General features: G+C 43.2%; 3 protein-coding genes and 1 pseudogene across 3 annotated transcripts; 3 read left to right on the forward strand and 1 right to left on the reverse strand.

The window, feature by feature from the left end:
• Nucleotides 1-14,589: 14,589 nt before the first annotated feature.
• Nucleotides 14,590-37,049, forward strand: LOC117797008 (proprotein convertase subtilisin/kexin type 5-like). Its single transcript, XM_034647340.1, has 8 exons — nucleotides 14,590-14,666; nucleotides 16,602-16,738; nucleotides 17,557-17,757; nucleotides 21,281-21,481; nucleotides 30,512-30,595; nucleotides 32,278-32,473; nucleotides 35,407-35,624; nucleotides 36,658-37,049. Exons 1-8 carry the CDS (start codon nucleotides 14,590-14,592, stop codon nucleotides 37,047-37,049), a joined length of 1,506 nt encoding a protein of 501 aa, XP_034503231.1.
• A 796-nt stretch (nucleotides 37,050-37,845) lies between these two features.
• Nucleotides 37,846-52,659, forward strand: LOC109490421 (annotated as a pseudogene).
• A 6,497-nt stretch (nucleotides 52,660-59,156) lies between these two features.
• On the forward strand, nucleotides 59,157-66,594 carry LOC117797009 (proprotein convertase subtilisin/kexin type 5-like). Its single transcript, XM_034647341.1, has 3 exons — nucleotides 59,157-59,289; nucleotides 61,186-61,372; nucleotides 66,191-66,594. The coding sequence occupies exons 2-3, from the start codon at nucleotides 61,261-61,263 to the stop codon at nucleotides 66,592-66,594; spliced, it is 516 nt and encodes a 171-aa protein (XP_034503232.1). The 5' UTR covers nucleotides 59,157-59,289; nucleotides 61,186-61,260.
• A 20,181-nt stretch (nucleotides 66,595-86,775) lies between these two features.
• RFK (riboflavin kinase) lies at nucleotides 86,776-94,912 on the reverse strand. Its single transcript, XM_011231374.3, has 4 exons — nucleotides 94,547-94,912; nucleotides 93,476-93,627; nucleotides 89,584-89,686; nucleotides 86,776-88,883 (listed from the first exon to the last, which is right to left on the reverse strand). Exons 1-4 carry the CDS (start codon nucleotides 94,626-94,628, stop codon nucleotides 88,753-88,755), a joined length of 468 nt encoding a protein of 155 aa, XP_011229676.2. The 5' UTR covers nucleotides 94,629-94,912; the 3' UTR covers nucleotides 86,776-88,752.
• Between the last annotated feature and the right edge of the window lie 34,606 nt (nucleotides 94,913-129,518).

The raw sequence follows: 129,518 nt of genomic DNA on the forward strand, positions 1-129,518 counted from the left end.
GATAGACTCCCTTTGTGCTGGAGACGAGGACATGTGCTGTTTATTACTTGGAGGTGGCAGGGGAGGGGGAGAATATAAACATGTTTCTAATGTTTCACTACATTCTAGATAAATCAGTGTCGGGCTCATACTACTGCTTCTAACGTCCTTTCATCTTGTTCTAAATTTCTTACTCTCAGCTCAATCTACTCCGTTTGAAGCACCTTGAAAAGCTGCTACTTTCGGAGAATGTGCTCCGAGGGTCTCTCCTTCTTCTTGCCCATCCCATCCCACACCTATGCACCTTGGCAATGTCTCTCTCCCTGAAAAATAATACCCTTCTCATTCGAAGTTAACACATGGAGTGTTTTTCAAAGCACTCATAGTGACACAAGTTGGGGTGACATTTACCTGCATGGATCTGTCCATCTCTGGGTCATAGTTGACGGCATATTTCCTGACTATTGAGCGTGTACTCCATTCTGTAGGAGAAAAAGAAACTGTAGAGCATGGTTTTGATCTTCAAAGAACTTAAAACACCAGGCTAGTGGTCAGTAAATTGGATTTCGTTTTCAAGCTACCACTAGTGATCTTTTGCTTTTGGTCAAGTCTTGAAAACTCTAGATCTCAAAATCTGTTTAAAAAAATGGGGAGAAGGTAGAAATTGAACAAGTTCAAGGGTCCCAAATTCAGATACCTACTGGTGCCAGGATCAGGTGGGCCAGCCGGGGACTCAGACCCACAGGAGATACCCATGCAGGACCCCTTTGCAGCTCAGCCCGTCAAGGGTTTCGGGCAGAACTTCGAGTATCCAGACTTCCATGATAAGTCTTTGGACTTCTTTGAACAGAGTACGGGTCAACGTTGTGCTGGCCAACAAAACATTTCTGCAAACCAGTTAACAGCTTCTGGCATACAGGCAGAAGGCCTACCAGGTCCTTCCTTCTTAGTTTATACGACTTTAGGAGTCATCCAACAATTGGCGTGCAAACCGAGTATTCAGAAGGGCGTATGGACCCTGGGAACGATGGTCCCTGGGTCCCTCCGGCCATCAAATGATTACCAATTGTGCTCATCACTCATCACTGTTTCAGCAGTTCCAAGTGTTACTAATGAAAATCCAGATGGGTCTGCTGACTTTTGAGTAGGAGAAAGAGCTTAGAAAGAGCAATTAAAGGAAACAAAAGTCAATTTTTAACTGTAAGAAGCCCTTTCGGCCGATGGCATGTATAAGGAAGAGGAAGGTTGCTCTCTAGGTTGCTGACCCTAGAGACTCAGCAACCCCCCGCCAATAGCTGTTAGAAGGGAAAGCATAGAAGTACAGAGAAAGAAGCGATCGAAACACACCTCGTAGTCCACAGAAGCCATCAAATCACACAGGAGAGAAAATGGGTAGCAGTGAAGAAAACATCAAACACAGCAAAACTCTCAGATCAAGGGAACCATTTTTGAAGACAACGATTTGCAAAATCCCTGAGGTTTTAAAAAGGTAGAATCAGAGGCCAAGGCTCCAAATCTAGAGGGAAGGAGAGATTCTCTGGTTGGTGCCTCCTGATTAATGAGTAAAAAGTCATCCAGTTGCCATAGCAACTTGAAGATACACAAAAGAAAACATCCCTTCTTTAAAATATTCCTGATGATGAAGATCTTTAAAAAGATCTTTCTTAAAAATGTAAGAGGCTCTTTTTTCTTCCCCCTGTAAGAACATATCATAGAGGATGGCTCTGTGTTTCCCCAGATAACAGGACTTGCTTACACAAGCCTGAGTTTGCTTACACAAACCAGCAATTTGGGCAAAAAGTAATGACCAGAAAATATGTCTGTTGGAGAATAAATTGTTTTTCAGCAGTTTTGTTTCTGTTTAGGCAGCAAGGGAGACAAATGTTTGTTGTCTTGATTATCTTTTTTCTAACAATACATTCCTTTGGAGTTGCCTTGGATGCTGAGAATGTGAAATGCACCTAGGCCGAGTCAGGAAATGAAAGGTTAGGCTTCTGTAACCTTCTCTTGTTGTCTAAATGGAGAAGTAATAAAAAAATATGACTTCGGTGGGACTGCACGCCCAGTCCCTTTGCCTTCTCCAGCTTGGCTCCCACTGCCCCGGACACTTATTTCAGGATCCAAAGGATTGTTCTGTCTTGCTCCAGGCTGTTCAACTTTGGCAGAATATCCTGAGTCGATTGGAGAGTCCAAGCAAGTTCTTGAAATGAAAACTATAATGATAGAATATCCTGGGGACCCCTTCTGTAGGCGGTGGAAGCCTCTTAATTGAATGATTTGGGTAACTGGTTGGTGCAAAGCCCAGCTAAGCATCTCAAGGCCCGTGGCCTGGACAGGCTTTAACTGATGATGTGATGGGGGCTTTTGCAAACCAGTAGAGGGGTCAATGGTCTTGAGTTGCATGGTGAGGCTGCACAATATGGTCTTTTAGAGTGGGTGTGTAAATATTTTTAAGCAAGGATATGTCATCTTAAGTAGAGGCAGTGTGGAGGAGACAGAGAAGTCATCTGGAGTTCATAGGAATGGAAGTTTCCAAATCCGCATTTGTTTTGTAGGACTGTGGTCAAGGGACTGAGGTCCCTTGGGGCTCGGCTTACTCATCCTTAACATGAGGAAGTTGGACCACTGTCAACTGAGCAAGCATATGCTACATGTTATCATCTCCCACCTGCGTCCTCAACGGCCCCTACTCCTGAGTGATAGGCTCGGAACATAGCACCACTCAGCTGCTCAAGCCAAAATTCTAGGAAACTCCATTTCTCACTCTTTCTCTGGGCTTTGTTTAAAAATAACTCTTTCCAAGACTGAGAACCAATGAGCACTAAGACTGGGGAAGGAGGGGTCTGGGGGGCACTACAGAAAAAGATCAAAGCATCAACTTGAGTACTTATGAAGCTAAAATGGCGAATTAGATCTATGAACAGTGAGCTTCCTAATCCTCCCTGCCCTGCATCAAACTTGCCCTCTCACTCAGGCACGCAAAGTTCCTTCTCTGAAATTCACTAATCAGAGGATAAAACATTCCTCTTTCCATTAGAAAGAAGTAGGTGAATGAGATGGCTATCTAGCTGAGTTCCTGGGACCAGATGAAACTAAGGTCTCCTACTCTTCCGCCATCTTGATGTCCTGAATCCAGAAGTAGGTGAATGAGAAAGGACTAGTAGCTATCTGCCCAAATATTTCAAGGAAACACAGGGGAAAATGCTGTTTGTAAATACTTGCTGTATCACTGTATTAGTTTTCCAAGGCTGCTGTAACAAAGTACCCCAAAGTGCCTTAAAACAATCAACACTTATTCTCTTTCTCAGTGTTCTAGAGGTCGGAAGTCCAAACTCAAGGAGTCAGCAGGATTGACTGCTTCTGGATGCTCTGAGGGAGCATCCTTCCTCCCCTCTCCCTAGCCTCTGGTGGTTGCCAGCAAGCCCTGGCATTCCTTACCTTGCAGCTGCAACACTCCAATCCCTGCCTTGATGGTCTCATTACTATCTTCCTTCCGTGTCCATGTGTCTGTCTTCATGTGACCTTCTTCTATGGACATCATTCATTGGATTTAGTGCCCCCCCCCAAACCAGTGTGACCTCATCTTAAGTTCATTATACCTGCAAAGACCCTATTTCCAAGTAAGGTCACATTCATGGGTACCAGAGGTTAGGACTTGAACATATTGTTTTGGGGGACATAACCCACAACAGTCACCAAGTCATTTCCACTTCCCACGTATTTTTCATTCTGTCCACTTTGACCCAGCTCCACTACTATACTTGAGGCCAACCACATAACTTACCTGGATAGTACAATCATCTTCTCACTGATCTCTGTTCTTCTTCTCTTTCACTCTTGAAACCCATGCTCTGTGCCACCATAACCATGTCCTTTCTAAAATTTAAACCTGATTGTTTACAACCATCTAAAAATCTAAAGTGATTTCCCATGGCTCTGGACTAAGTTTGCCCTCCCAAACATGACATAGAAACTTCTTCATGACCCAGGCTCTTATCTCTTCTATCTTCCCTTCTCTGTTTCTTCTTGCTTCCTCATTACTCTAGCTACCCTAAACTCTTTGCAATCCATTTTGTACTTTTCCTATTCTATTACTTAAAATCCTGTGTGTTTTTGAGGTGAAGGCAGCCATGCAGTATTCTGAGATCTGGCCCCTCCCTCTGTAGTTTCTTCAAGGGGGCATCTCATGAGCCCTTTTACTAAAGGAATCATCTCCATAGATTTAGCTCTGCCTCCAGGTCTTTCCACATGGAAAGCATTCTACTCTCTCTCCCTCAAACTCATTTTTCAAGTTCACTAAGCCTTCACTTCCTTAAGGAACCCTTCTGTGACCTCACTCCCCTCCCCTCAAAACACACACCCTGGTTTAGGTATCACACTATTTTCTTCTTAGTCAATTGTTCACAGTCCCATTAGTAACACCACATAGCATTCACGTCATTTTCCTTGCTGCATTCCTCCCTACACCCTGAGCTCCCTATTGTATGAGGAACTAGTCATCATTTTAGCCCTAGTGAAGAGTAGGATTCAAAATGTATTTGTGAAAGAAACCATAACACAAGGGCATAACACACAAGACTAGGGCTGGTGAGATGAGTAAGATATATTTCCTGCCTATGGCAAATCATTCACCATTCACCATACCCCAACCCGATCATAGCTACAGCAGCAGCACAAAGTTTGTCGGAAGCTCAAATGAAACAAAACAAAACAAGAAAATACTCATTCTTTCAAAACAACTACAGGACCCAAAAGAAACAACCAGGGGCGACTTGGTGGCTCAGTCAGTTAAGCATCTGCCTTCAGCTCAGGTCACGATCCCGGGGTCCTGGGATTGAGCCCCACGTTGTTGGGCTCCCTGCTCAGCAGGGAGTCTGCTTCCTCCTCTCCCTCTGCCCCTTCCCCCCACTCATGCTGTCTCGCCCCCAATCTCTTAAATAAATAAAACCTTTTAAAAAAAAATGCTTCATATTCTTAGGACATCTGAGGTGAGCCTAAGTCAAAACTCCCTTCTGGCTCTTATATTTTATGATTTCAGGTTTTTCCTCAGAATTTCGAAGACCTTTCTGCCACTGTTTTAGTATCCTTTTGAAATAACTGATGCTCTTTCATCCACCAAATTTCTGAGTCCTCTTCTCATAGTATTTTCCTTCTTCTTACATACTATGACTATGTCTCTTTATCCTTCTCCACAGACTAAGAGCTGGTTGTTCTCTGGGTTATTCTGCAATTTCACAATGATAGATCTTGTAGATTAAAAAATAATATATATGTTTATGCTTATATATGTTTACTGTATGTTTAATAATACATATGGTTAGTTCTTGGGACGAATGATTGCTATCTTTTAACAATTCTGGAAAATTCCCAGGCATTCCTTTTTTTTTTTTTTTAATACCACCTCCTCCCCATTCTATTATTTCTTTTTGGAACTTCGACATATATTAAATCTTCTCATCCTAACCTCCTTGTCTCTTACTGCTCTTTCCTTTTTTCTACCTTTTTTTCCCTCTGAATTTTCTCTTTTCTTTGTATCTATCTTTGAGATCGCTCATTCTCCTTCTGCTATGCCTAACCTATGGTTGAATATGTCCACTGAGTTTTAATTTCGAATTTTTATGTCTTCCACTCATAAAGGTTATATTTGCCTCTTTTCCAACTGATTACTTTTCTATTTTCAAGATGTTCTTTCATTTCTTTAAAAATATTAAACATTTGGTGGTACCTGGGTGGCTCAGTCAGTTAAGTGTCTGCCTTCAGCTCAGGTCATGATCCCAGGGTCCTGGAATCAAGCCCCGCATTGGGCTCCCTGCTCAGCGGGGAGCCTGATTCTCCCTCTCCCTCTGCCCCCCAGCTCATGCTCTCTCTCTTGCTTTTTATCACAAATAAATAAAATCTTTAAAAAATATTCAACACTTGTTATTTTTATATTCTGTGTCAGATCATTTCAAGATCAGTGGTCTCTGTGGGTCTGATTCTGATGTCTGTTATTTCTGCCAACTTTCTCTCAGAGTGCCTAATTTCCTTGTTTTAATGTGACCAATTACCTTGAAAATTTACCTACAGAATACTTTGTGATCTGAGAACTGATTACATTTCTCTAGAAAGGATTTGCATTTGCTTCTACCAATTGCCTTGGGATGCTATCTACTTAGGACTACTTTAAAGTCAACTTTCCTTTTGAGATGTTCCTGAACACACAGATAACATGAATTCAGATAACCTGGGTGAGATCCAACTTACAGTTATATATTCTCAGAGGAGGTTTTATTGTTGCTTTTTAATCTATCCAATGCCAAGGCTAAGACTGGGATGATGTTTTTTGCTGTCCTCTTCTCCCGACAATTTTATTTTTCATTCATCCTTACACTGAAACTGTAGTCCTTCGGTTCCCATTTCAGTCTTATATTTTATCTGGCAACCCGAACTATAATAAAAATGCTCTGAATTTTTCTATTCAAAAAGGGAGATAAAGGCTAATTAAGTGGTAAGAGAGAAAGAGAATCATAACTTGGTTTCTTTCAGGCCCTAAGCAAATATTTCTGTGGTATACTAGAGTTTCATCTATTCTATATTTTGCCACATTGCGGTTTCTTCTCTAATTAGCTTTGCTAATTACTGTCTCCTCATCAAATTCCTTGAGGGTAGGGATGGCCTTTCTTGTCTGTATATACTCCTTAAAATCACCAAAGCACTGTATGGACTGTCATACAGGTTCAGTTAAGTANGGTTCAGTTATTTGTTTATTGCTCCTACGTCCACCCCCCTGTTAAATGTTCCTCCTTTCTATCCACCCAAGTACTCGAGCCAGAGCCAGGGAGCCATCCCACTTCCTCACCTCCCACACCGTATCATCTGATCTCAATTTTCATCTTTTTAGTTTCTCTCAAATCTGATTTATCTTCATTACTGCAGCCATAGTCTGAGTTTATGTCTAACCATTTCTCCTGCAGTATATTCCTTAAAAGAGATTTCTCGAACATGTTACATAGAATCCTAGTTTTGCAAGATTTAATGGATATAACCATTTCCACAGTTAAAGAAGTCATTTTCCAGGCAGCATCCACAATGATCATTTTAAGAAATTCAGATCACATCGGATATTTTTTTTATAAAGCTTCTCATGGCTCCTCACTACTTTTAGGTTGAATGCAAACCTCTTAAGCCTGGCCTATGATATTTGATCTGATCCTGCCTCTGACCATGGCCTCATCTCCTCTCTCCCTCTCTTTATCCACTGTAGCCCTGCTGACCTTCTCCATGTTCCTTGAACAGATGAAGCTTTCTTAGCCTCTGTCTGAAATACTGCCCTCAGAACCCACATGGCCATCTCCTTACCATTCCCATCTCCCTCAAAGGTCAATTCTCAAAAGGCTCTCTCTCCAACAAGCCTATCTAAATGAAGACCTCTCATCTCCATTCTAATCTCATCACTCTCTAACCCTTTATCTGAATTTATGTACTTATTTACATATTTTTCTTCTTCATTCAATGCATATTTTTGGAGCTTCTGCTCTGTTCCAGGCAATACTCATGGGACCAAGGTACAGGAAAACAAAACCAAACCACCCGTCCTCATGGAGTTTGCATTTTAGGAGCTGTTTCATGCATTTCTTGAAGATTCACATCTTATTTACATTATAATAATTATCTCATTTTTCTTTTATTGTCTATTTTCCCTCTAAAATGGAAGCTCCAGAAGGAAGGAATGAGTGAACGAACAGCTGTAGTGAGCAATCCTCGTAAGCACTGAGCTGTGTGTATTCATACATCACCTCAACCTGTTAGTTGGTTGAGAGAAGAACGGGAATCCAGAAACAGCTTGCCTATTATGATATTCCATTGTTGGAACCAGAGGCCTTGGTAAAGACTAGAGTCCAATAGAGAACTGAGCCCTCTTTTAGCCAACATTTGTAGACAATGATTTAGATTATTTATTCTGGTCTCTCTACTACTGTGTCCCTCCAGGGGCCTGTACCCCATTGTCAGCTGTACTATTGACATTATTGCCAATTCAAATATTTATTCATTGTCCTTGGACACCAGTGAGGACAAAATGATTGAAAATCATCAACAGTCCCCCTAACCAAGTACTTTGTATCCCGGCACCACTGAACCTTCCAGAAAAATCTTCTGTTTTGGCAAACCTAGTCAAAGGGTCCATTTTGTATGTGAGTGTTAATTATGTGAAGCAATTCTGAGTACAAGGCCTATCTGAATTACATACTTTTTAGTGCTCTTTGGGGCTTATAATTAGTTGCACTCTGTGGGCATATAAATCTCCTACCCGGTCATTATTTTTGTGTGGAATGAAGAATGTCAGTGCCTCTCTTACACATTTGTACAGCATCATCCAATACAAAGTACATATTTACTCTGGGAGAATATGCATTATTGACAACGTGCTTAATTAACTCCCAAAACAATTTAAGTATTGGCTGCTTGTAATATTGTCTCTCCCCTCAAAGGGAACAGTACATCTCCGTAGGGGACGGACTCTGCTGATGCTCCAACAAGGCCCCAGGTGCTCACAGAGAGTTGAGTTGCGTAAGAATGCGTGACCCAATGACAGTGCCTCAACCAGTTGGCAAGTCTTGAGGCAGAGCCAAGAATAACCCCATTTCCTAGTGATCTGCCTCCTTTATGGAATCCTAGCAGAAAAACATTTCAAATTAAAAGTGAATTTTTAAAAAGGAGTTTGTATAAACATCTGCCATGGTTTTAACCAAACCCCACAGAAGATCGGTCTTGTCCTGGTGATGGAGAATGAGGATTGCTCCTTCTGATTTTTGATAGTCATCTCTGTACACACACAGAGATATGCATACATATTATATACATATCTAGATATGGATTACCTTCCCTATTCACATAGCTTCTCATGAAAATGTTTCCATGTCATTAAATATTCTTGAGAAACAAAATTTTAATGTATAAATGTACCATACTTTTTTAACCTATTCTCAGCAGATGAAGTTTCACGTTGTCTTTCAGAGGGACATAATCACCTGTTATTTCAATCTAGAAAGTTTTCTCTGGGGAACACATTTACGTATTAAAGCTACAGAGGGTCATGGAAGGATGAGAAAAATGGAATCTAGTCGTATCATTCAAACGCATTCATTTATATCTATATTTTCAACTTATTTCCCAACCCCCAAAATGTTAGGTGAACAAGTTAATTAGAATCATAGAGGGCTGGAAGCCAAGTACAGGAAGTCCTTATATACATGCAGATGTGTGAGTCCATCAGAGAACCATTCCTTCCACCTACAAATTTAAGGAATCAAAAGTAAAACATATTTTTGGAAAGTTAGTATGGGAATTGATAACAGAATGTCACCTCTGAGCTTAAGTATGGCCTCAGTCACTCGTCTCCAAAGAGAAGTATGCAAGACAACCCACTGGCCTGCCGGAAAAAGATAGAACTGGTACTTGCAATCATTTGTTATTAAATTTTCTACTTTATCTTTCTACTATATATTTTTAAAAATTTTAAACATTCATGTACTAGCACACATAAATAATTCACACACACACACACACACACACACACATAGGCATTGCAGGCACATGCTACATTTTTTAAACCAATGGGGTGATCAATCAAAACAGTATGGACATTACTAAGTTTAGATTCTGTAATTAGGGAGCTTGTAGAGTATTCGGGGCTAGAAACCCATGAAGAAGGGACAAAGCATCAGTTTGGTCCAATACTTCGCCTAAATGTGGGAAGCACTGGGAAGGCAAACATAGCCACGAGTTTGGTCAAGCCTAGAATATAGGTGATTGGGACTGGGAAGGTAATTGAGCCAAAAAGTTGAAGTCATGTGGGAAAAGCCAGCATCCTAGGGCTTGATGAAATTACAATAAGGCAGGTGCCGCTTTATGGAACACTTACAGATGTGCCCTAAGAAGTCAAAGCAAAAGGATCCTCATAAGTCTAGGACCCCCGAGGAGGGACTGAGGTAGGCGAGAACCTAGGTGCCCCCCAAGAGCATAAGTTTAAGCTGCCCGTTAGTCTAGATCCTAGGAGTTAAGTAGTAGGTCTGCACGGTAAAGGACTTGGGACAGATCCGTTTCAATAGGAGGGGTAGAGGGAGGCCTTCAGTATGGATGAAAGTTCTGGAAACCTGAAAATGAATCTTGAAAGACATACCACCCTGACATTAACTTTTCCACGTGGTTTTGCAGAGAGGTGATTCTGCCCCAACAACATACCTGATCCCTGGCTAATTCTGTCCTATCTAGATATAATACGGTAAAGGGCTATTCTTTAAAAAACCAAGTCTTTTGTCTCCTTCAAATGAAAAATACACATACAGTAAGATTTTAGAAAAAGCCAATTAGAGTCATTTTAGCTTCTGTGTATCTTTAATTATGTGATGCCAAGTTTATGTAAACCAAAAACAACAAATTCTTTTTCTCTGTGCATTTTAAAAATGCGGATCCCTTTCAAGTTTAAAATATCCCTTTTCTGGTGCATTTTGTAAGTCAGACATTCCTAACTCCTAAGGTGGCCCTGATGCATCCGTAAACAACGGTGAAGGCTATAGGTAGTACTAGGAACTGAGTAACACGGTGGAGGATGGAAGTTGACCACTGAAGGTGAAGTTGAGAACAGCAGTCAACACCTCCATGAGAAGAGTGAGCTTCCCATGAGCCCCAGCACTGACCAAACTAAGGAAACCATGGAAAAGTAACAGAGGATCACAAAGACAGAGGGGACGCCATAGTTCTGCCCACCGTACCGCCTAGAAAGGAGACAACAGACGTGAGTTTCCTCAAGAAAGGCAGGCTGTACCCCCATCTTGATGAGGCCTCTGCTCACACATTCTCCTTAGTGGGGACGTGAGCAGCTGGAAGCCAGTAACTGTTTCCGAAGGCTTTTTTCCCAAATGTGTGAGGCTGTCTCTGAATTCTAGCTGAAACTGCCCCATGTCCCCTCAAACTATGTTCTCTCAGCTCCAAAGTTTGACAACACCAAGGAACCAGAGCTTTTTAAACATCCTACTTTGGATACCGCCTTCTGAGTCCACAATTCTAGCTTGTTTGGACTCTTCCACCCTAAGCTCCAAACACACACACACAAACACACACACACACACACACACAAACACACACACACAAACACACACACACACAAACACACACACGCACACACACAAACACACGCACACACACAAACACACACACAAACACACACAAACACACACACAAACACACACACACACACAAACACACACACACAAACACACACAAACACACACACACACACACACACTGGAAGAGCCAGGAAAATTCATCTTTCTCCTTAAGCCAAATCTCTTTACCATCCAAATGCCAACTTGACTTAGAGTCAACTTCTAGGTTTGGGATTGTTTACCTTGCCTTAATCCCATCACGGCTGCCTCTCAGTGGTCAAGCTAAATCCACTTAGCTTATGTCTGACTTTGGATCTTCTGGGGTGGAAAATTTTTTAAAATAATTCTTATTCTTCAGAATAACCAGTGATAATGAGAAAGATTAATGGGCATTCATAAGCCGTTAGAAGACATACTTCCCGTTCTATGCATTATTCATTTATGCAAACTATTGTAAAGGTACCAGATTCACTGTGCATTTGGGCTGGAAAGGTCCCTGGACTCAAGATTACATTGGTATGCACATTTCTGAAGCTTGGTTCTGTTTAACATTTCATCAGTGACCTGCCTAAAGGAGCAGAGAGCAAACTCATTAAATTCCTAGATGGGAGGGATGGCCAGAACATTAGAGAACAGGATTAGAATTTCCCCAGACCTTGCCAAATTAGCAAAACTGTCAGAGTCAAATATGTTCATCAGGGACGGGCAGGGAAAAGTAAGCGCCACTGTGAGCGGGGTAGGAGCAGTTTAGGAACAGAACTGCAAAGAATACAGATGCAAACACAGACACAGAGCAGGAAATAAACTTGCCCAGTGGAACCACCAGTGTTCTCCAGGGCCTTTCCTTCCCCCTTGAAATGGATTGTGGAAGCATAAAGACCCCTCCCCACCTGCAAAAATTCTAAGAATTTCCATGAGCTTTTCTTTCTCAAGGCACCTCTAGCTTCAGATTCCTTATGTCATGTAATTAGCCTGCTTTATGGTTCCTTTCACTGTCCTGCTCTGGTCTGGTCACCCTATAACAAACCATGTCCTCATACAACAGACACAAAGCCATTTCCCTACTGTGAGCACATATCATGGCCTCCTGCAGAAGGGTCTGACTATGTCCTTGGCTGTCTTGACTCTTGTTCGATCCTTCCTATGGAAGGGGCTTGGTTGAATCTGGCCCAAGAGGGGGTCATACATTGCCAACCCCTGCTAGACTCAATTTCAGAATTTTTACCTTTTGAAGAGTCTTAGCAACCACTTTCTCCAACCAGATCATTTTACACCTATAGAAATCAGAACCCAGAAAGCAGAGCAACTTTATGCAAGTTCACAAGGCATTTAAGCCAGGGTTAAAACTCAAACTAGAAACAGATAGCCCAGTTAACAGGCCAGGACCCTCTCCACTGCATCATCACTCGGCTATTTCCAGAAGGTTCTGTCCATCTCTGGTTAAACAGCAGAGCCTCTTATAGAAATTTTTCCACAATAACTTTTGGTATAATGAATCAGCCATATAACGTGTAATACACAGCAGTGTTCTCTTGCAACATCCCTATGAGAACCCAGGATGAACATCTGGCTAAAGATTTGAGCGAGGGGCAGACTTTGTGAAAACCAAAATAGAGCCTCGAGTAGATTAGAAAGGAAAGCTGTGTACAAAGTTCAAAGGACGAAATTTTGTTTGGTTTAAATAAAGTGAAAGGTCACACACAATCTTCACATACCAAGAGGAACATTGCAAAGGGGAGCAATGGTTTTTCCATCTCCGATCAGAATGAAGAGAACAGAACTAGAGTATCATAGAAACCTTGCTGGAGGTCGCTCTGTGAGTCACAGGCATCGCGGGCCAGCGGAAATCATGGGATTCCCTTAATAATTGGATCTGAGAATTGGCATCTTTCAGGGAGGGTTACGAGGAAGGGAAATAGACTGAATTCGTGATTCTCAAAGCCCTTGCTCTCTCATTAAGTCCCTGAAAGCTGTAGGAGAGAGTCTTTTTCTGAGCCAACAGGGACACATTGAATCATTGTACTTCATGAGAACAGGACAGTTTCTTCAAGAGGTTTGTGAAGTCCCCAACACCAAGTAGACAGTGTACTGGAAAAAAAAAAAATCGTCCAGATTTCAAAGGAGCCTCCCAGATGACACTCCCTCACATTGGCAGGCATTTGGGGTAGCTCATGGAAAACCTACCGTTCAGAGCCGGGAGCCCACCGCCCCCCCTCCCTCAGTAGAGGCCTGGAGGTGCTTAATGTGGATGGTTCTTAGTCCGCCTGGGACTCGACTTCCTGGAAAATCAGGGCCAGCTATTCGTAAGAACTCTTATTTTACTAGCTTTGCTAACCCTAAACCACCCGTGCATCGTGTTACTAATTACAAACGGTATAATCTGTGCAAATATCATTCCTGGACAGTACCTTTCATGAAACCTCCCAAAAGATTATTTGTCTCAAGCCACGACTTTTCCAGAGCCCATCTTTCCAAACGATGGACTCTCGGTAATTACTATGTTTCATTGTCATCATTTTCTTCCAGATGATCTCGGAACCTGTACGTCGTGCACCACGGGGTATTACATGTAAGTCTGGCTTTTTTTTTTTTCATGGCACTCACTTTTCTGCAGTTTAAGCATTACTGACTTAATCCTAAATCCAGTGATTAAAGCAAAGAGGCCGTGCAGCCTGAAGTGACTCTGCCCTGTCATGCTATTAATGAACAGTTCTTGGATTTAGCAATAAGACCCCAGCTGTTTCCTTGCCTCCAAAGGAGGCCCTCTTTTTCTTGGTCCTGGAAGTCACCCAACCTGACACTGGTGTCTAGGAATCTTGCCGTGGGTTACCAGGTTTCAGACCTTGCTGTCCATGGACAGACCTGAACGATAGACCAACCCCAAGCAAGCTATTTCCAAACGTCTGCGTGGAGACCTTGTCCTTCACAGGAGTCCGAAAGGCCAGGATGAAGCCAGGAACTTCCAGAGCTCTGAATCACCCACTGGGTAATGAGAGACACAAACCACTAGGTTAAATGAAACACAGATAACAGACATTCCCAAAGTTCTCCAACTCTACAAGTCAAAGATGGGAGGTCTCCACGTCACCTCCGTTTCCTAGCCTGGTCTGCCTGCTAGGGCCCACAGGTGCCTATCTTGGAAGAAAAGCTAAGAAGGCAGAGGAGAAAAAAGGCAGGCCCAGATAATTCATAAGCTGCATAATTCCTCCCTGTCACGTTAAGAACTGGGTGACAGCTTCACCCCCCAGTTCTTCTCTTCACCTTTCCACAAACGTGGCCAGGGACACGAGATTGATGTTACTCTCCAGAGGAAGAAACTGAAGGTCAGAGTGGCTGTGGGTTTCCTCATGTTGCACCCCAAGCCAGTTGGTAGGGGGTGTCCAGGTTCAGGTCACCTCAACTTTAGTGGGCTGGCTCCTCCTGTCACCGCACTGCCTTTCGCCTCTATCATATTCGAGGGGCGGTCATGGGTGAGAAGATGCTGAGAGGTGTCAGGAGCTTGGGAGGGAAAGGGGAGCCCAATGAGCTGAAGCATATCAAAAAGTATCAGCTTTATCATTACTTAAGCTTAGAGTTTTCATTCAACTCTCATAGACAGTCTCCATAATATAGAAAGCCTGTGCTCTCTATATTAACTATGTCCACATCTCCACATTCCTGACCTACTGGTTTAAAGTACCGTTCCATAAACAGGGAGGAGGGATGGAGAAGAGACCCCCAAACGTGATTATTATAAGGTAGAACAGAGGAGAGTAAGTGAGCAGAAAGCAATCTGTCATGTTCACAGCTGCCCTTTGCCCAGCACACAGCCAGTCACAGACACCCCAGGCAGAGACGAACAGCAGAAATGCAAACATTCTTTGGTAAGGACACATGGTTGGGGGCACAGAATGTTCCTCAAAGAACCGAGGAAGGAGAACAGACTCGAATAACAACCATGCAGAAGTGGGTGAGGAGGAAAAAAATAATAATAAGATGTAGGTAAGGAATTCTCCTGTTTGTTCCTTTCTCTGCATCCCTGGTCTAACTGAGTCCTTCCTCACGTTGTTGACGTGAGAGCACAGCCCTCCACCTGCACCTGCTTCCCCGTCACCTGAGAGCACCTGTTCCACCTTGGAGCCAGCCCTGCAAGCCGCTCCTGCGCGCTGCTGCCCGTGGATGAACAGGGTCCATAAAACCCTTGAGAAATAAACACACGGAAAGAACATGCCCAGTATCCCCGAGATTAAAACAGGAGATATTTGTTTCAAGAAACACACAGGTATAACCCTTAGAATGTTTAGTAACTTTGAAGAAAGCGAATAATACAATATATTAAAGTTGTTAATGAAGAAATACAAAGCTTTCCTCGCATACCTTGTTGATGCTATGAAATTCATCAAAGGGCAAAGGTCAGCTTGATTCTGCTCCCTCTTCAAATGGGCTGGTAATTCAGTGGAGTCTGAACTACAGCATTCGGGCACCTGGGTGGCTCAGTCGGTTAAGCGTCTGCCTTCGGCTCAGGTCATGATCCTGGGGTCCTGGGATCAAGTCCCGCATCAGGCTCCCTGCTCAGCGGGGGGTCTGTTTCTCCCTCTGCCCTCCCCCCACTTGTGATCGTGCTGTCTCTCAAAAATAAATAAGTAAATAAAAAGTTAAAAAAAGGTTTGAAAAAAATAAAATACAACATTCCACTGTAGAATGAGAAGGGACATTATGCATAAAAATATAAATAGGTAAAAACTAAGACACTTCACTCTTAATAATCTAGTTTTAAAAGTAACAATTAAAAAAAATCTAGTTGTAGACATTTTGGTAAGTTACTTGAACTCAATACTGAGCTGTTTCCAAACGTCTGCGTGGAGTCCTTGTCCTTCACAGGAGTCAGAAAGGCCAGCATGAAGCCAGGAACTTCCAGAGCTCTGAATCTCCCACTGGGTAATGAGATACACAGACCACTAGGTTACATGAAACACAGATAACAGACACTCCCCAAGTTCTCCAATTCGACTCTACAAGTCAAAGGTGGGAGGTCTCCACGTCACCTCACCTTCTAGTTGCCGTATTACGGAAGCACACAAACTGTCTGTTCAAATCCCAGGCCTGCCTTTAACAACCTATGAGACTTTGAGCATTTCACCTCGAGACTCAGTTCCCTTACCTAGAAACTAAAGACAAGTAATAGCTACCATATGGGAATTGCATGGAGGTTGAAATGAGGCTTAATGCATCATCAGTACTCCATAAATAAATATGGGTACCCCTTTCCTTCTCCCCAGCCTCTTCTGCCCCTGACGATGTGTCCTCAGGGTCCAGAGGGAGATGGTTAATGACTTGTTTGGTGAGCACACATAGACCAAGTTTTTGTCCTTGAAACCCAAATATCTACACCTGTTGAAAACGATGTGTAGACAGAGGTCAGGATATTAAATTATGGTGGTGAAGAAAAATACGTCAACATAGCTCACGGAAGAAACTCCACCTCCAACCCCCCCTTAGGTTTGAACACCACTGTTACAAGACCTGTCCCGAGAAGACCTACAGCGAAGAATCGGAATGCAAAGCGTGTGAGACCAACTGTGGCAGCTGTGACCAGCATCAGTGCTACTGGTGTGAAGAGGGCTTCTTTCTCCTGGGTAAGCCTGAGAACCGCATGGCACAAAGGCGGAACAAGTCTCCAGAGCCCCACCCAGACATGAGAGCCCTCGCTTGATTGGTTTCAGACTCTTCCTGTGCCTCTTGTCCAAGGATGGATTTTAATTTGGTTTGAAAATAAACATTAGCCAGGACTCCTTCCTTCTGCTTTTATCACCAAAGCAGAGTTCCTATGTTGCTCATTCATTTCAAACATCTCCAAGCTGATGGAAACAGGAGTGAAGGGGGCGGCTGGGGGGGAATGCTGAAGAGAAATGCCTTAGAACGAATCACCTGGGACATTCAGAACCAGGACTCTTTCCTGGAGACTGAAGCCACGCTATATATTCCTAAGCACTGATAAGTTCCACAAGATCCTTTGTCTTCGGGTTTGGCCAATCCCAGATGGTTAAGAAAGAAATACACTAGGAACCTTCCAGTGGAAGGACGGACAGTCCAATGCTCTCGAATGTTTGCAGGATCAGCCCACACTGATCTCCTGTGGTTCTATACAAAGGTTTATTTGATTTGTACTTTTTTCAAGGCCCTGAGAATTTAAAGTTCTTTACTCCATGCTCTTCGCCCTTTAACCCCTTGAGCAAACTTCAATGCTTGGTTAAAAGAGGACTGGCATGTTGGACTTAAGACACATTTCTTGGTTGAAATAAGCTTATGCCAGTTGGGTTTCTTTAAAAACAAACTCAAATGAAGAATGTTCCTGAGATTCTCCGTGGCCTGTTTAGAACTCGGCCGCGCACAGAGCCCAGGCCAAGGGAGCCAGGGACCTACCCTCCTGACCCCTCCCTGTGTTCTCCTGCAGGCGGCTCATGTGTGAGGAGCTGTGGCCCTGGCTACTTCGGGGACCCAGAGCTGGGACAATGTGAGCGCTGCCACCCGGCCTGTGAGACCTGCACTGGCTTCGGCCACCATCAGTGTAGCAGCTGCCAGCAAGGGCTGCAACTGCAGCAGGGGACGTGTGCGGGGCCTGCCCAGACCCAGGAGGAAGGCAAATTCTGGAATGGTATGTGCCTCCTGAAAGAGAGAGAGAGAGAGAGAGAGAGAGAGAGCACGAGTGAAAGCAGGTGTCTGGCCACCTTCTCTGCCTGCCTCCCTCCCTCTTTAACACTTGCTTTTGGGCTAGCCCAGAGATGAAGGCCTGGAGTCAACCAAAGCTTGGGGTGGGAAAGGGTAAGAAGCTGTGGTTCGTTGGCATCTGACCTGATGGGAAACCCAAAGCACAGCCTATGGTTGGTGTGGCCTGTGAGTTCCTATCCAGCGGAGGAGACCTCAGAGCAGGTAAAGGGGGCCATGTAGGGAAGTGGCCCAATGACCAATGTCGCAAAGATCTCAGAATAGCTTCTATGTAAGGTAAAGGGAAATGACTGGTAAGGGTGGGCTTTTTCGGTTGGACAAGGAAGAACTGCTCTAAAGTACTGGAACTGAAGCTGGGACCACTGATCTTTCTGGCTGACTGATTAGAACCTAGCATCATCCAAGCTTGCCTTTTAAAAGTCCCCCCTCCAGGGGCGCCTGCGTGGCTCACTCAGTGAAGCGTCCCACTCTTGATTTCGGCTCAGGTCATGATCTCAGGGTCGTGAGATCGAGCCCCAAGTCCGGCTCCACACTCAGTGGGGAGTCTGCTTGAGATTCTCCCTCTCCCTCTTCCTCTCCCCCTACTCGTGCTGTCTCACAAGTAAAATAAAATGAAAGTCCCCCCTCCAGTTACAGGTGGGGAAATGGGGGACTTTGACGGGGGCAGGAGGAAGGGTGTGGGAGCTTGCCATCTAACAGTAAAGGCTCGTGCATGTTCGCTCATTCCTACCTGTGTCTTCAGTACTGACCTCCTCACACTGGAGTCTCAGTCACAAGCTTCCTTGCAAGGTAGTTACAAACTCCAATGACCTCTCTGAATCTCTGGTGGTTAAAAAACAAAACCCTCTTCCTGCTGGAAAAATCTGACTCACATTCTATGCAGAGACACTCATGAAAACAAGAGATGCTCTCCGTTTGATTTCAAGGCAAGGATTTGTTAAAAAGGTCATTTCAGTGCAGTGGCCGTGGAAGTCTGCTCGGGATGAGTCTTCGAAGGGCCGGGGCGAGGGACAGATCCCAGGGAAGGAGAGAGGCTCTTTGCTGGGTCTGAGGAGGGACATCCAGGGCGACTGTCCACCACGAGTGTCACGTATGTGACTTAAAGGAAAAGCAGCACAGAGACCATCACAAACCCAGCAACCAAAGGCCACGGAGAACACAGGCCAATTTCAGAGACATAGCTGGGAAGAAAATCATTCAATCCAGATTGGGATATCTTCTGTGAATTATAGCTGGACCCAAATGCTGAAAACGAGTTTGTCTGGCATTCAGGCATTTAAGAGACAGCGCAAGCCAAGAGGAAAATAGTCTGGTGCTGTGTTTCTAGCTCAGAACATCTGTATTTTATCTGGCATCCAGATGATGAAAAGGTCCAGGGAGCCAAGAGTCAGAGCAGATTTGATTCCCCAAATGATGACATGTCCCTTTCAACTGGACTACGCACTTTGCAAAGCAGAAGTCGGGCCTCGACTGTTCCCCTTTGTCAGAGCACCACGCCCACCCCTCCGCACTTTCCACTGTCAAGATACAGTGTTTTTGAAGCAAGGAAGGTATTAGTCCATTTGGGGATTTAGCACTAATAAGGGATTTGGGAAACAGATGAGAATGTTTCTCATGGCTGGACAAAAGCAATAAAGTCAGCGACATGGCTGCACTTCTCTATGATCTAGGAAATCAGACATGCAGACTATTAGCAGTGAGGAAAAACAGTTTCTTCACTGAGCAAGGTAAGGCCCTTGCTCAGCTTCCCCAGCAGTGTTTAGACAACACTGAGGTACACAGTAAGTGGGAAATGCACTCCATTAAGTCCTGGGAGTATTTGAGCCAACGCCTACATCTTTCCCCTGACTTCTAACTCTTTAAAAAACAAAACAAAACAACACAAAACAAAAACAAAAACAAAAACAAAAACAAAAACAACCAAGGTTGAGAGCATAATAGGACAGAAGGTTCCAGAAAACAGGCACTAATTAGCCACCCCTTTCAGATGAGGCTAAGCAGGTTGCAGCCATCCTGGGGCAACTCAGAGGGAGCCCAGACAATGGACAGAATGATCCTAAAAGAATAGAGCTGCCTCGTGATCTCAGCAAGGGGGTGTTGGGGCTTTTGACACAGTTGCAGATCCACATAGGGAAGGTAAAATGGGACAAACTTCAGTCCCCTCCTTCACCCACATTACCTCCCAGCAGAAACAATCAGATCTTGTTTGCATCCGAAGACCACGACTGCCCCCATTGTCTGGCCAGCATGAGTTGGGGAAATAGCCTTGAAATAAAAATCCAACTAGACTTCCCTGAACCCCTCTTTTAATAAGGTGGCTTCCCATGATGAGAAGACCATCATTCTTTGTTAACTACACACACGGTGGGACTACCTCCCGCCCCAGTCAAAGGATGGAGATTTCCCTACACGTTGGACCATGCCCGGCCAATCCTCCAGCCAAGACTAAGTGATCCCCAAAGATGGCCGCTCAACTCTGTTCTTCCTGCCAGCAAAGAATAGCTTGCACCAAAGTACAGATCCCTACAAGATCCCCTGTCCTCGTCACTAATATCCTGTGAAGATTCCAAGTTCAATGTCCCTGCATGGCAACAACAGAACCAATATTAAGTAGGCTGCTAATGGCTCCCACAGTGACTCAGGCATCACAGAGCGACCATCGGTGAAAACGTTCAGGTGTGGCAGGCCACGGTTCGGCTGCTTTCCTGAAACCATCGTTGGGAATGGAAACAGTTTACTCTATGACTGTTAAGTCATTTGGATTTTCTTAAGTGGTTTTGCCCCTGGTAGTACCAGAAAGTCCTAAGAATAATTCCTGCACATTTCCCCTACCCACCTATTTCCATCATCGATTAAAACCGTGTTTGTAGCAGGCTGTAATTACATATTCTGATGATAGTTTAATCTACAAAGCGCAGACATGGGGAATTAACTTTTTATCTTTGACCACATCCTAACAATTTCTCACTAGCCTGTCTTTTGATCTTAATTCCTAGGCCCTGAGGAATCCCAGAGTCAGTCACAAACACAGCCATATGTAAAAAATAAATCTCAGTGGTGGGAAGATATGTTGTCTATGTGTAACCAAATCTTCGAGAGCTTTAAAGATGCCACGAAAATCTAATTTTTAGAAGGACTTTGTAGATATATACAGTTGCCTCGCTTAGAAAGGAGGACCTCATTTTTACTTAATTAACCAACCAGAACTCAGTGAAGAAAACACAGGACTCTGGATGAGTAAATGATTAAACCTTTNGAGAGAGAGAGAGAGAGAGAGAGAGAGAGAGAGAGAGAGCACGAGTGAAAGCAGGTGTCTGGCCACCTTCTCTGCCTGCCTNTGAAGAATGTTCCTGAGATTCTCCGTGGCCTGTTTAGAACTCGGCCGCGCACAGAGCCCAGGCCAAGGGAGCCAGGGACCTACCCTCCTGACCCCTCCCTGTGTTCTCCTGCAGGCGGCTCATGTGTGAGGAGCTGTGGCCCTGGCTACTTCGGGGACCCAGAGCTGGGACAATGTGAGCGCTGCCACCTGGCCTGTGAGACCTGCACTGGCTTCGGCCACCATCAGTGTAGCAGCTGCCAGCAAGGGCTGCAACTGCAGCAGGGGACGTGTGCGGGGCCTGCCCAGACCCAGGAGGAAGGCAAATTCTGGAATGGTATGTGCCTCCTGAGAGAGAGAGAGAGAGAGAGAGAGAGAGAGAGAGAGAGCACGAGTGAAAGCAGGTGTCTGGCCACCTTCTCTGCCTGCCTCCCTCCCTCTTTAACACTTGCTTTTGGGCTAGCCCAGAGATGAAGGCCTGGAGTCAACCAAAGCTTGGGGTGGGAAAGGGTAAGAAGCTGTGGTTCGTTGGCATCTGACCTGATGGGAAACCCAAAGCACAGCCTATGGTTGGTGTGGCCTGTGAGTTCCTATCCAGCGGAGGAGACCTCAGAGCAGGTAAAGGGGGCCATGTAGGGAAGTGGCCCAATGACCAATGTCGCAAAGATCTCAGAATAGCTTCTATGTAAGGTAAAGGGAAATGACTGGTAAGGGTGGGCTTTTTCGGTTGGACAAGGAAGAACTGCTCTAAAGTACTGGAACTGAAGCTGGGACCACTGATCTTTCTGGCTGACTGATTAGAACCTAGCATCATCCAAGCTTGCCTTTTAAAAGTCCCCCCTCCAGGGGCGCCTGCGTGGCTCACTCAGTGAAGCGTCCCACTCTTGATTTCGGCTCAGGTCATGATCTCAGGGTCGTGAGATTGAGCCCCAAGTCCGGCTCCACACTCAGTGGGGAGTCTGCTTGAGATTCTCCCTCTCCCTCTTCCTCTCCCCCTACTCGTGCTGTCTCACAAGTAAAATAAAATGAAAGTCCCCCCTCCAGTTACAGGTGGGGAAATGGGGGACTTTGACGGGGGCAGGAGGAAGGGTGTGGGAGCTTGCCATCTAACAGTAAAGGCTCGTGCATGTTCGCTCATTCCTACCTGTGTCTTCAGTACTGACCTCCTCACACTGGAGTCTCAGTCACAAGCTTCCTTGCAAGGTAGTTACAAACTCCAATGACCTCTCTGAATCTCTGGTGGTTAAAAAACAAAACCCTCTTCCTGCTGGAAAAATCTGACTCACATTCTATGCAGAGACACTCATGAAAACAAGAGATGCTCTCCGTTTGATTTCAAGGCAAGGATTTGTTAAAAAGGTCATTTCAGTGCAGTGGCCGTGGAAGTCTGCTCGGGATGAGTCTTCGAAGGGCCGGGGCGAGGGACAGATCCCAGGGAAGGAGAGAGGCTCTTTGCTGGGTCTGAGGAGGGACATCCAGGGCGACTGTCCACCACGAGTGTCACGAATGTGACTTAAAGGAAAAGCAGCACAGAGACCATCACAAACCCAGCAACCAAAGGCCACGGAGAACACAGGCCAATTTCAGAGACATAGCTGGGAAGAAAATCATTCAATCCAGATTGGGATATCTTCTGTGAATTATAGCTGGACCCAAATGCTGAAAACGAGTTTGTCTGGCATTCAGGCATTTAAGAGACAGCGCAAGCCAAGAGGAAAATAGTCTGGTGCTGTGTTTCTAGCTCAGAACATCTGTATTTTATCTGGCATCCAGATGATGAAAAGGTCCAGGGAGCCAAGAGTCAGAGCAGATTTGATTCCCCAAATGATGACATGTCCCTTTCAACTGGACTACGCACTTTGCAAAGCAGAAGTCGGGCCTCGACTGTTCCCCTTTGTCAGAGCACCACGCCCACCCCTCCGCACTTTCCACTGTCAAGATACAGTGTTTTTGAAGCAAGGAAGGTATTAGTCCATTTGGGGATTTAGCACTAATAAGGGATTTGGGAAACAGATGAGAATGTTTCTCATGGCTGGACAAAAGCAATAAAGTCAGCGACATGGCTGCACTTCTCTATGATCTAGGAAATCAGACATGCAGACTATTAGCAGTGAGGAAAAACAGTTTCTTCACTGAGCAAGGTAAGGCCCTTGCTCAGCTTCCCCAGCAGTGTTTAGACAACACTGAGGTACACAGTAAGTGGGAAATGCACTCCATTAAGTCCTGGGAGTATTTGAGCCAACGCCTACATCTTTCCCCTGACTTCTAACTCTTTAAAAAACAAAACAAAACAACACAAAACAAAAACAAAAACAAAAACAAAAACAAAAACAACCAAGGTTGAGAGCATAATAGGACAGAAGGTTCCAGAAAACAGGCACTAATTAGCCACCCCTTTCAGATGAGGCTAAGCAGGTTGCAGCCATCCTGGGGCAACTCAGAGGGAGCCCAGACAATGGACAGAATGATCCTAAAAGAATAGAGCTGCCTCGTGATCTCAGCAAGGGGGTGTTGGGGCTTTTGACACAGTTGCAGATCCACATAGGGAAGGTAAAATGGGACAAACTTCAGTCCCCTCCTTCACCCACATTACCTCCCAGCAGAAACAATCAGATCTTGTTTGCATCCGAAGACCACGACTGCCCCCATTGTCTGGCCAGCATGAGTTGGGGAAATAGCCTTGAAATAAAAATCCAACTAGACTCCCCTGAACCCCTCTTTTAATAAGGTGGCTTCCCATGATGAGAAGACCATCATTCTTTGTTAACTACACACACGGTGGGACTACCTCCCGCCCCAGTCAAAGGATGGAGATTTCCCTACACGTTGGACCATGCCCGGCCAATCCTCCAGCCAAGACTAAGTGATCCCCAAAGATGGCCGCTCAACTCTGTTCTTCCTGCCAGCAAAGAATAGCTTGCACCAAAGTACAGATCCCTACAAGATCCCCTGTCCTCGTCACTAATATCCTGTGAAGATTCCAAGTTCAATGTCCCTGCATGGCAACAACAGAACCAATATTAAGTAGGCTGCTAATGGCTCCCACAGTGACTCAGGCATCACAGAGCGACCATCGGTGAAAACGTTCAGGTGTGGCAGGCCACGGTTCGGCTGCTTTCCTGAAACCATCGTTGGGAATGGAAACAGTTTACTCTATGACTGTTAAGTCATTTGGATTTTCTTAAGTGGTTTTGCCCCTGGTAGTACCAGAAAGTCCTAAGAATAATTCCTGCACATTTCCCCTACCCACCTATTTCCATCATCGATTAAAACCGTGTTTGTAGCAGGCTGTAATTACATATTCTGATGATAGTTTAATCTACAAAGCGCAGACATGGGGAATTAACTTTTTATCTTTGACCACATCCTAACAATTTCTCACTAGCCTGTCTTTTGATCTTAATTCCTAGGCCCTGAGGAATCCCAGAGTCAGTCACAAACACAGCCATATGTAAAAAATAAATCTCAGTGGTGGGAAGATATGTTGTCTATGTGTAACCAAATCTTCGAGAGCTTTAAAGATGCCACGAAAATCTAATTTTTAGAAGGACTTTGTAGATATATACAGTTGCCTCGCTTAGAAAGGAGGACCTCATTTTTACTTAATTAACCAACCAGAACTCAGTGAAGAAAACACAGGACTCTGGATGAGTAAATGATTAAACCTTTGGCCCACAGAATCCCTAGAGGAACCACGTGTCTCCACTTGCCCTGATTNAATCCCTAGAGGAACCACGTGTCTCCACTTGCCCTGATTGTTAAACATCTCGGAATTTCAATAGGGGATCATCGAACCACCCCCAGCTAGAAATCAGCTACATGGGAAATCGGCAAACACTACAAATCAAGTTTTTGGTCTTGTGTTCCAAAAAGCCATTTTACCGGTACACCACTACTCTGACCTCGACCAAACTATTTTAAAATCCAAATTCGTTACTAAAAAGTCTCTCTAGTGGATGTAGGCTTTTGAGGTACGCATACCAGGATTCAGATCCTGGCTCTGTTCTTTACCAGCTGTGTGACCTTGAACAAGGTACTCACCCTGTCTGAATCTTAGTTCCGTCATCCATAAAGTAAGAACACGGAACAACTTCAGCCAAGGTCATTCCGGGAATTAAATGTGAGAACACACATAAAGCTCCCCGGACAGAAGACGACACAATAAAAGTTAAACTACTCCCCCGCCCTTTAACCTGACCCAGTCTTAACACGGGAAACACTAGTTCACTTTCAAAACAGTCTTCCCTGTCAAAAGCAAGTAATTCTGGGGGGCCTACATCAGGGATGAATAGTCCCAGAAAGAAGGCAGCAAATAGCAGTCAGCTGGGGTGCCTAGGAGCCAAGCAGAGTCCCGACTTAGCGAATAATGTGTATAAAGATGTCCATGGCCGCTTTACTTATAACAACCAAAAAAGGGGGGGGGATGGAGCAACCTAAAAATGTAACCAAAGAAAAATATTAAGTGAATTGTGCTTCATGCAAATACATAACCCATTAAAAATAGTGTGAACAAAGAATGTTAATAGCGAGAGAATATGCCTATAAAATTTAAAATATCAAATGCAGGGGCACCTGGGTGGCTCAGTCGGTAAAGCATCTGCCTTCAGCTCAGGTCATGATCCCAGGGTCCTGGGATCAAGCCCCACATGGGGCCCTACCCAGCAGGGAGGCTGCTTCTCCCTCTCCCCCTGCTTGCGCTCTCTCTCTGTCGAATAAATAAATAAAATCTTTAAAAAATGCAAAATGTAGTGTCAGTATTATCTACGCAGAAGACGTAAATGATTACACACACATGTGTGATCGTACTCACACGTTGCGTATGAAGCTGGGGAATCTACGTGCTGACGTACATACACCACAGGCATTTCTGGGTGGTAAGGTGATAGGTGAAATGGACCTTCTTCATCTTTCTTGCATTAAAAAAATAAAACGCTTTATTTTTTTTTTTCTAACAAAAAAAGAGCCTGTGTCCACTGCAAGCCCATCTTCGGTGAGGAGCCGGCCACAGCAGCGACGGCGGAAATTTCAAATCAAAAGAGGTAACAGGGAAATACGAATCACAGTGAATCAAAAACGTCTGTGACGTACAAACCAACCCAAGAAGATGGGCTACAAGGAGCAAATGGGGTGCAGAAGTCCTCAGAAACAGAAGGACGTGGTGACCACAACGTAGGCGCCCAAAGGCCAGAGACTGAGAGGGAACTCAGCCGTGGAGCTTTCTGGAACACTTAAGGGCGTTCCTGAGGTGCTGAGTGGTTATATCCGGGAGAAGCTACCAAGAAAAGCCTCCGTCCTTGCAGATGGGTAATAGGGCTGAAAAAGCACCTTTTGCCTTCCAGTCACTGTAGTAGCTTAGTATTTGAAATAGCAGAGAATGGGGGGAAAAAAACCCTAAGTGGTCACCAACGGTTATGAGTTAGAAAAAAGAAGTATGATACACCCACACAATGGAATGCTGCGGAGCCGTAAACAAGAGCGAAGGGGTTATGTGCTGAAAGAGGATGGGCCCCAAAATACATTATTACCAAAACAAAACAAAAACCAATGTGATAAACGTGTGAAAAGACATAGTTTATATAAAAAAGGGTGGAGAGATACTTTATGATATATTAACTTTCTTCGGTTTTGTTCAGGATTTTTTTAACTGGGCGAGTATTGCTTATTTTAAAAAAATTTTTTAGGGGCGCCTGGGTGGCACAGCGGTTAGGCGTCTGCCTTCAGCTCAGGGCATGATCCCGGCGTTATGGGATCGAGCCCCACATCAGGCTCCTTCGTTATGAGCCTGCTTCTTCCTCTCCCACTCCCCCTGCTTGGGTTCCCTCTCTCGCTGGCTGTCTCTATCTCTGTCGAATAAATAAATAAAATCTTTAAAAAAAAGAAAAAATTTTTAAATAAAACTCCCCTTTATATGGTTTAGCTATAGTCATTTCTGAAGGACAGACATTTTCTTGGTCAGGGTGATTTTTTTTCTTTGAGGTCTTGTCCAGTCTAGAATTCCTGGAGTGGAAAAAAATGAAAACCATGATCAATATCAAAATTTACTTGTGATTAAGTCCCTAATCTTTTATGATAAAAAGCTGTGGCGGGCAATGACGATCCATGGCCCCCCACTTAATTGCTGTTAACTGTGTGCACAGAACACCCTCTAGTGGACATATCCTGGCATTACAGAATTTTACATCAAGGGTAACCCAGTAAAATCTCAAACCGCCAGAATGTGAGATATATGTAATTATAAATACATATGTAGATATATACATTATATTTTACAAAAATGTGAGAAAATTCATTGAAATTCTTATCTTTCTAAATAAAAAATTTTAGTATAAGAACAATAAAATCGGGACACCTGGGTGGTTCAGTCAGTTAAGAGTTTGCCTTCTGCTCAGGTCATGATTCCAGGGTCCTGGGATAGACCCCACTTCGGGCTCCCGGATGGGTGGGGAGTCTGCCTCTTCCTCTCTCTCCGCCCCTCCCCTCCACTCGTCTGTGCTCGCTCGCTCACTCGGTCTCAAATAAATAAACAAAAAAAATCTTTTTAAAAAAACCGATAAAATAAAAAATTCAAACCCTGAGGGGGGAAAAATTCAACACCTGGCCTAGACATATAATATAAAAGATTGTCGAGGTGTCTGATAAATATTATTTTGCTATTATTTTTTAGAACTGCTCTCAGCCATTGAGTATCTTTTGTTTCAGTTCCACTGAAATATAATTGATGTAAAGCTGTCAGGCTTAACAAGTATAATGGGATGACTTGATACACCTATGTATTGCAAAATGATTACGGCCATAAGGTTAACACATCCACCACCCCTTGTGTGTGTGTGTGTGTGTGTGTGTGTGTGTGTGTGAACTTAAAAGAGCTACTCTCTTAGCAACTTTCGCATATACAGTAGAGCATTAGTTATAGACACCATGCTGGACCTTACATCCCCAGGACTTACTCACCTTATGACTGGAAGGTTGTACCTTTGGTCCCCTCTCACCCATTCCCCCACCCCACCCCGATCCCTGGCAACCACCAATCTACTCTAGGAGTTTGGTTTCCTTGTAGGCTGTACATACAAGTGAGATCACATAGTATTTGTCTTTCTCTCTCTGACATATTTCATTTAGCCTAATGCTCAAGATTTATCCATTTGTTGCAAATGGCGACACTTCCTTCTTTTTTATGGCCAAATAGTGCTCCTTTCTACACATATAACCCATCTTCTTTATCCATTCATGCATCGATGGACACTTGGGTGGTTTCCACGTCTTGGCCCTTGTAAATAATGTGCAATGAACGTGGGAGGACAGGTATCCCTTCAAGATAGTGGTTTCATTTCCTTCGGTTATATACACAGAAGTGGAATTGCTGGAGCATAGGGTAGTTCCGTTTTTAATCTTTTGAGGACCCTCCATACCGCTTTGCCACAGTAGCTGTGCCCATTTACAGCCCCAGCAACGGTGCACAAGGGTTCCCTTTTCTCCACCTCCTCACTGACACTTGCTATCTCCTCGGGACCCCAGCCCTTCTAACAGATGTGAGGTGCTCTTTTGATCTGCGTCTCCCTGTTGATTAGCGAGGACTGATGTTGGCAACCAAACTGTTGCTCATTTCTGCCGCCTTCTCTTTTGGGTTAGGTGAGACCGTCAGGATCCCAAGGCCTTCCGGGAAACACCCGGTCGGGCGGAGATTCCTGTGGTCTTTTGTGGGAAGCCTGTGCCTGGCCCTGCTGTGTACAAGGCTAACTGAGCTCTTAACAGCTCCCCCAAGGGAGAGTACCCCAGCAAGGCAGTCTCCTGGAAAACCAAGGCAGAGTTCTCTCTCCAGACTGGGAGAGCACTGCCAGTCCGCATGGCAGGACGATCATGTATGTCTCCATCCACACCAGTCTGTCTGTCTGTCTACCTACCTCTGCATCTAGTTTCCTCTGTGGCGAATCTTGGCAGCTTATCAACCATAGCACCTTCAGAGAAACCAAGCGACGCCTCCCGGTGCCACTCCAGGCACGGAACAGAGGGCAAGGGGAGAGGACTAAAGCCAAAGGTTGGGAAACGGGGAGGTGTGGTACCCAAAGAGGAAACTGGGAGGAAGGAGGCAGAAGGTCTAGCATTTACTGAGCTGCTGTGTGTGCGCGTTACACACACTGTTTCACACAGTCTCCATGACAGTTCTCGAAGGCAGAGATCATCTGCTCTCATTCTAGAGACATGGAAAATAGGACTCTCCGAGTTTAATTGCCGTATCCATGGTTACCCTCCCGTAAGTGGCACAGCTAGGCTTTGAAGGCAGGTGTGACTACAGAACACGCTGTGTCAGACCAACTCTCGGAAGAGCAGGAAGGAGTGGGAAGCAAGAGACGGAGGGTGGGGAGGGAAGGGGATCGGAAGATGCCAACGGCAACAGTCGACTGAGGGTCCAGTCATTCCTATCACCCGTCCTCAGCTAGCTCTCCTTTTTCTAACTCTCCCCTGTGAGACTCATGCTGATTCCCAAGCAGCTCCTGAGATTCACTCAAGATCCCGCGTACTCACTGAGTGATGTCACCAAGGCTACTCTGTAGGTTTTCGAAATTGTCCCATGGACTTGCTGACTCCCTGGAAGAGCCGGGCCACCAAAGGGAATGCTCCTGGGGGAGAAAGGGAGAGAGGAACGCCTCTAATGTTTCCCAGGCGAATGGTGTAGTGACGGGATGGCCTGCTATCACCTGACCAACCAGAAAGCTCAGAGGTGGCTCCATTAGGTGAATGCTTAACGACGATTTGAGAGGAGATAAATTTAGGTTTGCATTCACAGTGGTTACTCTGAATAACACAGAAACCCAAACATTGACAGATTTTGAAACCTGGTTCCAAAGGGGGAAAAAAAAAAAAGAGGAAGGGAGGAAGGAAAAGGAAAAGGAAAAAGTTACTCCACAAAAGATGCAATGAATTCTGTTCTCATCTTGGAGGGAAGAGAAATGGTCATCTAAGAATCTTGGGGAAAGAAGTGATGACCTTTAACTAGAAAACTCTTTCATGCATGCACACACACAAGCATACACTCCCACAGATTTTTAACGTATGAAAGAAGGAACACCTGTTAGTTCCAACAGCCCCACTGCATTGAAGGCTATCCTGTCACCGGAAGTTTGCAAACCTTGTCTTGATAACCAATTGGAAGGAAGAGAAAAAATAAATGAACAAATGAAATACATGAATAAATGTATAAAGTCCACCACGCAGGTAATGAGTGGGTACCAGTGTTCAGCCAATGCAAAATTGAAGGGATTCTACTCTGGGCAGGAAGGAAGACAAGATTACCCATGAGATCCCTTCCAACGCTGTAATACTATGAGCCTGTTCAAAGGACACTGACTTCTGGTTTCTGTCTACACAGACATTTTGAGAGGACACCAGCCTTGTCATCCTTCTTGTAAAACCTGCAATGAATCTGCGACCCTGTGCACTTCGTGTCCAAAAGGTCAGTGTGGAGTATGACAGGAGGTGGCCGTGGCCAAGCCAATTCACTGTCACTCATGTATATCGGTGTCTTTATGTAAAAGGTTTGCAGGACTTGATCCAGTTCCTAACACAGTGGCTACTCTGGGAAAATGCAGGGGCCCAAACAGCAACCTCTAATAAAAACTGGTATTCAGGGGTGTATGGTGGGCTCAGTCGGTAGAGCGTGTGACTCTTGATCTCAGGGTTGTAAGTTCGAGTCCCATGTTGGGTGTCAAGATTACTTAAAAGAAAAAGAAAGAGAAAAGAAAAATGTCAATGTTCTTATCCAAAGGCATGATACAGTTATCTGTTGATTTGGCCACAGAATTTATTAGGGTCGCTGGGTACCTGACATTTCTAGAAGCTCCATTACTCTTTCAAGTGCATTAGCCAAAACAAGAGAACTCAGGGTAGAGACTCTAGGGGAGGGTAAATACCCTATCTGTTCTTTCCTTCTTTATTTCTGAATTTAGGGGAGAAAAAAATCCCCAAGAAGAAAAACTTTTTTTTTTTTTTTGAGATTTATTTATTTGAGAGAGAGGGAGCCTGACATGGGACTAGATCCCAGGATGCTGGGGTTATGACCTGAGCCGAAGGCAGATGCTTAACCGACTGAGCCACCCAGGCGCCCCAGCCAAGAACAACAACTTAACAGGTCAACAGATGAACTGCTTTATTGTCTATAATAACAAAACATCAGAAACAGCAACTTCCCTGAATTTGGGGAATATTTTATTAACATGGTACACTAACAGTGAGAACTTAAGAATTAAAAGTGACCATTAAAGTGGTCATTTTGTTGGAAGGTGCAATGTTCATGGTGAGCTGGGACGCAAAACAGTTTAAGATGACAGGTGCGCCACGATTCTAGCCCTTCGAAATATTAAAGTTTACAACCAAAAATTGAAGGAATTTTCTTGGGATTTTGGAGCTGAGGGTGATTTTAAAATAGTTTCCTTCAATAATGATGTTATCCGATTTTTTTCGATTAAAAATGAATAGACGGACCGTCCACTCCAGGTGGCGTTGGATGGTGGGGGACTTGCCACTATGTTAGTGTCCTAGCAGGAGAGGCTTCGGGAAGCAGAAAAATGGACTCCATCGAGCTGCACATGCGTAAGGGCCTTACAGGAAGACAGATAAAGGTGTTAACAGATCAACTGGGCAAAGGGAAGCCTCATAGTGACCTCAACCAGTATCAGTAGGAAAGCAAAAGAACAGAAAAGGGGGCGTTTGGGGGGCTCAGTCAGTTAAGCATCTGCCTTCGGCTCAGGTCATGATCTCAGGGTCTTGGGATCAAGTCCCGCATTGGGCTCCCTGCTCAGCGGGGAGCCTGCTTCTCCCTCTGCCTCTGCCTTTCCCCCCGCCCCCGATCATGCATTCTCTCTGTGTCTCAAATAAATTTTTTTAAAAAAAGAGAAAAAAAATAAACAGGGCAAAAGCCTCTGTGGTCGATTTCCTTTCTGGAGATTTAACTCCATGTGGAAGACTGAGCATCACTAATAAATACTTTGGTTTGCCCGAAATAAGTATTCCACATACTCGGGTCTTTGGAGAGGTTCCAAAAAGCTGCTGTGGGCATCCGTTCTCTGCATGGACATGGGTGCTGTCGGACCAGACACACGATGATCGTCTGCTCTGCCTTCTTCCCTGGGTTTCTAGGCACATATCTGCTGGCCCAGGCCTGTGTCTCCTCCTGTCCCGAAGGCACGTGGGCCTCGGCGAGGAGTGGCAGCTGCGAGAACTGTACCGAGGGCTGTGACTCCTGCTCTGGGGCCGATCTCTGCAGAAAGTGCCGGACTTGGCCAGACTTCCCTCTCCTCCTCCACGAAGGCAGGTGCTACAGCGAGTGTCCCATGTAAGTTTCCCTCTTTCTTCCGCATCCAGCTTGGGTCACTCTCCTATGGTACTTGGAGGACAATTCCTTCTTGCAGCAGAGAACGCCCCCTCCCCCGCGCCGGTTACAGAGCCTATGGACGTGTCCCCTCGCGACTCTGACATCACTGCTGGCCACAGCAGCCAAACCGTGCACGCGTCTCCCTTGTGACTATGATATGTACGTGTTTTTTACCTTTGTGAAAATACGCTCCTTTTCCACCTTGTGGTTATGATCGAGGAGTTGTCTTTTTTCCATTACAAAAGTTCAGGCTGTGAATACATGCATCTCTTCTTAAATGTTTACAGTAGGTGAGGTGTGAGGTATAAATAATAAATGTAGAATCATTCCTGGTAAATTATTTTTTGATTCCTCGTGGTTTCCTCGGTCCTCTGGTTTATAATTCCTTTTCTCTTCCCATCAGTGGTTCCACCTCCAGGACTTGAAAAGGAAGTGGAAACAGCAGATTGAAAAGTATATCCAGGAACTGTGAGGGACAAGCAACAGAAAATCTGAGTAGAATGGCTGAGAAAATGTGGGGCTTATTATGTCACAGAACAAAAAGTTTAAAATCCAGCATTGGTTACATCGGTGGCCAACACTTCTTTAAAGACCCACAATCTCTCCACTTTCCTTTTGTATCTTCCTCAGCTTGTCCTCCCCGAGCCACGTTGTCTGCTCCATCCCCAAACTTCCCCAGTTTACAGGGCAACAACCAGAGACAGAAAAGGGCACGTTTCTCTTCCTCCTCCTCTTTTTAAAAGGAAAGAAAACCTCCTCTGACTTCCCTTCACATCTCATTAGCCAGAATGCATCACTTAACATCTTCCAAAAAATGATCTCTGGTGAGAAGGATGGAAATAGAAGGATCAGTTTAGGCTACATAAGATTCACCCCTGAACAGCCAAATAAAATCAGAACACTGGCAGCCAGGACGACTGGAAAGAGGGAGGCGAGAAAGGAGTTTGGGGAAGTGACCAGGAGAATCTATTTGAAGGAATTAGGAATTTCATTTGCTCACTGATGAAAAGAACTTGATGGGAGAGCTCCAAGATCTAGGGTCAGGGTAGACCATTAGTATCTCCAGCCACTGCTGAGATACAGCCTATAGGGTACAAACGTAAGTCAGGGCACTCCAGAAGCTTCCAGTCCTGGTGGGGAAGCCAACATATTCAATTCATTTCCGCAAATAAGTAGTTAACAACTACTAGGTGTAAGAATTGACATCGGAAGCTAAGTTATAGTCAACTGAAGGTTCTCCATTCAGTCCAAAAAAGCTAAGATACTACTGTATAAGCAAGCCTGGTCTTAGCTTTCATCTGGATACTTTTTGGTTCCCTCCCTTCTACTAAACCCCTTCCTCTCCAATTTTTCTTTCATAAAACTACATTAGATATGGAACCTTTATTCACTCCTGTCCTATTTCTTCCTGATAAGTTCAATACATTTGCGTTTCCTGAATAAATCTAAGAATGGCTGGAAGAATGATGGAACAGATGTGAATGAGTTCATTAAAATGTCAAGTAAAGATGCCATCTAGGATCGCTTCCTGGCATTGATTCAGAAAGGACTCTAGTAGGCCGAGTTATCTGCCACAATTCGTCACCCCTCCACGTACCTATGCCCTCTGCTTGTCGCTTTGTGGCAACTTTCACAGACACAGGATGGACTTCCTTGACCCCTGGCTTTGGGCCGGGTTGATTTGCTTTGACCAACAGGATATTAGCAGAAGGGAAGCAGAGACTTACAGCCTGTCTGTCTGGATGACTTGCCCTCCTGTGCTTTGTCATGGCTCAGAGAAGAATGTGCCCCAGGAGGTCGTGGTGCCAGGGAAGATAAAGGGACATGAAGAAGATCTGAATTGAGCGTGTATCTCCGGGCCCAGCCTCCTTGCCCAGAGTTCATGCCTGAACTCTTTGAGCACAAGCTCAGCCTACATCTGCCCCCCCCCCGATACACGGGTGAGGAGTGTGGGGGTGTTTGGTCACACAGCACTATTAGGCCAACAACTGACAAACAGAATGAAAATTATAGAAAACAACTGGAATAGATACTGAGGACTTCGGAAGTCCATATTCTCTACACTGGTTTATGATTTTCCTGCTTCTAAACATTCCAGCTCTTCCCACCAGGTGTTTTCTTCCAAGAAACTGTCTAAATTTCCCTCATCTTCCAAATCTATTTGAAAAGGTTGAGGTTTTCGTATTTGCCGTGTTCACCCATCAGCGAGAGGTTTCTACAGAGTGATAATGTAATCATTCAGAGGTACTATATGTATATACAGACACCATATTCCACCTGGAAGAAAGGCAGTCATATAAACGTATCCTCCACTAGCAGCCACTGCAAATACGTTTGATGCCGTGTGCAAGCATTACATGTGCGTGTTGGAAAGAAGCCACCGGAGCTCAGCTGAGAGCATCCGAAAGCAAAAGCGGTTCCAATTGTGTTGGGCATTAAACCTTGGGCGCTTTTTAAAAATAACTTTTTAACTTGATTATGAATGACCATTTTATATTAAGGACTAAATTCAGTAATTTATGAAATTAACATTTTTCATTAAAAATGCATTGAATAAAAAACATTTTCTACTCTAACATAAGGCTCTAAATAAAAAAAAAAAAAGAATAAAAATTGGGAGATAAAATAGGGAAGCCAGAAGGTGGTTAAACGATCTACACATTAACAAAAGTTGTTTTCAAGCCAACCAAATGCACAAGGATCACACCTACCTTTTGATTTTTCTCTTCCCGGGTTTGATTGCTGAACCCTTCTTCCCCGGCAAATCTGACAGCCTCGTTCTGCCCCGCGATAGCTGCCATCCTGCCGGCGTTTGCAGTCCCAAGCCCTCTGCCACCAGGTATGACCCATTCCACAGCTGGAAAGCATCTCGAGTCGTGCTCTGTCTTCCACAGGGGCTCCTATGCAGAAGATGGCACGTGTAAGCACTGCAGCTCTCCTTGCAGCACTTGCGAAGGAAACGCCACCAACTGCCACTCTTGCCAAGGAAGTCTCATCCTACACCAGGGAGCATGCTGGGAAGCCTGCCCCGAGAGGCACGTGGCCATGGACGGGGTGTGCAAGCATTGCCCTGAGATGTGTCAGGACTGCATCCATGAGAAGACATGCAAAGGTACATAGGAGAATCCCAGGGGAGAGTGTGGCTGTCCCAAGCCACCGTCCCTGGGGACCGACTATTGAGGGGGCGGGGGTGTCCATGCAGAATGAAGGGAACCAGTCTCCTTATCTTTACCGAAATCTATACACCTCTGTGCACATCGCTGAGGAAATCAAGGGTGAGATTAAAGCCTTGCCATTATGGATTCTTCCAGTGAAGACAGATGAAAGCCCCTCTCCTGTGTGATTTCTTCCGTGCAGGTGCACTGAGCACTTAGGGGTATGCCAAGAACCATCCAAGCTGCTCGAGGTACAGACAAGACCCCAAAGTTCCTGCCTCTTGGCTACAGAATCTTATAGGGAGGCTGATAGTAATGAAACACAGAGGAAGCTAGAGAATTGCAACTGTTACAAAAGATAGGAAGGAGAAATTCAGGCGAAGACTGTAACACTCAAAATAGTACTCTGGCTAGGAATTCTTTGTCTGGAATTATCTCCAAGAAGGGCTAATTTCCTCTCCAGAATGAGACTCATTTACCTGGTGCTGTTCTACCAAAAGGATTCTCTTGGTGTGACCCAAAGTGTTTTCTTGGTTCCCCCCCCAATAAGAGAATGAATACAAATGAAAGAAACCCGCAATGCATTCCTCACACTGGGTAGCCATGCGTATGTCACTGAGCTACCCTATCAGTGAATGAAAACGTAACTAACGCAAGAATGTTTAAACCACTTGTGCACTGAATAGGGCATGCTTTTCGGGCTTTCAACAAAACCTCCAGCAGCTCATAGCTGGTCTGCCACAGCACTGAAATTTTTTACACCTCTAAGGGGCAGATCATTTCGGGCTGTAAACCCAGCGCCGTGTCATCAGGCCACTGTTTGTGGTGATCTGGGAGATATGCCCTGGCAGGTTTGGCGTGGGGCACATACATGAAAACACTCAGCTCAAAGGAGCCAGGGTGGTCTGGACAGGCTAGCCCACTCCAGAAGGAATGAATTCGTTTCTCCTGTGCCCGAGGGGGTAACGTGCTGCTTTCTCCTTCCCCCAGAGTGTATGCCTAAGTCCTTCCTGTACGAGGATATGTGCCATCCATCCTGTCCCCGCGGTTTCTATGCGGACATACGCCAGTGTGTCCCCTGCCACGAAGACTGTCTGGAGTGTAGTGGCCCCTCGGCAGACGACTGCGATCTCTGTGCCGAGCCATCCCTGGTTCTCTACGATGGACGGTGTTTGGACGAGTGTCCGGTGGGAACTTACTACGAGAAAGAGACTAAGGATTGCAGAGGTAAAGACTTGCGTGTGTACAGCCAAGCATTCCAGGGAGCCTGCCACAATGATGGCTTTCTGCTGAGACAAAGCAGGTGCTGGGGTTTGCAGGGGCTCGGCCCCCAAGCTGTCATCCCGTCGGTGTCCCTCCTGCTCAAGAAAGCAGATTTTTGAACCTGCTCTAATTTATTATTTATTTTTAAAATGAATCATTCATAAGCTTTGACCATGTAACTTTTCTTAATAACAAATCAGGTTGACCCTCCTCACAGCAGGGGCTCCGAACTGATCAAAAAGAATTCTCCTGTGAAGTTTAACAGCAGAGACAAGCCTTCAAAAGTCACCCAAAATGGAAGATTTTTTTTTTCTTAAAACTTGAAGCCACTAAAGGTTGACAGCAGCCTCATGCATCCCTCACCGCTTTTCTCCTTGCGGTTCCCCTCCATGGCTCCCCCTCTGCCTCGCCAGCTCCTGCCCGGGGACCCCCACACAGCATGGCAACCCCGACCCGTTCAAGGAGGGATCTGCTCTCGTTTATGCCTCCTTATGTGCTCCCTTGGTATCAACTGTTGGCCTCAGAACAGGAAAAATAAATGGTCTATTATTAGAATTTTCAAACCAATGAATCATTCTGGGTGAACTTCTCCAGAGTTCCAGGATTCACTCCAGCTAGGCAGCCAGTGGTAACTTCGCCCCGAGTCGCCACCTAGCAAGCACGAGACAGCCATACCGAGGTGGTCCCAACTGCAGTGGGAACTTGAGGGTGAGCTCACGTGGCAGGAGAAACCCCCCGGCCCCCCACATGCCAGAACATACTCAGGAGAATGATTTTCATGTCACAGGCCATGAAGCTGGAGCTGACTCCTGGTAGCTTTCTGTTCTAGTTCTAGGATCGACATGCCTAGTTGCGTGTTTTATGTAAGGCACCCTTGAGTGCCAGTGTCCCACCTGAAAGAGCATGGGCTAGAACATGGCGGAAATTGGGGCAGGAGTGAGCTTGGGGCCAGTTTCCTTGAGAAGTTTAACTGCTCGGCCAAAGGCCTGCGATGCCATCGTGCCTGTACTCGGGCAGGAACTGAAGGTCAATTACTGGCCTTTCCCTGGTGTTCAATAATAAAGGTAATTTGCCTTACAGAGAACTTTGCAGGCATCATTTACTTGACTTACCTGACTTAATTTTCTCATTGAGAAAGGCCCCTGGTTCCCATCCCCGGTTGCCAATTAGAATCACCTGAGGAGATTTTTTTTAAAAATACAGATGCCTGGGCTCCCCTCAAACCAACTCAACTGCTGGGAACTAACTTGCGGGCTCTCCCTGCAAGGCAATGGCTCCTTCCACCAGTCGAAAGGCAGGCTGAGGGAAGCTGGTACTGGAAGAAACAAGGTGACCACTGGACTTTGCAGAGAGAAGACACAAAGGACCTGACCTGAGAAATTAAGATTTGGGTAGATGCAGAGAAGCATCCAGAACCAAGCAGGATCTCCTCTAAGAAACACAAGGGCTTGGGGTCTATTTGGATCACCCAAATTATCCTCTATGACAGAGCACAGGCACCCACCTCTAAGAATCCCACACCTAACCCCAGGCACTGGGGCAGAAATAGCAAGAACTCTGATTAAGCTCCTGGGTTCAACTCCTAACCCTGTCTGTTTCCAGCCAAGTGACTTGGCACCATTAGCCTCAATTTCCTGATCTAGATAATATGAGATGACAATAATAATGCCATGTGTCTATTCTATTCCGAGAGTACTGACTGGGGGGCCTCCTATGTGCTGTGTACTCCTCTAGGCCTGGGGAAAAGCAGGGGACAATACACACAGAGTACGGGGAGAAGACAGACCCTAAAAAAGATAAGTCAAAAGGAAAAGTAAGTCAGGACAGGGGAACAGGAAGTTGGACAGGATGGAGGTGAAATTAGACAGAAGGCAGACTGAAGACATCATTGAAAAACAAAGGGAACAAGCCATACACATATCTAGGAGAACCACACATATACTCCAGGCAGAGGGAACCGCATTTGCTAAAGCCCCGAGGTAGGAATGAATTGTTATGATTTTATTTGTCTAAGAAAAATGTTACTGAGTGCCTGTTACAAGTCAGGTCCTCTCACAAGTACTGTGCATTCATCAGTGAATACAAAAAAAAAAAAAGCCTTTTTTTGATTAACATGTGATTATAATACATCCCAACGATTGTTATGTTAGTGATAAGCTCAAGGTGCTCTGGGAGGTCAGTAGAGGACCACAGAGTAAGAGTTATGGGGTGAGCAGGCCACAGACCATACCCTACAGAATTGCTTATTATTTTGTTGCAGTTTTGGTAACTACAGTGAGTCTAATATTTCTGGATTTTGCAAAAAGGGGCTCTCTAGATATTACCAAGAATGTGAAATGGCCATTTTTCTTCTCATTTGACAAGAACGCTCTACCCAGAGCTCAAGGTCTCTACCCAACTCGTGGCCCCAACCCCTGACCCAGAGCTCTAGAAATCTCTGAAATAAAGGAGGAAGGGGTGTGAACATGCCTTCTAGGAGCACCCTGGCCCTCTCTCACTAGTTTTCTGCCCCCATCTTGCCCACAGATTGCCACAAGTCCTGCCAGACCTGCTCATCACCTGGGACCTGCACAACCTGTCAGGAAGGCCTTCTGGTCAACCACCACGGGGACTGCGTGCCTCACAAGGAATGTGCCGCCGTTGAGTACTGGGATGTGGAGACTCTGGGATGCAAGCCCTGTCATGCTAAGTGCTTCCGTTGCATGGGGCCTAAGGAGGACCAGTGTCGTGCCTGTCTGAGGGACAGCCTTCTTCTCAGTGAGTCATGTGTCCTCCTCAGAGAGCTCTCTCTTTCCTTCCATCTGGGAAGCTACCTTGCATGACACCTGGTGCCAGGAGATGTTAGTGTCTAATTTTTCACTTTATATTTGGAAATTTTTCAAACCTACAGAAAAGACAAAAGTATAAAGAATGCCACACACGTGCCGTTCACCCACCGCTAATCGTGTACCCCATTTGCCTAATGATTCATGTGCTCTCTCTCATCTCTCTCAATGTGTAATGCCTACATAATTCACAATAAACTTTTTCCCGACCATCTGAGGATATGATACACATCATGGCTCCTTTCGCAGATACACTTGGTATATATTTCCTCAAACGAGGGATGCTTTTTGACATAGCCACGGTACAGTTGTCAATGCAAGTGAACTTAACATCAATATTTTACTATATCATCTGTTTTATAACTTTGGCAATTCCCCCTTGGAACAGGATCCAGTCTCCAATCAGGTATTGCTTTCGGTTCCAGGTCTTTGTTGCCCCCTTTAATCTGAAACATTTCCACAGACATTTTCTTTATAGAACATTGACATTTTAGAAGAATACGGTCCCTATCCCTCCACTGGAGTCTGTGTGAAGTTTCCAACGACTGGACGGAATTGATGCATTCTTAGCCAGAATACTTCACAGGTGATGTCGTGTCCTCCTGGAGACCCAGGATGTCACCTGCCTCTCAGCAGTGATGCTAACTATGGTCATCTGTTCAGAGTGCTGTCCAATGTCTCCGCTGCTTAATTACTATTTTCCCTTGCGATTAATAAGCGGTCTGTGGAGGGACACTTTACAAACAGTATTCAGCCCCTCATCAAAATTTCCCTGGATTTTGCATCCAGGGATTAATAAATCTTCTTGAAGTCTGACACGGTCTGAGGTTGGCCACCTCCAGCAGATCATATTTGACGGTTACCATGGATGTGAAGCAATGCCCTCAGGTTTCCAAGGATACCATGATTAGGCTAATACAGGTATTCAAGCAAGAAAATGAGACAAAGCTCACACAGCTAAAAGAAGGAGTGGAGGGGTGTAGGAGAGAGGGAAGGAAGAGATGAGTATGCTGAAGACCTGGAAAGGGTCAGCATCTATCTCCCCAACCTGGGAGACCTGAGAAGCAGGACCCTCATAAGGACACCATCTCATCCCTCCTGCATCCTCCCCTCGCCGCCATGGTTCACCATGGGGAGCCCAGAGAGGAGATGTGGGAGACATGCGTCATACTTGATACCAATACAGATTCTTTTCCTTCCTTGGCAGACATGACCTGCGTGCAGGACTGCCCCGATGGCTACTATGCTGATGAGGACAGCCACCAATGTGCCCCCTGCCACAGCTCTTGTAGGACATGTGAAGGGAGACACAGCACACAGTGCCTCTCCTGCCAACCAGGCTCGTTCCAGCTGGACAAGGAGTGCCTGCTGCAGTGTCGGGAAGGGTAAGGTGCCCAACACACATTTCCCTCATTTAATCCCAAAACCACTCCAGGCAGCACTACCGGCAAACCCATTTTGCAGACGAGGAAGCTAAGTTATATAACACCACGTTGAAGTCTCAGTGCTAGGAAGAAATGAAGATGAGAGTCCAACCGAGGTCTAATGGTCTCTAAAGGATTTCAGCTAGGGGCGTCTGGCTGGCTCAGTCGGTAGAGCACGTGACTCTTGATCTTGGGTTCATGATTTTGAGCCTCACTTGGGTATAAATGTTACTTAAATAAATAAATATCTTTAAAAAAAAAAAGGATTTCAGCTAGCTCATAGTAATGGATGAGGACTCAGGAGAGGCAGAATAACCCAGTGAGAACATGAAAGGTCGACCATCAAGTTAGAATCATGCATCAAACTTCACTGCTAATTTGAAGGTACACGCCATCACAAGGCAGAGGCAAAGCATTCTTCCCTTAGAGAACTCTAAGACCATCAATGTACGTTCTTTCGCTTCTGCATTAGGATTTGTCCTGATCAGATTCAGTAGGTGAGGTCTAAGCACTGTATGTGGAGTGTTGATTTCACAAAGAACAATTTCCATTAAATATTCCCACTGTGACGCCACCAATGCTCTAACCTACCGTGTCCCCATAAATCGACAACTTACAGGTTTAGTTACCATAAGCAACCTAGACACACCGATGTATCCTCCTAAAAGCACTCTATTAGTTTTTTGCTAAGAAAAACTTTTAGTGTATTTATCAGAGGTCTAGTTATCAGCATATTTGAAAGAGGATTTGACTGGGTCACACCCCCCCCCCCGGGAATTTCCCGTAAGAGAAGATGGATTACAGGCCTGTTGCTCATTCTTCCTTCCCAGTCAGTGCCCTAAGGCACTGAAAGTTTCCAGACCCAAACTGAAAGGCTATCACCTTGGACTTTCCCAAATGCTTCTGCCCACATGAGACATCAATGTTCCTTTCCTTCAGTTCTATGGCAATTCCCACCTGCCTTAGTCATTGTAGTGCTTTCCATGGCCCTCATTCACTCACTCACTCACTCCGCACATTTTAACGAAGAGCACCTTGCACGTAAAATACAAAGATTTTGACCTTCAAGAATCGATTCTTCCTGGGACCCCTGGGTGGCTCAGTCAGTTAAGTGTCTGCCTTCGGCTCAGGTCATGATCCCAAGGTCCTGGGGTCGAGCCCAGCATCCGGCTCCCTGCTCAGCGGGAAGCCTGCTTCTTCCTCTCCCTCTGCCCTTCCACCCCCACTTGTGTTCTCTCTCTCTCTGTCTCTCAAATAAATAATCTTTTTTTTAAGTAAGAATTGATTCTTCCTATGTATTTCTTACCAAGAAAATTACAAGCACCTGGGGGAAAAAAAAACTTATTTTTCACACATATTACTACAACACTCGGCACAAAGTCACACACCTCGGCCCTCAAAACCACTAACATAACATAATAAAATTTAAAAACAAAACCAAAAAAACCCCAGCCATATGGATCCATGAAGAAAGGGCCCTACCCAACAAGAGAGAGGGTGGGGCCACCTGGTTTTTAGCCTTTCCTCTTCATTCCAGAAAGTGACTGAAAAGATCTGGCTCCGATGAAATGAATCTCCATCTCCCTCAAATCAAGTCATTAAATACTTCTATACACAAAAGGGTATAATCCTGCCATCTAAATAGTTGTAGACCATCGAATTAAGAAGACAATGGTTCCGTGGTAAAGTACGTGAAGTTACCCACTGGGGGGAGGGGCACAGGTTGCCGTAAATCTCTTTAATGAGGAACAAATGGGGTATTAATGAGGTATAAATGGAAATACTTAACAGAAATGGTTCCGTTTATAAAATCAATGTTCCACACGCATGGCATCAACCTTATAGGGTAAATCTCTTTGCCTTGGAAAGGCAGGTATATGATTTTCTGAACCCTTTACCCACACACATAATTATTTTAGTGTTTAACCACAGAGCAGGGGTTTTTTTTTTAAGATTTTTTAAATTATAATTTTTGTGAGAGCACGAGAGCACATGCCACGGGGGGGGGGGGGGGAGGGGGGGCAGAAGGAGGGGGCAGCAGACTCCCAGGCTGAGCAGGGAGCCCGATGTGGGACTCGATCCCAGGACCCCAGGATCATGACCTGAGCCGAAGGCAGACGCTTAACCAACTGAGCCACTCAGGAGCCCTGATGCTTTTCATCTTAAAAACAACCTATTCTATTAGTAACATTAGTGAAGACTGTGTATGCTGCTTTGGAGTTTACAAAGTATTTCTACTCAGAATATATTTTTACAGTATGATTTGGTTCTCCAACAATGCTCGAGATCGAGTTACTCTCCCCATTTTACAGATGAGAAAATTGAGGCTCAAAGAGGTTAAGTGACTTGCCCAAAGTCACAAGGCTACTAACACACAGTGGGGCCAAGACGAGAAATCAGATCTTCTGACTTCAAGCCCCTGTATTGTCTGTGTGGGAAAGTGTGGTTTCTACCTTTTCCCGTGGCTTTCTCTTCTTCTGTTCTGTGGCCTTTTCCGGCTCTTCAGGTCATGATGGATGCTTTCTTCGTCCTCCCTTCATCACCCTGTCTCTCTCACACCCCAGGTTTACTGATTGACTTGGCAGTGAGTTTCCTCACCTAAAGGCAGAAAGTTGAACAAGGTTTCATTTGCCACAAGCTGGACCACTGAGGTACAAGTGCCCTCCCTCAGGTCAGGGACAGGTGGCGAGGCAGACTCAGGACTACCTACCCATGGTTTTAGTTTCCAACGACTTAGTGGAACTGAAATAAATTTTAGGGAACCTCATGTGGCAAATACTTTCACGCCAGAGAAGCCAAGGGCAAACCATCAAGTTTCTAGGATAGCTTCAGTGTGCTGATGTCCAGAGATGCCAAGAAGGGTCAGATGACCTCTAGAAATTCCTCTTTGTCAATGATTTCTTTTCTCTCTTCTATCTTACTTGAATAATTTTTTATTTACTTTTCCCTGCTTTGTGATAGCAGTAAACAGATAGGTTGAAATCACATGAGCCCACTTCACGAGCTGTTTGACATGAAGCCAATTGTCTAAATTCTCTAAGCCAGTTTTTGCTTACATAAAATAGGGATTATGATATCTAAATCATAAGGTTTGCTTTGAGATTTAATCATACGATTCATAATTATCATGAATGTGTGTTATTTACAATGTGCCAGGCACTGTTCTAAAAATTTTCTCAACAATAACTTGTTTAGTTTTAGCTACTAACGTTAGCCCCATATTACAGACCTGAGACACAGAGATGTTGTGTGAGTTGCCCAAGGTTGCACAGCTTGTAAGTGGACTTGCTTGGCTTTGATCCCCATGCAGTTTGTTCTAGAAGGCAAGCACCTGACTGCATGGCTCTAGTGTCTCACTTTTAGGTTCAAGGAGGTGAAATAATGTTTATGAAGTCCCTACTGTACTATCGGGTACATAATAAAAAGTTAACGAACAGTGATTATGGTTATATTTAGCCTCCAAAAATGTTTTCAGAAGTTACATCTATTATTATGTAGACACTAGCATCACTAATGTCTTCTCCTAGTTCAAGATAGGAGGGTTTTTTTTTTTAAGATTTTATATATTTATTTTTCAGGGAGACAGAAAGAGAGAGAGTACACAGGCAGGAGGAGGGGCAGAGGGAGAGGGAAAAGCAGGCTCCCCCTGAGCAGGGAGCCCGTCGTGGGGCTCGATCCCAGGACCCTGGGATCATGACTTAAGCTGAAGGCAGATGCTTAACTGGCTGAGCCACCCAGGCGTCCCTCAAGATAGATGTTTTTTAAAAATGCAAAACTAGAAGAATCACTCGGAGGTACACTGAAAACACCGTCCATACCCTGATCCCATTCAACAAAACTTGAAGCTTCAATTTTCCAGTGGAGAAGCCCATGGGCATAGAGAAGGCAAAAGTAGTGAACAATTACGGTGGCTCCACTGCGTGTGGTAAGTCCTTTCGTGTGCGTGTGCGTGTGTGTTACCTAATTTAATACTCACGAATAGCAGGGACGGGATTACAGTGCCCAGTTTAAAGGTAAGAAAACTGGGAGTCATTAGATTTATTAGTATCATTACAGCCCTACCTTGGAGATACTGCGGGTCCCTTCCAGAAAACTGCAATAAAATGAAAATTGCAATAGAGCAAGTCAAATGAAGTTTTCGGTTTCCCGGTGCCTGTATGTAAAAGTTAGGCTTACACGATACTGTAGTCCATTAAGTGTGCAATAGCATTGTGTCTAAAAGAGCGATCTACAAACCTATATTAAAAAAATACTTGATTGCTAAAAAATGCTCACCATCTGCTTTCAGTAATCACTGATCACAGATGCCCATAACAAGTATCGTAATAATGAAAAAGTCTGAGATATTGCGAGAATTACCAAAATGTGGCAAAGACACGAAAGTGAGCAAATGCTATTAGAAAAACAGCGCCAAAAGACTTGCTGCAAAGCACAGTGTCTGCGAAGAGCAATAAAGCGAAACGTAATAATACAAGGTGCGCCTATAGTAACGTGCGTACTACTCTGAGTAACATTAACGAGTACAGTCTGAAGTCCTTCGCCTTGGAAAGCGAACAGTGTTCGACGAACCCTGATTTTTCCGCCACACTTACAAGCAAAGCTTAGTATTCAGTCTTTGCCTCCCCGCTTGGTTTCAGATATTACGCCGAAATCTCCACGGGACTCTGTGAGAAATGCAGCAAGAGCTGCAAGGCGTGTTGGGGCCCGCGGCCCACCGACTGCCTGTCCTGCGATACGTTTTTCTTTCTGCTCCGCTCCAAGGGAGAGTGTCATCGCACCTGCCCAGACCATTACTATGTGGAGCAAAGCACACGGACGTGTGAGAGATGCCACCCGACCTGCGGCAAATGCAAAGGTAAGGGTGTATCTGTCATTTGCCATGTGTGGATGGGACAACGAGGATTCCTTTGTGCCTGGCCCCTCTTTTTTCATCACCTCGCTGGCCAATCCTCTCTGCCATCAGCACTTTCAGCAGCTGCCCTCTACCCTGGGCTGCCCTGCACTGTCTCTTCAGACCCTCCCATCCTTCCAGGCCAAGATACAGGCATTGTCCTCCCCAAGAAGGGGTTTCCCACCTGCTCTGTCCTCCTCTACTTGTTGAACTTGGACTCTGCCTGGGGAGTTTTATTTTTATTATTTCAACAACTATTTAGGATGTCTGTCTCCAGCTCTCCCAAGCTCCATTCTTACTTTCCTGAGACCCACTTCTCTGTCCCAGAGAATCCTAGAATCAACATGTCCCAGAGTAAATACAATCCGGGTTTCCTCTGATAGTCGCTCTGTTAACGGACCCGCTGTCCACCCAATACCTTAACCATATCCTCTCCTTGCCTCCCACCCAACCCACCTGCTCTCCAACAAACGTAAACTTCAAGATCTGCTGATTTTCTCTCCTAAGCATTTCTGGACTCAGATCTCTTTCTCATTTTTTACACTCCTCATTCTCCATTCTCAGCATATCTCAGCCGACTTTCTGAAGTACCAGCATGTGACCTCGACTCTGGTCTTGCCACCCCCCCTCCCTAGGTCATCCTGTACAGTAATGCCAGAGTGATCAAAAATTCCCATGGGGCGCCTGGGTGGCGCAGTCGTTAAGCATCTGCCTTCGGCTCAGGGCGTGATCCTGCCGATCCTGGGTCGAGTCCCACATCAGGCTCCTCGGTTGGGAGCCTGCTTTTTCCTCTCCCTCTCCCCTGCTGTGTTCCCTCTCTCACTGGCTGTCTCTATCTCTGTCTAATAAATAAATAAAANTCCCTAGGTCATCCTGTACGGTAATGCCAGAGTGATCAAAAATTCCCATCTGCTGCGTGTGGAAAGATGATCAGATGAATTATTCTCAACGTTGAAGAAATACCTCCTGCAATGTTTTAATTGTTAAAATTAGATTAATATTTGTAGTCAGTAAGGTACATTTCTGCTATCCTTTTCAAAACTATCTTGGCTATTTCCAGCCCTTTTTCTTTTTCTTTCCATTTAGTTCCTTTATTTATTTATTTTNTTCCCATCTGCTGCGTGTGGAAAGATGAACAGATGAATTATTCTCAACGTTGAAGAAACACCTCCTGCAATGTTTTAATTGTTAAAATTAGATTAATATTTGTAGTCAGTAAGGTACATTTCTGCTATCCTTTTCAAAACTATCTTGGCTATTTCCAGCCCTTTTTCTTTTTCTTTCCATTTAGTTCCTTTATTTATTTATTTTATTTATTAATAAGATTTTTTTATTATATTATGTTAGTCACCATACAGTACATCCCTAGTATTTGATGTAAATTTCCATGATTCATTACTTGCATATAACACCCAGTGCACCATGCAATACGAGCCCTCCTTAATACCCATCACCAGCCTATCCCATTTCCACCCCCCCGAAGCCCTCAGTTTGTTTCCAGCCCCTTTTCTATATAAATTTTATACTCATCATATTTCATTTTTTAAAAAATCCCTTGGATATTAATTGGCATTACACTGAATTTATTTGGGGGGAAAAATCTATCTTTATGATCCCGAGTCATCACATTTATGAACATGGTATATCTCTGCAATCTATGCATTTACTTTTTGTCCTTCAATAAACTTCCAAAAATTTTTTTTAATTTTTTTAATTTTTAAAAGGTGATTGAAATCTTTCCCCAGCCAGTGCTTTTAGCTTATGACCTTGCCTCTCTAGACAAGTTCCATGTACTCTAGAACCTAGAGCCACTCAGCAGCCACCAAACACATCATACTCTTTCAGTGCCTTTTGTCTATGTGTTTCCTCTTCCTGGAGAATGACACTGCGGGGAACTCTCAACTTAAAAGACCCAGCTTGGGCGTCATCTCCTCTGGGAAGCTTTTCTTAGTCCTCCCAGAGATGTTCTTCCTTATTCTTGATTCTGTAACATACTGCTTTATCATAGCTCTTTTTACATTAATTTTAATTAATCATGTCCATCTCTCCTAGTAATTGTGAGACCCTCAGGGCTAGGATTGTGCCACATTTATTTTGTATACCCTGTTCTAGTCTAGACTGCAACACATCATAAGTGCTCATTTAGCGTTTTGTAAATGAATGAACACAAAACAAACAAATCCTAAAGTCATTTTGCAAATTGGAAATTTTTCTATTATTAGATCTCCAAATATTGTGTCTCCACTCTTTCCTCTAATCTCCTTTTCCGGAGTTCCTTATTTAATGTCACTCAGACTTTCCTGATCTCTATGTCTTCTACCTACTGTTTTATATTTTTTATTTGACTCTCTATGGTTTATAATAGGTTAATTCGCCAGTACTTTATTCCATTTCTCTAATTTGTTCTCTGTGTTTAGTCCAAAGTTCAGCCCATCTATTATTTTAGGGTTTTTTAAATTTAAATAACTTACTTTTAAATTTTTAAATTTTTAAATTATTTCTTCTTTATACCCATCTATTTTTGTTTCATATCTTCCTGTTTGTGTTTCCTAATTTATCCTTTCTTTATAGATACTATGGCTTTTTATTTTTTTAATATCTTTAATATACTCCTTTTTAAAACTCTTGTCAAGATTCTCTATAAAATTAGTATTATTTCAACTAGATTCATGTTCTAATTGTTGATTGTGTTTGTCATCTTAATGTTCATTTTCTCCATATATTTTGGATTTTGGTCTTGAGTTCCTTTTGAATGGGAAATTTCATCCTTCACTCCCCCACTCTCTCTCCCTTTATCCTTACTCCTCTCAGCCTACCAGTTTTTTGGTTAACTCTACCCCTGAAACTGAGTCCAGAAATAGGACATCCCAGCATTCCTGAAGGGGCTGCTGATGACAATGCAGATTCTATCAGCAACCCTACCGGCAGCCCCAGGGAGTTCTTGGTCTGGAGGTGACGTCCACTGCCCCCCTCTGACTCTTGTTTTAAGATTGCAGTCTGGATTTTGGCCCACATCTAACATGAAACACTTTTAGTTCCTATTATGGTAGGAAAGTTAAACTCACAGCCACTAGATCTAGACCCAGAGCAAAGCAGGTAGGTGGCATATTTATTTTCCTTTTCTGGTCCAAAGTGATTTCATCTTATTTTTGAGCCTACCTAGCCTTTTATTTATTTATTTATAATTTTTGGTTCTATTTATATTTATTCTACCATTTCAGTATGTGGAGGGTATGGGTCAGGTCAGAACCTGAATTCACATACGATTTTTTTATGTATGTGTGTTAAAATGGATAATCAGCATTATGCCCTAAACTATCCTTCTGCTAATACAAATGCCAGGTGATCCGTATATTTTAGAGTATTTCTTTTGTTTTTTGGTACTTAATACTTTTAGATGAAACAAGCAAAGGCCAACTTGTTAGAGCCTGCTTCTAATCTTGCTTCCTTTCCCTTCCAAAATGATTCATCTTCGAGCAGTTAGTTGACCACATAGAAACATCAAGAATGGAGATGAGAAATTAGCTCCTTCCCCACACTGGGAGAAGACCGTCAGCCTCCCTTGCTGTCTATCCACTAAACTGACCTTCCTAAGTACTATCTTGATGATATTTTAAAATAACTTCTCCCCAAGTACATATGAATATAGTCTTCTCCAGACTGAAGGTGGCTTCCATTATTACTTATGCCTTAATACCCCCAAATCTACTTCTCTTTCCCAAATGGTTTTCCTGAGCTCTAGTTCCATACATCCAATTGCCTGTTAATCTAATGAGATGCTCATCAGACATCTCAAACTTGAAATGTAAATGCATTTTTCTCCAGCCCACCTCACCCCATCCATAGACCACCTTTTCCCATGCTCCCCATCTTAAAGATTTTATTTATTTATTTGACAGAGACAGCCAGCGAGAGAGGGAACACAAGCAGGGGGAGTGGGAGAGAAGAAGCAGGCTCCTAGGAAGGAGCCTGATGTGGGGCTTAATCCCAGAACACCAGGATCACGCCCTGAGCCAAAGGCAGAGGCTTAACAACTGCGCCACCCAGGCGCCCCTCCCATGCTCCCCATCTTGATGGTGGTTCCACCACCTACCCAGTTGCCTGAGGCAGTAACCTGGTCATTACCCTCTGATCCTCCTGTCTCAACCTTCACATTCAATTTGTCAAGTCCTGTCAAATCTATGCCTATCTCTTAATTCCCTCTCCCCTCTCTTTGCTTTGTAGTATCACTGCCTTAGTTCAGACTCATATCTCCCCTTACCTGAGTTATTCACCAATTTCTAATTGGTCTTCTTGCTTCCAGTATTAGCCATTCTATAACCAACCAGTCCTCCATTATGTTCTCAGATTGACCTTTCTATGTCACAAATACCATAATGATACTTCTCTGCTTAAAAATGACCTTCCGTTGGGGGTGCCTGTGTGGTTCAGTCAGTTAAGCATCCAACTCTTGCTTTGGGGTCAGGTCGTGATCTCAAGTCATAGGATCAAGGCCCGCATCAGGCTCCGTACGCAGCGAGGAGTCTGCTTGTCTCTCTCCCTCTGCTCTTCCCCCACGCTTACTCGCATTCTCTCTAATAAATGATAAAATCTTTTTACAAAATGACTCTCCATTGATTTTAGGATAGAATCTTAACTTAGTAACTCTGCATATGAGGTTCTTCATCCCGGGGCTTCCCTCACCCCTCACCACCTCCTCCAACACCCTCTAAATCCAAGTATAATCTGAGCCAACCTTGCCCTTTCTCCTTCCTGAATACTTTCTCCAGCCTGCTGTGCCTGGCGACCACTTTCTAATCCATTACAGTCAATATTTCCTCTATAAAGCCTTCCTTAATCCCTCTATTCTGTGTTCCTTTCGTTCTCTGCATTCATCCATCTACTTAGTTATTCAACAAACGTTTCTCCTGCAGTATGGCCCAGAAAAGGATTCAACCGTGAACAAGGCAGTCAGGGCCCTGGAGCCCAGAGGGCATATTTTATGTTATTTATTCTTTATCTCTCTCTCTCTTTAGATTGAGGTCTTCAAAGGCACAAATTAATATGTCTCACTCACCTTTGTTTTTTGTTTTTGTTTTTAATCAATTTATTTCTTAGAGAGAGAGAGAGCAGGAGCAGGGATGGGAAGGGCAGAGGGAGAGGGACAAGCAGACTCCCCGCTAAGCAGGGAGCCCCACGGGGGCTTGATCCCAGGCCCCCGAGATCATGACCCGAGTCGAAGGCAGCTGCTTAGCCAACTGAGCTACCCACACACCCCATCTCACTCACCTCTGTATCTCTAGCACTTAGCATGGTCACAGGGGTAGACAGTGGCGGCAGCTAGTGTTCGCAAGGGCATCTCCAGCAAACGGTGTTGGTGCCAGCAGGGAGGCCATGGCTGCTGGGCTAAGGCAGCAGCTACCACAGTCCATGACACATGTGGGAGAGTGGAGCTCTGTCCTCTGTTGGCCTCTATCTCCAGCCCATCATGAAGGTGACCATCAGCGTGGCCCTCCATGGCTAAAGCAGCAGGGGAAGTCCATCTCCAGCTGGCAGGGGCTAGAAACGTTTAAGGCCATGGTGCACAATGGCCAGTTCTCCACCCTGCGGATTCCCAAGGGCACCATGGATTTCATCTGCTTGGAGGGCAAGGCAGGCAAGAATCCATCCGGTCACATTTTTCCTGGCCTGCCTCCATGGCAAGGTCATTAAGCTTGGCAGCTTCCCTGAAGTCCTCAAGGTATGTGCCACCAAGTTCAAAATCAATTTCCCCACACTCCAGGGGACTCCTTCTTCCATGACGCAAAGAAGGAGAATGAAATGCTGTCCAGAGAGAGGCCAGGCATGAGTCCCCTGAAGGGGCTGCCCTTCAAATTGTTCGGCCCAGCAAGGAGGTCGTGCTCAAGGTGCTTGAGAAGTGTGGGGAGATAGGGAACATGGACATCCCCATGCTGGACCCACAACATTCAGAGATGACAGGCCGGAAATTCCACACCTTCAGTTTGGGGGGGGGGGCACTTGAACTTGCAGGCCAAGGTCGCATACCGCGAGTACGTACATGGGCTTCACCCAAACCCTGAGCGCCCTAAGCCGCCTGAAGCTCACGTGGAAAGGTGAGGAGCGCCAGCCACTGCCTGCTCCGGAAGGTTTCTCTTGATGCCAAGCCTCTGAGTGGCGCCTCACTGAAGAAACAGCAGTGCGAGGGGCAGAGACGTCAGGAGCTGGAAAAGCAAAGAAGATAAAAGCGCCAAGAGAAAGAGGCAGAGAACAGAGCCAAGGAAAGACAAAGAGCAAAAAGACTCGGAGAAAGAAAAAGAGAGGAGAAGCTTCCCAAGAGGGAACAACAAGAGAGGGGCCGGGAATTCTGTCATTATCAGAGAAAAGCTCGAGAAGCTACAAGCGGAGGAGAAAAAGCTACAGGAGAAAGTGAAGCTGGCAGAGGGGAAGCTGCTGTCTACTCAAAGGAACCGAGTAGGGCAGGTGAACTTCCGGCTGCTAAGCGGACCTGGAGACCCGCCCATGGGGTGTGGTTAGTCTTGAACTTCTGCTAGGGGAGCCACCTGTTCCTGCTCTGGGCTGCCACCTGTGTGTTTCTCTGAAATGTGGGGTATCACAGCCCCCCTCCCACCGCTTTCTTCAGCTGGTTGCAACCATAATCCCCAGCCCCCCCAAAATTAGTCTTCGTACCAAGAAAAAAAAAAAAAAACTTGGAGCAAGTACTCAATAATCTTTTCATTGTTTTAGAGTGACTATCGGTGACATAAACATTAAATTGCTCTTAGCTACAAAGTGCTTAGCCCAGTGGATCATCTAAACTAGCCTGGGAGTGGTCACGTGCTATTCATACCAGGCCTAGAGTTTCTTTTAAGTAACTCACAACATGGTATATCAGCACTATCCAACTAAGACGTAATGCAAGCCATACACACGTTTTTGAATTTTTCAGTGGTCACATCTTAAAGAATAAAAATAAACGGGTAAAATTAATTTTAATAATATATGTATTTAGTTAATATATCCAAAATATAATCATTTGAACATGTAATCAACGTAAAAATTGAGAATTTTTTTCTACGGAGTCTTTGCAATCCAATGTTTATTTTACATTTACAGCGCAACTCAAGTTGTCCTAGCCACATTTCCGGGGCTCGGTAGCCACATGTGGCATGTGGCTAGTGGCTACCGCACTGGCCGGCACGTGTCTAATTCAGAATAACGGTTTTAGATGGTATTTTAGCAGCTGACCGTCTTCTTCAGATGAAATCTTGGGCTAGATCCTATGGTAAATTGACGAGAGCAGAGTAGCTCAGATTGGAGTGGGGAGCACAGGCGGGATCTCAAGACCCCCACTTAGAATGCCCTCATCTGCCCCTCACACCACTCCCAGGCAGTCCTTGAGGCAAGTCCATGAAAACTCTGCCATACAGTGGCTCCCGCCTTTCCCCTATCTGCAGTTGACTCCAATCTTTGAAAGAACTGGCCTTCCGAACACACTTGCATTAAGTAACCATTCATTTACATTCTCTTATTTTCATTCAGAGGCACCTATAGTCCCTGCTCAAAACTTCTAATCAGAGTAAGATAAATGAGAAAATACACTGAGTTTGGGGTGGGGGTGGGGTGGGAGGGTGGTGGAAAGTTGTCATTATCACTGGCCATATCATAGTAAATATGGTGTTGGCTTTCCATCAGATTTTCTGATATTACCATTGCTAGATGTATGGGGTCTTTATTCTAACTAGGATTGCCTGATAAAACCCTACACTTTGATGTGCTCAATCGGACAACCCTAATCCCCGAGCCCTAGGGCAGTGCAGTGGGCTGGAGCCTTGGGTTTTCATCAAGACCAGGCAACCGTCCTTAGGTTAGTTAATATCTCAACCTCAGCCAATCAAAACAGAACACCAGCTTTTTAGGATTTTTTTTTTTTTGCAGGGATTACAGAAATTATTAGTGATCTTGTAAGCACAGTCTGAAAAACTATAAATTTCTTTAATTGGGTTTGAGATTTCCTCGGTGATTAAGGATGATGGTTCTGAGGATTCCTAGTCTCAAAATTTCATCAACACATCCAGACAATGAAATACTATTCAGTGCTAAAAACAGATGAGCTATCAAGCCACGAAAAGACATGAAGGAAGCGTAAATGCATATCACTAAGTGAGGGCAGCTGATCTGAAAAGGCTACATACTGTATGATCCCAACTATAGGACGTTTTGGAAAAAGCGAAACTATGGTGGAGACAGTAAAAGGTCACTGGCCGCCGGGGGTGGTGGGCAGGTAGAGGTGAATCAATGGAGCACAGAGGGTTTTAGGGCAGTGAAAATATTCTGTATGATATTATAATGGCAGGTATGCATTATTATGCATGGGTCCAAACCCATAGAATGTACAACAGCAAGAGAGAACCCTACGGTAAACTAGAGACTTTGGGTGAAAATGATATGTCTCTATAGGTTTATCTTTGGTTAAAAAAAAAAAAAGTACCATTCTGGTGATTGATGCTGATAATGGGGGACCCTCTGCATGTGTGGGAGCAGAGTCCATGGGAAATCTCTGTACCTTCCCCTTTATTCTGCTGTAAACCTAAAACTCCTCTAAAAAAAAAAATAGTCTTACAAAAAAAGTTCATCAACACATTCTGCCTGAGAATGTACTCAAAGGATGGCTGGTCCTAGCTTGGTGCATCTCACAGCCATTCTGAGGGCTAGGGCCTCCTCCCCCTGTATTTGACTTAACCCCAGATGTGTCTGGGGGAAATTTCCCACGAGTCGGGCTCATTGTGTCTACCATCCGTCTTTCACGACACCACACACGTCCTGGGCTGGTTAGTGAATCTTTGTGTTGTCTTTGGTTTTGCAATATAGAGATTACCAAACTGGGAGACAGGTATTCTCCTGGGTTATAAACTGGATGAAAAAAAAAAAGAATGAATTCCAAGGTACCTTCCTAAAACATTAGCTGTCAGGCTAAGAAATGAGGACGCACAAAAATTACAGGGAAAATTCAGTGACCTAAATAAGCAATTTACCAACTAGACTGTATTTCATTCACATTTGATTGCCCAATGGTATCAGAGTAGTAAAAAAAAAAAAATACACCAAAGCACTGGACATTGGGGTATGGGGGAGATGGCACACCAAGGCCTAATATTACCTTTGTATGCAGTTGGTTCCCCCATAATTAGCTCATTCCTTACCTTGATACATTTAACTTTTTATTTATCCTCCTCACAAAATTGGTTGAAATAAAAATCCAGGCTGGTAGCCAAAACCACCGAAGTCTTTCCAGCTTCCTCTTCCAGTGTGGGGGTCAGTCCAAGGGAAAGCCAGTAGTGAGTTCTGAATTCTAAGGAAATGATCAAAGCCATCTTTCTAGGTCCCACAGTTCCTGCAGAGCCTTAGACGCAATGATAAACGTAGGTTGTTAAACTTGGAAACAACAGAAAATAATCTGGAAATTTACAAACTGCCTTTGGCAAAAGACTCCGTGTACCCAGGGTGTAGAGATTTTGCAATAAATCAATGTAGGAGATGTAACTGGTGAAAGGTTGTGCCTTTGGGGGTCATCCAGGGTATGAGCTTCAGCCGAATTGCTGCTGGTCTTCTGGAAAATAGAAACAATCTTAAGACACAAATGTTGTGACCTAATCTTTCTACTACCTTTTTCTCATTTAATTTTTCCTACCTTTCATTAAAAAAACAAATCTTTTGTATTTTAAAAAATGGAGTAAAACATCTAAAGGCACGTTTTAGAAAAATGTGGATTGGGAAAAGGAAGGAAGGATGACAAGAAGGAGGGGAAGATTGATTCTTTCATCAGAGACCACAGTTAGGTTCCAGAACATGTAAGAAATTCTGTATGAGGCTAGAGGTAAGATAAAAATAGAATGGCTTTCTCAGATTTCAAACTATACTGTAAATCTGTAGTAATCAAAATGGTACAGTACTGGCACAAAAATAGACACATAGATCAATGGAACAAGAGAGAGACCCTAGAAATAAACTCGTGCTTACATAATTAATCTATAACAAAGGAGGCAAGAACATTCAATGGGGAAGAGATAGTGTCTTCAATAAATGGTGCTGGGAAAGCTGGAAAGCCACATGCCAAGGAATGAAACTGGACCACTTTCTTACACCAGACACAAAAATAAACTCGAAATGGACTAACGGCTTAAATGTACGACCTGAAACCATAAAACTCCTAAAAGAAAACACAGGCAGTAATCTCTTGAACATCGCAATATTCATTAGCAAAATTTATTAGCAATATTTTTCTGGATCTGTCTTCTCAGGCAAGGGGAACAAAAGCAAAAAATAAATAATTGGAACAACATCAAACTAAAAAGCTTTGGCACAGCAAAGGAAACTATCAACAAAACAAAAGGACAACCTACTGAATGGAGGAAGGTATTTGCAAATGACATATCCAATAAGGGGTTAATATCAAAAATATATAGGGAACTCATACAACCTAACAGAAAACAATCTGATTGCAAAATGGGCAGAGGCGTGGAATAGGCATTTTTCCAAAGAAGACATACAGATGGCCTACGTCACATGAAAAGATGTGCAACATTATTACTCATCAGGGAAATGCAAATCAAAATCACAATGAGATAGATATCTACCTTAGACTGGTCAGAATGACTAGTACCAAAGAGACAAGAAATGGCAGGTATTGGTGAAGATGTAGAGAAAATGAAACCCTTGTGCACTATTTGGTAGGAACGTAAATTGGTATAGGCACTACGGCAGACAGTATGGAGATTTGTCAAAAAATTAAAAATTGAAATACCATATGATCCATTAATTCCACTTTTGGGTATTTATTGAAAGAAAGTGAAATCACTAATGTGAAAAGATAAATGCATCCTAAGTTTACAGCAGCATTCTTTACAGTAGCCAAAATTATGGAAGCAGCCCAAATGTCCACTGATAGATGAATGGTTAAAGAAGATGTGGTATATTTATACAATGGAATGTTACTTACCCATAAAAAAAAAGAATGAAATCTTGCCATTCGTGACAACATGGATGGCCCTAGAGGGTACTATGCTAAGTGAAACAAATCAGACAGGGAAAGTCCAATACCATATGATTTCACTTTTACGTGGAACCCAAAAAAACCAAGATAAACGAATAAACAAGTAGATTTATAACTACAGAGAACAAGCTGGCGGTTGCCAGAGGGCAGGGGGCTGGGGGTGGGAGGAGGGGTACAATAGTGAAGGGGATTAGGAGGTACAAACTTCCAGTTATAAAATAAGTAAGTCACAGGGATGGAAAGTAGAGTGCAGGGAATATAGTCCATAATATTGTAATAACTGTATGAGGACAGATGGTAACAATACTTAGCGTGGCAGACACTTCATAACGTACATAATCGTTGAATCACTGCTGTACACCTGAAACTAATATCATATCGTATGTCAACTACACTTCAGTTTAAAACTTAAAAATAAAATGGCTTTGAATTTGTATCACTACAGGCAGCCCCCAATCTAAGAAGCAGTTGAATAATAAAGGTTTATTCTCTAAACTGTTCAGAGCTCAGAATTTTTTTCCATAGACACATCATAAATGATTGAGCTCATGGATCAGACATGAAAAGTCGATTTAACTCCACAGTGATCTTGAAGGACAGGATCTAGTTCAAATTCAACTAACCGCTCTGTTCAGTGTTCTTCTGATGGAAGGACCTATATCAAGTCCCAAATCACAATACCAGGCACATTCCATGCCCCCCATCCATCTCCCTGCTCTTGTTTTGAAATTCTCAGCAAAAACACCAGGACCTTCCTAACGGAATGAAGGAGAATTCAGGTCTCCTGTCTCCAAATCCTTTCCAGAAGTTATCACTTAATATCTGGGTAAAAGGTAATGCTTGGGTCAGTCATTCTTAGGGTCTCTGAATTACGAGAGTAGGGTCTTACCTCCAAAAACAGAGCCTGTAGATTCAGGCCTCCTCTACTTGGTGGGTCATAAGGTGTTCAGGCAGATAGTATGATTGAAAGAGCATTTACTGCGGGTCAACAAACCTGAGTTTGAATCTTGACCATTACCTGTATAACCTTAAAAGAATGACTTGACATATCGGGGTCTTACTTTTCATTTATTTAAAAAAATAATAAATAGGGGAACCTGCATGGCTCAGTCGGGTAAGCATCCAACTCTTGATTTCAGTGCAGGTCGTGATACCAGGGTTGTGAGATCCAGCCCTGCGTCAGGCTCCACACTGGCCATGGATCCTGCTTGGAGTTTTTTCTCTCCTTTTCCCTCTGCCCCTCCCCATGTCTCTCTCTCTCTAAAATTAATCAATCAATTAATTAATTAATAGCATGTCAAATTTTTTAAAAGGAAGTTTTTAGCTTTCAAGAGCATTTCAAAGGAATCTATCAGCACCACCACCACCTTCCCCAAATTAAGAACAAGTGGACAAAATGATCTGCTAAATTCTTAGCCCTGGCATTTTAAATTCTAAGTCTAGTACTTCTTAGAAGCTGCCTAACCATGACTTTCTCACCGAGTACCAGGACCCTCCAAATCATCTGGTATCGTTCTCCTCCATGTTAGTTAAACAATAAACAAAACGACAAATCAAAGTTTTAAAACCTTTCTACATGATTTCTCATTCTCTGAAAATCTTTCTTTTTTGCTGTCATACACGATCTATCCCTTCCAAACCCTCAATTTCCAAATAAGAGTTGACATTGATTAGACTAATTGGATAATTTCTAGGTCATCACTTGGTGTCTTGTAGACTTCCCTCTCCCCCCCATCTCCTCAATCAATGTATCCTTCAACTTCAATTTGCTTTGACATATTCCTTGTTCCTAAGAGCTTTGGACCCAAGACAGAGGTTGAAATCTAAGGTCAGGGGCGCCTGGGTGGCTCAGTCATTAAGCGTCTGCCTTCAGCTCAGGGCGTGATCCTGGAGTTCTGGGATGGAGCCCCACATCAGGCTTCTCTGCTAGGAGCCTGCTTCTTCCTCTCCCACTCCCCCTGCTTGTGTTCTCTCTCTCTCTGGCTGTCTCTTTCTGTCAAATAAATAAATAAAATCTTAAAAAAAAAAAAGAAAAGAAATCTAAGGTCAGCCCTCATCATTTAGAATCACTTTTTTTTTTTTCTTTCAGGAAAAGGAGCATTGAATTGCTTATCCTGTGTGTGGAGTTACCACCTAGCGGGAGGAATCTGCATCTCGGACTGCCTGGTGGGGGAATACAGAGTGGGAGAGGTACTGAGAGCTGGGTGTGCTGTGCCCTCCTCCATTCCTACAGAGGCACATGAGCTCATTTCTGCAGGGCATTCTGGGCAAAGTCAAGAAGTCCTAAAATTCCTACACTTGCTCCAGTTTTATAATCTTCTACCACTGAATCACAGAACAATGGTACTACCCACCCGTAGCCTTAATCTCAGTCAAAGAACTGAGATGACCTGACATAAATAATGGGGAAGTTAGAGAATGAGGACCTCAGATTTACCTCTACATTCATTGATCATGACCTTAGAAGTTTCAGGTCCACTTAAAAATATTATATCAGACATAAGAAATATTGGGGCACCTGGGGGGCTCAGTCAGCTAAGCATCAGACTCTTAATTTCAGCAATTTCAGCTCAGGGGCATGACCTCAGGGTCCTGGAATTGAGCCCCACATCGGGTTCTGCTTGAGATTCTCTCTCCTTGTCCCTTTGCCCCTCCCCCACTCAAGCACACATGTGCACGCGCGCATTCTCTCTCAAATAAATACATGTTGAGAAAGAAAGAGAGAGAAAGAAGAGAGGGAGAGAGGAAGGAAGGGAGAGAGGGAGGGGAAGGGAGGGAGGGGAAATATCTTCTCTCCTACCCCTCTGCTATCTAACCTGAAATGCCTGAATAATGTCAGAACTACACAACCACTTTTGGTCTTTCATTTCCTCCACCCCTGCACAGTATATTAAGAGAACTATATTTCATTTCCTTGCCTGGAAACCATGGATATTCTGAGTTCACTAACTCCTTGTGTTTCCAAAGTGTAGAAATCAAGTAAATCTCCCCCATGGTGAAATTAACATGACCCAACATGTTCACATAGGAGTTCTCTTTACATCCTTACACCTTGGAGAAACTCCTCAGTTTCAGAGACATTAGCTAATTTGCTAAAGATCACATGAGTATAAGTAACAAAGCTGATATGGAACCCAGGGGTCCTGACAGCTAACCCAGGATTTGATAAGATAATAACAGCTAAGAAAGCACCTTATCAACACCTGAAGCATGCCCAAGTACTCAACAAAGGCAATTTCCATTCCTTCCCTTTCTACCATCCTTCCAAAGCACAGAAGTAAAAGAGGAAGCCATCTTCCCTCATCTACATTTTTAGACCACAGAGGCAGCAACTTGTCAGGAAGGAAGCCACTTTATCCTAATCTCTTATTTCATTGTATTAGCTAGGCAGTCACAAATACTACAATGGGGTGGGGACACAAGAATCTAGCAACCCCAGAGGCCAAGCCTATTAATGTACCTGAGTGCAGGGTGTCAGGTCAAAGAAAACCCCAGCACAGACTTGATGAAAAGTGGAATTTGATGTGTCACCTCTGTTGGTGACATTGGAGCAAGTGCTGGGGATTCTGTCAACTAGGAGAGCACAAACAGAGGGTCACTGCTGCTCAGCTGTCTGGGATGTTGCCACGTGGGAGTGATAACAGTGTCAACAGTCTAGTTTTTAAAGAGAAACTAGGAATGGATTTTCAAGTGAAATGTCCCAATTTTGAAATGTGGGCAATGAATTGGAAATTTTTTAAACTGTGAAGGTCAATTTAGTAATGAGCCAGACACAACTTGTCCTTGACCAAGTACAGCACATGAGCTGTCTGTTTGTAACTTGAGCTATTCTAGAAGGCTGTTCTCCCACTATTGTCACCAGCAGATCTCACATGGAGAGACCCAGCAATGGTTTCCTTCAAGTGCAGACAGTTGGTTCTGTCTTTCACCCCGAACAGTTAAAATGAACCCAGAGCAATCAATCATTCTTCTGTCGCACACATGCCTCCCTCCCTCATGGAGACAAGATGGAATTCCCACCTGGGAACTCCAATGCCTTGTTAATTCCTCCACATTCAAAAAGAATCTCCCAATTGTTCTTGCCAGGGGGAGAAGTTTAACTGTGAAAAATGTCACGAGAGCTGTGTGGAATGCAAGGGACCTGGCGCCAAGAACTGCACCATGTGCCCCACCAGCCTGGTGCTGCTTATGGATGACAACCGTTGCCTACCCTGCTGTAATGTCTCCGATCCCTCCAATGCCCAGGACTGCTGTGACTGCCGGGACACCACAGGTGAGTGGAGAGGAAAGGAAGCCTGCAGAGGAAGGGCCTGTCTCTGGAAGAGGATGAGAGCGGAGGGGAGAGGAGGATAGAAAGTTCCAGAGAATAAACAGAGCTATCTTTTTATTGAGTGCCTCCTATGTCCTTACTGTACTTAAAACTTTCTGTCCATCAACTCGTAGAAGATTTTATTTTTTTTAAAGATTTAATTATTTCAGAGAGACAACTTGAGAGCACAAGTCGGGGGAGGGACAGAGAGAGAGGGAGAGAGAGAGAAACTTCAAGCAGACTCCCTGCTGAGCTTTAGCCCCCCCCCACCCCAACTCGGGGCTTGATCCCAGGACTCTGACATCATGACCTGAGCTGAAATCAAGAGTCAGCTGCTTAACCAACTAAGCCACCCATGTGCCCCTAAGTAGATTTTTTAAAAGGAATTTCTACAACCAACGTGGGGCTCTAGCTCATGACCGTAAGATCAAGAGTCCCATGCTCTACCTACTGAGCCAGCCAGGCACCCCTATAAGTAAATATTATTAATCCCCTTTTGCAGATGAGGAGACCAAGACTCAAAGGTTAGCATGCCCAAGTCCATAGCAATATTAAGGGCACATCTGGAATTAGACTATAGGTCCTTTGGACTACAAAGCCTGAATTCTTTCTGCTGCTGTGCTCCCTCTAAGAACTCAAGTTGGTCTAGAATCTCATTTTTTAAAAAGATTTTATTTATTTATTTGAGAGAGAGAGAGAAAGAGAGAACAAGTGAGCAAGCAGTGGGAGGGACAGAGGGAGAAGGAGAATCTCAAGCAGACTCCCCACTGAGTGTGGAGCCAGACTTGGGGCTCGATCTCACGACCCTGAGATCATGACCTCAGCCGAAACCAAGAGTCAGATGCTTAACCAGCTGAGCCACCCAGGCACCCCTAGAATCTCATCTTTATAAATTTACTTTCTGGGGCGCCTGGGTGGCACAGCGGTTAAGCGTCTGCCTTCGGCTCAGGGCGTGATCCTGGCATTACGGGATCGAGCCCCACATCAGGCTCCTCCGCTGGGAGCCTGCTTCTTCCTCTCCCACTCCCCCTGCTTGTGTTCCCTCTCTCGCTGGCTGTCTCTATCTCTGTCAAATAAATAAATAAAATCTTTTAAAAATAAATAAATAAATTTACTTTCTTCTTTTTTATTCTTCCCTCCTGGAAAAAAAGGGAAAAGAACCAACTATCAAAAGAGCTGATGCCAGTATTACCTTGATTCTGCTGTAGACTCATTCTATGGAAGTTAGCCAAAATCTAGAGCTACCCTTAGAGACTTAAAGCATTTTAAAAATGAACTTTCATCAAAGGCTAAAAAGAAACAAAACCCCTTTTAGCAATTCCCAGGCCCCCAACTGTCTCCTACCGCCAAACCCATATGTATATGGGTACTTGGTCTTCATAGGCCACAAACTCAGAAAGATCCCAAATGAAGTCATTCCTCCATATATATATATTTTTTTCCCCGCCCTGCCCTCAGGGGTCTTATAGACCCAAAGTGTAAGTGAACAATCCATTTCTCAGTGGCAGAATCTTCTAGCCCAGACCAGGGCCTCCCAAACCAAGCTCAGCCTCCAAGAGCCTCCCCTGACCACTCCAGCTCCCAATCTGAGCCTCACACCGCACAGCAGAGAAACACCCCCCCACTTGCCCCTGACTTGCCCACCCGTGGGCACTGCTCCCAGAATGCCTCCTTTCTGCCAGGGAGGCAATAAACTCCAGGGCTGGGGAAAAATTTATATATATATATATATATATGTATATGTATATATATGTACATATACACATATATGTATAAAATATATTTTTTAAATTTATATGTTCATTATTTTTCTAAAATGTATATTTAATATAATAGAGAATATATATTTACTATAGTAGAGAATATATATTTAATATAATAGAGAATAAAAATATATTCTCTAGTCCAGAAGCAGATCATTTCCTTAGGGTTCAGATGTATCATGGCCTGACAAAGAGACACCATATTTATGTGAGCCTATCCATTTCTAACCAAAGTAAATCTCAGACCCATATCTGCTACTAGCAATTTCTTTTTAATTTTTTTATTAGCCTTCTCAATTAAATTCTAAATAACATCTTTCCAAAACAGAATTACTTCCTCCTTCTAGGTTTCCTACCCCTACAAACAGCTGGTTTCCCCAGCCCCTCATACATATCCACTTTCAGGGTCTGATTGTCTCATATCCACACTATGTCAGCGAAGAATAATAATCCTCATTACATCAATGGCTTTAGATGAAACCAGAAGTGTGTGCACATTGGGTGCAGAGTTTCCAACTACGAACTATTTAGTCAGCTTTCCTGGGCCTTCTGTGGCACTTGAAGACCCACCTAGGGCAACTCTGCAAAAGTCTGGATACTCTTGATTGACTGCTCATTTTTTTACTGAGACACTCTGCTCCTTCAAAGAAACCAGATCACAGAGGCTGACCCTGAGTCTGCAGACCTAAGCCTAGAGAAGAGTAAGACATGATTGCATATGGCACCCTCGTAATTGAAACAATCTCGAAACATGTTTTACTGATTCTCCTGCCCTAGGCAGTATTTATCTCCAAGTACCCCACACGGATGGATTGCTTATCCATCCCTCTGGTGCTTTAATATTTCCTCCAGAGAAAAATTCTGTGCTGATATAGTTAATGACAAAAACAATTATGATAGTGCTATTATTTTAGAAGAGGAAATTCTGTTTGATGGGCAAAAATCCCATGAGGATGAAAGTTTGGATAAAACAAGCAACTTATTTATCGCCAGCAAAAAGACAGGGAAATACATAGCGGTGATGCATCAGACCTAATTGGCCAGTATGTAATAAGCAAAAGTAATGGCCCCTAAAATAATTGGTAGCAGAATTACCACCATTCAGCTAGTACATGTAATGTACCTAGAATCTCATAAAAGAATCCTGGGGGCAGACCCAGGTGGTTCAAAAACCACTTATGGAAAACTTACCCTGTATTTCAACTTGTACATCCAACAGACCTGCTAGATTTTTCCCTGGTGCTCTTATACTCTCGTTCACTCTCCCATTTGGTGGGTTAAAGAAGGGGGAGAGGGGAAGTAGGTAACTTACCCAAATCTATCACCTGAATAAATGAGTGAAAAGTAAGAAAAATGAGCTCATCACTGAATTTGTGGTTTGGGCCTTCCTTTCATGACGGTTTTGGTTACTCCACGTTCTCAATCAAGGTGTCAAAACAGAGGCTGGTGAATGAACAACAGGGGACAGAGCTCGCAACTTCAGAAATCTTAATTATGAAACAAGAGTCTCCTGTGACTCAATTTGGTCATCAGAATTTTAAAAAGCTCCCTCTCTTCCTGTCAGATTAGGGCTACGGAATGCATGTCCCCAAAAACACATCGTTAGAGTATTTGCTCAAACGTCTCTGGTCCACGGCATGCAATTTGGATCCCTGGGTTCGAATTTTAATTGCTCCACAGACAAGCTTTTGCCTCTGACAGGCAACAATTCATGTCCTCTCTGTGGACCTCGGTTTCCTCAACTGTCAAGCAATAGATTGACCTAATTTCTTTCTGTTTGTTTTGGTTTTTTTTGTCATCTCATTGAGTTCTCCTGATTTACCAGAGTTAAGTCAACTTGGTATTTAAAACAAATCTTCAGGGGCGCCTGTGTGGCTCAGTCGGTTGATCTCAGCTCAGGTCTTGATCTCAGGGTCACGAGTTCAAGCCCCCTGTTGATTTCCACACTGGGCACATGGAGCCTACTTTAAAAAAATAAATAAATAAAAAATAAAACAAACCCTCTTCTCCCGCTGATTTGCCTTTTCTCTACATTTAGCTGTGGAGAGTCTGTTCCGCCTGTGTTCAGGTCATTTCCTGGGTGATTTACACTGATGTGGGTGTTATCTAGATGTGATGAGGTGAGCCTAGGATCCTTCTACCCCACCACCTTCTCTGGAAGTCCGACCTAATTAATTCCTAAGGCCCCACACAACTGTAAGTCAATGGCTTGGGGGCGCCTGGCTGGCTCAGTCAGTAGAGTGAGTGACTCTTGATCTCGGTTCGTGAGTTTCAGCCCCACATTTGGCATAGAGCCTACTTTAAAAAAAAAATTCAATGGTTTTATAAATAATCTTCTCTGCCCTTGACTGTTGGACCAGGTTGAAGGGTACTTGAGGAAAGGAATCAGTCTTTTCAGAAAGTCAGAGTTGAAACAAAAAAATAGAGCATTTAGGGGCGCCTGGGTGGCACAGCGGTTAAGCGTCTGCCTTCGGCTCAGGGCGTGATCCCGGCATTATGGGATCGAGCCCCACATCAGGCTCCTCTGCTATGAGCCTGCTTCTTCCTCTCCCACTCCCCCTGCTTGTGTTCCCTCTCTCGCTGGCTGTCTCTATCTCTGTCGAATAAATAAATAAATAATCTTTAAAAAAAAAAAAATAGAGCATTTAGAAGTAACTGAGGCATGGCCCAAGATGGAATATATTTCTTAAGAAGGAAATAGAAAAATCGATTGGTCAGGTTGGATACTTGGCGACTGACTCATGAGGTATGAGGATGAGGGGGCTCTGTTTCTCAAACTGACCTTCAACCTAGAAGGGTTTGTTGGTATCATCAGACACAGACTGGGACTCTCAGGGGGTACACGATCCAATTCTGTAGAATGGGGTGCCCTCTAGGAAAATCAGAGACAGTGATTCTACCATTTTAGTTTTCAAAGAGAAAGCAAAGCTTTTTACCTCAGAAACTAATTTCCCTCATCGCATTTCTTCTCTCCCACCCTTGCCCTCTCTGCTCTTCCTTTGGGGTCTTCTTCCAACAGAGGAGTGTATCCTTCAAGCAAGAGAAATTGGACCTGCCGGTGAACGTACCAAGATAGCCCTGTTCATCACCTCCTCTGTTCTGCTGGTCCTTCTGCTCGGGGCCGCTGTGGTTGTCTGGAGGAAATCGCGGGGCCGAGTCCAGCCAGTGGCGAAGGCCGGCTATGAGAAGCTGGGCGACCCTAGCAAGTCATATGTTTCCTATAAGAGCAGCCATCGTGAAAACACCAGCTTTGAAGAGGATCAGGTTACTGAGTACAGGGACCGGGACTATGACGAGGATGAGGATGATGACATCGTCTACATGGGCCAAGATGGCACTGTGTACCGGAAATTTAAGTACGGGCTGCTGGATGAGGAAGGGGATGAGCTGGAATACGACGATGAGAGTTACTCCTACCAGTAGACAGCAGCCCAACCCCCTCGCCCTGGCCCATTCCACTCACCAGCATGCATGCGAATGTTAGTGTTGGGGTTTTTTCCCCACATAGCAGGCTGATGTGTGGGTGTTTGCCTTTGTCCTCTTAACCACGAGTCCAACTACAGTGTGTAAGAATGCTGAAACAATTTGTTCTTCTTTTGAGTGGCTCAACTCCATTAACCATAACTGAGGGTAAAATTTAGAGAGATTTCCCTCAAAATAAGATGTCAAAATACAGGAAGTGAAAAAAAGTGAGATTTGTACCCTTCATGAGATTAAGAAAAAAGTGGACCCATAGGAATTCTGTTTCTCAGCTCTATTGTGGGGATATTTGCTGCCTTCTGGGATTCTGGGATTTCTGTAAATGATTGGGGGGGATGGGAAGACCGAAGAACTCTTTTGTCTCAGGGGGTTTTTCTCCCCTGTTAGCTATCTTTAGGCAAAGGTTGGTTCTGTTAGTGGCAGATAAAGAGGGTTCTCCTCCTCATGCCATTTATCACTCGCCTCCAGACTGCCCCTGGGGAGCGGAAGACATTACCTGTGCTAAGGGTGTTTCCAACCTACTCGGAGATGAGGGAAGACAAGGGGTCATGCGTCAGAGCCAAGGAACCATGTGCTCCCGGGGCTCTGGTTCTTGTGCAGGAATCCACAGTCATCCTGCTCTAGGGACAGAGTAAGCTCAGGCAGAACACAGGTAGCAGCAAGCCGGTAGGACAAAAATCATTACATTTCCAAGAATTGCAGCATTACACCCTCATGATTTGCTCAGAAGCTTTTGTGGTGGGAAACACCAGCTCAGACATCAAGTAATACAAGACAAATGGTCATGTTAACCTAACATAAAAGGGGATAAAATGACAAGAACTGCATCCACTATGAAAAAAAAATTTTTTTTAGCTACCAAATCATAAAGCTTTCATCGACAGCCTGTCACAGAGCTGAGAATCCCTCTAGAAAAAGTTGGAATGGATTCTAATTGGGAAAATCCCAATGTCATGCTCAAAAGGGTAATCCAGCTGCCCGCCAGCCTTCCAACACTCTCTACCACTGTGATCAGTTTCTAGACATCCTAGGCCCTCCTTGGTCCACTCTCCTGTTAAGTATGCTCGGATTTGTGCACTGGGCCGTTTTCTACCAATAGTAACACAGAGAGAGGGGCTCCTCCTGTGTGAAATTACATAAGCGGGGTCTTACAGATTATCTTGTCCAAGCAGAAGTTACAGGCAGTGCTGGGAGGGGATCACGAAAAAAATGACTTTTTCAGATGACATGGATACTCATAAAAAAAATGTATCACACACCTCCTCCGTAATAGGTACGGAGCTAACTAATTCCTTTAGGGAAAAAAGTCATCCCGCTTAATATCATGACTTCTTGAGATTGGTACCGTTATTACCCTGTTTTTATAGGAAACCTAAGACTTTTGAGAGGTTAAGTAAATAGCCCGAGGTCACAGAAAGCTAATCAACATTCAAGGAAAAAGAATGACCTTGACGTACATATTCTTAATAGCTATGCTATACTGGCATAAACTAAGAAGCAATCTAAATATAGTATAAAAGAGTGTGTATTATTTTATTTCATGATATGGCAATGATATTACCCTTACTAAATTCATGCATTTTTCTTTTCTTTGAACCTAATAGATCACTGACACAGGAAATCTCTGGAAAGAAGCCTTCCGTGTACTGAGGGCCTCTGTGTTTCTTTAGGGGAATGCTCTTAAAACAAAGGTTGGCAAACTTTTCTCTGGAAAGGGCCAGATAGTAAATACTTTAGGCTTTGCACAATGATCAACTCTGCCATATGGCACTAATGCAGTCAATCTAGAACAAATAAGTGGGCTACAGTCCAATTAAACTTTATTTATGAGCCCTGAAATTGGATTTAAGGTCATTTTCACATATCAGGAATTATTGTTCTTCTTTTGATTTTTTTTCTTCCAGCACTTAAGAATGCAAAACCATTCTTGTCTTGGGGCAGTATGGAAACAGGTGATTGGCCAGTTTGGCCAACAGACTTTAGTCTGCCAACCTCATCTTAAAAAAATCCTTAAGAGCCCATGTGTATTTATACACACTTGATAGGCTTCCAACAGTTTTGGTCATTTAAAATCATCTCTTCCAAATCTATCTGGAGTTCTGATAGTGCCCTTTGCAATTCTTCGGAATTAAAAATGGATATAGCGTAGCCATTGTATCAATGGAAGACTTTCTTCTCCCTTGCCGTGTAATTACAGAGAGTAGCCTATGCAAGAGTGATTTTGTTCATTCTGTGTTGTTCTTCTTCCCTGATAATTCTAAAGCCCTGATAGACTGAGTTGGACATTTCTTTGTGTAGCCTGCAAATTGCTTTCCAAGAAAAATCTGTGTTTATGATACACAGTTAAAGATTAAATGAGGTTGAGATGACCTTGAATACCAAGAAAAATTGTGTTGTTACCTTGTGTGAGCCTAAAAAAAAAGGCTTGTGCTGTGTTGGTACAGTTTGACATCTTTCATTCTTCGTTCCTGGTCATGCCACGTAATCCTCAGACTTCTTTTGAATACTGTGCTAACAGTGGTCTAAACAGATAAACATGTGGTTGGAAAACAAAGTTCCTTTTTGGTTTTCTGTTTGCAAATAACTTGGAAATAGGAAGAGGGTCCTTATAGACTGGAAATGCACCAAGAGGCTGAACAAGGACTTGGAAAGTTCCGGTTCATAGAAAGCAATTTTAAAATTGGAAACAAAATTAAATCAAGACCAGATAATGTAAAAGCCTATGAGAAACAAATTAGTAAAGCCCATTTCCGAGCACATCGTGTGCTTGGTATTTTGCTTTACCAAGTGAGAGACATAAAACAATGCTGTTTGTTAAGAGCGCTGTGTTTTTCTTTTTATCTTTCTACCTCCAATGACTGGAGATAGTGATAACAGTTATGAAGCTTCTTCCTAAAAAATCAACCCAATCCGTCTGTCAGCGCCACCATCGCTGACTCAGTTAGGTCCCCTGTTTCTCTCATCTGGACCTTTCCTGCTTCCTCCTGAATTTTGCTGAACTTCAGTCTTTTTTTCTCCCAATTTACCCTTTATTCCTCTATCAAAGTTCCACCAGATCTTTGGTTGACCAGCCCATTGCATTCTGGGCTCCCCATCATCCATGCTGACTTTGACATTCAAGACATTGCAAGACGGAGCCATTGCCCTTGATCACCCACCATTTCCCACCTCTCCTTATTTCCCAGACTCCCCATTTGTCCTGAATTGCTTCTAAGTTCCCCAGGATAATATCCTGTTATGTCCTGGCCTTGGGTACACATTGTTCACTCTCCTTAGAATATTCTTCCCTCACTTGGACCAATTGGAAACTTTCTGACCATCCTTTAAAATCATGTTCCCTTTTTCAGATATTTGCAAATGACACTACAGATAAAAGACTGGTATCCAAGATCTATAAAGAACTTCTCAAACTCAATACATGAGAAACAAATAATCAAATCAAAAATGGGCAGAAGATATGAACAGACACTTTTCCAATGAAGACATACAAATGGCTAACAGACACATGAAAAAATGTTCAAATCATTGGCCATCAGGGAAATTCAAATCAAAACCAAATTGAGATACCACCTTATGCCAGTTAGAATGGCAAAAATTGACAAGGCAGGAAACAACAAATGTTGGAGAGGATGTGGAGAAAGGGGATCCCTCTTACACCATTGGTGGGAATGCAAGTTGGTACAACCACTCTGGAAAACAGTGTGGAGGTCCCTTAAAAAGTTAAAAATTGAGTTACCCTATGATCCAGCAATTGCACTACTGGGAATTTACCCCAAAGATACAGACGTAGTGAAGAGAAGGGCCATATGCACCCCAATGTTCATAGCAGCATTGTCCACAATAGCTAAATTGTGGAGGGAGCCAAGATGCCCTTCAACAGATAACTGGATTAAGAAGACGTGGTCCATATATACAATGGAATATTACTCAGCCATCAGAAAGAACAATTACACAACATTTGCTGCAACATGGACGGGACTGGAGGAGATTATGCTAAGTGAAATAAGTCAAGCAGAGAAAGACAATTATCATATGGTTTCAGTCATTTATGGAACATAAGAAATAGGAAGATCGGTAGGAGAAGGAAGGGAAGAATGAAGGGGGGGTAAACAGAAGGGGGAATGAACCATGAGAGACTGTGGACTCTGGGAAACAAACTGAGGGCTTCAGAGGGGAGGGTGGTGGGGGACTGGGCTAGGCCAGTGATGGGTATTAAGGAGAGCACGTATTGCATGGTGCACTGGGTGTTAAACGCAAGTAATGAATCATGGAAATTTACAACAAAAATTAGGGATGTACTGTATGGTGACTAACATAACATAATAAAAAATTATTATAAAAAAAGAAGAAAAATAATCCATATCAAACACCTAGATTAAAAAAATAAAAATAAAAAATAAAATCATGTTCCCTTTTTTTTTTTTTTTAAAGATTTTATTTATTTATTTGACAGAGATAGAGACAGCCAGCGAGAGAGGGAACACAAGCAGGGGGAGTGGGAGAGGAGGAAGCAGGCTCATAGTGGAGGAGCCTGATGTGGGGCTCGATCCCATAATGCCAGGATCACGCCCTGAGCCGAAGGCAGACGCTTAACCACTGTGCCACCCAGGCGCCCCATGTTCCCTTCTTCTAACCTCTCCTGGGAGGTCTCCCCCGACCACCCGGAAGATAAATCTCATTCTCACCTCCCTGCTACCTACGTGCTCTGTGCGTACAGGTTTTCACATCATCCCTGTGTCTACTGAAAGAGGGGGCAGCTACTTGATGCCTTGAGGTGGCTACTATTTCCTTTCCAGAACCTGGCACAGTGCCCAGAACTTGGTAAGCTCTTGGCGGAACTGAATTTTAGGAAGGCAGGACTCATATGTGAACAGCTAGACAATGATAATGGTCCTGAGTGCAGTGTGAAGTGGGAAGGAGGAAGGGGGAGGAGAGGTGGTGTCAGTTAAGCAGAAGTACGAGATAACTGCAAATAAGAGCCTGTGGGGGGTGGTCTCAGGGGGGAGATTTGTGCTTTAACTTGAGTTGAAAAAGAGGATGTAGAAGGTATTCCTCAAAACACTCACTGGAGTTAATATGTAGTTGATCTGACTCTCACGATGATAGTAGTGATAATATATATTACCAAGTATGTATTAGGAATTGACCATGGGGCACCTGGGTGGCTCAGTCGGTTAAGCGTCTGACTTCAGTTCAAGTCATGATCCCAGGGTACTGGCCCTGGGATCGAGCCCCGCCTCGGGCTCTCTGCTCAGTGGGGAGAGGGCTTCTCCCTCTGCCTGCCGGTACCCCTGCTTGTGCTCTCTCTCTTTCAAATAAATAAATAAAATCATTAGAAAAAGAAAAAAAGAACTGACCATGTGTCCAACATTGTTCTAGATACTGGGAAACACCAGCAAGTGGAACCAATCAGATATTGGGTCTTAAGGAACTTGCGATGTAGTTGGGGAGAAAAAATAAATAAATCATAACAATAAAAATCCATTTTTGGTGTCTTCTATGTGCCAAACATGGTCATAGGCACTTTTTTCATTTGATCTTATTTAATCTTTACAAACAAATGCTATAGAGCAGTAATATGATGTCTCTTTACGATGGATACTCAAGGTGCAGTCAGAGTGTGAGTGGTCCCACGGGGATTTGAGTTGAGGACTCTCCAGTCCATATTTTTTTCTGCTCTACCACTGCTTCTAACTGAAGAAGGAATCTAGCCTCTGTCAGTAATCCTTGGATATCTCCCATTTGGAGATTAGTCTTAACTGTATGGAATTTGCCAGAACAACGAATCACCAGAGGGTAAGGCCAGTGAAGCATGAATGACAACCCACAGTTCAGGTACATCTTCACCTCGAGGCAGTGTGAGTGTCAAGAAAGAAAGAAATTTTTTTAGGTAATTGTAAATATTAACTAAATATAAGCCAACACATTGAAACTCAAGATAAAGACTTAGGTTCTTACTGCATACATTTGACACTGAAATAGATATTTCAAGATCTGTTTGGAGTTAAGGAGATCTGCTTCAGAGTTCACGAAAAAAGAAACTGCAGTGTCCTACCCAAGTTTAGATGCCATCAACTGAAATAAACGGTAGTCAGCATTTTGCACTAAAATGTAATAAATGTAAATAGGTTGCGTTTCAGAGAGAAACATACGAATTCTGTCAAGGCGTGACTGTCACAGACTTTGAATCTAACTGATCACCATGTATCAACAACATCTGATAATGAATAAATGTGACCAAAATTTAAGGATGTACTTGGGTTTCACATTTAAAGCTACCTATGTCTACCTTGCATTGTTCTCAACACAGGCCAAAAAAGAAGGCCCAAAAACAAGTCAAAAGCTGAAGAAAAATTAAAGTGATGACGTCTGTTTTGTTTACTTCTATTGCCTTAGTGACTAACACTTCCAATGGTACAAAGGCAAATATCCGTTGAGTGATTCCTGGCATAAAAATAATTGCACAAGGGCGCCTCCTGAGCTCGGAGTACCCACCAGAACTAGGTCCTGTGGCCACACTCAGCAGTAAGGAAGGCTTGGAAGCAAAAATCTGATCAACAGTACTAAGACTGATTACCTTGTTGGGTTTAGAAAACTCATGACTTATCCTCTGGGACTTTGCCAACCCCAGTAAAAGCTTTCCGTTATCAAGGAAGAGGAGAATAGCAGAGTGGGCCTGTTAGATAACCTAATAAGAATGTCTCTCCCACTCTAACAAAGGTGTTCATTGATAAGAGCTGATCCCAGCTGCCACGGGAAATGACAGAAGGCTAATGAAACCATTCCATGGAGCAAACATGTGTTTGTAAAGCAGAGAATTATAATGCAAGAGCAGAACAAGACGGAAGCCAGGAGGATTCCCATCTCTCTACATTACTGTCATCAGTGAAGCCTCCTCCCTGGCTAGGAGTAGGATTCCGTGCCTGATAGAAATTCTGCTGTATCCTTGAGGCTGCTTTTAGTTAAAAATTACAGAAAGGTCAACCCACACTGGCTTCAATACCAAAGGTATTTAGCGGCTCATTTAATCAAAAAGCCTAGGGTGGGATCAGGTACTTCTGGGAAAATGGTGCTCAACCCATGGCCTTGGGTACTGGTCGATCTCCATTGTCCCTCTGTCTTTCGCTGGGTTGGCCCCTTCTCACTGGAGACCTGCCCTCAAAGAGGCAGACTTTTCCTTATCTTGAGTCCACATTCAAGAGGAAAAAGGCCCCACCTTACCCCGATGTAAGTCTCATAAAACCGTTCACGGTATCTCATTGGTTTGGAAAAGGCATCCGCCAGTTTCCGTGGTTTAAATACACCCATCGTAGCCAATTTCAAGGTTCAAATGTGATGTCTCTTGACACGAAGCCCAGAAGAAACATGAACAAGCAAACCCTTACAGTATTTCTGCCACACGGACACACGAGAAGTGAAATAACCCCAGGAGTGTAACTAATAGTAAAATGTGACATGATTACGAAATGATGAGTATGGGGTAACTGTTACCTGTGTTTCTAATATAACTTCTTCAATTGAAGGCTTTATAACTGAATTTTTAATAATTGCCGTGTCTAACAACTGACTCAGAAGATTCCTGAGCAATTAACAACTGGCTTTCATAAAACCGATGAGCCAGCCTCAACACACCGTTTTTTTTAGGTCAAACCTTTCCCTCTGTGATTTCTTTCTCTCACTATCAAATCTCTTATCCAGAAATTCCTGACTTTTTTTCTCTTAGTTCCCCCACTCCAATGCTATAAGAAGGCAACAGTATAATGACTTGTTTCCTCATTTCCACCAGCAAAGAAAAACAAACTTAATGAATATAATGTTTTAGCAAAGACCTTTAATTGCAGCATACAATTCGGAGTTCTGTCCACTGCTACCCGTAGGGACGTGGATAGTCTCGTGTATTACCTGGTATAGAGTAAGCCAATGTATTCATTTGTGCTTAAAATAATATGCATTTATCATTTCATAGCCTTTTTTTTTTTAAGATTTTGTTAATTTGAGAGAAAGCATGAACGGGGAGAGGGGCAAAGAGAGAGGGAGAAGCAGACCCCCTGCTAAGCACAGAGCCGGATGTGGGGCTCGATCCCAGGACCCTGGAACCATGACCTGAGTCAACGGCAGACGCTTAACCAACTGAGCCACCCAGGCACCCCTATTTCACAGTTTAATAACCCAGAAGTCCAGGTAGGCTTGACTGGGTTCTCAGCTTAGGGTCTCACAAAATCAAGATGCAAGTCTTTTACCTAGAGGCTTTGGAGAAGAATTGTTTTGCAAGGTAATTCAGGTTGCCGGCAGAATTCAGTTTCTGGTAGCTCGAGGATGGAGGTCCACGCTTACTGTTCTGGCTGTTCACCAGGGATAATTCTGAGCTCCTGGAGGCCACTCTGGTCTTGTGCATGGTGCCCAGCCCCCCTTCGAAGCCAGCATCCATGCACTGAACCCTTCTCCTGCTTTGAATCTTTCTGACTTTCCCTCTTGCTACCGGCTGGAGAAAACTCTTTGCTTTTAAAAGGCTGGGGTGATTAGGTTAGGCCCATGCGGAGAAGCTCCCTTTGGCTCTACCATAGCGTAAGTATAGGCATGAGCTCTCATCACATGCACAGTCCTGGGGATTCGAGTGGGAAATCTTGAGGGGCCACTTTACGACTCTGCCTACCATAGCCAATAAAACACTTCTGGAAATCAATTTAGCAAAAACTGTGTTGAGTCTTTTCGATATTTGTTCTGTTTGAATCCACAAAGTCCTTGCCGGGAAATATAAGCAGTACCAAAGCATTTACAAAAAAAGTTTCACTTTTGTTTATAATTTAAAACTACAGTGTTCTAAAAGTAAGTTTATAAAGACTACACAAAATACGCTATAATAGTTACATGTAGTAATAAGATATAAAAGTTGATATACACTACCATTTCGAGTGTATTTCTAAAATTAAAAACCTATGTGGATTATGTAAGCTGAACTGTAGAAAGCAAATAAACATTATCTGCCCCCAAATAGTTTAATATTAAGGTAAAAAAAAATAAACGTTTTTACAAATAACCACAAAATGAGGGACAATGCAAGCAACGCAATAATTCAGGGGAAAGAAAAAAAACACTAAAACCCTTAGAACACAGAGACTATGAGAAAAAGCAAATTGATGCCTCTACGGGAGAAAAGCTGCAGGAAGTGTTTGGGAGAATAAAAGTGTCTGCCAGGGTCGGTAAGAGTGAGCACTAAGTATCTCAACTTTCCTGTCCTCTCTAAAATGACAAGCACATTTCCCCCTCGTGTTCTTGTTTCTCGGGGAACCCAATGAGCCTAAATGGGAACGTTGCACAAATGTCCACAGATTTGGCTCAGTGCCAGCTCCCCGAACGATGCCCTCACCTCGGTTTCAATAATTACATCTCAATCTGTCCATTCACAAACTATTCCTAAGTAGGAAGCCCTTTTTTTTTTTTTTAAATCTTCGGGGGCGATGCCCTAATTAGACTCACCACTTCTGTATTCATTTTTATAAAGATGGATTTGGCATAACAGAAATACCACGAGTTTGAGAGTTCAAGATTCTTGGGCTAGAATTCCAGCTCTGACCCTTTCTTCTGTGGAATCTCGAGCAAGTTACTGAAGTCCTGATTCCTCACTACGTGTGGGACACTTGAACTCCAGACCTCTCGAGGTTGCCGTGAGGAATGAATGACATTACATATGCAATGGGCCTGGTATACCAAAGGGGCTCTATAAGTGCTAACTTCCCTCCCACTCCCTTCCATATCATTTGAGTAGCAGTGAAAGCTTGTTAATAGTCTCCCTCCCATGAACTCATATTTTGAAAGGATTTTTGAAGCAGGATTACATGAGGGAGAGAAAAGAAGCCTTAACAGGCTCTACACACTTAATCTGGAAGCAAAGACACACCCACTCAGCGATTTTTAACAATGCCTTCTCGGCAAAGCAAATACGTTGGACGAGAGATTTTAAGTAAGCGTATCATTAACCGGATTGTCTTGATTTCTCAATTGGTAGGAAAACAGGAGATTGTTCTTTCAGAAATCCAGTGATTTGCTCCAAAGCCAGGAGGAAAGCAAATCCATTCCTCACTGAACTGAGAGAAGTTCTGGTTAAAGAGCCATGCATTCAGTAAACACGCTGGCCCAATGCTTGACCTCTAGGGAAATCTGCTCATCTCTCCACACCTTTTCACTCTCTAAAAAGCAACCCTAGCTCCACCCCAGCAGAATAGTACTTTGTCTTGTAGTTTTTAGTAATCTCCACACCAAACATGGGGCTCGAACTCATGACCCCGAGATCAAGCGTTGCGTACTCACCCGACTGAGTCAGCAGGAGCCCCCAGAACAGTTTCTTAATAGAAATCCTATGTGAACCTAGTCTGTTCAAGAGAATCCAGGCTTCTACAATACACCCCTCCTTTTTCCCCAAGTCATGAAAAACTCACGTTAGGGTTCGCCTACGAAGCCACAGGTAATCTTCAGAGCGTGCTGAGACCATGGACAAGGAAGGACAGCAATCCAGTCTGTTTCTCGGTCACTCTGACTGTGAATCCACGTAGAAAGGGTTACGGGATTTGAAAGCGGTCTGCGAAGTCAGGAAAGCAGGCCTGTCTGGATGGTGGGGCTGAGACCTCATGCAAGTGCCCTCTCCTTTGTCCCTGGGGCCCCCAAATGGCTGTGAGTCGAGGACAGCCTTGTGGGCATCACGGTCCCCACCGAAGGCGGCCAGCTGACCCCCGGCAGTAAGGAGCAGTGGCGTGGACCTCAGACGTCAGCTTGCAACAGGGGCCGTACAAACAGCCAGGCCGAGGCGGGAGATCGTGCAGTCAGGCAAGCAGGTGGAAGCAATGGAAGCCCCCAGTCCCGGCGGCGCCATGACATGGTCCACAGGTGTTCCCGCTGAGCCCTGAACAGCACGGGTTTGGACGGCATGGGTCCACGTTCATGGGGTTGTTTTCACTAGGTACAGGGCAGTATCTTGAATATGTTTTCTCTTAACGATTTTCTGAATGACGTTTTCCTTTCTGTAGCTCACTTTCTTGTAATACAGCACATATTGCATATAACCTACGAAGCGTGTTCATTGACTGGTGGCGTTATCCGCTAGGCTTCCAGGCAACAGTAGGCTAGTAGTAGTTACATTTTGGGGGAGTCCAGAGGCATAGGCAGGGTTTTGAAGGTGTGGGGGGATGGGCACCCCAACTCCAGGGCTGCCCAAGGTCAAGTGTATTTAGTCTGGGTTCCGGCCAGCTTCTAAGGGGGGCTCGAGCAGTGTTTTCAGTATTGAGTTGCTCCTGGAACAAAGGAACACAGAAAACAAACCAAATTGCTCATCTGCTAGTGGCCGGGCAAGGAATCCTCGGTGAAGGAGTTTTCAGCCAGACGTCGTGATGCACCCCTGCTGTCTGTAAGGGACCCCGAGGGATATTTGTGACTGATGCTCCGGGATGCTTCAAGGACACTGTCGTTCTCTCTCTTAGCCTGGGACTGGAATTTTTATTTCCGGTGATCCTTCTAGCCAAACTCCACGCTGAGTCCTTCATTGCAGCACAGCTGTAGAACATCTGGATAATTTCTCCGTCCTGTCTTCCCCTTGATTTTCACTTTTATAGAGCTGTTTGCTGTTTGCCTGTGAGATCACTCGTGTCCGCTGTAGGTGGGTCTCCAAACAGGCTTGTCTCCGTCCATGTGCTCGTGAGCAGGAGAGGATCTAACGCATGGGAAAGTCTGTTGTAAGCTGGAAGTTGCTACACCAAGGGTATCACTCCTCTGTTCACCTGTGCTGTCCCTTATACGGGAGACACTGGGAGAAATCAAACAATATTCTCAGGCCAACCATCTCGAGGTGGTTTCTCAGGAAATGGGGCAGCTACGTAATCCGTGGGGCCCAGTGTAAAAATTAAGAGTTTTGAAATGGCGAGCAGCAGAGCATGGAATCGAGGCCTGGGGCCCTTGCCCTTCTAAGCCGCAAGCCCTGTGCACCTGCCCGGTGGCTCGCCCTTGAAGCTGAACGTGATTTCAGCGTATCTTCAGAGCCATGCAAGGCTTGCAAAATCCATCAGTTACTGCAGGCACCTCCGCCCACCAGTAGGTCAAAGAATTTAGAGACAGAAGTGGTGGGGTTGGAGGAAAGGGAAGCAGAGGTCTTTAAGATCAACAAAACATGGAGCTTTAAGGAAAACCCCAAGGAAGGTGGCTTGGTAGAGAAGAATTTCTCTTCCGACATAAAAAGCTGAATTGAAAGAGAGCTGCTCTCCATGCTCAGGCTATCCGCATTCCCATCTTAGCCTGTGAGACACTGGCCGTGTCGTCCGAGGTCACGGACGTGGCTGTGCCTCCTGGATTGTAACGTAAACTGCACACCAGCTGAAGCGGAAACTTCTACTGATGCCATTTTCAAAGGTGGTTCTTGGCCCTTCGGGGGTCATGAGGACATGGGGCTCCCCTAGGTGCGGCAATGGGCAGGGGGGGCTTTACTTGGTCCCAACTCAGCCTTTTTTTTTTTTTTCCTCCTGGTTTCAACTCCCTCTGGGCTAAAAAGGAAACCAAAGCAGAGCCCACCCTGTCCATTTGTTCATTTCCTCTGCAAGCTGCTTGGAAGTCTTGTCCCCTCTGCAGCGCAGGAGGGGGCGGGAGGAAGGGCTGGCCGGGCTCACCCAGGGTGACCTCCCTGGACTGGCGACATCAGAGCCCTGTTTACATAGCCGAGGCACTGGCAATGCTGGAAGGGAGGGCGGAGACCACAGCACACACACACCCCCACCACTCTTTTTTTCCTGCTGGCTTCTCAGCTGCTCTGAGCCAGCAAAGAGTGGAGAGATCTGTGGCTCTCCTCTCTCATTTGGCACCATCTGTTTCCTTTCTCCTTCCTTTCCCGAAAACTCTTTTCAGTAAACACAGTGAAATAAAACACCAGAGGGGCATACAAGAGCAAATTCAACTTTCCCTGAAATGCTGCCTTTTGGAGACCTTTGGAAACAGCCGGAAAGCCTCCGGTGCTGCTTTTTCTTCCACATTTGGAAGGTACTGGAGAAAATGAAGGGACATGATGCTCCTTTATTTACTGAATCTGGGTGAGGTAAGGAGGGTCCGTGATTCCTTCCCCAGAAATGCACTCAAATTCCCAGAGACCCAACATATACCAGGAACCACGTGAAGGCGAGGACGATAAAGTCAAACAAACTGAATTTCTCGGGAAGACAGCCTGTAGGTTCCCCTCGGAGTCATGGACAGCAACTTACCCTGCTTTGTACCCCTAGCCCAAAGCAGAGTGCTGACACACAGTAGTCACTCCGTAAATATTTGTGCATACATTTTCTGCTCCCAGAACACACTGTCTACCGCTGACCGAAAGTAGGCTCTCTGCATATAATCTAGGGAAGGGTTTGCTGTGTCCTTAAAGTTGCAATGTTATCTCTGGCCGGGAGAAGAAATAACCATCTTGTAACATCACAACCCTATGAGGCAGACTCTGTTCTTACCCCTGTTTCACAAATAAGACACGAAGCCCCAGGGAAGTAAAATAACTTGTGTGGGGCAGCGAGGGTGGCTCAGTTGGTTAAGCCTCCTGCTGGGGTCATGATCTCAGAGTCATCAGATCGAGCCCCGCGTCAGGCTCCGAGTTGGCTTGGGATTCTCTCCCTCTCCCCCTGCCCCCCCAGATAATAAAATCTAAAAAAAATAAAGATAAATAAAAATAACTTGCCTGTGTGCATAGAAACTGGCTGAGAGGGCTTCTTTCTCATTTCCCAGATGGCAGCTGCCTGATTCCTCCAGAAGCAAACACAAGGAGGGCAAATGAAAAGAAGGACTCTTCAATTTTTGACTACAATCCACAATAGAAAAATAAAATTTACACCAACGCCTCTTTATAAAACTAAAGAAAAAGTTTGAGGAAACTGTACTTATCCAAATTATATTTTTTCATAGTACTCTAATTTTTTTTAAGCTGACCACAATCCACTAATTTTATTTCATAATGCATCCATGTAAAAACCTGAGATAGATAGATGATAATTTTTTAAAGACCTGTATTAGTTAAGAGCCCAGCCCTAGGCCCTGCTTGGCCCTGAGCTCGCTGTGCTTAGAGGATTCCCTCTGAATGTCCCCTTCAGGAGCAATTCAGTTGCAATGTCTGGTACGCCCAAAGCCCCCTTGAGGTCCCTTAGACCCTGGGCTTCTGGAAATCCTCCTCTGCCTGTCTTCTGCTCACTTCTGGATCACAATCCAGATTGCCATCTGAGGTGGGATCCCTATCAGATTTGGCTCTAACCGTATCTGTACATCTGGTCCACGAGACCACACACCTTTGCTCCCCTCCCTCACCCCCTCTCTTGAGAGTGCAAGAGCCATGTTCTCTCTCTGCTCTGTTGTCCACAGCTCATCTAACCACAGATTCTCATACAATCCTTACATCCTACCTCCCAACCTAGGAAACACAAGCTCTCTGCTCGATGTAACTGAAGCATACTGAGATCATCTCCAAATGAGCCTTCCCTCCCTCCCTCTTCAACTCCACTCCTCTGTAGGTAGGAAGGTGATGGACAGAACGGGTTTCTCACATTCAGCATGACCTGGATTTTCTAGGACCTAGAATTGGAAAAGGGGGAAGCTAGCATCATCTATTTTGTTGGCCTCTGCCACAAGTGTAAAGAAGGGTTCCATATTCACATGATCTCACGGATGGGTGGTCTACAGATAAGTGGAGGGAATGCAAAGGGAATGAGCAAAGGCTTGGAGTCCAGGAGAAGCAGAGCTCGGGGATTACTAGAGAACATGAGCTGGCCGGGGAGAGTCCATTATGATGGAACTCTACGGGGAACAGAAGATGGATGTCAACGAAATAGCAACAGGTCGCCTGAGGAGCTTGCCAGGGGGTCTGGAGGCTGCAGTGTGGACATTCTCCCCTGACATTAGTCGACTCTCCTGGTGTGGTCTGGGACCTGGATCCTTGGCACATCCCTGTTCCTCCAGACTCGGAGAACTTGCTCCTGACCACAATGTGTCAATTGTATTAATGCTTGTGCGTTTGTCAACTTTCTACCTTTTTGCTGACTCGACTAAAAGTTCGATCTCAGCTTTGCCAACTCTCTCCTGTGCCGGAGGCAGTGTAGCCTGCCAAAGCAAGAGCCAAGGAAAGGGTGTGCTGCCGTGTTGGGCCAAAGCTGCTTGGCCCGGTGGCCCCGGGGGATCATTCCCAAACACCACCCACAGCTCCCAGCGTCCCATGCACACAACTCCTGTAGGGCAGGGCAGCTAAGCCTCAGTCTGCGAAGACTTTCCCTCTTGAAACAGGTTGGGCTCCAACACGCAACTGTGTGTAACAATACGTAGCTAGATGGCTCAGATTCATTAGGAAGAACCTTGAAATGATATAAGTAAAAAAGCACACTAAAGCTCCTGTTGCTACAACAGCTAAAATTTACCTCTCGTCAGTAGATAGCCTCACTGTCTATGGTGAAACACAGGGTCCTTACTTTTCTTTTGAATGTTCAACGTGCACCCAGTTATCTGTGTTTGACTTTCAGAATTGTGCTCTTACAAATACCGTGACATCCTCAGTGTATTGAAGCTGTGGCTATAATAGATTATTTCGTTATCATCCATCCTTTTGCAAGACCATAAAACGGAATGAAGAAAAGAACCTTTCATCAAGGGCAGGGAATTCAAGATAACACTTCCTTCCATCTTCTGAAACTTCCAACGAAGTACTCAAACGAATTCTACAGGAAATGGAGGAGAACAGGTCCGGCTTGTCAGGCTACGGGTCAGGGAAAGTCCCAGTTTTGAAATACGCTGGAAACCTCAGAATAGTAGTATTAGGTTTTGTTGGGTCCGGGAGAGGTTTGAAAACAAAAACAAAAACTTCATTTGACAGAAATTCCGTACTGGTTGGAGAGCCTTTAATAAACTTGAAATTCCAGCAAATCGGCAAGCAAAACGACGCCCTGGGCAGCCGGAGAAAATGTTTTGAATTCTCAGAGGCCTAAAGGGACCCAGAGATGAACTTGGACTTCCCGTGAGTGACTCAGTTAGCAGCAGTTATTTGTTTACAGGGATCCAAGCAGAACCCACACCAGGGAGTCTTCTCAGTGCCCCACAGGGAGTGACTCTTCTAGGACTTACATCCGCCTGCCTTCAAAAGAGTCCTTACTGGCGCCACCTAGTATGTGTGCAAGATGAAACTGTCGACGTGGAGAGAACGAGCCTTGAGGGAGGCGGCGGCAGGTGGGCTGACCCATCCAAGCAGAAGTGTCAGCATTTCTTAGCACTGGAGGCCTTTAAGCAAATGTAGTCTTCGGTAGAAACCACAGATGGAAAGGTTAAGAGTACTACCTTAAAGCGGGCAGGGCAGAGATCCCCTTGCTTGCCCAGCCCACGGAAGCTCTAGGGCTCTTCCAAGAACATTCTGGAAAGCAGGGTTCTATACGGTTATTGTCACTGAGATTGAACGCTAGCCCGGAGCTTCCTGCAAATCAAGATAAAAATGGAAACACTATGGATTACCTCTATTTTTTTCTTCAGATAAAAAAAAAAAGGGCTCTGGGGCACCTGGGTGGCACAGTCAGTTAAGCATCCCACTCTTGGTTTTGGCTCGGGTCACGATCTTGGGGTCATGGAACCGAGCCCCGCACTGGGCTCTGTGCGGAGCGTAGCTTGAGATTCTCTCTCCTTCTGCTCCTGCCCGAGCACACGTGTGCACGTGCTTTCTCTCTCTAAATAAAATCTTCTAAAAAAGGGTTTATCTGTCTCTCTGGAACATGCTAACCTAATAGAAGGAATGTTCCGGGAATGGATGCAGGAGCGGACGAACAGCAGGTACTCAGAAGATCATTTCCTTCGGAGTTAGATAATGTGGGTGGAGACTTGTCTTTTTTTCTTACTGTCCAGGGTCAGACGCCCCTCGTTCTGTTTAGAGAATTTACTTCCCACTGCATCAGCCTTGGTGGAAAAGTGTCTCTCCCTACAGAAGCTGAAGTAGGTACTCAGTTTTCCAGCCTACCCCTTGCCACTAACACATGGGCACATGACCGAAGCTCAGCCAATCAGAGGGTAATCACAGAAAGACTGGGGCGCCTGGCTGGCTGTCCGAAGAGCACGTGACTGTCTCAGGGTGTTGGGGTCGGGAGTTTAGCCCCACGCTGGGTATAGAGATTATTTAACTGACTGAGCCACCCAGATGCCTCAGGTGGAGAGGCGACTTAAGTAAAAACTTCAAAAAATTGTTTAAAAAAAAAAAAACAAACCCATAGATTAGTTTCGGGACAACAGGGCCAGCTGTGTGGAGAATGTGGCTCGCCTGGGGCTTGCTGGGAAGCTGGGACATGCTCGCTCAGCAGCAACGGCACTATCCTCGATGAACCAGCTGTGTGTGATTTTGGCCTTGGTTCTGAGGTCCCCTTTCCTTACCGAGCGTCCAGCGTTCCCATATCCCCTGAGTTACCCATCATTCTTCCAGTTCAGTTCACTTCCTGCTTAAATCAGCCAAGTCCTTCTCTGTTACTTGCAACCAGTTAGCTCCCTAAGCAAAATGGTAACCTAGGAGGCTTAGGTTTGATGTGGGAAATACAGAAGATCATACGGTGCAACATAGTACTTGGATTTAACTTAAGAGAATTCAACTATAGGAGAGGAAGATTCTCTTACTTGCTTAGTTATCCTTGCCTGTTTAAACTCAACCAAGGCTCCTACTACCCCACAAGGGCCTGGCCAAAATGCAAAGAAACATAAAAGAATTAAATTTTAGATTTAAATTTAAATTTAAAATCTATGCTTTAGCAATTTAAAGCTAAGAAGTGTTCACGGGTAGTTTTGACTTTTCTATCTGCCTGTTGGCCATGCCCGCTGACTACCCAAGTGCTTCCTAAGACGAGGCTCTCCCATAGACAGCAAGAGTGTTCAAGACTCTGTACAGGGGCTGGCACCCGCCCCTTCCCCACACCCTTCAGCAGCTCTGCTCTCCCACTGTCCTGGGTAACCCACGGAACTGGTACTGGTTTACAGCACTGATCTGAAGAAACTCTGTTAAGACTTACCTCCTGGAGGATGGCAATTTGACATCTCAAATCTAGTTCCAAAGCAAAAAAAAATTACAAATATGTTGTAGATGATGCCTTTGTACCGTCTTCGCTCCCAAACCAATGGCTCACACCTGTTTCCATTAGAGAAGAGAGGGGGAGACGGAAGAGGCGGGGAAGAGGGGAGGCAGGGGAGAAGGGAGAGGAGAGCAGGGAAGGAGGAGGCCATCTATTTGAAGCTTCACATCAGGGTTCCACTGTACAGGATGCTATAACAAAATACCCCAGACTGGGTGACTTATAGACGACAGAAACTTATTTCTTACAGCTCTGGAGGCTGCAAGTCTGAGCCAGCATGGTCAAGTTCTGGTGAGATGCTTCCTGGGTTGCAAACTGACTTTCTGTGTCCCCATGTGGCAGAAAGAACGAAAGTTCTCTGGGGTAATCTTTTATAAGGGCAATCCCATCCATGACAGCTCCACCCCCGACCAAAGGTCCCACCTGCCCACACACTGGGTGTTAAGACTTCAACATACGAATTTGGGGAGGGGGTCATAAAAAATTAACTTCCCACCCAGTGTTGACATCTTATAATCATCTACGCCTCCAACTGAAAGAGAAAACATTAAAATTCACCTGGACACTCCAGACTTGAAGATACGAATATCACTTTAAATCCATGCTTATCCTCCCCAGGTTTTTTTTGGGGGGAGGGGTAGTGATATTTATTATCCTGAGTTTGATTTTACAGTTATGTATTCATATATCAAAACGTACCAAGTCATACAATTTAAATACGTGTGGTTTGTTATGTCAATTATGCCCTAATAAAGCTATAAATTTACTTATATTAGTGTTATATTAGTTTCAGGTATACAATATACTGATTCAACAACTCTGTACATTAGTAGTGCCCACCATGGTTAAGTGTAGTCACCATCTGTCATCATACGTTATTACATTATATTCCCTGTGCTGTACTTTTCATCCCTGTGACTTATCTTACAACTGAAAGCTTGTACCTCTTAATCCCCATTATTTCATCCCCCATCTACCTCCCCTCTGTCCAATTTTTATAGACCCTTATTTTACCATTTTTAACGCTCTGTTCTTTACACATATTAAAGTCATTTCGAAGTCTATCTGATAATCCCTGCATCTGTCATGTTTGTAGAGATTGTTCTAGAATTCGTTTCTGCTAACTCTTGTTTCTGATGGCATCTCTTTACAGGGCACATTTATCTCCCAGCTCAGTCTCTGAAGGTCAGACTGGATCTCCTCTTTCAGCCTCACATCCATTTCCCAAGCTGGGGGCGGGGGGAGACAGGAAAAGGCTGGCACTTTTACCACTTTTGTCCTCATAAGTTCCAAGTAAACTTCCGGCTTACGCCTGCCTGATCCCAGCTGTTAAAACAGCAGCCCTAGCTGCAAACGTGTAAGTCCCCGTTGTTGACGGTGCCTGAGGAGTGTTGAAAGAACACCCATGTCCCTGCATACACCAGACACAGGCAGGAGCTCCAAGGGACTGCTAGTCACCAAGACTGCACAACCCTGTTCTGGAGCAGCAGTCATGGAAGGGAACTCCGACTTCTACTCCTCTGGCTCCTATGACTAAAAATATAATGGGGACCCTCACCTGCAGAAAGCAGGCTTTTGAGAACTGACACCCTGTGAATAGAATGCTCTTCAGGGTTGGGGCGCCTGGGTGGCTCAGTCGTTAAGCGTCTGCCTTCGGCTCAGGGCGTGATCCCGGCGTTCTGGGATCGAGCCCCACATGAGGCTCCTCCGCTGGGAGCCTGCTTCCTCCTCTCCCACTCCCCCTGCTTGTGTTCCCTCTCTCGCTGGCTGTCTCTCTCTGTCAAATAAATAAAATCTTTAAAAACAAAAAAAATAGAATGCTCTCCAAATAAACCCGTGCTGCAGGGATCAACAGGGACTTGTCAAGACAAAGCCCGCGGTTCTAGAACTACCACTGCACGGCAGGGATCTCCCCCCCCCAGCGGCCACCTGCAACTCTCCAGTCAGGCCCTCGAACACACCAGCAAGGGACCACCAGCCGGCAAATGAGGGACCTACACATAGACAAGGCAAAAGATTCAAACTGACACAGGGAAAGAACCATCACTTAGATAAGATTTATTTCAAGGCCTGAAATCAGATTAATCAAAAATGGTACTACTGCCATTTCTTATAATACATACTTAATATAAAACTTTAAGTATAGACACTATTAACTAACCCTTAAACCTTACAATATATGATTTTCAAATTGTAAGGTGACAATATCAAAGACTTCACACACTTAATGAGGACATAATTAGCAGCAGGCTATTCAAACAAACACAAATCTGTTTTTACACCTTCCGTGTCTGTTTTTATCTTTGCTTTACAATCCATTAGTAATTGCGGCTTCTTTCAAGTATAGGATCTCTAACATTAAGTTACATTTTTCAAGTCTTTTTATAAAAGGAAGACACATACTACATTGTTTGCCATAAATTCATATACTGAAAAGTAAAACACAAGCCAACTCAATTTATCCATGCTTCCCCTTTCTCCAGATGTTTTAGGTGTGTTTCTAAATACTCTGTATCGTTCTTAAAATCTGTTCTCTATTTACGCAGATCAGGGAAAATGATTTATAATGAGTTACTTTTAAAACTACCTTCTCTATACTTCTGCTCCTTTCCCCACGCTAAAGTGGGTGCTTAAGTAAACAATAATGCCATGTGCTGTTTCAGGAGGCCCAATCAATCTGTAATCTCAATTTCCTAAATACCCAAAGATTTCAATGTAAATAAGAGTCTCGAGTAGCCAAAAATTACTTCTTAGTTAGGAGGAAGAAAAAATGCATAGTATGAGGATTATGTAACTAAAACTTTATTATTTACGCCTTTTCCCCAAGCTACAAGCACTGTTTAGCATTAAATTACACTGTGCGTACACAGCTACAACAGCTTACATTTGCTCAGGAATATGTAATTACATTAAAAATAAATAGCTTTCATAACTTAATTGGCTCTTAAATGGCTTCCTGAGGGGGAAAACAAATGTTTTGTGTTAAGAAAGTGGTATATACAAATGAACTGCTGTGTGCTCATTTAAACTTGAGGAAACCTAATGAAGTTTCAGGGATATTTTTCCTAAAATCCAATACGGATGCGCACTTACTCACTGTTTATATAGTGAAGGGATGGAATGGTAGATATAGATGCAGTCTTTTGTCTAAGTGAACAGTTGTAGGGTATTCTAATCGAGATAGGAAAAAAAAAAAAGACACGGACAATTGTTTCAAGGAAAAAAGAACCAAAGTCAAGAAAAACATTCAATGTCTACTCTTAAAAAGGAGAAGTGTTATACAACACAAAAATGAGACCTAGAGATTAGAAAAACACTCATTTTACCTTCAGGAGGTAAACAAAAAAATGACAGGGAGGGGGAGTCTAGACCAATGAGAACTGAGGCAGCTGGAAGACAAAATGGAACACAGTGCAACCATTTGACCTCATAAAGGAAATGACTAACCACGATGAAATGTCACACAAGAGAAAAAAAAATTCACATGTCTACATGTTCGCAATAACATATTAATGCACAAAGTATCAAAAATATAAAGTCTGGATCTTTTGCCCTTGGGTTTATAATCCACTGCCAAGCCTCCCCTGAATACGTTTACTTTGCTAAGCCTCCTCTGTTTAGCAGCACATGCTACACAAGCATGTACGTACTACTGTGTACCAGGAGAATTACTAGCTCTCATCTCCAGTCTAGTGACTTGCCGTTTTACCCATACTTAGATACATTTTCATTTCCATTATAAGACACTGAAGACCTTTCTAGTGGTACGTTTTCATCAACACATTCCATAAAAAAGAATCCTGATTTTTAAAATGAATCACTTTAGTACCACAGCGCGATGGATTGGTTTAATCTGAACGGTTGAAACATAATGTGCTAAAAGACACCGTACGGTTTACACTAATTCGCAGCTGGAGGAATATGTCTGATTTTCAATATAGAACGACTGAGGAGTCATGAGCAGTAAAATATTAGAAAACAGTGAATGAATAACTAAGAATAAGATGGTTTTTCATCAGTGGCCATTCATTATTTTGTTTTTAGGAACCTGGAAGAAATTGTCTTCTTTGAATTTCAAATGTTCTGGTAAATCTAGTCGTTTCTTAGCTTCCTCAATATCAGCTTGAATTGCTGAAATAAGGGACTCTGTGGAGAGAACAGAGGAGGCAAGTGATGAGAAACTGCCGCTACACACTTACTACTCCTTTGTTCGGCCTCCTAAAAACCCACAGGCTGGCAGCGTCTTTAGCACAGGGCAGATGCCCAATAAATGTTTCTTCCAGCCCTTCTTCCAGACTTAAGTAAAAGTCAACGGTCCACAAGAGATGTCCCTGATCTTTGCGCATTAGCACAAAGGTAGGTCACAAATACCAAAGGGAAAAAATACTCGTGATCAAGCCCCTTCAGTATTCACATATGTCAAATTCCACAGAACTGAAACAACCCACCACACTAATATACTCGATACCATTTGTTTCAAGTATCAATTTAGTTTCTTACACTTCAAGCATTGCAAAGCATCCATCATTCATCTCAGCATTCATTCTCACTTATTCCTTAAAATATGAAAAGGAAATAAAGATTTCATTCACTTCACACTATTGGGAGAGAAGCAGCCATCCTGCTGGGTTTGAATCTAGGCTCCATCGTATACTGATGTGACACTGAACAAATTATTTAACCGCTCTCTGCCAATTTCCTCATCTGTGAAATGGGCAAAATAATTCCTCATATGTTTCTGTGGGGGTGAAAGGCACTAATGCGTGTAAGGCACGTGCTCAAATGTTCTCTCTCCTGCCAGTAAAGCAGCTGTAGTAAGACTTAAGAAGATCGAAACAGAACTTACCTAGCGAATCAAAGTTCTTTTCTGGTCTGAGGTAGCCAACAATGGCCACATTGAGGATCTCCCCATAGAAGTCTTCTTTGAAGGTATGCATGATATGAGTTTCCTAGAGTTAAGAAATGTTAAAAAGATTACCATCAAATTACAGCATACCTGAAATTTGAAATATATCTCCACATTTATGGTGGGGATAATTTAAATGAAACAATCAACCCTTACCAAAATTTTAAAGACAGGTTAAAATCTAAGTATGTTTTTTTCCCTGAATTCTTCCATCAGTCCTGTTCCTGCCCCTGACCTTACATATAAACATTATAACTGAGTAAGGCAGGTGTTGTATCACAAATCTGGTATGATTTGTTTATTAAAAAAAAAAAAAGAAAAAGGGAGGGGGCGCCTGGGTGGTTCAGTCGGTTAAGTGTCTGCCTTCAGCTCAGGTCATGATCCCGGGGTCCTGGGATCGGGCCCCATGTCGGGCTCTCTGCTCAGTGGGGAGTCTGCTTCTCCCTCTCCCTCTGTGCTCTCTCTTTGTCTCTCTCAAATAAATAAATAAAATCTTTAAAACAAAACAAAACCTAACATGCAGGGGCACCTGGCTGGCTCAGTCAGTGCAGCATTCATCTCTTGATCTCAGGGTTATGAGTTCGAGCCCCACGTTGGGTGCAGAGATTACTCCAAAATAACATCCTTAAAAAAACTAACATGCAGAGTAATTAAGTCTTATCAGGGCAAAAAACCCACAAAACACAAAAACAGACACCCGAGTCAAGATACCACCAAGTAAGGAGCAAAGTATTAAGAGATGTTACTACTAAAAGAACCATTTCTAAGACTAATCAGGATCCGTGTGTCTCTAACCCACACCAGGGTCACAGAAGCCTCTGGGGGTTAGGCGGAGCTGAAGACTGACGTGTACGCGGGAGAGCCCAATGCAGGATCCTGATCAAGGAACAGCATCAACTAACGGGTAGAGGCCATGTCGAAGCAAAATGGTGGAGGAGGAAGACGGTGTTCTGTAATCTGAATTTCAGTAGACTCTTACCAAGAAATCCAAGTCCAAAAGCAGGAAAGCCGGTTAAGAGAACAAATATAGAAGATGGCAGCACTGAATGTTGAGAAGTTTAAACAATCTAGATAACATGAAACTTCGAGATAGAGGCATATTTTGTGCAGGACTTAAGAAAATCTAATATATGAAGGGATACTTAAAACTGAAGCATCAACACTGATCATTATAAAACATTACTGAGAAAAATGGTCAAGACGTCTACTCTTCCTAAATTGATCTACACATTCCATGTCACCCCTGTCAAAATCCGAGGTTTTTTTTTCTTTTAATGATGGAAACTGTCAAGTGATTTTAAAATTTATAAGGAAATGTGAAGGTTGAAATTATCCCCCCAAAATCTTGAAAATAAAAGTAGAGGACGTACCCAGTCAGATATCAAGACCTATTATAAAAGCTTCGAAAATGAAGACATGTGGTAATGGCCCAAAGAGACTAGGAGACCAAGTCCGTGTGAGCACATTTTGGAGACTCACACATGTAAGTCACAGGGTTTATGACCAAGGTGACAGTGCAGTGCTGTCACGAAAGAATGGTATTTCAAAAAATGGACTGAGTCAATATCCAAATGGGAAAAAATTAATTTTGACCCTTACTTTGCACCATACTCAAAAATCAATTTGATGAGAAAAGTTTAAAACAATTAAGTTTCTAGAAGAAAACAAAGATGAGTATCTTTATGACTTGGGAACAGGCAAAGATTCCTTAAATAGGATACAAAAGGCACCACCCATAAAAGAAAAATGATGAATTGGGTTACATTAGCGTTATGAACCTCTGTTCTTCAAAAGACACCACTACATTAAAACGACAACAAGAACAAAAAAGGCAACACAGAAGGCGACAATATTTGCAATACATATTCCAACAAAGGAACCAGATCTAGGAAATACTAGGAACTTCTTTAAGTCAATTAAAACAGCCAATCCAATTTTTTTTAAAGGGGAAAAGACTTCAACAGGCACATCACAGATATCTAATATTGGCAAGAAAAGGGAAAAAAAATCTGAAAAGTATGAACCTCCTACCAGTAGAAAATTGAGTTTCTTCTAACTCTGGCAGGACTTCCAAGGCATTCCTCCACTGGCTTGCTACAGTAGTAGTCCCGTTAGCTGAAATCTGTCATGGGATAGCTTTCCCTCTCCTCTTCATTTCCTCCCCATCTACAGAAAACTACTGTGTGTTTTTTCATTAGTTCTTTTCCTTGTCTACTCCAAATAATTTCCAGATCCTTAATACTCAAATATAAGAAATACTGAACACAATGTTAAGCAATTCTGGGTCATTTCTACTGTTTGAACCAAGACTTAGCCCTATGGTTTTCCAACTGTGACTCACTTCTATAAACTCTTCAAACAGGACAGAATTTAAATCTACTCTGTTTTTGCGATACACTTAACCTGACCAAGATTCAGCCCTATCTAGGGGCACCTGGGTGGCACAGCGGTTGAGCGTCTGCCTTCGGCTCAGGGCGTGATCCCCGTGTTACGGGATCGAGCCCCACATCAGGCTCCTCCGCTAGGAGCCTGCTTCTTCCTCTCCCACTCCCCCTGCTTGTGTTCCCTCTCTTGCTGTCTCTATCTCTGTCAAATAAATGAATAAAATCTTAAAAAAAAATTAAAAAAAAAGATTCAGCCCTATCTAGCAGATTAAGCTCTTAAGAGGCATGGGTACTGTAAAAAGAGCAGAAGAGGGGTACACCCTCAAAGCAGTTTAAGAGAGGGGGGAAAAAAAAGCGCATCACCTTGCAATTTTATTAGAAAGCACCACCTAATGGAGTAAGCAGTTCTATCTTAGCAGGGTGAGCAAGTAATTAAAGGGTGAATGAACTATATATTAACTGTAGCAAGCTCAATTTTATCAAACATGCTCTTAAGTAATTCACTTTATTTTTTTTTAAGGGATGCAGAAGGAGAGGGAGAGAGAATCTCAAGCAGGCTCCACACCCAGCACAGAGCTGATGAGGGGCTCCATCTCACCACCCTGAGAACATGACCTGAGCCGAAATAAAAAATCAGGTGTTTAACCAACTTAGCTACCCAGATGCCCCAAGTAATTCACTTTTATCTCCAGTGGAGGTAAACACATGGACAGCTATAAAAGTTAATATTGCAATTTTGGCTTGAAACTCCACTTTTTATTTTCTACATGACTTAAAAGATAAATGCATAAAAAATATTACTGTATATTATTGGGCAGACAATGTATAAGGATGTAATTTGTGAGTTTTTATGTACTATTAAAATTGTTGTAAATCCAAATTAGAATTTATAACTGTAGAAAGTTAAATGAACTCCTCACGGTAACCACACACAAAAAAATTCTATAGAAAGTACACAAAAGGAACTAAGGGAATCAAAATGTGTCAGTACCAAAAAAAAAATTAAAAAACAAAAGGCAGTGATGGAAGAATAACAGACAAAAAAGCTGTAAGGCATATAGAAAACAGCAAAATGGCAGAAGTCCCTCATCAGTCATTAGCTTAAATGTAAATGGACTGAACTCTCCAATGAAAAGGCAGAGATTAACAGAATGGTCAAAAACCACAATCCAATTATACTTCCCCTTTTACAAGAGATTCACTTTATTTCATAAGAGATTCACTTTGGCTCTAAAGACACAAATACATTGAAAGTGAAAGGATGAAAAATTAATCCAGTCAAACAGTAACTAAACACGTCACTTGAATCCTTCAAGAAAACTGCCAAAAATTCTAGTAATGTAGACTATGTTTTGAGTACCACTAATGATTTCTATGTGCATCTAATACTGAATATTACCTTAAATTACTATCCCATTTTCAGTGATAGAGCTAAATAGACTTCTTACCATAGACTTTTTTGTATTCTTGTAGTATGGGTTCCATCCTATGCTCACCACCATCTTATGAACATCTCCATTTCCAACGCTGGCCCAGCCATAATAAATGCCAGTGGATACATCAGCTGGAAGATTATCAACTACTTGTTCCGGAAAGTTAGCTAAATAACAAAAAATAAACATTCTGAGTATTAACAGTTTCATAGCAAATATTTATAGAAATCGCGCGAATGCTAGCCTAAATCATTATGCTCATAAATTTCCTGGAATCCTGCCTATGATTATCAATCCCACCATTCTATAGTCTGGCTTGGTTTTTTTTTTTTTTTTCTTTCTTTCTCCTCTTCATGTGGCTAGGTTAAGAACAATTAAATGTATAAAGCTCTCCAAAAAACAAAAACACACTCTTGAGGTAGATGAAAACAGATACATCAACAGCTGGGTTTTTTTAGACCTGGTCTTTCTTAAGGAGATTCAGAATCTCTTGAAACGATTCTTATTTTCAAAATATACGTGGTTAGGTCCCCAACTCAAAGACTAGGGACAACCCTGGTATGCATTTTTAAGGATTAATTACTCATACAGTCAAGTCCTGACTACTGAAACTAATGTAGACAAACCAAAAAAGGTATCGGATTCCTGTCCAATTGCTAACAAGACATACAAAGAGAACAACAACAACAACAACAAAAAAACCTTACAGTTGGCTTGGAAATTTAACCAATCTGGTTCCCATTACGTTTCCTAATGGGGATGACGCGTGCCATGCCTGTCAGCTCTAGCTTGGTTGGATAGGGAGGCGGGAAAGGGGGGATCCCGAAACTCAGCTCGGCTTTCTGCCCTCACCACCCCTCAAGCCCGGTCCCCGGTGAGCCCCGAGCCGTGGATGTGGGCGAGCTTCCTCAATCCGACCGAAGGTCCTCCGCCTCAACAAAGCGGGAACCGAGCGGAGGGGAGGGCGTCACCTCTGCCCGCAGCCCCAAGTCCCGCGTCTGACGTCCCGGCTCCCACTCGACCCAACTCCGGAAGCCCGGAGGGAGGGGTCCCGGGGAGGAGGGCCCCGCGACCTTCCGCGCTCACCTGTGGGGATGCCCAGCTGCTTGGAGCCGCGGCCGAAGCCCCGCACCACCTGGCCGCGGCAGAAGTACGGCAGGTGCCTCATGACGCCCTCCGCTTCGGGCTCGGACTGCGACCCGGTCCGCGGGTCCCGCGAAGCCGCCGTCGAAGCGGCGCCCGGATCCCCCGGACCGGCCGGGGAACCCGAGCGGGAGCTCGGCTAGTGCCCGAATCCCCCCCCACGACCCGCCGGGAGGGTAGGCGCACAGCGGGCCAGGCGGCGCCCGACAACGGGCCAGGTGGCGGCCGACGACACACCGCAGTGAGTCCCTCAGGCCGCTGACCCAACCGAAACAGCCAAGCGAGTTAGAGCTTGTGTCTCCGCCCCCGGAACAGCGGCGAGGGCGGATATAAGTGCGGGCGTGGGTGGGGAGCGCTCCGGGGTCAGAGCGGGAGGGCCCGAGCCCGCCCAGAACCGCAGGCCTGCGCACTCTTCCTCAGCCAAACGCTTCGGAGCCAGCTCGGCTTCCGTAGCCCCGCCCCCGCGTGGCCCCGCCCCCAGCCGTGGACCCGGAACTGCCGACCTGGCCCTCCTGGGCTTCTCCGGACCCTCGGCGCTGGAAACTGTGGCGGGAATCCGCCTTTCACCTAGGTTGCTGTGAAAATACCGTTGTCCGACAATCCTGTTTCTTTTCCCTTTCTCCTTTTCATTACGGTTCCGACGCCAGAGACGTTCTTTAGCTTCTTGGCAACCGCGAGTTCGATGGTCATTTGTCATTCATTCGTCCTTTAAACATTTATTAAAGTTCCAAAATTCCAGCTCAAGGTCACCACGTCGTAGAGGCTTGAACTATCTGCGGAAAATGGCCCTCCTGTCCCCCAGACCACCTGACCGCGGTCTGAAGTTATATCGGAACGTAGGCGCCGAGGGAGCAAGTCCTAGTCTAACGCCGCAACCCCGGCGACTAGTGCAAGGTCGCAGTAATACAGTTTTCTTTCAGGAGGGGTGCAGCTGCCTACCTAACCCTCCTCTGGGAGGTGTTACCCTGAGAATGTAATAAACCCGACAAAAGGCGTCATCTCTACTGCAATGCCAATTTGTGGGCCTTCTAACCCTTGGATCTGTAAACATTACCTAGGGAAGTAGCTCAAGGGAAATTTCTTGCTCACAAGAAATGCAAGGTTCAGTCACAAGGTGCATCCTCTTGTCTTGTTCTTGAGAAAGAAGTTTGAATTGTTCTCTTTGCTTTTCTCTATGAATCTGTGAAATCCTGTCCAGACTTGGCAGTCGCTTGTACCTTACATGTATGTAACTATAATAATGCTTACCCAATGTTAAAATTATATTCTCTCTATATTGGTACCGAAGGGGTTGGCAAGACTGTCATACTTCCCTAAGGCTAGTGTAGCGCATGGTTCATAGCAAACACTCCGTAAGTATTTGCAGAAAGAACAGATTAAGAGCCCAGTGTGTGCCAAGTAGAGTGCAAGATGCTAGGGGAGCAAAGGTGACTGAGACAAGTTCTTGGCCCTCAGAGACTCTGTCTAGTGAGAGAGACTATGCTGTCAGTACTCCAATAGAAGTCCTGACAAAGGGCGTGAAAGGCTGCCCAGGGAGCAGACCTCACATAAGAGGCCTGTTGCATAGTTAATGGTTAAGAGCACTGGGGCTAAAGCTAGATAAGCCAGGGTTTCAGTACAAGGCTCGCTTGCCTCATTTAATTGCCAGGTGACCTCGGGCAAAGTACGCTGTCTGAATCTCCATGTCTGTATCAACTAAATGGGAATATTAACAATTTTGCGGGGTTTCAGTGAGCCGATGCATGTACAACACTTAACAAATTTCCTGGCCTGTCGTAAAAATTATTATCGTCATGGTTGTCATCAGTGAAACACCAAATAAGAAAAGCCTGGAGGTAAGAGCCTGCTAAAGCCAACCTGGGTGCTAGTCCATATCCTAGAGTTCCAAGGAGGTAGGGGAATTAAATGAAATAAAATAATTAAATGAGTCATGAGAAATAAATGAGGAAGAGTGGTTTTAAGAATTAAATGAGATAATGCTAGGTACTTTACATATGTTTTATCAAAAAAGGGAAAATTCCATATGTCACCCTACCTCCTCACCTTCCCCCTTTAAATGCAGCCCCTACCCACTGCCTCCTTGCCGACAGCCTCTCCTGTAAGGCTGTCCTGCTCACCACTCCCTTGCTGTGTATTCAATAAACTTCTGTCACTGTTCTGCCTCAGGTGAATCCTTTCACTGCCCTCGCCACTGGCTTGCACCCAGTGGATCATCGCCCCACATTTGGGGTCCCCATCCAATCAGGAGAAAGACCACATTTTGACACCACACCCTCCATTCCACCTCTGTGGCCAAAGAATATCCTTGCAACAATTCAGGTGATTTTTCTGCAGCCTGTAGGATACATTCTTTTTCCCAGTCATTTGACTACAAAAATACACTACCCAGCACTCATAGTTCCCATTGTATCTGTAAATCTACAGTTGAAAGAGTGTGGGTGCGTCTTTATAAAACTTAGTGCTTTTAACCAAGTGTTCAAAGTATGTCTTGTATTTCCCTGAACTGCTCTAACAGCATCCTTTCTTCTGCTGCTGGGCAAAGAGCCTACTTCTCTGATGTTGAGTTGTCTCTCTGCAGGAAGGAAGATCACAAGTGGGAATTGGGAGTGAGTAGAGCTGAGGAGATGTAAAGGGAAGAGAGAAGACCCACACCAAGTAAACAATAAAGATATGAGTCTAAAGAAGTCTTCAAATTTGACAATAAGTAAGCAAACAACGAAATTAAAATATGATCAAAAGATCTGAACAGACATCACCAAAGAAGATAAAAGTGTATGAGAGATGTTCCACATCGTGTGTCGTCAGGGAATGGTGCAATCAGAAGACCATGTGACTCTTGATCTCGGGGTTGTGATTTTGAGCCCCATATTAGGTGTAGAGATTACTTAAATAAATAAATAAAACTTAAAAAACAAAAAATAATAAGATACCACTACATATGTGTAAGAATGGCCCAAATCCAGAACACCGTCAACGCCAAATGTTAGCAAGGATGTGGAGCAACGGGAACTCTCCTTCATGTGGGTGGGAAGGTAAGATGATACAGTCATTTTGGAAGACAGTTTGGCGGTTTTTTACAAAACCACCATATGGGCCAGTGACGCTCCATGGTATTCACCCAAAGGAGTTAAAAACTTATGTTCACACAAAAACCCGCTCCAGCTTGCCAAAACTTGGAAGCAACTAAGATGTCCTTCAGTAGGTAAATGCATAAATAACTTGTGGTATATCCATATAATGTGAAGTTATTCAGCAATAAAAAGAACGGATCAAGCCATGAAAAGAAATGGAAGAACTTTAAATGCATATCATACTAAGTAAAACAAGCCAACCTTGAAAGTCTATGTATTGTGACATGATTCCAATTATATGTCATTCTGTTGGGCGCTAAACTCTAGAGACAGTAAAAAGAAAGTGGTTGCCAGGGGTTAGGAGGAAGGGAACAAGGAGTAGGCAGAGCCACAGAGAATTTTTAGGGCAGTGAAACTCTTTAATACTGTAATAATGGATACATGACATTATGTACTTGTCAAAACGCATAGAATGGGGCACCTGGGTGGCTCAGTAGGTCAAGCGTCTACCTTCAGCTCAGGTCATGATCTCGGGACCCTGGGATCCAGTCCCACATCGGGCTCCCTGCTCAGCGGGGAGCCTGCTTCTCCCTCTCCCTCTGCCTGCAGCTCCTCCTACTTGTACTCTTGCTGTCTGTCAAATAAATAAATAAATAAATAAATAAATAAATAAATAAAATCTTTAAAAACAAACAAAATGCATAGAACAGTACAGCACAAAGAGTGAGCCCTAACAGTATATTCATGATCAAGTGGTATTTATTCTAGGAATGCAAGATCATTCAAATTTAATAAGCATATTAGTGTAGAGGTTGGCAAACTGTGACTGCAAGCCAAATCTGGCCCACCACCTATTTTTGTACAAGTGGACTAAGAATGCATTTTACATTTTAAAATGATTGAAAAAAATTAAAAGCTTTTCTATGGCCATAAAAAAATTTTAAATTTTAAATTAAAAAATGAGGGGCACCTGGGTGGCACAGCGGTTAAGTGTCTGCCTTCGCTCAGGGCGTGATCCCGGCATTATAGGATCGAGCCCCACATCAGGCTCCTCTGCTGTGAGCCTGCTTCTTCCTCTCCCACTACCCCTGCTTGTGTTCCCCCTCTCGCTGGCTGTCTCTCTCTCTGTCGAATAAATAAATAAAATCTTAAAAAAAAAATTAAAAAATGAATTCAAAATATTTATAAAATATATGGCAAATATGTATATATGAATCAAGAAGTTTGACCAATCAGTAAGAAAAATAAAAATGTACCCAAAAACATGAATAATCATCACACAAGAGAGGCAGTATAATTGACTAATAATGCATAAAATACTGGTAAACCCAAGAAAGAAAAAAGAAAAAAATCATCTGCCTCCAGGAAGTTCAAACATTTCTATTAATGAGGCAACTAAGGGTCAGAGTTGTTAACTGGATCAGGTTGCCAAAGCAGTTAAGTAAACAGTGGAGAAATCAGAATCGAGCCAAAGAATCACTACAGAATGTCTTTCCTACCAGTCCTCCTGCTCAGAATCACTAGGTTACAGACAAGGGGACTGAGACCTCTGTGGCTCCTGATGCATTAAAATTCAATTCAAGGGGGGCACCTGCATGGCTAAGTCAGTTAAGCATCTGCCTTCAGCTCAGGTCATGGACCAGGGTCCTGGGATCAAGCCCCAGCATCGGGCTCCTTGCTTGGTGGAGAGCCTGCTTCTCCCTCTCCCTCTGCCTGCTGCTGCCCTTGCTTGTGCTCTCTCTCTGTCANTGTCAAATGAGTAAAAAAAAAACTTAAAAAAAAAAAAAAAAAAAAAGAGTGAGCCCTAAGGTAAACTATGAACTTTAGTTAATGATGATTTATCAATATTGGCTTATCAGTGATAACAAAGGCCCCATGCTAATGCAAGATGTTAATACTAGGGGAAACTGAGGAACAGGGAGGGGGTGGAGAGAGGACCATATGCGGGAACTCTCTACTTCCCATTCATTTTTTTGGAAACTGCTCTAAAAAATAAAGTCTGTTTTTAAAAAACGCATCTAAAAATTGCTGACCTTTAAGTCTGACATCAGAGGTCACAGCCTCCATATCTAAGCAGTCACCAAGTGTCTCCCGACCCATCTTTCTCCTTTATGTCAGCTGAATCCAGGTCACCAGCTCTCACCTATCCACTAGAAACTGCCTCTTTCCATTCTCCCAAGCCTTAGATTTGACCCCAGTCAACCCCAATCACTTGAGGTACAGTGACCTTTCTCAAATGCGATTCTGATCAGGCCATATCAATGGCCCTTCCACGCTTCTCATTACCCTAAGGTAAGTCTAAACAAAACCATTATCCCTCCCTGCCGCCCTCCCCTGCTTCTGCCTTCGTGCCTCTCCTGAACTTTTGCAGGTCCTCTAACACACTTCTGGGCCTTTGCACAAACGGGCTTCCTAGCATGAACCCATGCTCCAGTGGACCAGACAGGCAGGGGAGCCCCACGAATCAGGCATCCCAGAACATGCTTTCCAGAGGTAAGACTTGAGCTGGACCTTCAGGGTGAGTGTGAATTGGTTAAATGAGGAGGAGGAAGGAATGGTGTCAAGCTGGGGCATGCTGCATTAGTCTCCTTCCCGAGGCAGGAATGTGCAACATGCATACCACAGCAGGAAGATTCTACAAGAGGTGACAGAGATCCGTAGTAGGTGAAAGGGGGACCCCAGCTTCACCACTTCTTAGGTACCTGAATTCACCTCTTACACCCCGGTTCCAGACTGTAAGATGGGAGTAATAACACTGGCCACCTCATAGAGTGCTGTTAAGATTTAAGAGTTAATGTGTGAAAAGCCACTAAATCAGTGTTTCATGCATAGCAAGGCTTCAGGATGAGCTATACTATTAAGATCACCTGTTGGTCTGTTGTAGAGAATTTATTATAAACAGACTATGGTACAAATGAGCTGGCTGGGGGGTACAGTGTCTTCAGAATCCCCCCCTTGAAAACAGCCATGTAGGGCGCCTGGGTGGCTCAGTTGGTTAAGCGACTGCCTTTGGCTCAGGTCATGATCCTGGAGTTCCGGATTGAGTCCCACATCAGGCTCCCTGCTCAGTGGGGAGTATGCTTCTCTCTCTGACGCACCCCCCGCCCCGCTCTCTCTCTCTCATTCTCTCTCAAATAAATAAACAAAATCTTTAAAAAAAAAAAAAAAAGAAAAGAAAACAGACATGTAAAATCTCACATGGAATCCCCATATGAAAAAGAAACAAAGAAAAGTGATAATTTATTGCCTCAACTGTATTTTGGAGCTCGAACTTGGAAAATTTCCTTTGTATGGTAGGAATTTCCTCAATGAGGGCACACTGGCATGCTGACAGCCTCAAAACATATTCAACTTTGGATCATATCCCTATATATGCTTTTTTTTTAAAGATTTTATTTATTTATTTGACAGAGAGAGACAGCCAGCAAGAGAGGGAACACAAGCAAGGGGAGTGGGAGAGGAAGAAGCAGGCTCCCAGTGGAGCAGGGAGACTGATGCGGGGCTCGATCCCAGGGCTTTGGGATCATGCCCTGAGCTGAAGGCAGATGCTTAACGACTGAGCCACCCCGGCACCCCTATATATGCTTTTGTAACATGATCGATTCAGAAATTTTTTTAATAATAGTGTGGAAACTAGATTGATAAAATATATATATTGAGATGTGGATCAAGTATTTTGAAACCTCTTGAACCACACAGTTTGCAAATTACCAATCTGGTCTATCATTTGGCAGAAAGGGAAACTGAGACCAGAGCCTGGGACTTGGTAAACCCAAAAGAATGTGAAGAATCTATGAAATACCACAGGGCCACCCAGTCTAGAATTCAGTCTTTAACAGTGCACCTAAGATCACCCTTTCTGGGAGAGTTAACTCATCTCCTGGTCTTCTAGATCCATCTATCCCGTAACAACCCATAATGAAATTTTGTTTAGTTGATTAATAAATACACCCCTCTGGGAGCCTGGGTGGCTCAGTCAGTTGAGCATCTGACTCTTGGTTTCTGCTCAGGTCATGATCTTAGGGTTGTGAGATCAAGGCCCCCGCCCCTTTTTTTAGGCTCCATGCTCAGCAGGGAGTCTGCTTGAGATTCTTTCTCTCCCTCTCCTTCTGCCCCTCCCCCTGCTCTCTCTCTCTAAAATACAATACAATACAATATAATATACCTCTCAGGTGGAAATGGGTAGTTATCAATAGTACTAACAAATAATTTTTATAGCTCTTTGGAACATAAACATAATTTTACCTTCTAGCCAAATGGGACATGAATAATATTCCTGGAAGGTCAGACCCTAATGTCAGACTAGGCCCGGAGGCCAACAGGTGACCTGAGAAATCAGATTTAGAAAAATTCACTCCTTCCCTCACCACTGCTGCTTTAATAGGGTACATTCCAAATCAAGATTGGGATGATTACTAATGATTTTTTCATACAATCCACTCACATTTGAGTATACACTGTTCTTTACACTTCTGCTGTATTTTTCTCAGTGAATTATTATTCCTTCTGTAATTGGGAAACACAAAAATACAATGTTGACTTCTCCTCACGAGGAAAAAAAACCTAAACCAAAAACTAGAATAGTTCCATTCCTCATGCATCCACAAGGTGGCACGTTACCACTTTGATTCTCCCTTGGCGGATGTTAGCGGTGAAAAATGCAAACAAAAAAAATCAAGTTAAGAGATTGTACTACGCACTGGAGAATTCTATACTCAGTAGAAGAGTTTGGCTTACTCACTACTCATGCACTTGGACTTGGTTCCTCAGTGAGGCATGACCGTGGCAATGTCTCCTCAGTCACAGAAGTATCTGGTAGCAGATTGTTTTAATTTGAAAAGTTATGACTTTCGAAGCTTCCTTTGAATCTATGTTTCATTAAGAAGTATGAAGTGGTGAGGAGAAGCCAGTATTACACAGTGAAAAAATTCAGACTTCTTTCCCATCCCCAAAATATTTTACATTATATATTTGGTACGATGATGGTATAGAACCAGAAGATAGGCCAAAAATTTCTGAGGAGAGGATGAGAAATGCTTCGTAGGGCCCTGGAATATTTTCACAATAATTAGTAAATACGTTTCAGGTTCTGGATGTAAATTTCCACTTCTTCTCTGAAAACTTCTCCTTATAAGGCAGCCTGTACTCATCCAAAAAATTAGCCATTCTTCAGCTACGTGAGAACTCTCATCTTCTTCTCTCATCCTCGCGAGACCTCTGCCACGTGACAACCCCGGCAAAAGTTGTTACTTAAAGGAATTACATATTTAACTGTTTTGGTTTGTCTCTGCAATTCCTGGTGTTTCCTTTTTCCTTTTTCACAATTGAGATATACACTTTTAGGCGCTACCATTTTATTCTGCCCAGTATACAAAACAGCTGCACAGAAAAGTTCTCTAATTTCCTGGGTTGTTTTTGGTATGGACTACAGCTGTATTTTGAAGAGGGGGAAAAAGAGTGGGACGCCTGGGTGGCTCAGGTGGTTAGGTGTCTGCCTTCAGCTCAGGTCACGATCCCAGCATCCAGGGATTGGGCTCCCAGCCTGCTTCTCCCTCTGCCGGCTTCTCCCCTGCTTGTGCGGGCTCTCTCTGACAAATAAATAAATAAATAAAATCTTAAAAAAAAAAAGTATACAGAGAGTGGTTTACACTGAAAAGTTGTCACTGGTTGAATAAAATATATAGTGTGGCAGGTTAAAAATGTCCCCAAATCCTTTGCCACTCCTTCTATTAAAAGATGGAACCATTTCCCCTCCCTGTGACTGGCCCAGACCTATAATCGTGCCTTCTAGAATCAGGCAGAAGTGACACTGTAACCTCATAGACTGGCCCCAAAGACACTTCATCTGCTGTCAGCGCTCTCCCAGAAGCCAAGCACTGTGGAAGGAGTCCAGCTACCCTGCTCGGCAGAGAGCCAGATGGAAAAAGGCTTGAAGTATCTTGGGCATTTCCCCCGAAGATGAACTCCCAGAAGAAGAAACACCAAACTGAGTCCCAATCAAACCACAGGATCATGAGCAATAATGAATTGTTTTAAGTCATTAAATGGGGGTGTGTTGTTCTGGGGGAATACATAGCCTAATACGTTAATAGTCCAGGAGCTCTGTTCTGCTAATATTATTTTTCCTTTTAAATAGACTTGTTTCTGGGGTGCCTGGGTGGCATAGTCGGTTAAGCATCTGACTCTTGGTTTTGGCTCAGGTCATGATCTCAGCGTCATGAAATCAAGCCCCGAGTTGGGCTCCCCGCTGAGCCTGGAGTCTGCTTAAAGACTCTCTCTCCTTCTCCCTCTGCGCCTCCCCTTGCTCTCTCTCTCTCTCTCAAATAAATAAATCCTAAAATAATAATAATTAATAATAATAATAATAATAATAAACAACTTTGTTTTTTAGAGCAGTTTAAGGTTCACAGCAAAAATGAGCAGAAAGAACAGGGGGTACAAGAGAGTACTCACCCACCACTTCCCCCATGGTCAACATCCCTCACCAGAATGGCACACTCGTTACAATGGATGAACCGACATCAACATCATTTTCATGTAAAGTTCCTAGTCGCGTCAGGGTTCATTCTGGATGTTGTACATTCTATGCATTTTTGACAAGTGTAAAATGATATCCATCCATCATTGTAGTATCATACAGGATACTGTCACTGACCTAAAAGTCCTCTCTGCTCCGCTCATTCATCCCTCCCTTCCTCTGACCCCAGCGACCAGGGATCATTTTACTGCCTCCATAGTGTTGCCATTTCTAGACGTCATATAGCTGGACTCATACACTATGTAGCCTTTCCTTCTCAATTTGTTAAGATGTGTTTTATGACCAGAATGTGGCTCTTGGTGCATGTCCCATGTGAGTTCGAGAAGAATGTGCATTCTGCTGTTGTTGACCGAAGTCGTCTATAGACGTCCGTTAATCCAGTTGATTGATGGTGCCACTGTGTCCAGCTGTGCCCTTGCTGATTTTCTGCCTGCTGGATCTCTCTCGGGGAGATGGCTATTGAAGCCTCCAAGTATAATAGAACCATTCATAGCTCCTTAAAGTGTTATCAGTTTTGCCTCACGTATTTTGATGCTTTTTTGTGAGGTGCATATGCATTAAGGATTGTTACATCTTCTTGGATCATTGACCCCTTTATCATTATGTAATATTTGTCTTTCTTCCTGATAATTTCCTTGCTCTAGAGTCTCCTCTGTCTGGAATTAATATAGCTACTCCCACTCTCATTTGCTTAGTACTAGCATGGTATTTATTTCTATATTCTTTTACTATTAATTGATATGTCTTTATATTTAAAGTGGGTTTCTTCTAGACAAAATATAGGAGGTTGGTTTTTGACAATTTCACTTATACATAAGCACATATATTATATATATATAATCAAATATATTGTTGCTATTATGTTTTGAACAATTATTTCTTTGATCAATTAAGAATAAGAAAAATAAGAGGCACCTGGCTGGCTCAATTGGTAAAACAGGTGACTTTTGATCTCAGGGTTGTGAGTTTGAGCCCCACACTGGGTGTAGAGATTACTTAAAAATAAAATCTTCAGGGGCGCCTGGGTGGCACAGTCGTTAAGCGTCTGCCTTTGGCTCAGGGCGTGATCCCGGTGTTCTGGGATCGAGCCCCACATTAGGCTCCTCCGCTGGGAGCCTGCTTCTTCCTCTCCCACTCCCCCTGCTTGTGTTCCTTCTCTCGCTGGCTGTCTCTCTCTGTCAAATAAATAAATAAAATCTTAAAAAAATAAAAAAAATAAAATAAAATCTTTAAGAAAATAAATAAAAAGTAAAGTAAAATCAAAGCAAAAACTTTGATTTTTCTTATTCTTTTTATTTTACTTTACTTACTTTACTTATTCTTCCTCTATTGGTGGTTTTTCCTTTTGACACTTTAAATATTTTACTCTTCTCTCTTCTAGCTTGTGTGGTTTCTGAAGAATGCTTTTACTTTTTTATGCATATCCAAGTTTCTGGCTTATATCATTTTCCTTCTCTTTAAACAACTTCTTGTAATATTTCTTGCAAGGCAGATCTACTGACAACAAATTTCTTCCATATTATTTGTCTGACAATCCGTATTTCTCCTACACTTTTGAAGAATAATTTCACAGGATACAGAATTCTAGGTTGGTGGCTTTTTCCTTTACACACTTTAAATATTTCACTTCACTCTCTTCTAATGTGTAGTTTCTGAGGAGAAGTTGGATGGAGCTCTTACATTTACTTCTCTAGGTAAGGTGTTTTTATCTCTGACTTCTTCTAATTTTTTTTTTTTTTTGGTCTTTGATTTTCTGCAGTTTGAATATGATATGCTTAGTCATAGTTCTCTTGACATTTATCTTGCCTGGTGTTCTCTGAGCTTCCTGTGGTTTGGAGTCTGACATTAATCTGGGGAGCTTCCCAGTCATTATTGCTTCAAATATTTCTGGTGTTCCTCTCTTTCTTCTCCTCTGGTAATCCCATTATGCATATGTTACATCTTTTGTGGTTGCCTCGTTGTTACTGGATATTCTGTTCCAATTTTTTCCATCCTCTTTTCTCTTCGTTTTTCAGCTTTCAAAGTCTGTATAGACATATCCTCAAGCTCAGAGAGTCTTTCTTCAGCCCAACAAAGGTGTTCATTTCTGCCACATTTTTTTTAGCTCTACCATTTCTTCTTCTTCTTTTTTTTTAAAGATTTTATTTATTTTTTTGAGAGAGAGAGAGAGAAAACACAAGCAGAGGATGCTGCAGCTAGAGGGAGAAGCAGGTTCCCTGCTGAGCAAGGAGCCTGATGTAGGACTCGATCCTAGGACCCTGGGATCATGAACCTAGCTGAAGGCAGACACTTAACTGACTGAGCCACCCAGGCATCCCTACCATTTCTTCTTAATTCTGTCTTAGAATTTTCATCTCTAATTACATTGCATACCTTTCCTTGCATGCTGTCTACTTTTTCCATTAGAGCCCTTACATATTAATATTAGTTGTTTGAAATTCACTTTCTGATAATTCCAACATCTTTGCCATATCTGGTCTGGTTCTAATACCTGCTCTATCTCTTCAAACTGTGTTTTTGTTTGTTTGTTTGTTTGTTTTTTACCTTTGGTATATCTTGTAATTTTTTGTTGAAAGTCAGACATGATACACTGAGTAAAAGAAACTGCTGTAAATGGGCCTTTAGTAATGTGGTGGTAAGGTGCAGAGGGAAGGGAAGCATTCTATGGTCCTATGAATAGGTCCCTGCTGTTTTAGTGAGTCCCAAACTAGGGTAGTTTAGCAAGGCTTCTTATATAGATGACTTCCCATTGGTAAGAGTTAAGATTCCTCCTCTTCCTAGTACAGGAGAGACATCTTTACAAATGGAAATTTTTTTAGATATATAAATTTCCTTTACAAAAGGAAACCTGTGTCCTGTTTTTATTTTTATTAAGATTTTATTTATTCATTTGAGAGAGAGAGCACAAGCTGGAGGAGGGGCAGAGAGAGGGACAAGCAGATCTCCCCACTAAGCAGGGAGCCCGATGCGAAGCTTGATCCCAGGACTGTGGGATCATGACCTGAGCCGAAGGCAGACACTTAACCAAGGGAGCCTCCCAGGAGCCCCGTGTCCTGTTTTTAAAGCTTTTCCTGTATCTGCTGGCTCTCAATGGCCTTTAGCGTAAAATAATGCATGTGCCATAGAGGCATACTTTTGGGGTGACATATTTTTTTTTAATTTTTTTAAAGATCTATCTATTTACTCTAGAGAGAGAGACAGTAAGCCGGGGGAGGGACAGAGGGAGAGAGAGAATCCTGAAGCAGACTCTGCATTGAGTGCAGAGCCAGATGCGGGGCTCAATTCCAGGACCCCAAGATTATGACCCAAGCAGCAACCAAGAGTCAGCTTCCCAACCAACTGCACCACCCAGGCATCCCTGGGGTGGCATTATCTGATGCCCCTCATTGTGTAGAATTCACAAAGGAAATTGCAATTACACAACTCTTGGATCCCTTATCCAAATCAAATTTAAAAATAGAATATGGAGAAGAGGGAGGATTTATGAAGAGGTTTATTTATTCATTTATAAAGAGGGCTATTGTGGCTCTCTCAGAATCCACTGCTTCCAAAGGGAAGAGGTGTGCCAGTAAAAAAGCCTCAAAATAGTTTTGAAGTTTGGGTAATGCATGTGACTGAACAACCAAATTACTGGACTGAGAACACGTCCCCTGTTAGCGGCATGTGGCTGAGCCTCGTGCACCTGCTGAATGTTCTTCCTAGAGCAGGAAAGTGAACTTTATCAAGTAAATTGTAAAAGGGCAAGAGGAGGCAAATATAAAGTTTAAGCACATGCCCAGAGCCCTGTGTACCCAAAGTGTCAGATGTACACGAAAGCTTAGATATGTGCACAACTTCTTACACAAGGTTTATTGATGGCTGGAGGTGGAGGGAGGGGGAGTAAAATGAGGTGGCAAATAAATTTTTCACTGTGCATGTATTTCCTATCAAAGTCAATTTTTAACGCTTTGATTATTTTTCAAAATATAGTCCTAAAAATAAGCTGCATGAAGAATATATTTAAATGTGTACTAAATGAAAGTAAACATTGTATAATATAAAATTTTATGCATCGTTATGGAGTTTTGTGTGGGTCCTCAAAATTGTTTGCTCTTTACGTTGCCAGCCAGTATCACAAGGTAAGTTGCTATCAGGTGTTAAAAAACAAAATTCAATTGAGTAACTTTTAAAGGTCTTATTGGCTCTCTTCAATAATTCATGAATCAGACAGCATCCAATCTAGCAGGCAGAAAAGAGCTCTGAGGAGCTGTACAAAATGCAAGAATTCTATAGGCAGAATGGAGCGGGAACAAGGAAGTTATGCTGGACAAAAAAGCAAGTTGGTTATTACAAAGTTACTTTCCTTTAGGGGATGGCCTGGGTCTCTTAGGCAGATGACCTAACTAGGGCTGAGTAGGCAAGTTCTGATTAGCTCGTTTAAGGTACCATTTCTGGGAGAACCAAACCATAATTAAGTCAAGTTTTGGTTTGGTGACATGGGGCTTAGCACCAGTGACTCTATTTTGAGCCTGTTGTCTTGTCTTTAACATGGGTAAACAGTGAAGTAAGTTAGATTTCTTTCTGAATGAAATTGGGATACTTACTATTACAGCAAAACTGTTTTATAAATCAGTGCACCAATTTTTTTTTTTTAAGATTTTGTTTTATTTATTTGACAGAGATGGAGACAGCCAGCGAGAGAGGGAACACAAGCAGGGGGAGTGGGAAAGGAAGAAGCAGGCTCATAGTGGAGGAGCCTGACGTGGGGCTCGATCCCACAACGCCGGGATCACGCCCTGAGCCGAAGGCAGACGCTTAACCGCTGTGCCACCCAGGCGCCCCATCAGTGCACCAATTTTAATGATTTTCTTTTATAGTTAGAAAAGCTCTGACTTGAAATATACAGTTAATATATTCAAAACATTAAAATTAGTTGCTTAGTGAAGAACTTGGTCCTTTTTATCTCACTTGGTTTCTATATATACCATACTGTTCTGATTCCTCTAGCAATATACATAATATAATTCATCAGTACCAAAATATAAACTTTAATATATAGGAAAATTAAACTAACTTCCTTGTATTAGCACGATGAATAAGATATTTGTATTAACGCTGTTATCTTAAAAATAAGTTGTAGCATGATATCAAAAGACTTTTGATGTAAAATTTGCCTAAATCCTAACACGTTTACTGAACTGCTCTAAATATCTCAAGAAGTTGTATTAAAAATGTGGGAAGAGGGGCGCCTGGGTGGCACAGCGGTTAAGCGTCTGCCTTCGGCTCAGGGCGTGATCCCGGCGTTATGGGATCGAGCCCCACATCAGGCTCTTCTGCTATGAGCCTGCTTCTTCCTCTCCCACTCCCGCTGCTTATGTTCCCTCTCTCGCTGGCTGTCTCTATCTCTGTCGAATAAATAAATAAAATCTTTAAAAAAAAATGTGGGAAGAAAGTGATCAAATTTCATTCATAAACTTGGGGCTTTGTTTAGAAGATTGAGCGCTGTTTAATGAAATGGAAACATGTCTTGGTTTGGAAAACAAATAGTAGGAGGTAAACTCTTAACAGTTAATGAGTAAGGTAAATAGATACCAAGAATAACTTAATATTGTGCTAACGTATTTCTCTCCACCCTCCTCAAAACAAAGAAACAAAACAAAAACCCGTGGGATTTCCTGTGTGCCTTTCCATTGTGAGTTCCTAGTCTCTGACCTCAAATCACTGTTATTCAATATTTTTGAATTCCATTCCGAGGTTTGCTCTCATGCGTCCTGGCAATAAGAGGGTGTTCAAGCCATCAGAGCTACCTCATATTTCACTACAGCAAGCTTTGCAGGGCTCCTTTCTGTTTATTACATTGTAATATAGACATTATTAAGACTTTTTAGTTTTGAGGAGAATGAGAACACTTCTTTTGTGATACTTTGCAATTAAGAAGGTATGAACCACAGGTGGTCATGAATTTGTCCTTTACTTGCCTTAAATCTAAACAATGAGGTAAGAAATTATTTTCTTTGGAATCAAGTATAGTTAGCTATTATTAGAAAGCAAGCCAACAGGCCCCAAATGAAGTCACTTATGCTAAACCCTGCATCACAAAACCAAGACTTCATTTAATTATACTTCTGGCTCTCAAAGAAATAGGATCTTAAGCCAGCCAATCAGGAATCACCTGATCAGCACTAGTCAGGTCATCCACCTGATAAGCCCTTGTCATCCCCTAAAGGACAGTGACCTTGTAATAACCAACCTTTTGTCCAGTATAACTTCTTGTTCCTTCTCCTTTCTGCTTATAAAAGTCTTTCATTTCGTACTGCTCCTCAGAGCTTTCCATCTGCAAGGTTGGACGCTGCCTGATTCGAATTGATTTTTGCTCAAGTAAACCCTTAAAATATTTAATATGCCTCAGTTTATCTTCTGCCACTATGCCGCTTATAAAATTATTTGCCTTTATAACTATAAGTGAAATAAAAGGAATCCTCCCCCAGCTCCCTCCTCAAACTATAAGGCAGGGGTTATTTATGGAGACAATAAAAGTAGCATGTGGATGAAAAAGGCCATCTTGGCAGTGGCCAAGTGTGATGGATATTTAGCAAAATGCATCCTCGTCCTTTTTCATGCACCTCAGTGTTCATCATAGTGTATTTTCCCAACAACTCATTGCAACCCAGCAAGATTATAAAAAAATCTCACCCATTATTCACATGTGTGACTGTTTTGTGGGTTCCTGCTTAATCTGCATAACTCCAGCCATCTCTCTTTTCCCTCTCTGTGTATAATCTCTTCTCACCCTTCATGATCTTCACCCTCTTACTTACATAACCAGGGGCTGATGCCTGGCACAGAGTTGTTACATAAATATTTGTGGAATGAACGAAGGAAACAAAAAATAAATTGTCTAAGGTGTAAATGATCTAAAATGTAAATCAGTTGTTTCTATCTGAAGCAGTGGTCCAGATCGTATTGTTATGCTCTCACTTGCATTTATTCCAAATATAAAAATAAATAAAGATAAAAAGTACTGTTTAGAAATAACACTTAAAAGAATGAATTCGTTTGAATTTGTGATACATGCCCATAGTATAAAAGTAGAAAGGTACACATTATATAGAGTGAAAAGTAAGTTTCCACCATCACCACCGATCTCTGGCCTCTAGCCACCAAATTTTCCTCTTTCCAAGTCATCACAATTACCAGTTTCAAAAACATCTCTCTCTTTCTCTTTTTTAAGTAGGCTCCATACCCAATGTGGGGCTCGAACTCACAACCCTGAGATCAAGAGTCACATGCTCTACCAACTGAGCCAGCCAGATGCCCCCAAAAAGAACTTAAGGAATAAAAGAATCATTAGATTTGTCTCCCCAGAATAGCATGTTCCTTGCATCTCTGCAACAAGGAAGGAACAGATAATGCTCCTGGTTCTTTTTTGTGCCTCCATGAGATGGGTATTCCACAACTCTCCTAAGAACAGAAAAGCTATATCAGAGTTGCATGAAATCCACAGAAATGAGACAGTGAGATACTGTGGTTAAACTTCCCAATGTGGGGGCGCCTGTGTGGCACAGCGGTTAAGCGTCTGCCTTTGGCTCAGGGCGTGATCCCGGCGTTCTGGGATTGAGCCCCACATCAGGCTCCTCCGCTATGAGCCTGCTTCTTCCTCTCCCACTCCCCCTGCTTGTGTTCCCTCTCTCGCTGGCTGTCTCTGTCTCTGTTGAATAAATAAATAAAATCTTAAAAAAAAAAAAAACAAAAAACTTCCCAATGTGGAATGACGAGGAATTTATTGAGATAGAATATTTTTGTTTCTTTGTTTCTGAAACAATTTGATCAAAGTCTTGTTTTTGCTCAAACCTGACCAAGCTGGTTCACAGTGAAATTTACCTTATTAGAACTATGTTTTGACATTTTCATTTCTACCTTGCCTTCGGCACAAGGTGGTACAGATTCCAAAGCGTGGTTTACCTTTGAATCAAAGGTAATGGCAGTTGACTACGTAAACATTTTCTGAATTGTGATGGTTTCCAAGGAGTCACCAGGGGTGGAGGAGGGAACAAAATAGGCTTCTTTCCCAATCTCGTGAAATGAACACCCATCCTCACTGATAGGTAAAAATCAGCCTCTCCTACCTTGTTGAGTGTTATGAAAAGTATCCAGTACTTCAATACTTAAAATGTCCATTCTTTTTTCAAAAGCTAAAGAGAACCTGTAAAATAAAGCATTTGTATACTGCAGAGTACTCTGAATATTATAGAACTGGGTGATGGGTAGCTAAATCTTTTTTTTTTTTTTTTTTTTTTTTACCCTATTCAAAGTGGAAAGGCCAAAAGTTACATGTTGATGTTAAGGCAAACATGATTCATTTACCCTATCTCAGAAAACAGTAAAAGTGAAATCGGCCAACCTACAAGTTGACAAATTTTGACAAATCAACAATCAAATGTACTTTTCGAGAATTTTCAGTAAAAAACATTCGTTGAACCACCACAAAATTTCACATGAAAAACATTATCAAAAGGCTAATAAGGGATAATAATTTTATTTTTATCTTATTTTTAAAATATTTAATATTTACCCAAAATATGGACTATCACATTTAGACAACTGGCTAAATATTTAGGAAAACATGAAATTAACTCCATACTTCATAACATACACTAAATGAATTCTAGTTGGATTAAATATTTAAATGTAAAAAAAAAAGTTAAGTGTTTACATGTAAAAAACATACCATAAAAGTAATATAAATTATAGGTAAAATGTATCTATAAATTGTAAATAAAATTTCTTAGTGTGTATTAGGTATTCAGATATTCATAAAACTTTTTGGGACCCTCAACGCCGAAAACTATAAAGGAAAACACTCTTTCGTTTGACTACATTAAACTTCTACAGGGAAACAAAATCTTTTATCACCCTTAAATTAAATAACCACTGACAAACTGGAAAAAACACTTTGTTGAGGTAACTTTCTGGGCCCAAGATGGAGGGCTCCTGCCCAGAGTGCCATGTCAGCAAATCAAAACTCAAATACCTTCCATGTTCCTGTAAATGCTTGGATGGACCAGAAACAGAGCATAGCCAGGCAGCCAATTCCCAAATGCCAAGCCACCTTTGTGCTCTATACTTACTTTTTGTTCCTTCTCACTCTATAAAAAGGTTGATTATATAGCCCCAGCCAATTAGATATTTCTTTATTTTTCTCTTCCTTGCTCTTTATTCTTTATCGCATAAATACTTCCTGCCTTCTGCTTTATTCTGTGGTTCTCTACAGGAAGACTCTACCTCCTGAAGTGCTACATAACGTTGGCATCACCTACATTGTCTTTTTTAATACTTTTTTAATAATATGCAGATTTTATGACAAGTAACCTAACATATAATAAATTCTTATAAATCAATAAGCAAAAGTCCCAATAAGAGGATACAATAAAAAAAGCAAAGGGGGCTCCTGACCAACTCAGTCAGTAGACTACGTGACTCTTGATCTCAGTGATGTAGTTTTGAATGTAGGTGAGGTTTGGTGGGGCGAGGTCCAGAGCCAATGGCCAAGAAAGAATTCTTGAGATGTCTTTGGTGCAAAATGGTGGCTTTATTAAAGCACGGGGACAGGACCCGTCGGCAGAAAGAGCTGTTGCACGGAGGTTGTGAAGGGTGACTGATTATATACTTGGGAATTGGGGGTAAGGAGAAAGGGGGGTTTTCAAAAGAATTTCTGTATGCTAAAGAGGGCCTACGAGATATTGGAGGCCTTGCCATTGTCAAGTTAAGGTTGTTTTTCCTTCTAGTAAAGCATTAACATTAAGACAGTTGAGAGTTTCCTTCTGGAAGTTAGGTTATTGATAAGAATGCTTTTTTTCTTATAAATCACTGAGACATTTGTAAACTGAGGGAGATTCATGTCTTGCAGGACTGTGATTTCTCTTAGTTAACAATTTGTTTTTCCCTTCCCTTAGCTTTAGGGCAGCCAAGAGTGCCTGACGAATGTCACACAGATCCCACCTGGGAATGGAGGGGGGTTGTGGGGTGTCAGCTTGTGCTTTGTTCTCAGCTAGCCTTCTCCCCCTCATCATCAGGATCACGAGTTCAAGCCCCACACTGGGTGTAGAGCTTATGTTAAAGAAAGAAAAAAAAAAAAAGCAAAGGACATAAAGACCAAATTTTGCAAGAGAAAAATTCAGTTGGATAATAAATTTATAAAAAAATGTTCACCGTCTGTTAGGGGCTGAATTGCATCATCTCCAGATTCATATGTTGAACTTGTAACCCTCAATATCTCAGAATATGACTTTTTGGGGATAAGGCCTTTAAAGAGGTAATTAAGTTAAAACGAGGTCATTAGAGTAAGCCCTAAATCCAGTAAGACTCATTTCATTACATGACAAAATTTGAACAGACACGCACAGAGGGAAAACCAAATAAAGACATAGGCAGAACAAAGCCATCCACAAGGCAAGGATAGAAGCCTTTGAAGAAACCAACTCTGCTGACACCTTGGTCTCAGACTTCCAGCCTCCATAATCGTGAGAAAATAATTTTCTGTTGTTTAAGCCACCTAGTCTGTGATATTTTGTTGTGGTTGTCCTAGCAAAAGAATGCAAATTCCAACACCAAGTATAACTCTCAGGCTGGCAAAGAGAAACAACTATATTAGTTGGTGTTAATAAAATAGTCATACACTCCTAGCCGTAGTATAAATTGGTATTCCTTTCTGAAGGACAATTTAAAAAACAGATATTAGAAATTTTAAAAAGTGAATACACTTTGACCCACCAATTATACTTCTGAGAGTAAGTCATATGGAAATAATCAGTGTTATACAGAGATGTTCATTACAGCCTACTTCAAGCATGTGAAAAATTATACATCTCCTAGATAACAAAAATTAAAGGATTAGTTTAAGAAATGTTAGCTCCTGAACCTGGACTATTAAGCCATTATTAAAACGTTATTTTTGTGGTTGAATTAGAAACAAATAAAGTTATTAGTTTGTCTTGTGCGCAATTTCAAATATATAAAAACAAACAGAATAATATTTTGAAAATGTAGTATTTTGGCATACTTGCTTTGATCATTTTATAGAAATAACACATTACAGATCCAGCTGAACGATCTGTGTGCCCCTCTTCAACCATATCTTTCCTCTACTACTACCCTCATCTCCTAAAAGGTAACTTTTCTTAAAAATTAACACTCAACATTTTATTTTCCAGATCCACTCATTTTGTGTCATGTAGCTCTAACTCATTCCTTCATAGCATTCTGTTATATGAATACACTTTAACACAAATTTGTCTGCTTTTGATGAGTCACTTGGGTTTTTCCAACTTTTTCCCCATGACATGTGCAAGGCTGCAGTGAACATTCTTACACACATCTCTGTGGGCACATTTGTGACGTTTTCTCCAAGGTATGTATTTAAGATCTGAATCATGGGACACTAAATTGATGCCTCTTTAATGTCACTATATATGGCCTCAATGCTTTCCAAAGTGATGGTACTAAAGTTACGCTCCCATTGTACATCAGTTAGTTCTTGCTGTATAATAAACCATTCTTTAACTCAGTGGCTTAAAAAACAAACATTTGTTATTAAATGCCCTTTCCAAGAGCCCTGCATTGCATATGCCAAGTAGTGAAATGCATTTCTTTGTTACAATTAGAAATATCTTAACTCTGAAGGGAATAAGGAGTATTCTGGCAAGACCTTGTATTATAGCGTTAGTATATGTAGAGATGTGTATTTTTTATTTAAATTGTGGGAATTTGTGAGGCAAGAGATTCCCAGAGTTGGGTTTTGTTTGTTTTGTTTTGTTCTGTTGCCTTGAAGGGGAGTATTTTTAGGTAATGTTTCAATAGTTTATAAGAAACGTGAAGATGGGATCATTTGTTTGCCAAGGCATCCAATGCCAAGATGACTACCTGAAGTTTGGCCAAGTGTATCCGTTCTCAGATCCCATCCTTTATTAGGAATATCTTGGCTAAGGGATGAAAAAAGGCAACATTCCACTGAGCTCCATTACATATGATGGTTAGTGCCATTTGTATAGTCCCCCAACTGCCACTGCTATTCACTTAATTCCAAAGCTTCTCAGATAACCAAAGGCCTGGGGGAGGGGTGCACCATGACATCTGTCAAGGGACTGAAGACAGGACAAGCTATCACCTCCTGCAGGTGGAATATACCCGAGAGTCCAGCTTTGGTTCTATCTTGCCTTAAGGAGGTCTCCATTGCTGACAGCACTCATGTTTTAAAATAACATACATATGCACAGAAAAGACACTGGAAGAACATATATTGGAATAGCTCAATTTGAGAAGTGGACTCACAGGTTATTTTTACTTTCTCTTGTCTGGTTTTTGGATTTTTTTTGTTTTTTTTTGTTTGTTTGTTTTTTTGTTGTTGTTGTTGTTAAGATTCTATTTATAAGTAATCTCTACACCCAAGCTGGGGCTTGAACTCACAATCCCGAGATCAAGAATCACATGCTCCACCAACTGAGCCAGCCAGGCACCCCTCTTGCCTGTATTTTCTAAAATGGACAATTATTACCATTAGAAAGAGATTAAGAAAGTAAATTTACATGTTAAAATATTTTGGTAAAATCCCCAATGAACTAATACCAACTAGGTGTACTGCAATTCCGTTCTGACACTTCACCACCCAGAGTTAGCAACATCTGACCCCACAGACAATGGACTCAGTCCTCCACAAGACCACCCTCACTTCATATGCCAGTCCTAAGTGGGGTTCCCAGGAAACCTAGCAGGGTTCCGCTTGCACTTCTGACCTACTGTATACAAATCTGGGAGTTCCCATAGACCTACTCGGGTTTGACGATCTGTTAGGTCAATTCATTCATAAAACTCAGGAAAGTAACTACACTTATGATTAGAGATTTATTATATAGGATTCACATAAGGTGAGGTCTGGGAGGGGACACAAAGCTTCCTCACCCTCTTCTTGTATAATCAGGGCATATCATCTTCTCTGCACATCAATGTGTTCACTGACCAGAAAGCCCCAATGAGCTTCTGTGGCCAGAGTTCTTATTGGGGTTTCATTATGAAGGCATGGCTCGTTTAATCATTGGCCACATAACTGAACTCAATATGCAGCCCCTCTCCCCTCCCTGGAGATCAGGAGGTTGGGCTGATATCAAAATCCCAACCCTCTAATCAAATGATTGGTCTTCCTGATGACCCTTCCCCAAGCTGTAGCCATCTAGGGCCTGCCATGAGTTATCTCTTTAGGATAACTAAGACACTCCTATCATTCAGGAAAGGGTTTCAGAAGCTCTGGGCCAGGAACCCTGGGACAAAAATCAGACAAATTCCTTAATAAGCAACATAAAATAGATTACATCAGTCCAAAAAATATATGAGCAATCAAAATTAAAACTTTTTAGTGAAAAAACATTAACTGGATGTAAAAAATGTCTAGTATCTACTTTTATATTATCTTTCACCTACCAGACAGAATAACATGTGATAGATTTAAATAACATAAGACTGGGGCCCTTCTATTTTTTTTTTAAGTGAACTCTACACCCAACATCGGACTTGAACTCATGACCCTGAGATCAAAAGTCATATGCTCTACCGACTGAGCCAGCCAAGCACCCCCCTTCTAATGGCTATGATTCTTAAGTAAGTCTTCCATTTCCAGTCCTTCAATAAAACTTATGTCTCTCAATCATTGTGAAGTGCACAATTATGATGTCAGGAATAAACAGGCTAGAGAGAGTTCCCTGAGCCATAGGTCAGGGGTCATGTTCATGACCCACTGGTTCCAAGTTCAGCTCTAAAAACAAAAACAAAAACTGTATTAGTCAACTTGGGTTGCCATAACAAGATACTACAGACTAGGTGCCTGAAACAAAAGAAATTGATTTCCTCACATTTCTGGAGGCCAAGATCAAGGTGCCAGCACCGTTGGTTTCTGGTGAGACCTTTCTTTCTGGCTCATACATAGCTGTCTTCTGGCCTTTCCTCTGTGCATGTACAGAGAGAGAGAGGGCTCTGGCAGGACGTTGGTTCTGTCAGATTTGGGACCCAAACTTCTGACCTCATGTAACTTAAATGATCTTTTTAAAGGTCCTATCCCAAATGCAGTCATGTTGTGGGGTTGGACATATTAATTGGGGGGGGGAGCACCATTTAGTCTGTGATAAAGACTGGAACCATGAGTGGGAAAGAGCTCCCCAGGGCATGGTTGTCACAGAAGAGAATCTTATATTTATCAGTAAATTCAGCCCCAGATCGCTGCCTTTAGTAATAAGAACGGCAAAATGCTCATCAGTAGTTCCCACAACAAATTATGGTAGGGTTTTCCAGAGGGTGTCCCTGAGGCACAGCCTTCCATAAGTGAAAGAAAGGTTGGGACAGTCACAGCTCCCCCTTAAAAAATCACAATGCACAATAGCATACTAAAGACAAAAAGTTTGGGGAATCTGGCTGGCTCAGTTGGTAGAGCATGTGACTCTTGATCTCGGGGTCGCAAGTTCAAGTCCCACATTGGGGGTAGAGATTACTTAGTATTTAAAAGTTAAAAAAAAAAAAGAAAGACAAGGGACACCTGGGTGGCTCAGTCAGCTCCACGTCAGACTCTAGATTTTGTCTCAGTTTATGATCTTAGGGTCGTGGGATCGAGGCCTGCATTGGGCTCTGTGCTCAACATGGAGCCTGCTTGTCCCTCTCCCTCTGCTCCTCCCTCTGCTCTCTCCTCTCTCCCTCTGTCAAATAATAAATAAATAAATAAATAACATCTCTAAAAAAATTTTAAAAATTTAAAAAAGACTAAAATTTTCACTCTTTTACTCATATAATATTTATTCAATGTCTACTATTTTCTAAGCACCTTGCCAGGCTGCGAATAATTCAGGAAGTAACAGGAGGGACCTAAACTAGCATCGGAAATTAAGGCAATAGGTTGGTTTTGTTGTTGTTCTTACCAATTTTTTTTCGGGTTTTATTGAGATGTAATTGACATGTAACATTGCATAAGTTTCAGGTGCACAACGTAATGATTGATATACGTATATATCGTGAAACGATCGCCACGGTAAGTTTAGACAACATCTATCACTTCACATACTTACAATTTTTCCCTTGTAAGAAGAACTTTCAAGATTTTTTTCACCTAGCAACTTTCAAAAGCAATAGGTTGTTGAATCCTGGCTCAAAATGCCACCAAAGTAGGCTGTGGAGAAAGGCAGGCTTAGTCGAATGTTCATCACGGTAAGGGAGTTCACTATTGTTACAGGACTCTCAGTGGTTTCTCAGGAGGTTGAGGGCAAAGGCAGGACATTTATGAAGTTTTGAGGGGTCTGGATTAAGGGGGCTAACTTGATGGACAACTTGATCAGGATGAGGAAAGTCTGTGACATAACAGTTCAGTTGGTAGACACACCCAGATGAGAGTTAAGAGTAAACAATCTTTACATGCTATCTATCTTCCTGGGAAAGTGTATTTACTTTAAGGAAGGCAAATTGAATCATCTGATATTTGGATTAATGGGTTTTCAGACAGTTCCTGGAACAAACAATAAAATTGTTTCTCATTTCACTTTTCTGGTTAAGAATTTCCTGGAATAGGAAAGTCAGACTAGTGCAGACAGGAGGCTGTTGCCAGTGTAGGCAGTAAGTTATTTCAATTTCTCAAAAGAAACCTCTTTTAACTTCTTTTAATCCAGTATTTCCCCGACTCATTTGATCATGACACTATTCCTTTCTCATAAAACCTGTTAAAAATTATTTAAAAGATTTTATTTATTTATTTATTTGAGAAAGAGAGAGGAGGAAGAGCAGGGGGAGGGGCAGAAGGAGAGGGAGAAGCTGACTCCCTGCTGAGCACAGAGCCTGACTCCCGCAGATCCCAGGACCTGAGATCATGATCTGAGGGAGCCTAAGTCAGACGGTTAACCGAAGGAACCCCCCAGGAGCCCCAGAACCTGTTAAAATTTTAAAGAACAGACCATAATAAATGCTAGACCCAGAAAGAATTTATGAGAGCATTACGATGTAGTGGCTCTCAAAGGGTGATCCCCAGACCAGCAGCGTCAACATCACTTGGGAACTTGTGAGCCATGGTCCCCATCTACTAAATCAGAAACTCCGTGGGCGGGGTCAGCAGTCTGTGTTTGTCACCCTCCTGTGAGTCTGCAACGGGCTCAAGTTCGAGAACTGACGCCGTAAGCCTTCTCACCCATGACTTCCCTGTTGTTTTCATTTTTCTGCCCAGTGCAGAAGGGAGACATTGAGCCCAGGACCCTGAGATCATGACCTGAGCTGAAATCAAGAGTCAGGCACTTAACCGACCGAGCCACCCAGGCACCCCGCCCCCGGATTTTGTTTTTAAAATAATAAATCCCGCCACCTTCACCCCAAGGTGTCTCTTCTCCCAAACCTCTCTTATTGGCTTGGCAACTCTTGGGTGGCCTTCCTCCTGACTCCACATCTTCTCTCTGACCTTGGCTTCTAAGAACACTTCAGTTCAATTCCCACAGAAGTTCTGTAAGTAGTTAGTGCACCTACAAGTTAACACCTACTTTAAAGAAATAGAAGGAATTATATTGAGGCTGAAGACATTGTTTGCTTTGTGAACAAGAGCTTCTCTAGTTCCGGGCTTCGCCAAAGCTGTGCTGAGTGAGGGTAATATTAATTTTTCCGGTTCCCCACCTTGGTGGGGAGGACATCTGAGCACAATGGTATCATGTTTCCAGTTTGTTCAGGTCAGATCCTAGGGTCCCACTAGGATTGGTGTCTCCACTTGACTGCGCCCCCTCTTACTGTGGTTCGGGTCCTACACTTCACTGCTCTGTGCCCTCCCGGTGGTGACTGGGAGCAAGCCCGCAGGGAGAATAAAGGCCATGCCTACACGTGCAGACTTTGTTGCACATTAGAATCATCTGGGGAGCTTTTAAAAACGCTGATATTCAGGCCACATGACCCCACTTAAATCAGAATCCTCGGTATACACTCCAGGCACGGGAACTTTTTAAAGCTCCCTAAGGAATTCCAGCGGACAGTGAGTTTTGGAACCCCTGGCTGAACGGCTTACAAAATCACACACTACGTGAAGACGTTCTAATCATTTTGTTCAAAGCACTTCAAATAACTGAGAGTTACATTTGCGTCACAGTCTCTGTTTCACTGATGGGAAATTTGAGACACATGCAAAAATTGTGACTCATACAAGGAAGGCCACAGGTGAACTGTTGAAGGGAGTACAGAAGGTGTGACCTTCCACCAGTCACTGTTCCCATGAAGGCATACTATATGGGAAATGCTGTTATTGTTCTCTGAGGTTTCCTGGGACCAAAAGTCTGTAGAACCTTAATGCTGACGCAGGAAATTTGAATGGAATCATCATGCATTAATTTCTGAATTAAGGTTTTATACCTGAGAAACCTAATGCCTGAAGAGGTAAAGTAATCATGATTTTTTTTTAAATTAATAATATGGTTTTGGGGTTTTTTTTCTTTAAACTCAATTAGCCAACTTATAGTACATCATTAGTTTCAGATGTCATGCTCAATAATTTATCAGTTTTGTATAACACCCAGTGCTCATCATATCACGTGCCCTCCTTAATGCCCATCCCCCACTTATCCCATCCCCCCACCCACTTCCCCTCCAACAGCCCTCAGTTGGTTTTGGTTTTACAAAGACCTGTGGAAAATACTCACATATGGTCAGAATCGACATCAAAATAGTTTAACCTTATTCCACTGCAGTTTACACCATAGGATTCTAGAGATACTCCTGTTCACCAGCTCTGGCTTGAAGTAAGTGTCATAAAAATTCATATCAAAGGCACAGTCAGGCCACAGAACCCATATCTTGGTGGTTATCGAATATTTAAATTATAGTGGGGACGGTATGAGAGGAAATGAATTGATAGGGAGAGTGTTTTTATTCTAGAAATTAATGTTTTAAATTTTATTTCATATATTTTTAAAAGATTTTAAGTCATCTCTACGTCCAACCTCGGGCTCAAACTCACAACCCTGAGATCAGGAATCCCATGCTCCACAGACTGAGCCAGCCAGGCGCGCCAATCTCATACTTTTAATTAACCTTTCTTCTGAGCAAGTCCTAAAGTTGTAAATTACGAACCTCATCATTACAATTGTTGGACCAGTGAAAAGAAGGCCGTGGATTAATTTGAGCAGACCTGTATTTTAGTTGCTTTTGTCACTTTCCTATTTTGCTTTCCACAGTCGAAAAATTTCTGCACTGGAACAGGCAGAACAAAAGACACTTGCTGGAAAGGAGAAGCCATTCGATTTGGAATTATTACAGCAGAAACCTCCTGTCGACCCCACTGAAAACTGGTTTTACCTGGACATTGCATAGGCTATCCTACAACTATAGGAATGGAAGGTCAAAATGGAAGCCCCTAGACTTTGCCACAGAAGAGTTCCCCCACCAGCCTGCCACTGAGTCCTGAAATTCTTCCACCAGCAATTCAACTTTTAGAATAAAATGCCATCGCCCTCACAGCAGATCTTGTGAGTTCCCCACTCAGCATCCCCTCCTTCTTCTCCTTGCTAAGCTAGGGTTGCCAGAGAAAGCACAGAATGTCCAGTTAAATATGAATTTCATATAAATAACCAATGATTTTTAGAATAACTATGTCCACATATTACATTCTTACACTTAAAAGCTTTGTTGTGTACGAGAAAATCAAATGTAACTAGGCATCTCATATATTTATTTACTGAGCCTGGCACCCCGACGTTGACCAAATGGAAATTCTGTTTGTCGTAGTAATATGAGCATCAGCACACGTCAGATCATGACTGGTCTAAATCAATCGTGATTATACAGTGTCCACAGTCCCAGACTTCTTGCAGCTGGGAGCGTCTGTGTGATCGGTTTTGGCCATTGAGACATTAAGGGAAGTCTGGATATGTGTGGGGTGCAATTTGAAGAGGTTTTTGTTTTTTGTTTTTTTCTGGCAAGAGACATGACCAGTGGTCATCATTGCTCTTCCTTCTTGCCCAGAACGTGGGTCTGATGCTTGGCGGCAGCAGCCCCGTCCTGATTTTAAGGGCAAGCAAAGACGACTGTAGAGACACCAGTGCTGGTGACAGCAAGTCCTCAAAGTCAAGGCTCCTTCACAGAGCCACTGCCTCTTAGCAACACTGACCCGCAGGGCTCTTGGCTGATCGGGAATGAGCTGTGACTTCCGAGGAGTTCTCGTAGATTCCCCACCTGTGGGGGTGCAGAATAATGCCCATGCCCACATTCTAATCCTTAGAACCTGTTAATATAGTACATTACATGGTCCAGGGGAATTAAGGTAGCAGATGGAAATAAGGTAGCTAATTAGCGGACTTTATGAGAGGGAGATTATCCTGAATTATGTGAATGAGCCCAACGACATCACAGGGTCCTTCAAAGAAGAAAATGAAGGCAGAAGAGGGAGACAGAGAATCAGAAGAAAATGGGAAGATAGTACCAGGTGTGGGAATGATCTAAGACACAAATGACCATTGTTACTTCGAAGGTGGAAGAAGGGCCTGCAAGCTAAGGTATGTGCATGACCTCCAAAAATGGCTGCTGTATCTCCAGCTCCCTGTGGTCTTCTGAGAGTTCAAAGGTTTTAGGGAAGAGAGACATAACATCATTGTATGCTGATAAGAAAGTTTCAATGGAAAGAATGAAAATTGATGCAGTAGAGAGGACTGCTGGGGGATGTTCTCCAGTATGACAGAAGGGTGGAGATCTCTTCTATCTTTTACCCAGGCATAAGGAACTTGTTTATTCCGCTGTCTGATGGTATCTTTTGCCAGTCACCTTCACCCTTGAAGGTAATGACTCAGAGGGTAATATCTATCAACTTTATATGTGGGTACATTTTGAGCAAGCAATACCACTTCTGGCAATTTATCCTACACGTATATTTTGCATACGTATGAGGCTCTTCATTGCAGCACTGTTTGTAATAGCAAGAAACTGGAAACAACCTAAATACCCATTAAGGATCTATTTAAACATCATGATACATCCCTCCACTGTGCAGATACTGGGGCGGGGGGTGGGGAGAGGCTTTACATAAACCGATGTAGAATGATTTCCAAAATTTTATGTTAAGTGAAAAAAAAGGTAGGTAAAGAACAGATATGTTAGACAGCTCTTTCTAAATTGCCCTCGGTGGTTCAAGGGTGAAGGTAATTGGTGAAAGGTATCATCAGAGGCAGGGAAAAGATACACATTTGATAAAATGTCCACAACATCTCTGGAAAGGTATCAGAGGGGAAAAAACAAACCAACTCTCCCAAAACGTTCAAGAGTGATTGCCTTTGTAGGGAAAGTTGGAGGGGTGGAGGCTATACCCTTTTATATATTTTTGAATTCTGTATCTGTGCATAAATCACATTCAAAAAAGAATATATTTTAAAAAATACATGTTTTGATAGGAAAAAAAATGAAGGGAACCTTTATTAAGTTCTTAAGTAAGAGCGAGACATAACAGGATCAAAACTGTTTTAAAAATGTCAGGTGGGAATTGTTACGCACTGAGTGAACTAAGAGAAGAATTACAATGGAGACCATCAAGTTATTGAAGTATTCGATGCTTGAGGTGTTAATGGGTCTAGACTAGAGTGGAAATGAAGGGAGCCTAAGAGCCTGAGACCAGACCATTTGGCAGAAGTTATAGGGAGACCTGTTTCAGCTTAATATGAGAAAGAGGGGTCTAAAGATTAGAGCTACTGATGGTGGAATAGAGAGGGAAAATTACCCATCATGATGGTGTTCACACAAAAACTGGATAACTATATGATAAAAATATTGTAAACATAAATCAAGTGTTCGACAATGAGTGGGCCAGACTAGATAGTGTCTAAGATCTCTGCCCAATCCTGAAATTTCTTGACTTTATGACAAAGGCTTAGGGATACCCAAAATTCAGGGGCAGAGGAGGGAAGGAATCAGATGAGTGACAACAAAGTTTTGGGGGAAGGCAGGAAATTTATCAACTTCAAAGAATGAGGGTAATAAACAAGGATTAGGATTCAAAGATTGGGTAGCAAACAGTGTTCTTTGTTTCCAAGAGGTTGGAGAGCCACTGGATTTCACAGAAAGATGGAATTACATGAAGTCTTCACTGTGTTCAGTTATTGTAATCTTTTGAAGAGTAGTTTCAGTAGTTTGCAGGTGGAAGTTTGAGGGATGAGATTTTTTTTTTAATGGTGAAAGTGGACACAACAGAAAGAAGAGTTTAGAAACAAAGTGGTTAATAGAAAGGATAGGAACAACTCCAATTACACATACACTATGCTACTAAGTGATTCCACAGCTGACTGATGCTTTGTTCATTTTTTCTGTCTTTTTTGTCTCTGTGATTAGTTTCTATTCCTATTATAGTTTCTATCGCTGTTTCTTCAATACCCTAATCTTTTCTTCTTTCCTTTCTAGTCTTCTATGAATTCCAGCTGGTGTATGTTTTCATCTCAGATATGATATTTTTGATCTCTAGAAGTCCAATTTTAGATGATCCATTTGCTAACTTAAGATGCTCAATCTTTCTTCTGGTTTCATGAACGGATGGGATATAGTTATAATACCTGTTTTAATGTCTATCATCATTTAGAAAGAACTCTTTCTACAAATTGATTTTTTCCCTTCTTAGTATGGGTCATATTTTCTGGCTTCTTTGCATGCCCAGCAAATTTTGATCAAAGGCCAAACATTGTAAATTTTACTTTGTTGGGTGCTAGTTATATTTTGACTCCTACAATTATTCTTGGCCAAGGGATGCCTGGCTGGCTCAGTTGGTAGAACATATGACTCTTGATCTTGGGGTTGTGAGTTCAAGCCCCATGTTGGCCATATATATTTTTTTTTCTTGGCCTTTTTCTGGGATACAGGTAAGTTACTTGGAAATAGTTTGATCCTTTTGAAGCTTGCTCTTAAGTTTTGCTATTCAAGATGAGAACAACCGTTATTCTAGGGATAGTTCTGCCCCACTAATGTGCGATACCTAATGTCTCTTGAATTACATTTTCCACTCTGGTGGTGGAAGCAGGCACTGTTCTCTACTCTTTGTGAGCTCTAGAATTTGTTTCCTCTACTGTCCCCAGATGGTTCTTTCCTACCACTCAGGTAGTTTCCTCATAAACATGCAGGCTCAGATAAAGAACTGAAGAAGACCCTCCCAGATCTTTGGAGTTCTCGCCCTATGTTGTTCTCCCCTTTCTAGTATTGTGCCCTGTGGAATCTAGCTACCTTGATTTCTCTGGCCTCCTTGATCCATTTCTATATCTCAGGAGACCTGCTGAGCTCTGCTTGAGTCACCCTTCCTTGAGTGGTGGCCTGGAAACATTCTCAGGGCAATCATAGGGCTCACCTCACCTTTGTTTCCCATCTTTCAGACATCACTATCCTGTGCTGCCTGATGTCCCATTTCTGAAAAACCATTATTTCAGAAATAATTTTAATATATTTTCTATGATTTCTTATTTCAAATGGGAAGTGTTAAAACACAAAATTCAACTGAGTAAATTGTAAAGATCCTACTGGTTTCATTCAATCGTTTACAACGAGGACGGCATCTAATCTAGTAGATAGAAAGGATCCCTGAGGACCTGTACAAAACGAAAAACTTTTCTGGCAGAAAGGAGACGGAAAAGGAAATTATGCTAGACAAAAAAAAAAAAAAAATTGTTTATTGCAAGGCTACTTTCCTTTAGGGGAAGTCAGGGTCTGTCAGGCACATTACCTAACCAGGGCTGATCAGGTGATTCCTGATGGATTGGTTTAAGATTCCGTTTCTGAGAGAGCCAAAACTGTAATTAAGTCTTGTTTTGGTGACGTGGAGCTTAGCATAAGTGACAATTCAGGTCCTGTTGTTTTTAACAGAAGGTAAATCTGATCCCTGTTACTCCCTCTTGACTGGAAATGGAATTCTACCAAGCTCTTTATTTTAGATAATACTAGCTAAGTATAGTAGTTTTTTTCCATGGTAAAAATCGACTATATTTACTTCTCACATCTAATATACATAAAAACTAGAGATGTTTATCATATTTCTCAACTAATCCATGTTTACACATTTGGTTCTAGATTCTACCACCAGAGGGCACCCCGGCCACATTTCAACCTCCACTTGCAAGTCAGTACTAAATAAACAATTTTATATCTGGAACATTCTTGTTCATTTAGCATGAGTATCATAGTGCTCGGCTTGAAATATGCTGTGAGCCTACCTGATTCTTTTGTCTTCTTTAACAGAGTAGCCCATTCCTTGATGTCCAGGATACAGCATTCATCTGTTTCTCCTCCACCCTCTTCAACCCTTTCCCCTTCCTATGCTGTGCCAGGGCCTCATATGGTAAAAATTCCCCGCAACTGGGGTGCCTGGGTGGCTCAGTCGGTTAAGCAACTGCCTTTGGGCTCAGGTTGTGATCCCACGGTCCCGGGATCAAGTCTTGCATTGGGCTCCTCGCTTAGCGGGGAGCCTGCTTCTCCCTCTGCCTGCCGTTCCCCTGCTCCTTCTCTCTCTCTGTCAAATAAATAAATAAAATCTAAAAACAAAACAGAACAAAAAAATCCCTACAACTTCTTCTAGGGCCCTCCCACCCCCAAAAGAGTACATTTACTGTCATGGCTGCACCATCCTTTTCCAGGTGGGCTTCTAGGTAGGAAACCCTGAAGTCCAGGCATATTTCCAGAAGCCTAGAGCCCCTCTGCTTCTGGCAAACGCAGCGTGTTCAGATCCTCCCCAATATATGCTTTCCCCTTTGTTCACCCCTTGTAGTTTTCTCAAACAGGTATTTTTTTAAAAATCCATTTTATTGAGGTAATTTTATGTACGAAGGAGAGCAGAATTTGTCACCTCAACACATACCTCTTAGACATAGAGATTATATCTTGACCTGGTTATTTTCGAGAAACAGCAGATACAGGGGTAGTTCTGAAAACCCTGTAGGAGCTATCTTTTGTAAAAGAGATTTACATTTATAAGGGAAATCTCCAGCTGTAAGCATCTCTCCTTGTCTGTACCAGGAAGAGAAAAATGCCTAAAACTATAGAAACTTATCAATGGAGAAGGCAGCAACTTAAATCTACTTAAAAACTTTACCTCATTTACTGCGCTTTTTCTGAAACTTCCCGTAACTACTCCCAACCCCCCCCCAACATCTTTTATCTTTTGCTGGTGATGGCATTTAAGGTGGTGGCTTAGGCCGTTTCAGGGAGTTACCCCATTTTCCTGGGTATCTCCTGTCAGGGAGGAAAAAAAATTTTCTCTGTCCTTCAAGATTCCTCTAACCGGACTAAATTAAATTGACGAGACAGATCAGAGAAAATCAAACTTAATTTGTATGTCTGGGGAATCCACATAGGCAAAATGAGGTATATATGTCACCCTGAACTAAGGAGAAGGGGAAAGGAATCTGGTATTTCGAAGGGAGGGACTAGAATTCACAGGAAAATGAAAAAGAGTAAATGTTTGGAAAACAAATGTTTGCTGGGCCACTGAGAAACAATGGGACATGGGGAGAACTTGGACCAAACAAGGCCTGCTAGGTTCCTCCCTGTCTACAATACCTGGCTCATATTATCATGTACTTATCTGTGATGATAGCTCTCTTCCTGGAGCAGGTCCTCTTAAGTTCTTTTAGGCAGTGTGGGGATAGGTCAAAGTTTCTTTCTGAGTCTTTTGGGCTTTGATTGTTTTCAGCTCAGCGCATGATCTGCAGGCTAAAATGGTCTGTCTTGGGTTAGCTTGCCCGTGGCTCCTACAGGAGGTATACACGTTATTAAACTTGTTTGTTTTCCCCTTGTTCATCTATCTTTTATTACAGGGGTGTCTCAGCCAAGAATCTAGAAGGGTAGAGGGAAAATTATTTTTCCTCCCCTACATACGCAATAAAATATATCCATTTTAAATGGATAGTTCAGGGGCGCCTGAGTGGCTCAGTCATTAAGCATCTGCTTTCGGCTCAGGTCATCATTCCAGCATTCTGGGATCGAGCCCCCCATCAGGCTCCCTGCTCAACGGGAAGCCTGCTTCTCCTTCTCCCACTCCCCCTACTTGTGTTCCCTCTCTCGTTGCCTCTCTCTGTGTGAAATAAATGAATAAAATCTTTTAAAAAAATAAAAATAAGTGGATAGTTCAATGAGTTTTGAGAAATGTATGTATCCATGTAATCACTACCATGACCAAAACAAAAAACATTTCAATTATCTCAAAAAGTAAGCCCACCCACCCCCAGCCCCAGGCAATGACTAGTCCCCTTTCTGTCACTATAGATTTACCTGTTCAGAATTTCAAATATAGGGGCATCTGGGTGGCTCAGTCAGTTAAGTGGCTGCC

The sequence above is a fragment of the Ailuropoda melanoleuca genome, chromosome 17, assembly GCF_002007445.2.
Source record: "Ailuropoda melanoleuca isolate Jingjing chromosome 17, ASM200744v2, whole genome shotgun sequence".
Taxonomy (NCBI): domain Eukaryota; kingdom Metazoa; phylum Chordata; class Mammalia; order Carnivora; family Ursidae; genus Ailuropoda; species Ailuropoda melanoleuca.

Bases quoted from the DNA above. Each gene is read 5' to 3' on its own strand.
- LOC117797008 (XM_034647340.1), top strand. From the start codon at position 14,590: ATGGGTGAGAAGATGCTGAGAGGTGTCAGGAGCTTGGGAGGGAAAGGG. The intron at 16,739-17,556 runs GTAAGCCTGAGA...GTTCTCCTGCAG, and splicing joins AGAGGGCTTCTTTCTCCTGG to GCGGCTCATGTGTGAGGAGC. The intron at 35,625-36,657 runs GTACATAGGAGA...TCCTTCCCCCAG, and splicing joins CCATGAGAAGACATGCAAAG to AGTGTATGCCTAAGTCCTTC.
- LOC117797009 (XM_034647341.1), top strand. From the start codon at position 61,261: ATGTGCCCCACCAGCCTGGTGCTGCTTATGGATGACAACCGTTGCCTA. The intron at 61,373-66,190 runs GTGAGTGGAGAG...TTCTTCCAACAG, and splicing joins TGACTGCCGGGACACCACAG to AGGAGTGTATCCTTCAAGCA.
- RFK (XM_011231374.3), bottom strand. From the start codon at position 94,628: ATGAGGCACCTGCCGTACTTCTGCCGCGGCCAGGTGGTGCGGGGCTTC. The intron at 93,628-94,546 runs GTGAGCGCGGAA...TTTGTTATTTAG, and splicing joins GCAGCTGGGCATCCCCACAG to CTAACTTTCCGGAACAAGTA. The intron at 89,687-93,475 runs GTAAGAAGTCTA...TCTTAACTCTAG, and splicing joins AGAATACAAAAAAGTCTATG to GAAACTCATATCATGCATAC.